This window comes from Platalea leucorodia, assembly GCF_965183815.1.
Source record: "Platalea leucorodia genome assembly, chromosome: 3".
NCBI classification, from domain to species: domain Eukaryota; kingdom Metazoa; phylum Chordata; class Aves; order Pelecaniformes; family Threskiornithidae; genus Platalea; species Platalea leucorodia.
In genome coordinates, this window is record NC_138825.1 from 68,584,522 (window position 1) to 68,696,580 (window position 112,059).

Genomic DNA, 112,059 nt, shown 5'->3' on the forward strand with positions numbered 1-112,059 from the left:
AGGGGGAAGAGCTCCGTTGGTCTTTCAGGTCCCCCCATGTTATGTCTGACAAGGAAATATAGTTACCTTGGAAGCTCAGAAGCAAGAGACTCTCTACACACATACGCACACACACACTCTCACTCACTCACACTCCCTCCCTCACTCATGCAAGAACCACAAATGATCTAAGTATAACTTGACCTTTCTATTAATCCTAGCGTCACCTATGGAAGTGGTGAGTTTTGTAAGCCTGTTTTTGAAATAGGTTTTTAATATTATTCCTCCATACACTGTCTAAAGTCTTAATGCAGATATAGGTTCTTCTTGTGCTCTGAACAAGTCTAAGACTCTCTTTATTGCATGTTTATGGGCTTTAGTACTGAAATAAATGCAAAACTCCCTGCACATACAGAGTCAGCTGCCCATTGAAATGGGGATGTCAGTGGGAATCAGCTGGCTGGTACTTACTTGACCAAAAGCATCATTCTCCCTCACGGTGGAAGATGGAGCCATAATCTTTCCCTGAGACCCTTTTAGGGAGGAGCGCGGCAGGGTAGAAATGCATGGAGACGAGTCAATTAGACCTTACCTACATATGCAACATAGAAGGCCACCTGAAGGCTAGAAAGCTGGCCTGACTCAGAGCCTCTGCTAGAGGCAGGAGTAGAGGAAAAAAATTTCCCTTAAAACCTCTGGATATCATTCCTCAAACTCAGAGTACATTTCCACTAAATGTTTTGTATTTCCAGTGTTAGTGATAGACTTATATATCTTTAAAATCTTGCTGAAGGGATGAACTTTGCTTGTTCTGCAGCAACAACACAATTATTTTTCATTACTACACATACTGTAAGGGAGTTTTAGCTGTTATATATAGAAAAGAATTGGCAATCAGTGTAACATAATTTTCCAGAGCATTCAGAGCACCAATTTATTTCTCCAGTTGTCTATTTAATTTTTTTTTCTGTAAATAGGGATTTTGTATCCAAATGGCTTCAACAGCATTTTAGCAAAGACCTACAGCAACCCAGCAGGCAGGCCATTTCCCTTAGAGTTTTATTATTTCTGGACCAAGCCTAAATTTTCTAGCATGCAAGAACTTATGCAATTCTCACAGTGCTGCTATGCAAAGAATTTCTTTGGCTTTGAGATCTGTAATATACAACTCTAGCCATTATACTGCTGATATTCTCTATTGGACTAATCTGTAACGGTGTCTTTGGTCGTGTACATGCTCTTTAGACTGGAAGGCAGAATGCATTTGCTCTCAATGCACTAAATGAAAGCCCCTCGTTGCCTCTGGCCTTTCCACCCCTCCTTGATTCCCAGTGGATGTGTATTTGTATGTGGTTTATTGCCATTGGTCTATATATATATATGCCATACCATAGGACTTTCTATCTGTACCGCAGTCAAAATATTTTTTGGACAGCCTATTCTAAAAAGTGCTGATATTACTATTGCCATTCACAAATACATTAGATCTTGATCTATTGTTTTGCATCACTGAAAATGCACTTTGTTCATCAACTCTTAGTGGCATACGTTATACAAAACCTGTGCTCTTGCTTTTTGAAATGATGATTAATCTGCTTTTGAGGTTTGCTTCTACCCCTCTGCCTCGCACCTTTTCTGTTGTGCAAAGTACTTGCATCAGCAGAGATGTGTTTCTGATGTGTACGGTTGATCCAGTTCCTGTGTGGCTATGGGAGCTCATACCTAAGGGTGCCTTGCTAACTATGTTACTGTAAAAGGAATTGTATCAGAATTTCCATGGGGTAAGAGAGATCAAACCCTCAGTATGATCAAAGTGAAAGTGTGCAAATAAAAATCAGAAAGAAAACAGAAGAATCAAAGAGGAGGGTGCAACAGTTGTAGTAAATGTTGTGGCTAGTTCTTTGCTTCTGATGGAAGATCCTCTGTGCTGCCTGCTTCGTACCGCCTGAAACTTCCCGTAATGTACCGCCTTCTTGCAGTCAGCACCTCTGCATGTACGCGTTTCCTGCTCTGTGAGCCCATAAAAGCAAAAGGTAGTGAAAGGCTGATGTACGTAATGTCAGATTAACACCAGTCCTTCCTCTTCCCATATTTGATGGTATGGTGGTTATTGAAGAATGCTAAGTTTCAGTTGTTAAGCCTTTCTGTGGCAGCAGTCGGTTTTACCAGGAGGTGCATGATGGTGCTCACAGCATGAACATTATGGAATGTGCAACATATTGTGTCTTCCACCCACCCTGGATCCCCAGCACTGCGCAAGGGCACACTCTGTCACACTGCTGAAATGGGGAGATTCCTGGAAGATAAATGTGAACCAACCTTGTGCTTGAGTACAGCAAGAGCCAGACTGTACCTCAACTCCACTGGTCGTGCCAGGCAGCGTGACTAGAGTACAAGCAACTTCAGTCCTCAGCACAGGATGTTTCTTACCACACTGGGACAAAAATACAATCTTATGGTCTTTTCTGGAGGGATGGATGATTTTTACCACACTATGACAAAATTACAGTCTTATGCTCTTTTGCAGAGGGATGTCCTTCTCTAGGGACAGCTGGGGAGCAATGGAGATGTAGAACCTGTCCTAGGATGGGGCATCTCCTGAATTTGGATCAGATCCGTTTCATGTAGTGTTAAATCCCTTACTACTTTTGAGGGAAAAGAAAAATTAAGGGGAAAAAAAAGTGAGTGCAATGTACCAATTAGAGTTTATTCTTATAGTTTTCCTGGTACCTATCCAGAGGCTGCTGGTTTATGCCTTTTCTCTAGTAACTGCAGTCTACAATGTTTCTGTTTAAGGGTCCAGAGTTTGATTCCTCCTAGTGGTGCATGTTTGTGTGTGTATGGCCAAGATTCGCTGAAAAATGACACTGTAGGGGAGAGTCCATATATCTTATACATTTAAATCAGATTCTCTAATGTGTGATCCCAAAATATACCGCTCTATTGCATGCGATAATGTTTCCTTTTACTATGGAGTAGATGTGATCCCAGTATGAATTGTGGGGAAGAGAGCAGGGACTGCACAGATATGTCTAAGGCATGTAATACAGGTGAGCAAGCTGTACTGGCTGATATTAATGGGTGAGCTAAAATCCCTTGACTGGTCACCCCAGTAAAGCCAGAGGTTCTTTAATATTCGATCTCAGTGGATGCATAGACTTCTACTAATTTGCTAATGTGTCACAGGCATCTTAATGCTGAGGAGTCTGGTTTTGATTGCCCCTCCAACTGGAGGTATGCAACTGCCTGTGGCAGATGTGTCTGCACAGTCTTTTGCCTGTGCCCCTCAAATTTCCCTAAAGTAGTTTACTGCAGCTAGAAGAATTTCTGGCATCACCAAATCATATTCACAGTAGAAAAGGACTTTCATTACAGAAAATAGCACTCATATGTGATCTCTGCAAACATGACACTGCCAGCTGGCATGGTGATGCAGAAAATCATACTCAGTTTTACTTCTAGATCATGAGAGATCTGCGGCAGGTCAGCTGTTCTGGGACCATATATGATGCAGAGCTGCTTAAGATATTATTGATGGAAGTGCACCACAAACATATATGTGTATATGTAGTCTGCTTGTTTCTTTGCAGAATCTTTCTGGTTTCCTCAAAGATATTCTGATTGTTTTGGGAGTTTGGGATATTTTTTTTTCCAAATGCACCTGAAGGCAGTTGAGCTACCAGCTATTGCTGGTAGGAAGTTACACAGGGAGTTCTTCTGAAACCAAAATGCCTACTCAGAGAAGTAGCTGGCTACCAAGGGAGGTAAAATGTTCACACGCTGGCTTGTACACTGTCACATCTCCTCTGTGTGTGTGTATATGTACGTGTATACACATCTTAGGAATTTTTCCTCCAGGAAGTCCCACAGTGTCCAATGCAGCTGTTTCTGCTGTAAGACACCATTTACTGCGTATATGAGTACCACAGTCAGATACATGGTACATACTGAAAAATGATGTCTAATATTGTATGTAAACAGACTCCTCCCAAAGAATGGTACTGAAATGCTTTACATTAAAAACAGCATGCAACTTAATGGGATCCAGCAGTTTCTGAAAGCTCATTTTCATATAAGTAAATGCAATCAAATCTCTTAATGAAAAAAATGTGCTTATACATGGTCACCTTTTCCTTCCAAATATTGTAAGCCTACCTTACAGCTCTGATGCTGATTTTGCCTCTTGTACTGCAGGGGGAAAAAAAAAAAAAAAGAAAGTGGAAACAGAGATAGTCAGAAAAATCCTCTAGCTTATGAGACTTTGACTGCTTAAGATTAAACAGTATTGTCCATGCAGAGAAGCTGACCTTGCATTTCTCCTCTCTGTAATTTTACTCCTTCCTTCCTTCCCTCTCCTTCCATCAGGAGGTGAAGCTTCAACAACCCAAGGAGAAGAGAAATAGGCCTGGTAAAAATAGCTGCCTGGAAGCTTCTCTTCAGCTTCCAGCTTCTCTTCTGCAGGCCTCCAGACCTGCAAAACACATGATGTTTCCACGGACCAGCTCTGAGAAGCCAGAGGAAGATGACTTTTGTGGTCTTTCTGCAACAAGCACCAAAGCAGCCAGTTTGAGGCTGAATAGTTTTATGGGTTTTTTTTTTTTGCTATTGTAGTGTGGAGAAAGCTTTTGCCTCTTCTGTGCAGGAGTCTGTCTTCCTCTCAATCACCTCTTGGATGGGTTTCTGCAATTTTAATTCATTTTACAGCAAAATTTCACAGCAGTTTGGACAGAAAGTGAAGAAGAATTCCTCATTCGATATTGGAAGTTAGCCAAAAGCTGAACTAGATGTACAAAGGGCCAAGAAGAATTTAAAACTGTTTAAAATAATCTCCAGCCAAAGTGACTGCAGTCAGCCCACCAAGGTTTTTAGAACTGAACTGTCTCTTTAAGCTTGGCTCGGGGAATTGTTTCTGTTGTAGTGAGTGGAAAGTGGATGATGAAAGTAATTTGCAACATTCAGAAATGAAGATAACAGCGATCTGGTGGTTTAAGTAGCACTGTGCTGCTTGTACAGCCTCCTATGAGTAGTTATGTGCTAGATACTCTGTTTTTCCTAGGATGCCATTCAGTGCCAGCCCATATGTCTTTTGGTCTAGACTGCTGTGTTTCATAGGAGGTATACATTTAAAGATGTCTGGGAGGACCAGGCTGATGTAATGCTGGAGCGACTATCTCTGTGAGCTGCAACATTTGAGAAAATCAAAGCTCAATCATTCAGAGTGCCTGCTTTCCTTTTATGTCTATACACACACAAATATGTACACATCACGTGTATATACACTGATCAATTTTGTTCACAGCTTCCTTCTTGCTTTTGCACTGTCACTCGACTGTATGGAAACAGCAACAGCGGGGCCTGTACAGAGTTACAATCAGCCTTAGCTAAACTGGAACAAACAGTGGCGTTACACTGGACTTGGGACCCAACCAAAATCCCAGTGAAAGGAAATGCTGAGACATTTTAGGGTAGGGAGCTGAACCAAGTCATTTATCACTCATTTCAGCTAAAGCAGTCCTAATCCTTTCTCATGCCATTCTGTTCGAACATTATAGATTTGCAGCTGTCTTTACAGGGCCAGTTTGAGTATATTCATATTTTTCCCTATGTACGTTTTCCTGTGATTTGGAGAAAGACAGGCTGTAGAAAAAGGACTTTGAATAAGATTGAAGATTTCCCAAATTCAGGATGATTGGATTCAGTTCATTCACTCGGCACACAGGGGTCAAATGTAAACTGTGTCTGACCAGAATTTATCAAAAGTTGGAGAGGAACTGAGTCTTCAAATTCAGACCTTTGGTTTAGTCTAATTGCTGCTTGAACCTCCCTAAAATCCAAAAGCAAATCTCAAATTAATCTGCCAGCCCTGGTACCTCCCACAGAGTTTGAATTTTGAATGACTGCAGAGAGAAACTTCAAATTTTACATGCATGTATAAGTATTATCAGCGTGCAGAGGCTATAATGCGTCTCAAAGCACTTCATGCAGCTCAAAATTTCCTGCTAATATTTCACACTGGTGATCTCCGCTCTAGCCTGTAAGACCAACTGTGTAAAATCCATGAACCCCAACACCTACAAAAGAAAGAACAACAACAAAAATGCCAAAAAAATCCACAGAAAAAAGTCCAAGCTCCAGCCACACCTGGGACATCTCTACTAAAACAGAGAAGCAGATGATACCAGGTTTGCTGCACAGGCTTCAGCCTTGATGGCTTATTGCCATAGATGGACATGGAAAAGGAGTGGTCCCTTCCTCTTGTACAGAGGCGCATTAGAGCGACTTCTTTGTGTTCATAGCTGGATTCCCAGGTTTGCACCGACTTTCCTGACAGAGAAACAACTGGCAGAGCTGAACTGGAATCAGCTGTTGTGCAATGAGTGGCCAGTGATGTCATTAGTCATCATCTTTGTTTCAGAACTCCTTGCTGTTACTACTGACCAAGAAAGGCAGGAGGAAAGAAGGGTCTTCTTGCTGCCCATAGCAAGTTTAGGATTGCCCAAGAGTGAATCTTACAGTGTTTCTTTTCCTAAACACAGTAAAAAACCCAACAGCCTCACTTCTGCTCTTTCTGAAGTGCTATGTGTACAGACCTAGTCACTGTTGACTAAAACTGTTTTTCGTGACAATGATACTACCCACTGTTGACTAATTGAGTATTACAATAAAGGCCAGCTGCAGCAGGTCAGGAACAAGGAAATGCCATTCTTGAATTTCTTATTTCTTTGGCAGAGACACAGAGAATTTGGTTTTCATTACACACACTGCTTTTAGCTTTCAGTTGAATCAAGAGGAGAGGGCATTCGTCCATCTCCATCATTTCCGACAGGTCTTGATCTGCAAAATTCTTTAATGCTATCACACAAGAAGAACTTCTGATCACTAGACTTTGTCTGGAGGTAGAATAAATGACTGTGATCCAGCTAAGTCATAAATTTAGGGGTTGGGAAGACCACTCTTCTCCCCACAGGCAGCGTACAGTGTGAGCATGCTAGACATGAGATATTAAATCTTAAAGCACCGCACTGGTGCATGTTTATCTTCTAGCTGTGTTTTCTGCAGCCCTGTGGAGCAAGCATTAACATTCCTATTTTTCAAGTGAAGGAAAATGAAGCAGAAAAAGAGATGGCAGGAAATTCTTGACTTTCTGGGGGGAAGTGGGAGGAAGGAAGTGAAGCAGAAGATCAGAGCAGAAACGGCTGCAGCAACATACGATGTGCCATGCTCTTTTTTACTGCCCTTTCAAGAGGGAAAGAGTGAAACCTCCACCACCTTACAAGCCAAACGCTCAGATTGATGCCAGCTCACCTAATGCTGGGGAAGGGAAAACCTAGCTGATTATGCATTGAAGTGGGTGAAGGACTTGGGTGATTCATTCCAGCAGCTCTTCCCAGGAAGAAGGTGAGTGCCTCCCGCAGAAGGACGGGAGGCAACTGGTGAGAAGGGGGCACCTGCTACTGAGCCAGCACCTTTGTGCTTGCTGTGACGGCTCACTGCAGCCTAAGCAGACTATCCCAAAGATACTACTGTGCCATTAACACGCTCTTGTTGTGGTACAGAAGACTTTCTGTTACCACCACCCTAGTAGAGCTGGTCAGATCTGATAATGCATTAGCCTGGCCTGAAACAGCATATAAGGTGTTCCCGTGCACACCCTGCAACAGGTCTGGCAACATGTTGATTTGTTATAGCCAAAAGTAGAAGAGCCGAGTCGGGGGCAGAAGTCAGTCCCTCGTGATCTGTACCCGGCTACCCCAGGGTAAGCGGCAGGTCTCTGGCTAGAGTGCTGAAAAGACGAGAAGGCAGACCTGTTCTCTGAGCTTTGTGTCCTGCTTCTCCATGTGGGACCTCAGACTCTTAGGCCTCTCTTCCACCCCACCCCCAACATGAAATATCAGCCTATTAAGTAGTTCAGAGCTATATTATATTAACGTTAGATCTCACTGAAGACTGAGGAGGTACCATTTGTTCTGCTTAGGCTCAGTTCACAGTGAGTAACTTACTGGTTGGTTACAGTCTTTAGTTACTTTCATAGATCAGCAAGGAAAGAATTTTTTAGAGATTTGGGCACTACGTGACAACACAGTGAACTGTGGAGCAATTGGGTAAGTAATTCTGTAAATCTGTATTCACAATCTTAAGAGTCTTTTTTAGAAATGGATGTGCGTTCTACAGAGGCTCATCCTTTTACATACATTTCTGGTCTAACAGCTGCATGTTTACTATTCATTTTCTGTTCTTGTTCATCTGTAGGGGCTTAATCCAGAGAATAGAAACAGCAGCAAGATGGATCGTGGGACTGGGACTTTGGAGACCTGTGCTCAGTTCTTCTGATCTATCAGGACACACCTTAGCTGATCTTGCTCAAACCACTGGGTGAGATTCTCAAATAGGGACCTAGCGCTTGGTTATTTCTACAGGAGTGAGTGAGGCACTTGCATAGTTCTGCGGGCCTTGGCTTTCATTCCCCCTGTGCAAAATAATGGCTATAATAATACTTTCTTTGGCTGACTGGCCTGTTTAGATTATGTTAGTCACTCTGCAGGCATAGCAGAGAGACAACAGGAACTCCCTTTCGGTGCAGAAGAAATAGTAACAAATCCAAAATCCACTGAAATCATTAGAAGTCTTTTCTATCTTGGATCATGCCCTGTGTGTTTAAGATCAATTTTCATCTAGTATTTCCTATCACTGAATTTGTGAGAATACTAAGGAAAGGAGCCATGAAAGAAGGACCTGAACAGATGCAAAGAGTATTCTTTTTTTTCTTCAATTAATAAATATCTCCCCATTTCACTTTGGCAAAATTTGCTGAATGTTAGTCCTAGTTCTGGGGAAATGTGGGTATCCCAAAGGCCAGCTGACAGTCTTGCAGACTGTCATCAAAAGAACTTCTTATTATCAAGGTAGTGGATAAAGTTATTAAAATATTGCTGGATTTACCATATAAGGCATATTGGATTCAAAACCAAACTGGTCTGTGACTGTCAGTATGATTTAACAGATTCCATGCAGCAGGATCCAAATCTGCAATACTTTATTCTCCTGCCCCTGATTAAGGTCTTGGATCCATACAACTCTCACATTTAATTGTAGTCTTTTTAGTTAAAAACACATCTTTAATCAAGTGCTGGGCAGCCACAGTTAGCACAATCAGATGTTCTAATGAAAGAAAGAAAGAAGTTGTAGGTACTGCCAGCAGAGCTCACACAAAGCACACTGAAAAAGCAGGCAAGCTGATGGCTGGAAAAGTTTCTGTCTCTTCTCTTTAATCACCCCTCCCCTCTCTTGCTGACATTTTCTAACTCAGTAGAAGCTGCCAAATCGCAGATGGTTGTGGGGCCTGCATGAATCAGAATAAAACAAGGAAGCTAGTATTTGTAGGAAAGATTGGAACAGCAACAAATAAGACTGACCTGATTATTCAAGCATGGTCAGACATGATGCCAAACTGCTTCTTCTGATATTTGCTGTGTGATTTATATACAAGTATATACTGCAGAATGCAGTCAAAAAGTGCTGCATCCCCTTTTTTCTCCTCTGGTGTGAACCTGGCAGCTTTCTCATGCTCTGAACCTGCTGACTTCTGAATTTTGCTATACCAAATGCCTCAAACACAGTTTACAGGGGACAGCAATACCAAATCAGATAATATTTGCTCACATAGTCACAAGTATAGATACTTTGTTACCAAGATTTTTAATTGCTAGGCAACCAATATTCCATTTTGATGAAGATGTGATATTGCATGCTGGGACTTGTAGTTTCAGCACTGTATCAGTGTATGGCAGTAAAGGATCAACACATTGTTGACAACACTTGGTTCCTAGATTCGCTCTGAGGCCACTTTTGCTACCCTTTCTGATGCTTTGTTGCTGAAGGTCCATGCTGGAGAAAAAGTATGGACGTAGGTTCAGTCACCGAAGTTTAAAGAACAGAGGAAGAGGAGAGGAATGCTGAGTCGCAGGCAAGGCTCACCAAGCGCTGCTTCTGCCCTCCTGACTCTCTGCCATTAGAATAACCTCCTCCAGGAGTAGGACTGCTGCTGCAGTACAAGCCCAGCTAGACCTTGGTGGCAGTCAGCAGTATTGTGTACTTTGGGGCAAGGAGAGAAAAAAAACTCAAACAACCAAACAACAAAAATCTCCAGAAGCGGGAATATCAGTTAATTTATTCTGAAGATACTGTTTCTCCTATTCTTGATCACAGGAATATGTGTCTGTGCACATTGATGGATTGGCCCTTTCGTATTTTTTGGCTGGAGTGCAATGCTATTGTTCCCACTTTGTAGCTGGAAAGCAGAGGCACAGAGAGACCCATGTTTTAAAGGCATTGAACTGTGTAATTCCAGAGACTTCTGATGGAGGTCAGGTTTCCAAACCAAGTTTCAGCATCTGGCCAGCTATTGTCTTTCCTCCCTCCCTGGCCAAACTGAGATTACAGTGTAGAGAAGGAAATTGAACCCCTACCTCTCACATCCACCATCATAGCTACATCGCCACCAGCTAAGATTGGGATTTGGACCCTGCTTACTTGTACTGTTACAACTCTGGAAACTGCTTTAAGCTGTAAGCATACATAACTTGCATTTCTGCCTTAAGAGGTGCCTGCTTTAATGGCAACATAGGTTAGCTGTGCATATGGTGAAAATGTACATTTTTTTAATCTGCTTTTCTTTCATTCTTCCCCCTGCTCTTATGAGAGAGAGAATGAATGCAACATCCTGATTCACTTTCTCTGGGTCATTTTATGTGGTTTTAGTCTTGCTTCTTTTTATTCAAACTTTTTTATTCAGTCTAAGAAAACAGTCTCAAATTTTTCAAGCATCCTTTAAGGAAAATTTTGCCTTGCCTCTAACTATGCTTTGGAGTTGCCTCCAATACCATTCTGTCCTCTCAAAATAGGCAGGAGTAAACAATGTGTTTTGGATAAGAAATTCTCCCTGGATTATCAGATGAGACAGTGCATATTTCATCCTGTTCTCCATCCCCTTCTTTTTGTATTCTAACATACATCAGCTCTTTTCACCACTGCTGCAAATTGGGCAGAGGTTTTTTTGTGGTTCTCTATGCCGACACTAAGTTAATTGCTAACATGGATTACAGATGCCCCAGGGCACATCCACACAACGAAGTGGAGCTGGGGCATGCACTGACCTGAGAGATGCTAAGGCACCGAATGTCACTTTGTGGTTGTCTCTGAGTCACTTCAGCACAGCTTAGTCATGGAATAAGCACCTGGGTCCCAGTTAATGAGCTCTGCAAGTTCACGTGGTGCCTCTGAAAGATGATTTTCAAGAAGCTCCAGACGTTCACTTGCAGGCAGTGAAATTACCATGTCTATTTGTTACTTATGTGGTTAGAAAACACACATACAAAAGAATAATCTTTCCTTTTAGAAACTTGTCATTTTGTTTTGTATAGCAGTGGGCAGCAAATGCTAATGAGAGACCAAAAAGCATCACACAGACTAAATGACATGTCTCTTTCTGCAGCCAAATTTAACTTGCATTGAAGTCCATGGGAGTTTTGCCAATGACTAGTAGAAATGCTAGAAGTTCCTCAAGGTCAGATAAACAGTAAAACTATATAGGGAAAGATCTAGCTGAAGCTGCACTTGAAATATCTATGTAAAAGTTAGTCTTGCTCGTAAGAAGTTCACTGGCTGGGCTTGCACAGCTGCTCAGGAGCAGCCCCTGGCCTAACCATGGGCCTGAGTTCACCCTGCCGACACCACTTGCCAGTGGGAGCTCCTTGGGACACGGCTCCAGGGAGAGCCAGATGATGCTCCCTGATGTGAGCCCTGCGCTGCAGCAGCTTCCCTGGCACAGCTCCCTGCTGTGCAAAGCATCCCATGGCCCCGTTGCCTCTGGTAGTGGCAGACCACGGATGGGAAGGAGTTGATCGTGGATCCTGCTTAGGAATAATCTCCTTAGCTTTTCCTAGAAGAGGCACCTGACATGGGGCAAGTGATGGTTGAAAGGAGCCTAAGTTCAAGCCAAAAGCAGGGATGCGAGTTCAGCCTGCACAGGTACAAAGTAGGTTAGCCCCTGCTCTGAAACATGCTGTTACGAAATCTTTGTGCTAATGTCTCATTAAAGTTGCTGGTTTTCTTGTTTGGTAAAATAAAACCCTCTCTCCCTTTAAAGAAGATAATCATTAAAGCATGCAAATGCAGTACACAGAATCCTGTTGCTTAGACCTTGATCCTGTTTAGTGCTTCTGATCCCTGGCTTCACTGAAGAAGTGTTTAAGTGGATAATTTTTTTTCAATAAGTGAACCCTTCTCTTAGATTACCAGAGAGTATTTAGTTTTCTGCCAAGCTAGGGTTCAGAAAAAGATGCCCTTTAAAACAGGGTAGACAAAATAAAGTAGGAGGGTAATCATATGCCAAGCAATTGTTTAAAAACATCAGAATACTAAGAGACATGCATTTTAATGTGAGAAACACAAATCTAGTTGGGTACTTTTTGGAGGCACCAGGGGAGATTTGGACTGCATCGTGCCAGACGCATGCAAACACACATTGATCAGAACTTGTGGGCATGAACAGTATACAGCACAAAATGGATGAGATGGAGAGACAAAAAAAAATTGTTTATCCTTGTGCTGAAAGTTCCTACTGTAGGCAGAATCAGATAGAAACTATAGCTGGAAATGTTATAATCAAAATAAGTGTAAGTACTGCATCTCCAAATACTCTAGCATAATTTATCACACCAAGAGGCATCCTACACCCTGCATTTCTTATAACTGTGCAGACAAACGTTAAAAGACATTTTACTAGAAAATGAGGTAAATCTTTTTCCACATGAACTCACAGGCTCACCAAGTTAAAGAGATCAGCAATGACTCATTTCTGAATGTCTAGGTCATAGCAGAGGTACTAACTATTGTCTGGTATTGAAAGTCTCAGGTGTGACTACCTCCTAACACTGTGTGTTTACGTATTTACCCTGGTGATGCCATTTACACAGCCGTGGTCATTCTGTCCCTATGGGCCTCAGTACTGCCTGTGAAACTGGATAGCATTGCCAGGAATGGAGGAGGAGAAGGAGGATGTCACCAGTTGACCATGACAGTTTAGCACACCTGATGCTTACGTGGCATGTTAGACCCCCAAAGCACTGGGCAAGCAGTGATTTGGTTATGCGAATTCACATTTTGTGTCAGAATACCCACTGGACAGCCCTAGCAGAAGCATAACTGGGTACCTGTGCTTTGGATACTTGAGTACTACCAAGACTTTACAAAGGGGGGAAAAAAACAACTTCTAGCAAAATGTACATCCCAATAATGCACAGTTTCTCTGGAAATTAGGCTCCAGACATCAGCAGCTCCCCAGGACACAGTCACCGTCCATAATCTCAACAGTCAAGAGGTACAGCAAGCCAACCTCATCTTTCTCAAAGGCAAAGCTATTTTGGGATCCAGCCTGCCAATAACATACTAATGGATATTTTCAGGTCCTGGCTTCTGACGTCTGTAACTCACTGACAGCAGTGAGTTTCTTCTCACCAAAGGGTAACTGTGTCCAAGAGACAAATGCATCTGTTTGGTTTATCCTGCCTTATAAGCCTGCCTTATATTTTGGTCTTGACTGTTGCCTATTTCTCTCGCTGCCTTTCAGTCTCACTCTCCATGTTTCTCTCCTTGCCTGGCAGTTGAAAAAGCAGGAAAGTACAAGCAGTGTCTTAAAATTTGCCACTTTAGGGAGACAAAAGGAACTTTATACTATTAGTTGCTGTAGGCAACCTCCACGTAGATGTGAATGCTCTCCTGGAACACCAAATGCATTCTGCTTCCCTGCTTTCCACCTCCCAACAAGTCATCCTCACTGGCTGTCAGAAAGTACTTTGGAGAAACGAGGGATGTAAATGCTTCTATAGAAAATAGATATATGAAATTATAATAATTACCATTGTACTTACCATATTGCAGTATATAATTGAAGGTTGGTTGTTTTTTTTTTAAAGCATTAGCCAAGCTTTTAAATCTGTTAGGAAAGAAAGATAAAACATGCACTTTTCTCAGTGTTACTCATCACTTCATTCTGAGGAGGGAAACTGGCTGAAAGCTGAAACTATGTGCTTCTCCCAGGCCCAGTTTTCTTTGTGTTAGTACTCAGTATTTGGATTTTATTTACTTGTGTTCTGAGTATTTGAAGTTTGCAGGTTGATCATGTTCTGTGGAGGTTTTCCTCAAGCTCCCATGGACAAATGAGGTCTCTGCCACATGACTGAATTGTTGGTTAATTGCCATGTGCCACCTAAGACCTGGGTATCACTGGTAATCTGTGCACCAGCTGCTAGTCTGCCATAGATACAAGGTAATGCAACATAGCTCAGACCGTTGTGAAAATAAAACACGGTACCCAAGGACTGCAGTCAGGCCTAACAATGCCAGGGTTAGGAAACTTGGGGTTTTTTCCTCTCTCTGCCACTCACCTTCTGTGCAACTTTGGGCGAATCACTTTGACCTGTCATCTTCCTCTCTTCCCTTTTACTTTTCTTCTCTCTCTTGTTTGCTTATGTTAAAAGAACTTGAAGGATCTATGCACTTGGGATCTCTAGACTTCCCCATAGAAAGAATTTTTATGTTTGTTGGAGTTTGCATCCAGCTAGGATATGAACCTCTTGGTTCATATGACCTTAGAGAGCGCTCTTGTGAAGACAGCCATATATGTAAGTAGTGTGAGTTCAATGAGGGGATTGCATATTAAATGCAGCAAGACCAGTGAATGGTGCAGAAAACAATAGCCATTAGTCTGAAATATTCCTAATTGAATCTGACTCCTAACTAAACCACTGCTGTGAGTCACAGCAGTTCTGCAATGTAAATGCTTTCCTCAGAGACAATAAAATATAATTGGAGTCAGCTTGTTGTTATTGATTAGAACATAATGTATTAGAGAGCATCCTTTTCCATACACTCTATTTATAGCGTCTGCATCATGGAACAGTCGTTACAGCTTTTCCATCCTCATTGCACAACCATGAACAAAGCATTAGACACGCATACCTGTTAGCACACTAACTCAGGCCTGTCAAAAATGACAGGGACTAAAGTCAGACAGAGAATTTAGCATTTAGAATTCCTGTAAGAATCTATCCAAGTAGAGTGAAATCCAGGGGGAAAGGGGTGTGATTTAGCGAGGGATGTTAGCTTTCTCTATATGGGGCGTGCTACTTGTTGAAGGCATGTTATGTATGTTTACACTGCCAAAAACATTTACAGGGCAGATGGCACTACCTGAGTCTTTTCTCCCTGCAAAAGTGGCTCTGTGCCTAGCTCTGCAGCTTTCCCTGCACTCCCTCCATGAACCTGCAGTCCCAGGAGAACCTTTCTTAAAGAGGCTTGCAGTGGAAAACAAGGCTTGTGTTCTGCCAGACCCAATTCACTTTAAACTGTAGGCAACTGAATGAGGTACTTATTAACAGGTACATAAGCAGGAAAGTACCTTTAGGCTTATGCAGCGCAACTGCATGCACAACTAGAGAGAAACTAATATGCTGACAAAATACTCTTCCTACCCCTTGCTTTGAATGCCATGGAGGGTTTGACTTTGAGACTGCTGTCTTCAGAGCTGTTGCTGCAGGGTGGTAAAAGTGCAGTATCACACGAAGCCTCTGATTTAGAATCTGCTTTCTCCAGAGGACCCAGAAAGCTGCCATCTCAAGAATGAGGTGTACGTAGGCCAAGACTGACGCTGTGACAGCACGATGCATTCCCAGGGGAAATAGCAACTGTAATGCTCTTGAACAAGTCCATTTGGTCTAATGTTTGGAGTAACCTCGGGGCCCCAAAGGTGAGGTTAGCAGATGCATACTATCACATAGAGCCATCCTTCGTGATATGAAGCAGGCGGTTAATAATCAGGCTCCCAACTGAGCAAAGCACATAAGCGCATGATTAACTGCTTGAAGTTAAACATGTGGCCAAGTAGTTCACTGAACTGGAGCCAAAGGATGGAAAAGGTGATAGCAAAGGGAACGTTCAACTGAAAAATAAGAAAAGAAGCGTGTTACTGGAAATGCTTGTGACAATTCTTTCAAGTTCCTGTACTCCAGTATAGTCTTTATTTTGTCCCTGCTTGCATCCTAGCACAGCCATGCAGAGCTAAGCTGGAGTGATTCACCCTGGAGGGGTCTCTATTTCAGTGGAAATTACTTTAGGATTGTAATTTATTCTGATTGTTGGTAGTAATTGTGTACTTTTCTGGCAGAGAAAGTGAGTAGTATTTAAAAGTGAGTAGCAAACAGCAATGGAAGAAGACCTAAAATAAACTCTGTTGTTTACTAGCCATGAGCAAATACAGCTTGCTCCAGATTGTGCATCCTTCTGCGACAGCAGACCCCAGACCTCAGAGCAGCACGGAGCAATGTGCACCTGCTATAAATAGCCACCAAGGGCAGTTTGAGAGTACCTTTTTGAAGGTACTAAATATTTTTGCAGGACTAGATCTTTCATTTGTCCTTCATGGTATGACACAACATGAAATTCTATTGCTATGATATATTAACTTGGATATTTTGGGCCTGGCTATCATTTAGAGCAAAATAGGCAGTAAAAGCACCAATCAAGTTGATCCAGAATTTATGTCTAGTTCAAGGTCTTTCACACTTTCTGCATTGTCTAAAATGTGCCAAAGGCAGCCACGTTCCTCAGTGATGTGCTTGTTGCACTCCGAGTTCCCTGCGGCCTCAGTGAGCAGGACCATGGAGCAGTGCTCCCGTCTCCTCCTTGCAGGAGCTTTCACCCCATGCCTTCAGCAACCATGGTCCATCATGAGCTTCTAGCTGTTAAGGTGTCTCCAGGGTAAAAGCAAAATATATATCCAGAGGAAAGAATGCATGTTGTTCCCAACGCACAGGGCAAAGGGCAGGAGGGGGTGCAGGAATGGGTAAAGCCTGCGGGATCATCTCATGTCAGATTCCTGTGGGTTGCAGGAGAACATGTGGATCCCACTCCTCATTACGCACGGTCCATGAAGTTACGTTGAGCAGTCTGCAGTCCCATGTGAAAGATTAGCATCTGTTGCATCTGCAGGGAATGGTTTGATGCTAGCAGTGTCTTGTGGTTTGTGAAAAGGTAGGCACTATCCTTTGGTCCATGTGGCATGGGATATGAGTTTGATCTTAAGCACTGTGTTGTGTCAAGAGGTGGCCTATAGCAGCATAAGAGTGTGCTAGAGAGCACACCCAAATTGCTGTATAGCAAGGGCAGGATCTGTACAAACACACAACTTTCACGGGGCCAATAGCCAAAGGACATATATCAACTCCAAGGGATGACAAGAGCTCCTATTTTTTTTTATGAGCCAGAGCTGGGTTGACTGTATGGCTGTTAACTCAGACAAGCCAAAGCTGTCAAACCCAGAAGCTCCTGTTGGCCCATTGCTTGACACAGAGGACATCATCCAACAGGAGCCGAATTGTTCATAAGCTGCTCCTCATGAACCTCCTTGTAATGCCTGAACTCATGTGGAAAGGGCAAATACATCCTTGGAGGATTTCTGTCCTGCTGATGCTTCCCTGGCACCCGGCAGAATGACGGGCATCAGAGCATGCAGCAGTTGAATGAAAGAAAAGGTCACCACGAAAGGAAGCCAAAAGATCAGGCACTGTTCCAGGCATGGCTGCTGATATATAAAATATAATCCAATTGGCATGCAAACCTTTGTAGCTGCCAAACATATCCCATGAAGAGTTCAGGGTGGTCTCCAGGGCTGGACCACCGAAAGGAAAAAATGCACTAATGGCAGCAAGATGGGGGGAAGCCTTGCCAAGTCAGGACAAAAATCATGTGTGTACCAGTCTCCATGCCTGCGAAGACAGCTCTGTTATGTCTATGAGAAAGGACCTACACACGGACACGGTCACGCATACATACACGCACGCTCAGCTCAGGCACGCACGGCCCAACGTGGCTTGCACTCACGTCACCCTGCCATGCCATCGGCATCAGATGGTGCTGCTTACTCAGGCTGCAGCGTGTGCTGCTGCTGGAGGGGACTTTACTCCCAGACATACATTCCCAGCACTAATGCTTGTGCCCCAGCCTGGCAGGCAGGATCTGGGGAGAGGTCCAGCTGAAAACCAACCCAGAGGAAAAATAAAGACTCATGTTCAGTCTGAGACGCTCCCTGAAGTCAGTGTGCCATGGGTCCCCACTTCTGCTGGTAACAGTGCTAGGGAGGCTTTGGACATGTGCAGCAAGGCCAGTCTTGTCCCTTTTGAGGACAGCGTGAAATCAGATCTGTGTAATTGCACATGACACCCCAGGCTGGTTCACACAGGTCAGACTTGGAGGAGCATTCGAGGGTTTGTTTCAAGGAGACTGTTTGTTTATCTGAACTGTCCTTTTAGACTAAAATAGAAATAAGCATTAACCATGAAGAATTTTATCCCCCTACGTACTTAGATGAATTTAGGCCACTTGAGAGCTCAGTTGCTGGCTGACCTGGCTTCTCTCCCTTTTTCCCTTCACCCACCCCTTCCCAGCTGTGTCCTGCCCCCTTGCTGTAGTGGCTCTGGGGTCTGTGGAACCCCATGCTGAGTGGTTCCTCGCGTTAAATCCTCAGCCCATTAACCCATCAAAAGAAAACGAATTCTTCCCTAACAGTCCAGCGTAGTGATATGCCCTTTGCACAGCCTCTGACAACCACCAGAAAGGGGTGGAAACATGGGGGTAAGAGCAGCGACGGTGGCAGTCTGCAGGTAAAGCAATGTAGGCTCCCCCTTTGGGACAACAGCCCGAGAAGACAACAGTCACCTTTTGGTCTGAAACAGTGCATTTCCTGACCTGTTTTGTGGACAGCAAAAATAGTGAAAGGCAAGTTAAAGTCTAGCCTTTGATCTTACGAGTGCTTTGCGGGTAGTTTTGAGCAAAACAATCACAATTTAAAAATGCACTGGATTTGCTTTTTTGGCTTGCTTTCTCTTGGTGGCCAGCAGACAGGGGGTGTTGAAATAAGAGGTGTTTTGTCCAGCTGGAGCAGTCAATTGATATTCGGGATAATTTCCATTGGGAGGAATAATCAATTACATGAATCACATGTCCTTCGGTGTGAACATTTCCCATGCTCAGCACCCCCTAGCCTTGCATGCCAGTGAGCTCTGTGCTTGTGAAGCCCAGTTTCTGTTGCCTCCCAGGAAGACCCATGATGCTTTTGCTTTGGTTTTTGCTGTCAACAGACATTTGTCTTTAGCTCATATGCTCATCCCAGGCTCGTGACTCGGCAAACTTCAGCACCGCAACATGCTGTGCAGCCTTCACTGGTTGCTCCTCTTGTTTTCATGAGGTTTTGCTAGCGGCAGCTGGGGGCTGCTCCCGTTGAGTCAGGAGAAGTGCACACCACATCTCTGGTTTGCAGTCATGTCTCTCATGTAGTCTTGTTTTAGGACTGGCAAAACTGTCAGGACATGTGCAGTCTTGAAGACAGATCTTCAAGAGGTTGATTTCCTGATGCCTTTTCTCTGCATAAGTCCCCTGAAGCGGGAGGGGGAGCAGCCCTGTACAGCCCTCTCGCCCTCTCATATGTAAGGCAGCAATTCACTCTAATGCAACAAGCCCGTTCACGGTCTACATGAGGCTTAGTCCTGCAAGTATCTCATGTCTGCACTGGGCAACACTGAGGTGAGTACTTGTATTTGTATTTGCATATTTTTTTCTGCTCTTCAGCTTTTATGTTCTGGTTCTCTCTTTCATCTGTTCATGCCTGGTCCAATTACTTTCTCTTTACACTACGCTTTGGTTCTTTCCTTCATGTTTTTGTCTACCAGGAAAATGTCATTTCCAGTTGATCCTTTCCCTAATTCCACATGCAGCCCTGCATACCCCTCTCCCTGTACACCCATTCATTTGCTACTAGCTTGACCCAGCTTGGTCACGCAGTTTCTGGGAGCTGTTTTGAACTGCAGCAAAACACTCTGTACAGACTCGAAGTAACAGGCGTTCAGAGGCCAGAGAACTTCCCTGAAACTCAAACCAACTTTGAGGCAATAGTTTTTGATAATAAATTACATCAAGAAATATTGGAAATTTAGAAGCACGTGCATTTACTTTTCCAATATTTTCCACTTACTTTCATTTTTTTCTGCTCTCTTCTAGAAAGACATAAATCTATGATCAGTTCTGGCTCTGCAAAGACTGGGAATTAATGTTATGGGGTGTGTTGAGTGTGCTATCTAGGAGGAGTACTCTGACCGTGTGTGCGCACGTGTCTATGCATATGACAGGTATGTGACAGTGTGGTTTCACCAAAGGCGGCAAATGCAAGCCTTGCATTGTAACAGAGCAGATTTTCCCCAAAAAAAGGCTCATTTCTTGAACACAGAAATATCCTAAATACACACATTTGCATTTTTCAGTTTTGTCAGTGTTCATGCTTCCAAACAAAAAAGAAGAAATCCCCAAATCTCTAAACCAAAAATACTGTTATAAAAATGCATTTTAATTTTCTGAGTGTTCCAGTGACTGGCCAATGTCCCACTCTCCTGGATTATCAAGCCTCACACCAACCTGCTAGACTATTTTTCTTGTAGCAAAAGATGTGAGAATGAAGGTGGTGAGTGGCACTGGAAATACATACTATGCCTGATCTGAATCCTTGTGTGTGAGAGAATAATAAAAATATTTATCTGCCCTCAGTGTTCTGATAATTCATTAATTATCATTTGTATTGCACTCCGAAATTCTCTAGTGGGTGGCAGAACCCTGCGGTTAGCCTTAGCAGCCGTAGCAGGATTGGTTTTAGCCATGCAAGCAGGACTGGTTTGGTGGCTGAATGCAACACCATGCCCATTGCCGTCATGCCAAAAACTCAAAAGTTCAAAGGTAGTTCGTGGGTCGTGTTACTTTGGCCACTTCTCCCCATCTAATATTGAAATCTGATGTGTTTTTTGGAAGAGGCAGCTCCCCCTAATCCAGCAGGACTGTTTTCATTACAAACAAACCTTTCGCAGTAGGGCTGGAGCCCGTGCTGCTTTGTGCCTGTTGGCTCGGACAGCGGTTCCCCCGGGCCGCATGGAGGTGGAAAGCGAGTGCCAATGCCTCCAGCCAGCAGTGCTGGCTCCAGCATGGCAGCAGCCCCCCGGCAAGCTGTCCAGACCCCACGGCCCCGTGCAAATCCCATGCCGCATCGGTGCCAGCCCCACCGGAGCATGAGCTAATGCGGGGAGAGAGTGATGGAGCACTGCTGGATGGGGACCCTGGCTCTGGCGGCACCTGAAGCAGGCATGAGAAAGGGATGGGGGTGGTGGATGGAGGCAATGGGGAGTGGGAGCCCTGTGAGGAAAGGCCCCAGGAAGATAAATGGGGATAGTGAGGGATGCTGGAGGGCAGCTGAGCAGAGGGACAGAGAGCTGAGGGACTGGGTAAGGACAGGAGGCTAGAAGGGGAAAAGATGGTGACATGGGAAACCTTGGAAAGGAGGACAGAAGAGGGAAAATAAGAAGAGAGGATGATTTCAGACTCCCAGGAGGGAAATCAGGTGCTGGGAAACAGAAGGAACTGTCTAGGGGGACAGAGGGATGTGGGGAGCAGACTAGCATTGGGGACAGCGTGAGGACTGATGGAAAAGCTCTGGGCAAAAGAGAGATGGGGCAGAGAAAAGGCAATGGGGAGAAGGTGAAGGGAGGCTGAACTTGGGGTGAGAAGAATCAGAAGAAGAAAGAGGGAAAGAAAACATGCAAGAGGTTAACATAATGGAAAGAAATAAAGAATGAAAGCAAAGAAGCAAGGAAGTGCCCAGGACTTTTAGAAACCTCAGTTCATTCAGCCTTGTTCCAGCCCAGTTTTTGGGGGTGACTCTTAGGATGGGCTCAGGAGCCTGTGTTAAACAAACTCTGCTTTTTGGGAATTTCCTTCCAATAGTAATGAAGCAGGATGCTTGAAAACTGGCACATTTCCTACAACACAGAGGAGATGGAAGGAAAGAAAAATAATAGACTTGTCCATAAAGACAGTAATTACAACCACATGCTCTTATAGCAGAACTATTTTTAAAGGATCATTCTAGTATTTTTGTTTATTAACTGTCACTGGGGAGGAAAAGGACTGCAGTGTAGTAAGGAATTAACCAACCTGTGTTTGCAGCACTGCCTGCTGCTGGATGGACTAGGGCTTGGATGCTGTAAGGTACATGTCTATGCCATACATCTTGTGGTAGCAGGTGGGGAGCCCAGGTGCAGTTTCACCAGCGGTTTTAGCCAGCCTGGTATTGCAGTGCTGCTGGACGGGCTGCGCTCCTGGCGCGGGAGCCAGGGGGAGGAGGAGACCCTCTCCTGGTGGGGGAGCAATGCCCCCCCCCCCGCCTGGGGGACCCCAGATCCCTGCTGGGCACCGGCCGGCTGGGAAGGGGCTGGTTCCCAGCCAGCTCCCGCTGGCTTGGCTCCTTCTGCCTCAAAGGCTGAACAAAAGCAAGGGAATTCAGTCTCGAAAGCAGCCAACTCTCTGCGTCCTCCAGTACTGCCAAATTCTCGGAGCAGAGACTTTAATTGCATGCAAGCAGTGCCGTGAGAGCAAGGCTGAGACTGAAGGACAGTTTTTCCATCAGATGTCTTGCTGTCATGAGCTGCACAGGGTGCCTACCTGATATGCATGATGCTGCTTTTAATCTTTAGCATGCTCCTCAACCCCAAGTGTTTGAATTTCAGCTGTTCAGTTCACAGCTTATCCCGTTCCTAGCACGGGGGAGGAAAGGCCACACACAAAACAGAGATGCACGTGGCATTGCCTGTGGATTTTTGGCTCATTTCTGCAGCCACTGTCCCTGGAGGCTCTCGGCTGAAGCCCAGAAGGCCGGCGGCAGGAGGGCGCAGCCACGCTGGGCCATGCAGAGGCGGGTGGGTTAGCCAAGCGGAGCCACGTGTGCTCCCACCCCGTACCCTGCAACCCGTCCTCTCTGTGCCCTCACTCCGTCATGGGGAGTATGTCTACCCTGATACGTGTACCAAGGACAGACGGTGAGTATGGGTGATCACAGGGTGGAAAAACCCTTCCCTGTCTGGTACCGCCGACTGTATGGAAAGCCACCCCCCAGCTGCGCCAGTGCCTTTCTCCTGGCGCCCATGGAGATGCACACCCTAACAAAAGCCACTGTGTTTTAGCACCCCAGAGCAGAGGCTGTTGATGAACGAGTTCAGCAGATGGCACAGCCTGACACCATGCACTGGAGCTCTCCTCCTAAGGAATTTCTCTGCGCTAAAGCGTGTTGAAAGCTTTAAAAAGCATTAGCTAATATAGCAGTTAAGTACTCTCATGCATTTTAAATATCGTGTTTGCTGCATGTGGCATTAGAGAGCTACACTTTAATGTCGTGTTCGAAGAGGTATATATGTTGGTGTGCGCTGAGGGGACTGCTGTGCGGCAGCCCTGCCAACATACTAGAGGGGTGGTGAGAAGCCTGCCTGCGACACTGCATGGGGAGGCATTTGCCCATGGCAGCGACTCCATTAAAGACAGCAGTAAAGTAAAATTCTGTAAAAATCAGATGTGCCTGAGCAGCAAGCTCTTTTGGAAATCCAGCTGGAAAAAATGGCTTTTGTTCCATGAAGATGTATTGAGAATCACTTAAAAACATAAAAACAGAGCATGCATTTGATAAACTCTATTGAACAAGACATAAGAGTACAAATACCTGGCACTAAGAGTAAAAATTCTCAGCATATTTGACTCTTCAAAACCTCTGCTTACGGATGTGAAAACAGCTTTGTTTACTTCATAACTGTCAAGGTTATAATGTCTTAAAACAAGCCTCCTGAGATTTTAATCTTGTTTTATAGGTCTTTCCTTACTGATGTGAGTGTTCTTGGGAAATGGTCTGGGCTCTGGCATCTCATTAGAAATAGAATTGTATTGACTGAAGCAGACTGTAAATAAATATGTATACGAGCAGGCCGTTTCTTGCCATGGTCCATATCCTGATACTGCATTCATGTATACACTTGTTAGGGCCTTGTTTGCTGACACATGCAATTCCTGCTCATGTCAGGAATGTTTCTGGATGCAGTAACCTTTTAAAAATTAAAAATCAGGTCAAATGTGGTTTTCTCTTTTGCTGGTTCCACGTCAGCATCTCAAGAACACCGCATTGGTACGGTGCAGACAACGTGAACCTGCTCCCTGCTTCCCTGCACTGTGGTAACAAATTGCTACTTGTTACTATCATTATATTGATTATTTTTAATAGGGTAGTGAATTGCCATGGAAACTGCCCGTCCATTTCTCCTTCTGCATCCTGGCATTTCCAATTAGCTCAGAAATGTAGTCTGAACTAGCTGTCTCCCATAGCAGTATCTGTGGTCAACTGTGTGCATGGACTGATTCTTGAGGGGTTCACAGAAGGAAAAGCAAGCTAAGGAAAGTGAGAAAAAAGGTCTCCTTCTCCTCTGGGAAATGCCTGGTGCTCTGAAAACAAAGTTGGAAAGCACTGGGCTAGCTTAGCTTCTCTTCAGCAAGGGCTGCCTGTGAGTTTACATGCTTGTGGCTTTGCCAGTGTGCTGTAGAGCTGCCATTGTTTCTCTTTTTTTTTTCTATATTAGCTATATGGCCATATATAGGTGACATGGACATTAGCTATACTTTCTGTGGACTTATTGTGCTTATTGGCTGATGCAGGACTACCTGCTAAGGCAGGAATTCCCAGGGAATTACAGGCATTTCTGCATATAACCAAATGATACTAAAACTATTAGCACACGGAATAGCCTGGGAAACTCCCACATGCCCTGAGGTTTAATAAAAGAAAAATTGTATTTGTATGATGCATGGCCTGAAACAGAAGACAACTTCACTGGCCAGGCTAGTTTAATCGCAGGAAAAAGTATTTGCTTTCTGGAATAGCTCATAAAATGATAGGAAATAGGGATGGAAGCAGCTTCAGGAAGAGTCTCAAATATCAAGGCAAGATCAGCCAGACTTGAACTGCCTCAGAGAGCTCCCTTCCCATGGCTTGCTAAACCTGATGTCGGGAGAGCTTTCTCCAAAGGCTAAACAGGACATCTGACATTGCACTTCATTTAAAACCCTTCCTTCTTGTCTTACCCGCTATTGCCATGGAGAATTGGTTTTCCCGTTCTCCTCGCAGCATTTGCTTTCATGCCTACCAGGCCTTTGCAGCAAAGATCCTACTCCAGGGCAGTCCTGTCTATGCTGGTTTGCCCTCTGCAGAAAATGGTTGCCAGAAGGGTCCCTGCTGTAGAAAGCCTGAACATGGTCCTGCACAAGCTTTAGACGAGACCTTTGTTCAGACTTGTTTACTGCATTTAAACCATCAGTGCTGTCAGAGCACAAGCAGAGCCAGAGGGACATAAAAAAACTGTCTGCTCAGGATAGTCTGCGTGCAAGCACACTCCTCCCCCCATACACTGCAGTTCCTCTACCAAGGCAACCCACATTTTTGCTGGCTTTTGGCTTCTTGGCATAAAAATTTTAAAGTGACTTTCACAGGTCAGGGAAATGGGGAGAGAGCGCATAGAACCAGGTAAAGCAGTGTCTTATTCTCTCAGGTTATCATGAAATGGTGCTCTTCAGTATTTTCACTGTGATAAATGTATCAGGATATCTGAAACAGATGGAAATAACTTAAAATTTAACTCAGTCCCAGCCAGACCAGCTTGCAACACACATATTGTTTCCTATTGTCAAAATGTGATTGGACGCCTTATTTTACTTGTGGGAAAGGGCTGAGCGTGCATCTTGAATGGATTAATTTCACTTTTTACATAAACCTACAAAACTGCCCACAGAGCTAATCTATATGAACATTGTTCTCTTGGTAACAACTCTTTCCCCTAAATTCTATCACTTTTTAATTCTAAAAATCCATCTTTACAATAAATCTGAGCTGTGTGGTTGTGTAATTTTGGTCTTCCTTTTAACTACAAATAGGTTCTCAGAACTTATAAAATGGCAGTGTGTATGAACTCTCCTTTTGCAATATTTGATTAACAATATTAGTCCCAGAGCTATGCTGCCATCAGAGAAGATGAAATGCTTTTTATGCATGGGAATAATAGGCTTCCCAGTGCCAGACTTTCCAAAGGGGCAAGGGTGGGGAGCTGAGAGTTGGACCTTTCTTCACACAGCCCTCTAGGTAGATATCAGGGCCATGCACAGTGGCCAACAAGGCACTGCAGCTCGGCACACCACCAGCAGCTCCAGGATGCCTGCCCGGCCAGCCTCATCACTAGGACAGACACACAGCCCAGCCACGAGCCTGGAGCATAAGAGCAGCCCTCGCATGCATGCAGTGACCCAGGAGATATCTAGCAAGCGCAGTGCCCAAGGGTGGGCAAAGACTTTCATGCACGCACTCTCCTCCACAAACCAGTACAGCACTTGCTTTGACCAGTGCTATTGGACTCAATGCACCAATCCTTTTTATTTATTTCTTATTTACAGAGGGAGCGACTGCTAAATAAAAGTTCAGATGTTACACCATCAGTGAAAGCCTTTCATCGCCCTCTGCCCTGCGTTGCTTTTCTTCACCCCCCATTCTCATCTCCGCACCAGCAAAGCCAGGCAGGGATGTGGGAAGGGGCGCAGCCCACCAGTGGTGAGGGGCAAGGAGAGGAGATGGAGGAGCTGGTGTGTTTACATGCCAAGACTGCAGTTTGGTAATAAAAGACCTTTAAGACTAGGAAAGTTAGCGTTCCTAGTACTGGATCAAAACCTCTCCAGCTCCCTGAAACCAATCCGATACCAATAAACTCTGCCAACTCCCACTTGTACAAAGAACATTGGCGGGTTCAGCTTTTATCAGCTGGCTTTATATCACTGTTTTAACTTCACAGCACATCAGGTACTGCCTTCTCTCCCGCAGCTCGTGCGAAAGCTTCAGGCTGCAAGAAACCGTTGCTAGGGGCTTCGGTTAATTTGGCAGGAACGTGATTGTTTGATCTCATTTGTCCTGTTAGGACAGGCAGCGCTCAGGTCTGGTACTAACTGTCATGAAACCACAGCCTTGAGAGAAGGCACAGGCAGTGACTGGAGAGTAAGAGAACAAGACAATTAAAAGACAGAATGAGGGAATAAAATGGGGGGGGGGGGGGCTCCGTCCAGGAGCTGAGGAGCCATGGCAAGTGGTCTCTGCTTCCCGCAGGAAAGGGTTAGGGTTAGGGTTCTTGCTGGGGTAGCCGGAGGGGCTATGGCTGATGGTGAAGAGTTGGAGGAACCAAAGAACCAGCGTTTCCCTCTCCCTCATGAGCACAACTTCTGGCAAGTCTTCCCAGCCAGCTTTCAGTATCTGCTAGCAAAGACAAACTCTGGGTCAAAGGGAAAACAACCTTACGGGTAAACGAGCAGTGTATTTTTCAAGCCATGATAACCTCATCCAAAATGTGGTCTGGCAGCGGGCTTTTGTCTGTCTTCACGTGCTTCTGCTCCTGAGGACCTCCTATGGCAGAATCAGAAACAGCAGTGAAAACAAGCTCCTCGATCTCCGATTTAAGTACACCACAGTGTTCTCTTAAAGGACTTGGCCTTACAGTAACAGTAGGCTTAAGTGCACATGAAACTACTTTTCATTTTAATGCTTCTCTGTCTCAGTGCTTTCTGTCTGTGAATTTTGTAGGCAGGGCTCAGGAGCTGAGATCCCAGCACGGTGCAGACCAAGGGGAAAAAGAACAGCTGAGTGCACCAATAAAATAAAAATAGAAATGGTAGCTACGCCGAGAGGGGCAAGGCTCTGCAACCACGCAGTCCGGCTCAGCATTGCCCTCAGATCGGAAAACCAGGAGCGCGAGGGAGGGACTCAACTCTTCCTATGTGGCTTCACCCACATCCTTCTGGGGACCGATCTCATTTCTTTAACAACGTGGATCTGGCTAAGGAGTAGGCACAACAGCAAATATTGATGTGGGCAGAGTTCATAAAGCCCTGCTCATTTTTGTTTTCTTGAAGTATTACGTAGCAGCAATAGTAAATGGGTCTCTCTTCTCTTTTAGATGCCTTCAGGGAAATGTGAGGGTTTTCTGATTTTTTTTTTAATTGGGTGAAGCCGAAAACTGGAAGGTGGATTTAATAGTCTGAAATCCAACATGCTTGAAACTATTCCAGAGTATTTCTGGGCTGGGATGTTCTTGGGAGAGCACCTCTGGATACCACAAAGTTGTTCATGGCATTAATCTGTGATTTGCCTTTCCTCTTTTAATCTTGTCCCTATTGGGGAGATTTTTGCAGAATTGCATCATCAATTCTGATAGAAGTCATTTCTTGCTGCTTCTTCTATGTAACAGGCAGGACATTTAGCCATTTGATTGCTATTGTTTTCCTTGGGAATTAGGCACCGCATTTTTGGGATTTGAGTCAAACCTCTGTTAAGAGATCTCCTTTTTGCACTTAGAACATTTCTGGTCAGTCTGTCCACAGCTGAGTGCCATAATCTGCCTTGAATCTTACTGTTCTCAGCTGCACGTCCCATATTCCTTTGCTGAGTTTTCAAGGACAAAATCTACCTTCAGCGTTAGAGCTGTGAGCTGTACAGCTTGGTAAGAAATAATGCACGGGTAGAAGGGCCTTCCTCTGCCCCCATCCAGGTCATGGGGTGCAGAGCTGCTCTGTGTACTGGCAGCTCAGGAAGGATGAAATGGGGATATGTGGGAATATTCATCAGAGGATGAAATTTGCTCAGATGTAAGTTAGGTCAAACAGAAGGCTAAAAAAAGTAATCCCCAAAGCAAACAAAATGCAGCTGGATGCAATTACTAGCGTGAGCTCTGTCCATTCTCTGGCCACTTTGGGTTCTTACACCACAAGTAATGGAGCTTTTCGGCAACAGAAAAAAACCCTGGCACTTTAGTGCTACCTTGGCTGGCTTTAAAGCCATGTGCTCTCTTGCACTGTTTCTGCAGAGTGGATTTTGGAAGATGGTTCAGCTTTGACAGCATGTCCTATTTGAAGGGCTCTGCCGACCTTTCCTGAGAGCTAACAAGACAGAAGTGAGCTGCCTGCATTGTTTCCCCCTCACTCCTTGACAGCTCCATATCAATAATAATACTTACAACTGGCAGCTGACATTTACATTGTCTAAAGAAAATTACCTCAAAGGAGAGAGGCCCCCTGACGTGTGAAGTTTGTAAAATGATAGTGAACTTGTGTGTTCTGCAAAGTAAAGTATAAAAACAGGTGGGACCCGGTGAAGGTGGAATAGCTCAAGTGAAGTTTGACAGTTTTACTACGTATCTGTGCTTCATCGCAACACAAATTGCTCCTTTCTGCCTTTAACGGCTAGATTAGTTTCCTCACTAGCATTTCTATTGCAGCCAGCAAAAACAAGGCATGCAGAAGCAGGCTCTGAATTTGCTCTGTCTCCTGGCTGCTGGGTTTTACTGTCTGCCTCTGAAATCCAACTTCAACTCTAGGCTTTCCCCACTCATTCATTTCCCACCCTGCTGAAGTGTTCTTTCAAATGCTGATATCATACACTAGGTACTCCCGTCAAACCAGACCTCTCTAGCATTGCCAAATCTAAAGCAGTGCTAAGGCAATATTTGAAGACACTAGCAGGTATCAGAGTACGCGATGGCCTGGATTTCTAGATGATGCCAGCTGATGCACTTGCAATTATGTTGCCTACATGGGGAAAGACTCTGCTGTCTTTCTGCACCTGGGATTTTCCTAGCACTTACAATTCAGCTTGCTTTGGGCCATCATCTCTGTGTGCCCCACTGAGGGACATGATCACCTGTCAGCAGCGGTCCTAGCCTTCTACACAAATTGCTGCAAATAGGTGTCACCAAGTATTTACCACTTGCAACTGGGTATGGTGGTTGGAGAAGAGCTCTCCTGAATGCCAGGGAGCTCCCTGATTCCAACAGGCACAAGCATTTCTGGGTGCTCCTACTCTGCTGTGATTGGCATTAAATATTGTGAAGATAAAAGTCACTAAGCCCTAACCACTCAATGTGCTCATACTGCCTTGAGCAGTGTGTTTTTACCTAGGGTTTGTAGACTACTTCTAAAAGGTCTATGAGAAGGAACTAAGGAAGGCAACTCTATTGTCACTAGGTTTAAATTCAGTGGCAGGCTACATGTTTAAAAAAAAAAAAAAATTAAGAGTCAGCAAGTCAAAAAAGGTTTCAACACACTGTCCTAGGATATATTATTTTGCATCTGAAATGTGCAAGTTAAAAATCGGTATCAAACTATAAGGTCCATTGTCAGCCCTTAAATAGGTATAGTAAAGATTTCTGTTCTTAAGGGTTACTGTTGCTATTGCAAGTCATGAAGGTAATAGGCATGAAGGATGCCAGCAGAAGTTTTTAGTAACATACTGAGGATGATCGAGTTTATAATCTATCTGCTTTGATTTTTATCTTTTGTCTTTCTCCACGTGTCTCTGCTCCTCGACCATCTAAATGGGAAATCTGTTGAGATTCTACGAAATGCATTGAGGATCTGCTTTTCACATGTAACTTCCTTTTATTGAATCAATATGTATGAATAAAATCTATAAGAAGCAAATTCTTGTAAAAAGCTGTGTGCAGCCTTCTGCCATGCAGTGGGCAGCCCACACTGCCTCCCCAAGCCACTTCATAAGCCACAGTAAAAAAGACACACTGCCAAAAAGAAGATGGCAGATCCCTTGCTGGGATCACACACAAATTAATCCCTCACTGGGCACAGAGGAACCAAGGGTCTCTGAACATGTGGCCACAATAGCCCATATCATGGTGTTTCCAGAGCATAATTTTGGGGCATCAATGCAATATGCGTGAAACACAAGCATTTATGCTGACTGAATATTTTGCTTGGGACTGGCTTTTGGAATAATTATTGCTAATACTCTTGCTAATGCTGCTACTTTGTTGCTTCAGTGATTTAAAGGAACTGTTGGATCAGCAAATCTGGCTTCCTGTAAAACAACAGGCCATTACACTTCATCCAGCTATTCCTGTACTGAGTGGAATAATTAATTTTTGACCCAAAAGTGATGTTTAGCTAAGGCTTCTGGAAAGAAACTAAAGACAACAGTGATGGGGAATCTCTCATAACATTCAGTATGTTCTGGATTGCTGAGTTTATATATGTATACACACACACACACACACAAAGGCAGGTTATAGGTATATGTCTGATTTCTCACATTAATTAGTTTGGCTTCATTGTCCAGCCACTGTTCTTGTAACACCACGTCTATACAATTAGAGATATTTCAAACCCTATGTATTTCCTCATGAAATGTCACCATGTAACCATGTAATCTTTTTTTTCATGATTGAACTCTTTTTAAGTAATTTTGCTTGCTTGCTTGTTTGTTTCCTAGGATAGTGCCTTTCAGTCTGCTAGCCTGGCTTGTATCTCCTCTTCCTTAACATGAAACTTTGCAGGTTTGTGTTGAAGCCATTTTTACTGAATAGTTCCAGTTTACCAAGTGATCAGGATCACTAGGGTTGACAGTCTTAGCCTGATCTTATCTACTTCTTTCATCTTGTCGAAGCTACCAGTTTTAGCATCTGTGATTTGGTATTTACTTCTTGGTCCACACAAAAATGGTGACTATGGCTAGACTCGAGCTGAAGTCTGCAGAAGCTCCCCAGATACATCCTCTTTCAATGATGACTCCTCACTAACAACCAGTTTTGAGATATGGGGTCACATATCTCTTTGTACTGGAGTGCCGGAGAGTACTCATTTTTAAAACAAGAATGTTGCGTGTTTCAAAGCTGATTGCATTACACAGTTGGACAAAGTTTTAAGTTAAGGTCATAACTTTTATTAGAATATCCAAAATAATGAAAAGTTACACATGTGCAAACTACTTTTATCAACTAAACTCTTCAATGGGTAAAATCAGGGTTGTCTTACACTAAAGGTTTTCCATAAACTATGTGTCTTGACACTGTCCACACATACTACACTGAATGTGATATCAGGGTAGATAACCTGCAGTTATTTGAGTCTTCTTTTGTGTTCGTTTGAATACTTCCAGATTCGGGATTCTCTCAAGTATTTAGGATTTATCAGAAATAATGACAGAAGGCCATTGATCTTTTTAGTGCATTTTTCTATGACCCCTGGATGAAAGCCGTCAAAAATCAGGCTGTATTGCATATTCAGATTTCAGAAAAGTCTATTTAAATCTTTTTAAGAAAAATACATTATTTTCTGGAACATTTTGTGCATATGTTTATTGCAAAATTGTGTGGACTTTTTTAAGGAGAGCTGATTGTAGTTTAAAAAATGTCTTTTTCATTGGCTTAGGTAAATTGAATTCACTTATAGTAACATATTCCAAAGCAGGACCACTGAATCCAAATCCATGATATCAGAGAAATGCATTTGTGGACAAGTACCGCTTATGGCTGCAGCTGGTGGCAAGAATTAGCTTTACAAGAAAGGTGTGGCCTGAGGAAACTGAGAAGAAAAAATGCTCCCATTTTTAATGGCTTTACCATGCAAATGAATGCACTTAACTTACACTTACCATTTAATACATACAGTGCAGTACCTAATTTCAGCACTGTAGGTGAGACCCTATAATCCTTTGGTTGGACCACCATTAGAAGATGATAAAACTTGTGAAACATTGCATTTTCATTAGTTATGAGCCTTGTGCTCCTGGGAAGTCACAGCTCCAACTTGTAGTTGGGGATCCTTTGAATAAATGCTGGATAGAAGGCAATTTCAGCAATATTTCAGGAAATTTCAGGAATATTTCCACTTTCCCTAAGACATTATTCTGTTTTTACATTTCTTAAAAGAAGAATGTGAAACCAAGATTTAACTGTAACTTCCCTTGTCTTCTTTCATGTTGACACAGCTATTTACTCAGTGTGTGTGAATAATGGCTAGCAACCAAACCGCTCTGTGAATTTGATCTTTATTTGCCTGCAGTACAGGTAGGTTTCTTCCAGTGTGTTTCTTGGTTAAATTCACCCATGTGCTGGCATTATTAGAGCTTGCAAACTGGACACAGAAGCCATTCCCCCAGACACTGCTTCTTGCAAGGCTTGCTCTCAGGAGTGACATGATCACTTCTGATGGCTGGCTGGCTGGCTTTAACTGCATCTTAAAAATCCCACTAGAATTTTGATTTTTTTTTTTTCCTGGGAGAGACACTGACATAAACAGGAAAGGAACTCCAGAAACTATGAAATCATTTCTTTTCCACCCAAACAGGCTGTATGTGGGACATTTTTCCAACAGTAAAGAGGGTTCTGTCAGATTTATTGCCTGGGTGCACAGTTTGCATTTAATCTTCCCTCCTCACCATCACGCAGGTTTATTGCCATGTTCGTATGGAATAATCAGCAGAACTGGAGATCCACATCCCTCATGTGCCTTCTACCACTGAGGCAACTCCTCCTGTTCAAAGGAGACTTAAAGCATCTTTAATCCCTGTGCGGAGGCAACACACTTACCCAGAAGACTTTCTTGAATGATAAAGAGGAAGCAGATCCCAACTGGAAGATGGAGAAGCCAAAATCCCATATGATCCATCTGTTCTGGTTAGTGAGATACTTCCTTGGTTAGATAAGTCAATATTTTCTAGATAGACACCCTAAGGCTAGTCTGGTTTGTGCCAGAAGTTGGTTTGTCTCCTGGATACTTCGGTGTGACGGACTGGTCATAGAAAGTGTTCCTTGGTGAGCCAGGAGATGACTTTCAAAATACAGGCTGAACCTCTGTTTAGAAGGAGAGGCAAGACTCTTTCTGTTAATCTTCTAATTATAGAAATTGGGCTAAAATCCTGATTTGGCATGTTATTTTTTTTTATTTTCAGGGCACATCAGAGAGCCTCTCTACTAGCTTGGAAAGCTATGTTCCATCCAACTTGACTTTCCACACTGTAACTGAGAGTAAAGTCTGTTTTCTGGAATGCTCCTGCAGGAAGAAATATTTCTTCATTGAAAATGAACCTTCCAGGACCACAGGAACAGCTGGAGTTCATTGATTTTTAACTTATGACAAACACCCCTCATTACGTTTTGCAGTATGAACTCAGCTTTTGTTACTTCCTGGGGAGAGAAAATGTTACGTCTGCCTTCCTGATCGGGCTGCAACAGTTTATTCGTTTCCCAAGAATGCTAATTCAGTGCCCCTCTTCTTTCTCTTCTTATAGTCAAAGCACTCAGGCAAGAGTTTGGGAACATCCAAGACTATTTTAAAGCAATTCACACTCGGTATTTCATTACACTGTCTCATCTGCTCAGCTATCTAAGAGCATCCAAATGATGATGTCATGCAAGCATGTCTTCATTATGTCAATCCATGAGCATAACGATGCTTGTATATGTATATATACATTTCTAGCAGTTACAGCTTATAGGCTGTAAAGCTGATGTGCTAATCTGAAGCAGCAGGTTGTTTTGGCCTCCGCTTTTTTTCTGCAAAAACCCAGCACCACATCGCCATACGGCTGTGCTCTGGAGCGCAGTGTTAGCACAATGTACAGTTCTGCTTGCTAAGCAAGCACTGCTGCCTTCAAACGAACCTGAAACATGTGGCTGGGATCTTCATTTTCCACCAAGGTGCTTAGATGCTGTTAGAGTGATGAGAACTAAAACTTTTTAAAAGGATAATCATACCCAGTGAGCCTACAGGCATTTTGACTAGCCATGCTGCCATGGGTGCCTCTGTCAACCTTCTCGGGGCCGGTTTCTGCAATATATTATTAAAAACAGAGGAAGTACTATCAGCTGTAGAGCTGGGCAATCTGTTAAACTGAACCCTTATAATCTTTTGTTGAACAGATTAATGAACTCTTAAGCAAAAGCAGTTTGCCTAAGAGCCAAACTATGCCTGCTTTTGAAAACGATTGATTTTGCATGGGCCAGACAAAGTATTTTTTTTTCACCAATATGATGCAAAACTTCAGTTTGCCCACTCTGGGTACAAAACCAGAGTTGTTTGAAGAGTTCGACTGAGCTTTCCTTGGGTCTTAGAGATTTGTTTGACTCTATCCTTTCTCCTCTATCCCTCCCTGCCTCACCCAACACAGGATATGTAGAGCAACCTCAGTTTTAATTTGACTGAACAAACCAAATGTTTTAAAGGAATGCTGCCCTGTAAATAATACGATTCTTCCCCCTTGTGGCATTTCTCACGAAACCACAATTTGTGATGTTTACGGTAAATATTTTGCAAATCCGGCAGACTCAACCCCTTGTGTTTCATTTGTAGCTACAGGCAGGCAGAGGGAGGAGGAGAGCAGAGGTTTGAAGCAGCATTTGAAGATGACTTCTGTCGCTTCTGATATGAGTTCAGGGTACAGCAGTGCCACGCCTCAAGGTACAGCAGTGACATCGGCTGCCCTGCAGTGCGTGGCCTGACAGGACGGGGTTGGGCTCTGCCGAGAGGCTGTTCTGTTTTCAGGGGTCTCCCACTCTTCCAGCGATACCATTTAACTCCACGCTGCCCCAGTGATCACAGGAGTCAGTGAAGGTAGCGTGTGTCCCTGCAGCGAAGAGGCACTCCTCGGCAGTATCGGATTAACACCCTGTTCTTCTCTACCCTGATCCCCGCTGTTCGTTTAAATAGATGCTCTGGAGCTCACTGAGGACTTCTGGCATTTGATACGCTGTCAGTGCACTGAAGATACGGTGCCTCATAGGAGATCGCTCATTCCTCTGACTTGGAGCAGCAACAGCAGAGGACGCGTTTTCATGTGCCATTGCAGAGCACAAGAGGGAGTTTCAGAGGAACTGCCAGTGAATTTCAGGATGTAATACCATGTCATTAATTTGATGGAGTTATCAAAATATAACTTAGGGCAGGGCTTTGCTTGCCACTGCTCTTCCTGTAGTGACTTGGTGTAATAAATCTGTATAGCAAATAACTGATTCTCCGCATTTATCCTTATTATTTAATGCCAGATCCTTGCATCAATATACACTTGAGCGTTTTTAAGCTTGTGATGAAAAAGAAACCAGACTTCCTGGAGAAGGGAGGGAACGCTCTTGGGTCACGTCGCAGAAATTCCTGTTTGAAGCTCTGGTTCTTACTTCAGCCACAGCACATCTTCAAGCCCTGTGAGCAGCATTCAGCCTCTCTTGGCGGCCTTCTTATATCAGTGTGCAGCTGCCAGAGTAACTACCAGGGGTTACAAATGAGGCACAGCAGTAATTTAACAGCAGAAAAGCACTCCTCCCATTAAAGTCTTTGCAACACCTTTAACTAAGGCAGAGCTGTGCTTCATTGAATAGCATCTGCACGTTTAACTTCTTTCACTCTGTACTGCAGGCAAAGTAAGGGGCACACACCTCCACTACAGTTTTTTCTGCTTGGAAAATCAGAGCCTAAGTCTGCTTTTGACATGAAAAATAAAGACCCATGTGCACTTCTCAGTGTGTTTCAACAGCCTGGCCCGGAGACTCCCTGTAAATTCACTCTGCTGCACCAAGCCAGCACTTTTATTTTTCATTCTGAGTCTTGAAATAGTAGCAACCTCCTATTTAATTTCCCTGGTAACTGTATGGAAGAGAATAGAGTATTCCCTGGCATAGATATCCAGAGCAATAACTGAACTTCATGATGAGCAATTTCAAAATATCATCAGTCTTTGCCACCACAGGATATTTTTTCCTCAGTTCTCCCACAAAAGCCTGCCCACAGTCAACTGTTTTTACACTGTCCCATTTGTTCCCACATAGGTTCCTGAATATTTGATTACCACGTTGGTCAGATCCATCGGTCTGCTGCAGCTGTTTTGAAGCACCACAGGTACACAGTGGCCATAAACCTGAAATGTGCTTTGTAGCTGCTGTGTGTTAGTGGAAGTCTCAGGTCATTAACCGAATACAGCTGTAGACACAGAGGGACTGGGATCTGGTCCTAATGTGGCAGCTTGAAAAATCGCAGCTTAAAATGACAGATACGTGTGTTCTGCACAAAACGTTAGAAAATTGGGTCTTTGGTCACCCTCTCTGGTCAAATCACTTAGGCACCATGAGGAGCTGGATCACTAAGGAAAAAGCCAAGGCTGGGCTGAGGCAGTTCAGTCTAGGGTGGTGGAACCAGCTGCTCAAACCACGGTCATTTTGCAAATCTCTAATATAAGCCAACTTCAGCAGGGTTATACAGCACAAGTTTCTCTGTGCTATCGATCAGAGCTGGTCACCTCTCCTATACAGCACCTTGGAAAAGCAGCTTGTGGCCAGCAGGCAGCTGACTCCTTCCCACAACAGGACTGGGAAACAGTCTTCTGCAAAACAGCTGAAAACACATTTCATGGAGCCATGTGTTGGACTACATCACGATGAGATGGGCACATATCTGCCTCTGTCTGATGAGTGTGTCCAGGCCATTTTATAATTACGATGATGTAACTTCTGCTGCCTGCCTGAGGGAAGGAGTGGAGCCAGCCCAGCTGGGGGCTGTGACAACAGATTATTGAATTACATAGAAACAGCTGGCAGATCCCGCTCTGGCTCCCACAGCTGTACATAGGCTTTGCAGGACAGTCACATTTTGTAGTCTGCGACCCCACTGACTGAAGTTTAGGTTATATCATCATACATTCCCTGCCCTCACTGATATTTTTTAGAAGTGCTTGGTTTTATCCCCAGGGAACATTCGGCCTTCTGTAACACTGTACTCAAGATGGCACTCGGTACTGGACACTGATTTAAACTCTGAGGCCAAGACAGACGGGGAACCATCTCACTGACTGGCTGAGCAAAACAGAGCATTGCATTTCACCCATTCATTCCTATATTAAGCATAAGTTTTTGGGGAATTTGATTGGAAGACATTTGAGTTAAACACACATCAAAAGCTAAAACCCCGACTAGTTCTCTTGCCATTTGTTCCCATGGTTGATTCCCTACTCCACCCCTGTGCTTAAAAAATGGGTGTCTATTTTCTCACTTGAAAACATGAAAGATTTCTCACCTGGCATTAACTGGTTCACATTGGTTCACATCAGGACTTTTTCTCTGCTGGTGTGAAGGTACCTCCTCCTGGTGTGGGCACCTGGGCGAAGAAACCAAGCCAAGGCGTATGTGATGCGCAAGCCTCAGCATGGCTCCTGTGAGCCTCCCCTGGTGCAGACGAGTGCTGCAGGCGTGGGCTGCCTGCCTCGCCTCCTCACCCTCACCTGCACCTGAGGGCCTCCCTCTTACTGTAACTACTCCGGCATCTCCACTGCAGAAAGCGTGTCCATCCCTCACGGCTAGGTGAAGACAGCAGTAAATCAGGAGCTGAGGTGTTTTCCTATCAAGAAGCTGCAACTCTCGAAGTCTCCATTCTGAGGTAAACCTCAGGTGCAAGGCTTCATTATTTCCTTCTTGAAGTCAAGCCTGTCTTGTGAATACCAGGCCAAACTAAAATGCATATTGATTGCTGTGTTGCCTTCCCTGAAGCTGTATCATTGACATCATCAAAGCGCCAGCTATGATGTCCTATGTAGACATTGGGTTTCCCCATTTGTATAACCCTACAGGGAAGTTGAATTGGTTTATTATTGTAGGAAAACTGTATTTCCATTTGGTTTTGTTAAGGTATTGCTCAGTTACTACAGGAATGCATATAACCACTATTACTGATTAATAACAGTTGTTATTGTTTAATCTGGAGGAAATGCTAAGACAACCGGCAGCTCTTCCACTATTTGTTTTAGAGCAAACCACTCCCAGTGGTTGTCCCAGACCCGAAGGTGGCAGCTGGAGCACCAGAGCTTGCGGCCTCTGCCTCTGGCCTCAGGGAGCTGCAGGCAGCCACGCTGAAAGCTCTCCCCTGGTCTGCCGCGGGTGCAGTGACTCTCGCTGGGAAAGGAAGGGGCAATTGTATCCCTGTTCTGGAGAAAATGTAGGCTGAATCTGAGACCGGGCTGCATGGCGCATGTTGCTGTGAATCACAGTGTTTCTATGACCTTCGAGTCCTTGGGACTAAATGGAGCGCCTCATCGCATGTTCCTCTAGAAACTCATTGCAGCCCCTGAACCTGAGGCTGAAGGACGTGCTTGGACAACAAGTCTGTGTCTGCTCTCAGCATCCACCCTTAACTCAAAAGACAGGTCTCAGAGTAGGATGGTCCTGCTGCTAAAACTACCATTCTTGTTTTATGCCGAGGCAAGGCTATGTAGAGTAGGTACCTCAAGATTATCAAAATGCACCACTCTTTCAAAGAGCATGGAGAGGTCAAACTGGAACAATATCATTTGTATGCATGCACACACACCTCTGTCTGTCTGTCTGTTTATCTATCTATCTACCTACCTACCTACCCATCTATCTATCTATAACACAGATTGCTTCCTGGTTTCTTCTCCAGGCGGGCCACCATGAAGTGTTACATGCTAAAGGAATTCATCTTGGTTTTCTCACCCAAGCCTTGGTAAATGGATTATGACCTGTGTCATACAGCCATCCCAGACAGGATGACACCTGGGCGTTGATATACAACACAGTGTTTACCTATCAGCACAAGCCCTGCAGCTGCAAAGCTCAAAAAGCACGGTGACAGCAAGGGATCCTTCTGCTTCATGTCAAAAGCGCTGACCCGCCAACACCGTCTTTGCAAATAGATTCGTTTGTCTCCTGTCTCGGTGAGGCCAAGTAAGCTCTCTGTGCACACCACCTCACCCATCTTCTTCCCCTCCTCCTCCTTTTTGTTACTCTCCTGACACTTCCCTTCTGCCTTCGCTGTATAAACTTGCCATTGTTATTAATGCCTTGTTCCTTGTTCCTTCCTGCCTTGACTCTATAAGGCAAGAACAGAGGAGCAGCCCTCTTGGAAAGCATAAATGTTATTACTGCGAGAGGATGAAGACTCCACTGCTCCCAGGCTGCAGGCTCCCACATTGCCTTTGTGCCTCTGGGAGAGTCAGAAAAGGCAGCTGAAGTCCTTAAGCTACCCATATCACATGAGCTATAAAACCTGGGAAAGTGTGTCAGGAAGCCCTGAATATCTTGGGCAGATGACCATGTTACAACAACAAATTTCTTCTCTGAGCTCATTCTGCTTGCAGGTGACAGGTATGCGTGCAGTCCTATGATTTAGTGCAGGCCTCATGTGTGTAAGTCTGGTGTCAGAGGAACGTTATATTTACCAGAAATGGTGCTAGTATCTGGTGTATCTGATTGCTTGTAGGAAAAAACGGAGGTTTCCCTGATGTGAACTGCTGTAAGGTACACGCGGCTCCACGTATCAGACCGACTGGATCCAGAAAGAGATCTCGGAGCACAGGGCAATGCGGATGAAATGTCAAAAAAGACATTAACTATTGGGGAACAGAGAAAGCAAGAAATGTTATATTTATTCTGTTGAAAAAGCTGTTATGATAGCTCAGATGTATGCGTCAGCTATGTTGTGTCATCATAACAGACACATTACTGTTGAAACATTTTATTTTTAAAAAGATAGAAAAGCTGCCAAGATGGGCTAGGGTCTCTATACCTTATTGAAGCAGGAGATAATACTTGGTGCAGGAATGATCAAAAATACTAGTTTCTGCTAAAGCAGACTGGGTTATGGCTCTGTGGACCTTTATTCTGCAGCAACGCTTGCTGAAGTGGCCCGTTCTTCCTTCTCACCTTGGCATCTTGTTCCCACACTGCGCTTCCCTCCTTCGTTGTGCCTGGCACAGCCGCTTGTATAGTCATGCAATGAACTAGATCAGAGAATTTAGCTGTCTGAAAGTCAACTTTCATTTCCTTAGCTGTGCTACTCTTCAGCCAAATCAAAGCATCAATTCAGTTCATGATCTGGACATACCAACCCTTGTGCCAACATGATGGAGGAGGTACTGGGTTAGGAGTGAGCTCCTAGAGGAAGGTAGGGTAGTATATAAACTGCTGCAGCACTGCTGACAAATGTGGGGAAACTCTATTAATGCAATGCCTCTAGTCCCTGCAGCCATGGTTAGTGGTCTCTTTAGCCCGGCACATCATGAACACAAGTCTGTAGTCCAATCCAACGCGTAGTGAGAGGTGTTAATGGCCCCCAGTCCTTGGCTTTGCTTCTCCTGCTGCACCATCATTAGCTCTGAAGTTATTATGCTGTAAACAAGTAATGTATTCAAATGCATGTATGTTCAGAGGGTGATGTAATCAGGTAATCTGACAATTTGTGTTCACTTGCTGAAGCACTAAGACTAGCAGCAGGCATCTGGCCAGGTGGGGTCTTACGAAAACATCTTTATGCTTCAAAATGGAAGCAAATCTCCTTTACTGCAGGATCCAGAAGAAAAACTGATGCCATAATAAAATCAGTTATCAAGAAGAGAAGGAGTAGAGGTGGGGCAATAAGACATGAAGTAAATTTCTACTCCAGGTGATCTGGCTCACTCCAAGGCTTCCCCTTGTTTAGGGGCTGCCAGGTCGATCCTTGCTGCTGACCTACTCTCAAAGCACCAAACACTACAGGCAGGAAGCCCTGGAGGCTGTGAACATTTGTCCCCCTTCCAGATTGCAAGCCAGCAGCTGCAGAGGCTGCCAGCGAGGATGTCAGCCCAAAAGAAACCTTTCCCAGTGAAAATTCTTATCTGTAAAATGGGGAAGAAGGTGCTTGGCCACCAGAATTTCCCTGAACCTACAGCATCTGTTAGAAGTAGGCAAACTCTGATGTGCACTTACCCTTACCTGCTCAATGACTTTATTTCCAAGGAATTTTGCCCGTTTAAATTTCCAAACATAAGTCAAATAATTATGTCAGAATATCCATTTTTAATTTTTTTACAGTTCATTCTTAGTCTTTCTTTATCAGTCTCCGAAGAATCCACATAAGAAACACAATGTATGTGTGAACACCACATTTATTACCATGATTCTTAGCATGAAAATTAGTTTTATGGGATTATGCTGTTTGCACATCAGTCACCCCTTACAGTTTCTGAATCCTTTGCTTTATGTCAGCCAAGTCCGACAGAGGTCTCCAGGTCTCAAAGGTATTTGGATTCCTGAAAGTTTCATGTAAATCACCTTAGTGGACTCAAATGAATTCCCTTTCAAGAGAAAGTTAAGCAAAACAACCATTACTCCCTTGTTGCGGCAGTGGTCATCCAGTGCCCTGGCAGCCACCCAGCACACATGCTGGGGTGTGCTGCCTCTGCCTTGGGGTGCCCTATGGGGACCATTGGGTTGTTGCAAAGGAGCTAGATGAGCCGCCAGACAGGCACAAATTCAGAGGAAAGTACATCTCCTTTTTTTTTCTCGCTCACAGAAAAAACTGTCCAGTCAGTCCCAGTACCGAGTCTCCTAGGCTTGAGTGCAGGGGGTAATGAATGCTGGTCTTGCTGTGGTCTGTCGTCTTCTCTCACCTTACAGCCTTAAATATACATTTAGATTTAGTAAATTAAGATGTAATTTCAGTGCTGTTTGAAACGGTATTGGTTACACTTCAAAAGCAACGTGGCGGAGTAGAGGTCCAGTAGTATATAAGGGACCTGCGAAGTCCCAGGTTGTTACGTGGTAGCAGGACACAGGAGGAAGAGGAATGAGCTCACATGGCAGCTAACGCAGAGAAAATTTTGGAGAATTACTCCTAGTGTTTTCTACATTTTATTTGTGGTGTTTGACAAAAAGAATCCTGAGAAAAAAGGTCTCAAAATAAATGGTGGCTTCTGTTCCTAGGCCAATAGGCCCACCTTCCATCTTCTAGTATGGAAGAGCTTATTCACATTGATAATTTGTATTGATGAAGGCTTTACAAGTCATAGCAACACAGATTTTTAATAATAGCATGGAAAAAAACTTTCTCTCTTCTGAGAAACCTGTGTGAGAAGCAACGGCTCAGCTCCTGGTTCTGAGTGAGCCCGGGCCATAGCAGGAGCCCGGCACTGCTACAAGGACCCACCAGTCAGCCGCTCTGGAGCCCACTGGGAGACGGGGTCTGCCAGACACCACCGCATTTTGGGTGGAACACTTTTCCCACCTTCCTCTCAAAGACCTGTATCACGTGCATTTCAAGGAGCACTTTGGCCTCTCTTCTACTTTGTCAGGACGCGTTGCTGTAGCTGTTTGACAAACGGCTGTGGTGCACCACAGAGCAATGGAGGAAGAGACTGAAGTGCTGTGGGAGCAGCATGAATGCAGGTGAGTGCTCATGCTACTTACGGGGGTCTCTGCCCTCGCTGTGTGACCCAGCACGTGACAGACAGAACCTGTCTCATGCACTGGATCCTGGCTGATGTGCGGAAACAGACTCCACAACCCGTAAGGTTGTAAAGTAGGTATGTTTATTCAGCGCTGGGCAGCACGGGGGGCCATCCCGCCAAAGTCGTGCGCGCACACGGGGTGGCTTGTCGTGGATTTATACAAGAAAGTGTTACATATACATAAGGTTTCCCAATACGCCTATACATATGCATTACCTGTCCCCGCTTCATATTAAAATTAGCCCCCAGAGGTCATTTCCATAAACCCCTCCCGACTGCGCTTGCGCGATGCCTCCTGGTGGTGGTCGCAGGGGGTCGTGGGGATGAAGGCTGATGACTCTTCTTCGTCACCGCTGGTAACCCCTTGTTCTTGTGCAGACTCAGTTGCTCCTTGACTCTTGTCCAAACTGCAGGGTCGGTTTCAGCTGGTTTTTAGGACAAGTTTCTGTTCTTATCAAGGAACTGTCCTTCGCTGAGAGATTGCAAGACTCCTTACTTCAATAGTTTTTTGTATAATAGTTACAACTTTTATAGTTACACTCTAAAGCCCCCTTTCACTGGCAAATTTCCTGGTTCACTTTTTTGCTGGGTGTCCCATCCTCCCTCAATGACATTTAGAGCACAGCAGCCGCTCTGAGGTTCTCAAACTTGCAGGCAGGTTGGGTGCCAGGTCCCAGGCAGGTTTTTAACCACCTAGGCCTTGAGATGAGGCTAATTCCCCACACAACATCTTTGTGCACAGTCAGTATAAGGATGAATTTCTGTTATTTGCCTTGGCAGGGTTTTTTTTAAAGATGTGGTTATGCTCTCTACCCATCTCTGCCTGCTTGGATGAGAAAACAGCAGTCAGAATACTGCACAGCATGCCAGATTAGAAGCTGCTAAAATATATATGGCCACAGATGTCTGATCACATTTGGTGAATAATAATACCAATACCTAGTGTTACAAAACACTCTATAAAGGATGTCTGTCTAGCCATACATCTATCATTCTGCAGAAGGGGAAGGGGAGGTAAATGGAAAGGCAGGAGGCTCCCCTTGCCAGTGCCTGCTGTCTTCATCGACGGGGAATGTTTGCTCGCTCTCAGCAGAGATGTTAGCTCAGCCCCATGGGCAGAGCATCCCCTGCCTTCCTGTGAAACTGCACCGAGGTCTGTGCTCAGCACCGCGCCAGCGTGCACGCACGCACGTGCATCGACCAGCTACCCTCGGAGCGGACTGACCCAGCCTCCCAGTAACACCTGGGTAACAAGTGCAGAGGGAAAAACAACACAAATCCTAAACACCTTTGGAAATGATGACACGGTACCTCATCACTGGCTTTATAGGAATAGAAAAATAAATTTGTCTGCATTAAATAAATTATTAATTGTGATTTATTCACTTGATTCAGCAGTTAAAAGCTTGTAAAATTTGTTTTCTTGGTATATTACTGGGAAGTACATGTTGTTTAAGCACCAGAAAGACAGAAAGGCATTCTGTGAAGATCCAGGCTTTTTGTTAATATTTTAAATCCTATTTTATTCACATGTATCTAAAAGGCAATAAAGAGAGATGATAAACACGATGAAGTGATCTTTTCATTTCTTTATGCCATTTCTTGTCAGGGTAGGCTGGTCATATTTTCAGAGGCACTCCTCAGCAGCATCCTGAAATAAATCCGACTAAATATACAACCAGATTATGCACAACCAACGCAAGCAGGAGCAGCCCTGCCTCAGGGACACAGATCATATAAATTTACGCTCAGGCTGACTCCAGCCTGCCGTCCCCTGGTTATCTTTGATAGTCCAGGGATTTTGCACCCCTGTTACTTCAGGCCAGCTGGCAACATGCACCTATCTAGATCAACTTAGGTAAAATAAGGTTTGACCGCACTGCTAGTGAAAACATAGCGAGAATGATAAGCTAACTCACAGATATTCATATTCCAGTGTTATTCATGTTAGGTGTTACTTTAGGCTGAAATTATTTATTTAAAAAAAACTAAACAGTTAACTGAGATTTTGTATGTTGTTTGTCCAGTTGTCATCTGTTAACAGGGGGAAAGGGGTCAGCACAGGAAGCACCAGTAACACAAGAGGAATCTTAAGAGGTTTATTTTGCTTCCAAATCTCTTTGCATTTGGTTTTAGCTTCGAATTAAACCACAAAAGCAGTAAATTTTGACACTGTAAAAAGAGTGATGGGTTAGAACATTAGACCTGTACAGGATTATGCTTTCAATGGAGGAAAAGTGCAGGGCCTGGTGAATCTTTAAAGGCTTTAAGAAGAGTAGATATTCAAGATTTTTCTCTGTGAAAAATAAAAAAATATATACAAACCCAGCATTTTACAATATTAAAAAAATACTAACATGTAGCTATAAATGAATTTATTCCTGAATTAACTACTTCAGAGACATGATCGCAGCCATTAACAGTTCTTTAGTACTATTAAAATATCTAGATTTAATACCATGAAATCTCTGGTGATAGTCAGAAGTTTCTTTTTATTAATTACCTCTTTTACCATTACAGTATTTTTACATGCTTTGTGTTTCTATGTAATGTGATCTATTACACGATAAGCTCTAAGCCGGTCAGCTTTCCCGTGATAGTGGGGTCATAGGGCTCAGCAGGCTGCTCTGCCTCGACCCAGCTGAGAACCTCATTACCCATCTTTTGAAATAATTCAGCTGTGGAAGCAATACACTTACATAACGCATACTTCAGAAAAATAAAACCATCTCTGCTTTTAAAGAGAAATGCGCTGCAGCTCCTGCCGCTACTCAATTCTCACAATTTCCTCTTACTCTGTAAAGTGTGAACTAGAAAATTATTACGAGCAAAAAATAGTGATGACCAGAGAAGAAGGAATAGAAACAATGAAAAGGCAGATGAAGGCAGGGAATAATGCTACCTTAAAAAAAAGGTACCTAAAAATATTCCAGTTCTTCTCATTTAGCAACAACCCTCACACCGCATCACAGCCCTTTCCATTTCACCCGGAACCACTTGCTAGCTCTTCACGCGAAAAGGGGAACTAGAACCGTGTCTTAAACAAAACCCAACATCGATTTAGTGTTTCCAGTGGCCGCAGGAGCCAGGGGGCTGGGGTGCAGCCCCTCAGCCTCCCCCCCGGGCCCACCATGCCGCAGGACTTGCTCCCCTGCCACCTCCCGGCCCTCGCGGTGGCTGCCTCCCCGGCGCGGTGCTACCGGGGGTTCTCCTCAAGGGCCAAAATTTCCAGAGATCGGTCCCGAATTGAGGGCTTGTCTCCGTCTTAGCTGCGGAGATTTGGCTGCTCCGTAGATGAAGACCTCGCTGTGGGTGCGACGGCTGGCATCCGCCGCGCTGCGCTTAACCACGCTCCATCGAAATGCTGTGATGGCCAAGGAGTGAAATCCTCAACCAGATCTCTGCGTAGTGTCTCGTAGATGGACCTCCTGCATAGGTATCTAGGCATAAAAGTGCCAACACCTACCGTGATTTCACGCTACAGCTACTGATGACAACTGGAATTGCTCTTCCAAAATCTTTAATACACTGCGAGGCAAGAAGGAATGTGGTTTGGCAGGCAGAGGGGACCTGATTCAGCGAAGTGCTTATGTGTCCCTGAAATCAATGGGACTATTTAGGGGCTTAATTGCTTTGCTGAATCCAAGCCAAAGAGACAAAAAGCAAGATGGTTAAGCTGCAAGGCTTGGATATATATATATATCTTTAGTCTGGAACACTTAGATCCTTTACCAATATTATGACTCTCCCTAAGAATTTAGGGTGGTTTAGAAAAGTTTCAAAGGAAGCACATGCCTTACTTTCTGGCCTTGATTTAGCAAACATTTTGGTGTCTGTGTAACATTATTCATGCAGATAGTGCCATTTTCTTAAGAACAGAAAGACAGGAGTGAAGTGCCACGACAGGCTGTTCTCGCAGGTCAGAGCTGCATTTTAATATCTACAGCATTTAAGCATTCCTATCAAGGTTATACAACTGCTAGAGACATCTGGACCTAATACTGAAATGTTCCCTACTGCAATCTGTGTGCATGTGAATATTCTTGTGCCAGAATATTTATTTTAAACTCTCTTTAAAAGAAAGAACAGTAAGTTCAGGGAGTTATAATTTTTTTCAGTTGTTTTTCTTTAAATAGTAAACATACCTCAGACAAATAAAAATGAACAATTCCAATACCGATGTTGAAATAATGCTTTTACTCACTGGTTAGTCAGAACCCATACAGAATGGCTGTATTTGCCCTAATTAATGGCCCATTTTAAGGAGAGGCTTTAATTAACAGCTGACATTTAAGCGGCACTGCAATGTGCTGTGCAATTATCACCTGGCCTACTTCTGTGTGATTCAAATGCTCTTGGAGAAAAAGGCACGATGCCTTTTTTTCCTGAAAGTTTTACAGAACAGAGGGGCGAGAGAGAACTGAGGAAGAGGGAGGAACGACCGCCGGATATCCAAAGGGATTTAGGGTGGAGTTTTCCAGTGCAACTAGCCTGACCCAGTGACTGGTTGCCCCCTCAAAAGAGGGGCGTCCGCTCATGCATCTCTCAGCTTTGCCCTGGGTTCCATATTTCTAACCCACTCCCTCTCCTCAAACTGGCAATGCCCTGAGCGTCATGGGGAGAGTCAGAAATAATAATACAACCGAGCCCATTTGATAGCTCAGTGCTGCTAAAACGGCATGGCCTTCCTCCTCTAGTTTCCTCCATTTTCTTCCCCCTGTTTTGTGTCCCTGAGGCTCACCTGGTAGCAAGCCGGGCTGGTTCAGTTCCTTTGCCCTGGAATCAAAACAAAACCTAGTTGTTGTGTTAAAGCAGTTTTCTGCCAGTTCAGCGAGCTCAGCCGGCTCGCTGTGCAGCCGCCCTCCGTCCTCACTCCCAGAAAGGAGGAGGAAGAAGTGTGGGACCACCACCCCTCAGTGGAGATGGGCTGGCATTTTAAGCTGTACAGTAAATTGAGCAGTCTGGTGAAATCAGATCTGACCTTGTGTAGGAAGGTAAACCACACACGAGCATATTATTGTACTGTACATTTCCGGCCAGAAAATTAATGTCTAATCAAACGACGGTGCTGGTAAAGTGAAAGGTGGGACCATGTGGCAGGGCCCTTTTGGCTGGACTGAGCCCACTCTTCCAGTGGTGAGCCGTAAGCAGATAGAGGACTTTGCAGAGCAAGAACACGCTTCACCCTACCTGTTCAAACTGCTCTATATTGCATGCAATAATTTAAGTAGCTATTAACGTTTAAATACATCAATATTTGCCAGGTCACTGAGAGAGTGAGCAAACACCAAACTGTGCCCATGCCGAACCTCTCTTCTGCTCTTTGGCTTGAGTATTTCGTTATACCACACCAAGTGAAATAGCTTTCGGCATGGAGGCCTGGGCGCCTGTCCCTCGGCTTCCCCACAACGCACCCCAGCCTGCTGATCAGGGCACCGTCCCCAGAGGGACGGGCTGGTTTGCTTGGGCAGAAGAGGGCGTTCAGCCTGGCAGGGCGACACTTCCCACGCCGTGCTACAAGAGGCAGGTGTTTCTTTGCCTCTTCTTCCAGCCATGATAGGTTAAGGACTCGATGATCTTAAGGGTCTTTTCCAACCTTAATGATTGATTCTATGATTCTATGTCATGGTGGAGCCCGGGGTCAGCTCTGCTGGTTCCCACAGGGCCCGCCAGGGGAGACCCTTGAACGACGTGGGCAGAGAACATAAAATCAACGCATCGTGGTTGGTAGGACAGGCATGGAGCTACCTGGGAAGAGCTGAGCCCTTCGCGCACATGTCCAGTGACCGAATCTTGTGTGGGAAATAACCCCAGTCTTGTGTGCTGGCAGCTTTGATTCATGAGACGGACGGGCTGACATAGGAGTGCCTGATAAGGCTGCAGTCCTGAGGAATGCACGGTGACTGCCCTGTCCCCAGCCAGCCCCTGCCTAACGAAATCAAACCAAATTTAACTTGGCATGCGGGGCTGAGATTAGAAAGCTGCAGCAGCTTAGGGGTATTCCAGATATCCGCAGTGGGGACAGGAGAGACAGCTGGGGTGGTAGTCTTGTTAGCTAGCCTGATATAAATTGTCTCCTCCCGTGAATCACAGCTGCCAGGCACCAACGGGATTTGGGAGCACCCAGGGTTTGGCAGTGAGGAGAAACTGAATATCAGGATTTTGGATTCAGAAATTTAAATTTTAGAAAGATTTTAGAAATTTAGAAATAGAATGCAGTTATCAATGTCAGTTTTGTGGATCTAGTCTTTGGAGTATGCATTAGGCCATCCATTAGCCTGTTACACTTCCACACAGAGTTGGTGATATTTGTCTCCTAAAAATTACAGTCAAGGGACCCTTTATGAACTGACTGTGGGGTTATGTGTCAGTTATTATCCAATAATTCTTAAGATCTAAGCCTGGATCTGTCATCGGTTTGTTCCATGGCTCTGAAAGGAGTTTGTAAAAACGGCACCAGGGAGCTCTGTATCTATTGGAATTCAATATTTCAGTCTGGCAGCCTTGGATCTGAGAGTGATGTGTTGCTCTTTTAGGCAGTACACCATCACTAGCTTCTGGGTCAGTGATGGGGAGTGGGAACATACTAAATAATTCAGGTGGTGACCTGACTCTCCTAGGGCAGCACTGCTTTAGCAACGCAAGGAGAAACTGTTATTGAAATCAGTGGGATTATTTGCGTGAATGAGAAACTTTGCAGGATTTTGCATTTTTTCTTTTTCTTTTTTTTTTTTTTTCTTTTTTTTTCTTTCTTATTGTAGTGTCAAACATGCAGGGCCTAGTGTCACTATCCTGCTGGAAGTTACAACACGTAAGGGGTCTTTAGTGTCTCTTTTCAAAGAGGATCCTATCCATCTGCTCTTTTTCCTACAGTCCTCATTCTGCTCTCTTAGTATATCCTATTCTAATCATCATGTTGTATATGAAACAACGCAATAAAAACAAAAGCGAGGCAAACTGTTGTTTATGGAACTGGAGGTCAGGTTTGTGCTACTTTCGCTAAGTGCTGCTAGGTGGCAATATCTTACCTAGAAAACCACGAGCTGCCAACCACCATCACTCTCCTCTGCTTCTGTGGTAGGTGGGATGTGTCTGGGCATTTCTGTGCTCCAAAGGGGACGAGGCCTTGGAGCAGGAGCTAGTGAGAGCTGCTTCACTCACAGAGACTTCTAACTCAGTACTGAGGTTTTCCAGAAACAAATGCAGGACTGAATCCTCCTGGAAAAATCTCTCCTCTGTGAACCCAAGAGGAAAAATAAGAGGCAGGCCCGCCTGTTGCAATATGTCTGTTTATACTGGGAGCAGGAATGAACCCAGTTTATACTGGGTATTAAGGGAATGAATCCTTCTGTTGTATAAAGATATTGCCACCTGGGACTAGAATATTTCATATTCTCACAGGATTCTCTTAATACAAAATTAAAAATATCTGTTCAGAGTGCAAAGATTTTGTTTTTCCAAATGTATGATTAATTGAAATCCTCTACATGTTCAATCATAATATTTAATCAACTAGACCAACTTCAGGACATTTGTATTGACAGTTGGGTTGAAAAACAGCTTTAATAAAGATGGAGAAGATGTATTTCCAGATACATCTTTCAGCCATGCTACAAATACTTAAAACTGAGTCATCTTATGTATGTGCATTATCAAGGACATAGTAATAAAGACTGGCTCATATTTGCATATTGCTTTGAATGCACAAAGTGATCTGCATTGAAACAAGCATTTATTTCCCTTGATCTGACTCCTGGCGCAGCAGCACGCATTCTTCCAAGGGGAGAAACCAACGAACGGCCAGGGGAAGGGCAGGGCTGTGTGTGACAATGCCATTTTATGCCAGCTGTAATAAAATTACAGCTTAAGGATTGCTCCCTTCTGATGCAGGGATAGTTTGCAGCTGGCTTAGCACTTTGGCCCAGCTGCCAGAGCGTGGCTGCGGGCGAGCGGCACCCGAAGCTGGGGAGGCCGCGGGCAGGAGCATGCCTGCTGGAAAGGGCTCACACTTGTGCTGGCAGATAAAACAGATGTATGCGAGCATGGGGAGCCCGAGTCGCTCCTTCTGGTGGCACGGATAAGGCGTTAACCCCTCTCCTCCCAACAGCGCAGCACGGGGAGGGCAAGCGGGGCAGGAGGCCAGCGAGCGGCCGCTTCGCTCCAGGCCGAATCCTTGCGGCAGAGGCGCCTGTCCTAGCGCGAGCGACCGGAGGCGAGACGTTGTTCTGGGAGGGCGCAGAAATTAGCGTCGTTAATTGCACCGGCTTGGGTAGAAATACTGGGCTTGCTTTTTAGCGATGCGGGGCTACCAGTGTATTATTACAAAAATAATAATGACCTGCTTATGTGGTATTCAGTAACCTTGGAGCTAACAAGCGTCTTCTGCAGCAAAACTGCTTAAATTTAGCCTGAGTTGTCGGTGCCTGCGGCTGCCCGTAAGGGGACGCGGCACGGACCAGAGGTCGCCGCTTCCCCGCTGCGGCTCAGGCCGCCCGGCTGCCGGCCCCCAGTCGGCCTCGACGTCGCAGGGGCTCAATATGCGCTTTCATCACCTCTGCTTCCCCCGGGGGCTGCCCCGGCACCCGCTGCCCACCACGGCAGGGCGGCTGCAGGGCGGCCCCGGAGGCCCCGGCCCTGCCTTCCCCAAAGGCGCGGAGCCGGGCCCCCCCGGCCCGGCCCGGCCCGGCCCGGCGCGGCGGCGGTTCCCGGCGGGGCCGCTTTCCCCGCAGCACCGCCCGCCCGCAGCTGCCCGACCGGCGACGGGAAGGGGAGCGGCGGGGCCAGGTCAGTGCCCGGCCGCGGGCCTCCGCTTCCCCCCGGCCAGCCCGGGGCCTGCGGCGCTCGGGGGCTGCCGCAGGAGGGCGAAGAGGGCTTCTGCGGGCGGGCGGGGCTGCTGAGGCGGCTCGGGGCCTCTGCGGGCCCCTGGCGCTTGCGGCGGCGAAGGGGAGGGGCAGGGTCGGGCCGGGGCTCCGGAGCGGCGGCGGCGGGCGGGAGGCGCGGTGCGGCCCGGCCCGGTCCCCGCGGGGTCGCGGTGCCTGGGGCGAAGGCGAGGCGGCCTCGCCGGTGCTGGAGCGGCCGGTGGTGTTTCTGCCTGAAAACGTTACGCTCTTGGCTCGGCTTCGGCCCAGAGACCTCGGGTCTTATTTTGGGAGCAGCCGGTTACAGCCCCCTTCGGCCCCGCTCGGCACAGAGCCCTCCCTTGGCTGTTGATTTCAAGTACATAAATAAGTAAAAAATGGTCCGTGCCAGCAATGCTTGCCTAGGTCAGACCAGGCGCTACAGCGCACTTGCTGGGATTGTGGCATTGCACAAGGTCAGCAGCGAGAAACCTCTGCTGGGGAAGGAGTTTCCCCCTCTCCCCCTCGAGTCGTTGCTTTCTTCCCAGGGTGATACCATGCAGGATTCCTTTGCTTCCCGAAATTACACGAAATTTAGCGTGTAGAGCCAAGGACCCACGCGCTGTCCTGGCGTGCTTCTGCTAGTTCGCAGGGCCGTTACAGGGGAGCAGGAGATAGGCCCCTGAGGATCGCGCTGCGTGGCCAGCTCTGACCTCAGGGTGAGTTTTGCTGTTGCTGTCAGCAAGAGCATTTACTGGTGGTGGTAATAAGGAGAGCAATAGTAAAGAACAGTGTACTTACTAAGTGGAATTCAGAGCACGGCTCGACTACAAAACTTTTTACAGCTTTCAAGGCAAATTAATCCTTGGGAAAGCATCAGTATTTGCAGTTGCAGCTAGAATGAATTCATCCTTATGCTTTTTATGGTTTAGGATTTGGTGACTGAAAAGCGAATGGTGAGTTGGTTGTGGTCATTTCTGTTCCTGTGAAGTAGCGCATCTGCTCATTTTAAAGGTGTCTAAAATACACCTAGCGAGCAGTGAGCTTTATGTGAACTTAAAAGTGTTTTTTGTCACTGTTATAGATGGTCTTTTGCTGACAGAGGCAAAGAGAACCTCTTTAGATCAAAGCATTAAAAAAATAAAGGGCCTGCGTGCTTTTTGCAGAAGATAACAGATTCTTGTTCTCACCCTCTGCTGGGAAACTCAAGATCTTGTACTCACCATGTGACCAAAACCTAATGGTTTTAGGCAGTGTCATGTGTATTTATGGAAAGACTTCTTTTGTCAGCTGTTTTGCATCCTTGAATGCCATTGTTTTTCACTGGACTTGGGTATATTTCTCTGTGATTTGTTTACTAGCTCTTAAAAATAATTAAAACATGATTAAAAGAGAATGTAATTGGTTAGGAACAGATAGACAATTCACATCTAAACCTTAGCCTGCAGGGACCATTAAAAAATACAAACTAAACAAAGAACAAATAATTTGGAAAACACATAGCTTGCTATCCCCAGAATTGAGCTGCTCTGAAACAATGAAAAAACAAGGGAAAAAAGAGAGAGAGAAGCAGAAAAGAGGTGCAAAGGGTAAGCCAGCTTAAACCACAGACAAGAGGGCTTTTTACTTAAAATGTTAAAAGGTTTTTTTTTTCCAAAATTTACTTTTATTTCACGTGTGCATGATTTGAAGCCATTTCAGTTAGTTAATTTGGACATCTTCATAATTCTTGTTCTCTCAGCTTCTGGACAGGTAAATGCTGTTTCTAATGCTGACATCTAGCAACTAGGAGGCCCATACTTTTTGTTCTCTTCTCAACAGTAAAATAGAGGCTAAAACACCTGTCTTTTATAATACCAGCTACTTCTAAAGCCTGTTTTTAGAGGAGTCACAGAGCTCTAAGTATCTTCACACTGAACTGGAGGGACTATCGATCCCACCTAATTTGTCTGCAATGTGGGTACCAGAGACAATGTACTAAAAGTTTGAACATGGTTCAGCAAGTTTGAGAGCCACGGCGTCTTGAGAAAGGCAATAGCTTGAGGTGGCTCCTGTTGAACTTGGCAGGAGTTCCCACTTTGTGTCGAGATGCCAGAGAGGAGGTGTGTTTCCTTCTTGGGGAGGCAGAATTTCCTAAGCTTTGTTTAGTTTCTGTATTTGTAAGTTACGTTTTGTCAGTAGGTTTTCTGCTGATGATCCCTTAGGATGCTTAAGATCTGCTTGCTGCTTTCTTCCAGCTGAAGGAAAGCCAGCTGGAGAGGTGACTGCCCTCAGCTTGCCTCAACTGGTAATTATTAGAGTGGGAAGAACCTGTCAGGTAAGGTGTTTAAGTTAACCTAACCCACGCATTACTGAAGGAAAGAAGAGAGGTGCGTAAGTGGATGAGGTAGATGGAGGGCTCTGTAACCTTCAGGTGAGGGGTAGTGACAAGCAGCTGGACAGTGGCCTGCTGAGCCAGTGCTGGGGAGGAACCCTGCAGGTGAGACCTCCCTCCTACGCCTTTCTTGTGTCTGAAGGCAGGGTCTGGTAACTCCTCTTCACTATGAGACCCATGCCCTTGTCTTGATTTGCATCCAGGCTGGCCCCCTTTGATCTTGCTGTTTCTGAATTCCTTCTCTCTGTCTAACATTGGAATTTATTTTATTTTTTATTTTTTTTTCCCCGCAATCACCCACCAGCCGCTGTCCCAGGTTCCAGTCAGTTGGTGGTAATGATTTTCACTCATTTTCAACCTACCTTTTTTTTTTTTTTTTTTTTTTTGTACAGGTGGACTATTTTCATGCTTTGGTTGTATTTCTCCTTCACTCTCTGCTCTTTCATCTGCTTTCACATTATAGGGTCAGTTGTGCCAGTCCTCAGCCTTGGATCACCGCTTGCTTTCCAGTCATTAGTCAGTCGCTGCAGGAAGCCGGTGAAGCACCCAGCAGTCACGCATACCACTCTCTGGTACAGATGAATGCCTTCGACAGTGACTGGTAAGACACACACACAGAGGGCTGAGCTGTGAATCATCTCATCATCATCTTCAGTTCACATCTTCTGTCCCTTTCTACATGTCGCTGAAATGGCAGCTGCTGGAGGTCTTCATCCAGTCAAGTTCTCCTGTGCTGCTTGACCTGTTCTGCTTCTTGATGCCTTTGGCAGTGTCACAAAAGTGCCTTTCTAATTGTTTTTTTGTTATGTCATTTGTGTATTTTCTCCTCCCTAGGATTTCTTTTGTGGATTTTCTATGTAGGATCCCTTTATTTCTGCTACACTTTATCTCAGGATAGCTTCATCCAAAAGCAGAAATTCACCTGACGTTCTTCTGCAGGTGACTCGCAAGTCTGTGTCTTCACATCACACCTGTCACTTCCTGCCCCACATGAAGAGGCACGCTTATTTCCCTGATGTGTTGAAAACACATCCCTGCATCTTTTCCCCCCATTTTCTTTTTCCCTGGCTTGTGTCAATAATTCAGGCACTATCTTTGAGTCAGAATTTTCCCTGCTCATGTATTTTAACTTGCTGATTATTTCTGTGTAGCTGCTCTGTAGTGCAGCATTTCTTGTTTGTGCACGCAGCTCAAATGCTCGTTTGGGCTCCCAACATCCAGTTCTCTGGTTTGCCTTAGTTCTACCCGTCCGGGAAGTTGCTACCTACATCCCTTACCCAGTGCTCTGGCCGGCTGTCTTTATGCTCCCTGGCAATTGCAACTGGCAACATTGCTGGAGGTTGCTGTTTGATACAGTGTGTTTCAAGAGAAAAACTGGGGTTGCAACAGAGTGGTGGTAAATGGCAAGTGCAAATATGCTTGTTCAAGAGTTGGGGTTTATTAGTTTCCCAAAGAATCTGCTCAGTCAGGGCATATTGGTGCTGGTGTTATCCCCGTTATTTTTTTTTTTTTTTTTATTAACATCGTGAGAGCTGAATTTTAACTAGGCAGTTACCAGAGGCTTTCGGAAGGCCTCTGATACATATGCATACAGAAAAATACATACATTGTGTGTGAGTGGCTGCGTGTGGATACATATAGTGCTCTTGCATAATGTGTGTCATTCCTTTGATGCTGACGTGTTGATATTCGATACGTGTTCATATTAACCCCCAGTCTGCTAGCCCACAGGCAAGGGTGTTACAAAATCGCTTCAGTGCCAAATGGGATTTAAACTGTTGGTTTATGTAAGAGGTACAATAACTGTGGAATGAACAGCTATCGATGTCCATACTATCGGCTTCTCTCTTAGTTGTCACCAGTGAAATGTAAAGCTGTAGCACTTCTTAAAACATTTGAAAGATGCTAATTGCCCGCCGTATTTGTTATTCTTATACTGTCAGGTTTTTTTTCACTATAAAAACTGTGCATGAACTGTGTGTGCTACAGATGTTAATGGGTATAGCATGTCTGACTTTTTAAAATTAGACTAAGACTTCATTTCTGTAAGTGTATCTAAATAGATGTAATTATGTTAAAATGAAAATCTGAAAATTTTAGTGTAATAAAGATTTTCGGCTTGTCCTACAACATTGTGCGGGTTACTGCAACATCTCTTACACTGCTTTCACTTAGAGTACAAAAAAATCAATCTCAGTCATGCTGTGGATTGCGAGTGCTCCATACTGATTGAAATTTTGGATCTTATTTGTCAAAGATCAGCAGAAATCCCTTTTAGTTTGAGAGAGCTGTAGCTTAAATATCACGCTTTTCCTGAGTGGTTAGCTTTCTCAGACTGAGCTGTTAAAATAATCTTGTTTTTAGTAAAAAAAAGTACTGGGTACTGACCGGTACTGTAAGAGAGGGTTTTAAAGAAAATAATTCAATGATAATACCTTGCATGAGTCATTAATCATGAGTCATGATCAGCAGGCAGTGATGTCCAATTTGTTTTCTAATCCCGCACTTGCTGATGCTCTTTATTACCATAGCGATAATATTAAAGAGCTGTTAATGCATATAACCACGCAGTTGAAAATGACAGACTCTTTTTTTGGTGGAATAAAATTTCCATATCTTAAGTCTGTTTTGCTCTGTACATTTTTTTGACATGAGAAATCTAGGTAGTATAAAAGTGATCAACCAAGTATAATTTGGCAGGGAGTTAGGTTAACAGAACAGACTTTCCCCCCTCCCGCCCCTTTGCTTTCAAGCCAATCATTGTGGCTTCCTAGAGAATTAAATCTAGTCTGACTTCTCACGAGGATTGGGGAGGCTTTGTATTCATTAAAAATTGAGAGCTAATTGTTCAAGCTACACTTTGCAATGAGAGGCTGCACTATCCATGTTTATAATGTTTCTTCTCTCTTGAGCAAAAACATTTATTGCATGAATGTATGTTGGAGAATGATTACTGAGGTTTTAGAGAAAATGGAAGGCTGTTCCTTTTCTGAGAGCCCAAATATAAGAAGAATCATTTGGCTGAAAAATGAGCTTTGGAAACCTGTTTTCACTCTTAAATAAAATTTTACTGAGAGAAGCCATTTTAAAAGCTCTGAAAGGTGGTGGCTGAAATGTTGCAGACAATATTAGAATGTGCATAGATGGAGAGTGTTGGGGTGCAGCAGCAGTTTATTTGATATTTTGGGTGATGAGAGTGGTATTTTTTATGAAGTAATGAATCTGGTATTCAATCAGATTTTTAACTTGATTAAATTTAAATGAGTTTTAGTAGTTTACACTTGAGGGTAGAAAAGTTGATAATGACAGATTAAAACCTTGAATTTAGTAAGGAACTCAGACCCTTCAAAGTGTCTCACCAGGTGTTAAAAAATTATCCCTTTACCTATTCCAGTGTATATGACCTTAAAATGCATAAAGTTGTACAGGCCTTATTAGGGTTTTTGTGTTGAACTTGTGAGATAGTGCTGTATTGGTAGATGCGATATGGCAGGACAGATATGAAACTACTGGCAAAGGCGGCTCTCTTTGAAATTGTCTGGTATGATGCATGTTCTTCCACATCCCATAATGTGGTTGCTGTGCAAACTCCTCCGTTTCGATGAGGATTATACCTGCCCCAACAGAAGCGTTTTCCACTTCAGTGTGGGATGGTGCAGCTAGAGACAAGTGTACACCTGACAGGATTGTTCACTTCTTTCATTATAAAGTAATTGTGTGTGCTTTTTTAATGTGAGTTTGCTTGTTCATGTGTATATAACAAATGCTTCTGAAATTTCAGTCTGTAAACTGTAAGATGCCCTGAACACATCATTAAATATAGCTGTCACCAAATTCTGTCTCAGTGAATATGTTTGTGTTCTGGGTTCACCTTGGAAAAACTTCCCAGGAGCTTCTTGTGGGTTTTGGAAGACTCTTGTTTCTGCCAAATATGATTAAGAAACAAAGATGGTGTTTTCCCAGTTCTCCAAAAAATGAGCATCTACCATGTCTTCTGAACAGCTGTATCCATTAAAAAGGGGGTTGGGGCAAAGCTAGGACTAGTCTAGCAAACTGCAGGATTTAAATACAGCAAACCTTTTTCTGTGTCCTGTGGTAGTTCTTTTACTTCCCACTCAGAGCGGCTTCTAAGATGACTTCTTTTTCAGATCAGCAGTCTCTGGTCCAGGCTTTACCCTATTTCTTTCAAATCACTTGTCAGCCACTTTTTGCAGCAGACCCTTTTCCAAAGTAAATAAAATAAAGCAGAGCGCAGCTGAAGAATAATATTTGTTAAGGCCTCCTTGTTATTTCCTTGTATACACGCATACATTGCAGAGTGGAAATAGTAGAGGAGTAAGTCATGGGTGTACTGGTACCTAGAAATAGACTAACAATATTATGTAGCTGTATAAAAGGCAAGTGCGATGCTCTATATATACTACTATTGTACACTTTTCCTCCTTTGGGGTACTGCACAGATTCTGGTGCTCTGTGTCCAAGCGAAATCAATTTGAAGTGGAACAAGAGCTACTGGAATGACTGGGAAAAGCATACAGGTACCAGAGGCTAGGAAGTCTAATTAGTGTTAAGATGGAGTGTGATAAATGAGTTAATGGAATTAGGTGACAGGGAATGGACCTCAGTATAGGAATGGTCTTTTGTTCTTAATTTTTGTGTTCCCTAAGTATTTCTCTCAGAAAACTCTTGAGTGTAATAGTTGTTTACAGAAAAACAGGAGATCCTAAAAACATCCAGATCCTGAAAAGTGGGGGTTTTGATAGGATTTCTCCTCCAACACAGGTGTGGGCTTTTTTTGGTTTGTTTTGTTTTTTGTTTTGGGTTTTGTTTTTTTTTTTTTTTGGTGGAGGGGGGAGGGTTTAGAAGGTTAGTACAGAGTAAGTTGATCTAATGGAATATGTAAGCGTCTTACTACAGTTCTTCAGCCTCTTTGATATTCTGCACCCAAATACTTTTGGGTAATTTTTAGAAGAAAATATTTTAAAAGATGCTAATTTCTGGCTTAACTACTACAATCACTTCATAAAACTCCTTCTATTAACTTTGTGGGAGTAGATTTAAACTAAGAATTTTGCAAATACTGTCTGCAGTGATTTCTGTAGACTTCTGTGATTGCATCACCTTTATATTAGTTTCTGCTGTCCTGCTTCCCTCTGTCAGAGGACTGAGGTGGATCTCAAAGGAAATTTACTGATTTACAACCCCGCCCCGTTTCTTTCCAGAAATGGCAGCTTCTCTGTGGAAGAACTTACTTCAGACTACAAAGGAAAGGATACTACAACAGAGAAGGGCATCACTGTACATTGGAGCTCATGGTTATGAGGAAGAATTGATGAAGAAGAAACTTCAGCAGTTTGCTGGTGGATCCATCAACCTCTCCAAAGAAGACAATGGCATTGGAATACTTACTTTGAACAACCCAAAGCTAATGAATGCCTTTACAGGTATTAATTAGTTGCTGGGGTTGCTGGTTTGTTGTTTTCTCCTTCAGTTACCCCTTTTAGAATTTTGCTTAAACAAAATGAAAACCTGTGCTTTACCATTCCTTAGTTAAAAGAAAAATGTTTAAGTTTTATTCAGATGTTCATCAAATGCCCACTGTTCTGCATAGCAACTTTGCCATAAATGTCATGAGAATATAAGAAATTCTCAACAGCACAAGGATTGTCTGGGAGATCGTACCTCTCCCCCCCCTTTTATTTTTCAGTCAGCACAATTCTGCTACTGCACTCTTTCTTGTATCTCCTTTTATTTTGTCTCTACTGCTCTGGAAATGTATAGGGTATTTTTATGGGGGTGGGAAGATGCCATTCTTGTTTTGTAGGTGGTGTAGAAAAGGTGAGTTTACTTCTTTGTTCTTTACCTAAAACCTTCTCTGTAACTTAAGACTCCATAATATGGTCTTTTCATCACGCAAACTGGCTTCCATTTCTTCTTCGTTTGCCTTATCTTAAATACCAGTGACTGGGTAATGAAAAATCAAATGAGCTGTGTATTCTCAGCTGTTGCAGATCAGGAATCTTCTTAATATGCTTTTACACTGGACAATACTTAACTATCAAAACCAAGTGCCCTATTTGATTAATCTTGTGTTATGAGAGGCTTTTGATCTCCAAGGTACGTCTATTTGCTGTTTCTCCTTAACTGTCTAGAATATTCCAATTTATCGTGTTCTCTTCAGATGTAAGTGGCACAGGTTCAGGGTCTGCATCTGCCTGAGCTGTGTATAAGCCTTTACTGTAAGAATGCCTTAATCTCTTAATATTTTGAAATGGAAACATTTGTGTCATCTTGTTAATTTCTTTTTTGCTGTTCTATTTTCCTGCCCAGTTCTCCCTGTTCCTTTGCTGTCAGCAAATTTGTTTGCAACCCACTAGCAAAGCGTAGAGCTGTTTACATGGAGAATGTCAATCTACTCCTTCCACTAATGATTGCTAGCTGAAAGGAGGAGAACCTAACAGAACAACAGAATTGGTTGTAATGCACCTAGATGTCTCTGCAGTTTCTCTTTTATTTCCATTTAAAAGCTCATGTATAAAATCATTACCCAACTTGAGAAGCTGTAGCTAAAAGATGGTAGCATGGAGATTGACCTTCTGAATCCCTCCCTGTCAGCATAGATGTTAATACGGTCATAATTACATTGATGTTTCCTCTTTTTGCACAGATTGTTTTTTTTATTTTTGACTCAAAACAGAGCTGTGCAAGGTACAGCTTGTAGACTGTGTGCTCTCAGGTTATTCGTTGTGGAAGTTGAAAGGGGCATAAGAAATGAGATGTAATAGCAAAAACAGGAAGGACAGATAAAGCCTAGTCTGCTATCAGATCTAATACAAGTCAAATTGCTTAAACTAAACTTTCATAGAAAGTTACAACTATGTTCACTGTTTTCTAGGTGCTTGGCAGACGGGGCTCAGAACTGATTTGTTGAAGTGCTGAGCAGTTGCAGCTGCTATTTAGGCTACTGGTAGCTGTGCTGTGACTATACGAAATGCTATATAATGTTAATGTACTGAAATGATACCACACATTGCAAGTTGAGCACCTAAAATTAGCAGATATTTTCTCTCTGGCTCAGTTAGTGGTCTGTAAAATAATGTCTTCTCTCCTTCTAGGACTGCTGTGAAAATAAATTATTAGTGTATGTGAATTAGATGCTCTAATAGCAAAGAGGAGCTACAAAAACCCATGAGGAAATTAATAGCTCTGTCTTTGTTGCAGACTCTGATTAGCATATAGCAAATGAGCCATGGGATCAGGCAGTTCTGTTTCACGGTAGTGTGTAGAGCCCTGTAGAGAGCAGTACTCCATTTTGCTAGGTAATAGCCTCAAAAATGTGGTCTGGAAAATCTTACTATGGCAGTTGAAGAGATTACTGCTTCTTTTTCCTATGCACCTCTGCCAGAGACTTTTATTGTTACAAGAGGGAGAGTAGAAGCAAAATCATGCCGGCCTCTTGGCTGGTGCAGTGGATGGTATGCATTTTAATTAATTGATACTGCTCTTCATTTTATTTAACATTACTGTCTGTAAACTGTAGTTGCTGAGGAACTAGCAAGCGCTTGGTCCTTTTCCTTTTGTTGTGTATCAAGTAATACCTTTCAGGAGAAGTATGAAAAGGGATGGGATGTGCAACCCCTGAATTGCCCCAGCAGGACCTGGTTGACTTCATCAGCCAGAGCCTGTGGATACCCGCCCCTCAAATAAATTCTGTTGATTCTGTGTCTCGGAACTTCTGGATAGTGGCAGATGAGAATTTATATACACATGTACGCTTCCTTTTAGAAAGCTGCAAAACATCATTAAACTGTTGAGAGAAATCCTGTTTGCTAGGCATTTACTTTACATAGCAGCTTTTTATCTCAAAGGAATTATGTTTATTCTAAGCTTGAGCACTCATGGAACCAAATGCAGAACAAAGTTGTTGGCAAATTGCTAATGGGCAATGTGGAGGTTGTTATGCCTTTTTTCTCTTCTTAATTGGAATCTGATAGCCACCTGTTTGAAATGGTCTCTTTGGAAACAAATGCTAATAATGTCAGTTTAAGCCTGGTGGAACCAATTCCAGCAGCCCCACCTCTTGCTGAACTGAAGTTGAACTTAATTTAAAGGAGAAAGGAAGCAGCCTGCAGGAATTAGATAATAATGGTGATAATTTTATTTTCTAGAATTGACTTTAAAGCATTTATTCTCAGATTATAATTAAGATGCAAAAAAAGTATTATTCCTAGTAGCTTTAGCTCTGTGAAGAGCACAAAGTTACTGGTGTCAAATACTGAAGGACCAAGACTGGCAGAATGAGGATTTGCTTTAGTATTGTGTCCTCATCATTATATCAAACGTCATGGACTATAGCTGTTGGTAAAATAATAGTTCAGTGTTGTCAGTAATGGAAGAGATCCTCTCCCAGGGGACAGGACAAGCTCTGGCCAGTGTTTCTTATCCCCTGCTGTTGCGTGTAACTGGCTTATACGGTTCCTTTTTGTAAACTCCATTTTTCAGTTAACTAGATTTTTGGCTCATAATACTCTGTGGAAAGACTTTTCAGTACCTCACTGCTTTGACTATTAAAAGCACCACAAACAGTGGTTGTGCTGTATCTTGACTCTGGCAAATCTTGGATGCCAGCCAAAATACATTTGTTGTAAGAAAACTTGGCAAATATGCAAAAAGTGAAATCTGCGGGGCTGATGCACACCTATTTAAACAGCAGCATTTGCAGAAAAGTTGTTGTTGAGTGTACTGTCAGGCTGGGAAAGCATTTCAAGTGAAGACCCACAAAAATCTCATCTAGGCCTAGTTCTGCTCAGTATTTCCTTTCATGGCTGGGATAAGGGAATAGAAGGTAAACTGCTGAAATTGTCAGGTGACCCCAAATTGGGAGAGCTTGCAAGAAGATTATTATTTGGAGTAGAGGAGTGGAATTCAAAGTGATCTTGATTAACTGCTACGAAGAGCTCAAGATCAACACGGTGAAATTCAGTGAAAGTAAATGTAATGTGCAACACACAAAAAGCATGACCAAATTACAAAATACAGAAGGGAAAGGAATGGTAAAAGTGCTGGGATTTGTTAGAGGATCATAGTCTAGACCTGACAGTGGAAAAAAACAACCCAATGCCATTCTGATATATAATATGTAATGTCCACTTAATTGTTGCCCTCCTCAGGAACATTGTCAAAATGTGCTTTTTCAGTGGCTGAGACCAAGCCTAAGGTGGAAGTGCTTGACTGAGAATTCACTCTTGACCTGGGGCTGGGAAGCTTACTTTGTAAGCAACTGCAAGGAAGACAAGCAGGAAGGAAAAAAATCTCCCACGTGAGAATGGCTGCTAACAGGCAATTTCAGAACAGGATGAGTTCTGTGCATGCAGGTGTAGGGTCAAAAAACCAACACTGTTGGCGGAAAAGGAAAGAGTCCTTGAGGGTATTAATCTAAAGCACATTTCTATCTGAAGAAGGTAGGCCTGTCCATCTAAATTCTTGTCAAAGGAGGATAAAGCTGAGAGTATCATCAGCCTGTATGTAGGCTGCTTTCTGAAATTAGTTTCTGAAAATGTTTTCTCTTAAGAATATGACTGAATGAGAGTCATAGGCATTCAGAGAGGAAGAACTTTTAAGTTAATGCTGGGTCAGCTCAGTTGTTGTGGAAGATGCTGCAGTCTAGGACAAGCTCTAGAAACAGGAGTTTGTACAGTTCCACATCAGGTAGAGTACTTCCGTGAACATACAAGTATACTATGTTTAAGCTAGAAGTAGAAGGCTACTACTCTACAATCCATACATTTGGAGCCTAGGATATACTTTGTAAAGAGAGCCTTTCTAGAAGGGTACCAGGGAGGGAATCGAAGATGTCTTAGAATGATCTCTTTTTTTTTCTTGTCCTTTTAAAAGATAAAAGGCACTTTGCTCCTATTTCCAAATTATATCTTTATTTGCTTTTGGATGAACACTTCTAAATGTCTTTGGCCTCCAACATAGTTTGCTCTTCAGCCTTTTTTTAGGAATCTTTATTAACATTGACTAGTCATACCTTGAACCCAGTTTGCACATGATTCTTTTCTGTACTCTGCCAGCTCTTTTCTCAGGGTGAAATGACAGTAACATCAGAATGACTAGGTGGACAGATATGGATAGATACATGTATAAGTTCATGTGTTCTGAATGTATGCAAACAAGGACAAATCAGGTAGAGTTTATGATTGCCTCCTTGCTTTTTTTTTTTTTTTTTTTTTTTTTTTTTTTTTTTTTTTTGGTGAGCATAACACAAATTGCAGAATATGCTTCAGAATTTCAGGAAGTGCGTCTTTGAGGAAAAAAACATATGTCAGTGCTTGTGTGTGGGATTTATAGAATCATAGAATGGTTTGGGTTGGAAGGGACCTTAAAGATCATCTGGTTCCAACCCCCCGCCATGGGCAGGAACACCTTCCACTAGACCAGGTTGCTCAAAGCCCCATCCAACCTGGCCTTGAACACTTCCACAGATGGGGCATCCACAGCTTCTCTGGGCAACCTGAGATGGTGATGCTTTCCCTTGTGTTTTTAAGCCCATCATTTATTAATGATAACTTGGTTTTGGTGGTAAAAAATGTAATGTAAAACATAGTGGTGATAATAAATTCCTGTTAAAAATTTTGCTTCTCCCCTCTTACAACAGGCACTATGATGCTAGAACTCCAGGAGAGGGTAACCGAACTGGAAAACTGGACGGATGGCAAAGGCCTAATCATCTATGGTGCAGGAAACACCTTTTGCTCAGGATCTGATTTGAATGCTGTCAAAGCAATATCCAACTCCCAGGCAAGTAGTGACACAAATTAAGTTTTTGAAGAAAAATCAGCTTTCTGATATTCTGAGATCCCCTTCAGACAGGTGTGTTGCACTATGCCTGTGCTGCAATTTTACGTGCAAGTCACAGAATAGGGCTTTTAATGGTTCAAAAAATGCTGACGGACCCCTTAAGCCATGGCTTAAGTGTTACTGCAATTCATTCATAACACTGAATTCCTACATTACATGTTCTTTTTAGCCTTTTCTTTTAAAAATGTTATTTCAGTTTCTCAGAGCATGGAGTACATGGGGAATTTACACATCAAGTAACCTGTGCTTCAGTAGTTTGACCTTTAAAAGCAGATACAAGTAATCATACATTATAAAGTCAAAACCAAATTTAAGCAGCATGACTGCTATTACGGAAAGGTTTCAATTTTGTCAAAACTGTGCTTGGACCTGCATAAAATGGAAGGAAGGTTGCAATTCTTGTGCTGTAAAGCTTTGGCACTGATATTGTAGTCCAGTCAGGTGAGTCATGTGTGTAACTATGGAGCTGAAAAGGTCAAGGTTTGATGGCAGTTTTTCACTCATGCCAGCCTGTCTTGACAACTTTCATATGTGCTGTCATTCTTTTTATGGGTTAATATGTGGTTCTTGGCAATGTGTGAAATAGAACTTTGTTAACTACAGGGGAAGGGGGCCTTCCTGTGCTGCTCTTACGTCCTGGTTTGCAACTGTGGCAACTGGCATCCTGGTGCCTTTTTGTGTCCATTTCAAGTTTCAGGATTTGCCCACACAAATTAATTTTAATTGAATGTTCCAGTAAGAACACCAACTCAAAAACTGATTAATCTGGTGTTTGTCTTCAGTGATGATTTGTTTCTGTTGATGAAACTAAGTATCATAAAAAACACAATGTCTTAAATATTTCTGGCCTGAAAAATAACTAGGATGGTCCAGTTTTCAAAAGGTACAGGACCCTTTGTTTCCTTTGTGTAACACCATGAGAGGTATGCTTTTCTTAATGTGGAGACATCATGCTTTATAGATTTAAATGTTCTTTGGGGAGTTTTCATTTGGATACTTCATAAGCACTGGTCATTTTAAAAACATAGATGTATCTGTGATTTGTTGGGGGTTTTTTTTGTTTGTTTGTTTTTTAATCTGAAATTTTCAGCTTATTTTAGCATTATAGCAACAGAAAAGGAGCTGAAACCAAGCATGGGCCAATTCTTTACTTACCTGCACTCTAGGCTTTCCTTCAGAGTTCTGCATTCAGTAATCCTCAGTGATTCTGCTTCCATACTCTCTTGGACATTTAGTATTCTGTCCATATGTTTATACAAATCACTTGGAGCCATTGCAGTGGCAGAAAGGGCTCTTGTAAGGATTAGGGTCCATAATGGATATACTGGGCAGAATGAAATGCGTAGGTATCAATTACAACTTTGTTGAAAATTATGTGGAAAGAATCTAGATCTCATGCTAGTGCTGAAATATGTCTTCAGAGTCACCAGAAATGATCCAAGAATAGTTAAACATCATTGCTTTCTATTTCTTTGGGAGAGTTCAAACTATTTATCCAGAACTGAGAGTTTCTTTACAATAGCCAACTCCGAAACCATCTGTTTGATGGGATTTAATAGTCTTTATTAAATAAAACTTTAATGGAATAAGGAATAGCATTTGCTGTTCTCTAGTCTTGCAGACCTCTGCTCTCTAACTCATTGCAGATGAGTTTGTCTGGTTTCAGGTTAAAAGAGCATTAGGTTAACTTTTCTGTCCACAGGCATCCCTAAGGCAAAAAACAAAAAAAAGGGAATAGCTTCGTGCCTGAACTGGTATGTTTTTCCTTTATTTTTTTGCAAGGCTGCTTTAGCCCATAGCTTTTAGTAATTATAGAAAACACTTTTATTCAACTTGTTGGTTGAGGGGAGATCGTATTTTTCATAATCTACGATATAGTTTGCCTTTCCCTATGGTGCAGGAAAGGCAGAGTAATGGCCAAGAATGCTGAAGGATTTTCGTGCCCCCTAGTGGCTCCTCCTCCTGTTCTTCCTCCTCCTCCTCCTCTTCCTCTTTGTCTGACGTCTCCCATATTCAGTTGTTCCTAACCCTGAAACAAACCCAGGTCCTCTACCTGTTCTTTGGCAAGTTTACATTACATGGCGAGTTTGGACATTACATGACCAAATCATAGAGGGCAAATTAATAGTGGAATCTAAAAAAGAAAAAAAAAAAAAATTCCCCGCCCCCCTCCTTGTAAGCCTGGTTCCCAAGAGCAATAACCTCATTCTGGAGTGAGACTTGAAAAGCTGGCTAGCTGAAAAGCAGGAGAAGCTCTTGAAAGGACAGCTGAGAGGAGGGAGGCACAAAGGAGAATTTCACTTTCGTTGGTCCCTGTCTAGAAGCCCTAGAACAAAGGTTCCCGAGCAGCAAGCCACAGAGGGAGGACTTCCGAGCAGTTAGAGGTGGTCTGGAAATACTGTTCTATCTGTAGTGAACGTGGACTCCAGGCTCTTCCAGCAAAAAGAGCCAGGGGTACAGTTTTCTACTTCATGAAGGTGACTTTCTTCTTCCCTGCCTCCCCTAGCCCCACTGCAAACTGTTAATCCTTTTCTGCCATACATAGTGCATTCTGTATTTTACCTCACTTGCTGCTTGTTAGTTTTATTCTTACTCCAAGGACGGTATTAGAGCTGAAAATGTGGTTATTCCACTAGACTCCAGTGAACACCTCTCTTACTCAGATAAAATACTCTGACTAGTAGCCTTATTTTTCTCATCAGGAAGGTTTGAAGGGTACGTTGGCCAGGACTCAAGTAATTGTGATTTTTTTCAGGGTGTTTTCTGTGCAGGCATTTTTTTCCATGTGATACCCAGTGATCTCTCCATCACCTGAGAATATGAAGACCTTTCTTTTTGTCTGCTCAGACATAACTGAGTTTATCAAGCTGGTCTGTTCTGGCATTAATCTTTAATTACCATTTTGGTATGAATTCAGATGGCCAGTTTGAATGCAAGGACTCTGCTGTGATGAAGTGAAAAATTACTTTCTCTGAAGAGCTTTTTTGCAGCTTCATCCTGATAGTTGTAGTATGGAAATTGTGCAAGTCCATGTCCGAGAACTGGTACCTTGTATGTGGGTTTTGAACTTTTCTTCCTGATTAGAAGTGCTAAGACAGCTATCATGGAGGATTGATTGTTCTTGAATTTGGAATGGAAATGTTGCTACTGGTCTTAATGGATGTAGGAGGTTGCTACAGTGACAAATAAAAGCCTCTATAAATCAACATGTGCAGAAATTTTCAAGCAGGCCTTTAATGTAATGCAACTGAATTCACTGGTTCCTGTGTAGCGATTGTCATGGCAGCTTATATCTGCCAGAGACCTGTCCCTAAACACCATAATGCTGGTTGGTGTTGGGCAGAGTCGATCTTGGGAATGCATGAATAAATGGACAATAAGTCAACTGAAGTCGACCTACTATTATTTCAAGGTCCTGTTCCAAGATACTGAAGATTTACTGCATATCTTTTCTTTCCCTGAGGTATGAGTCAGAAGCTTTTAATTAAGGCACATTCTTTAACTTGCCAACTCCTGCAAAACTGTGGTTTAGAAATTAGTAAATGCCAATAAAGAGATGTTTGTTTATTCTTTTTCTTCCTACTGTTTGTTTTTTTGGGTTTTTGTTTGGTTGGGTTTTTTTGAAAGACATGCTGAAATTGTTACCTACTGTTTTTTTACTTCTATGGTGTCCAAACTTTTTTTTTTTTTTTTAAATTTGTCGAGTCATTTGTCGAGTTGCTGGTCAATACTGGATGCCTGAGAAAGAATATAAGGACAGGGAAGGCAGATAGGTAATGATTTTGCTTCAAAAATATTCTCTTAGTCCCCAGCAACTTGTGACTAAGACTTCCAGAGCTTGAGGTGTTACCTTGTATTTAATAACCTTTTGTCGAATTTTCTGTTGTGAGTTTATCTAGTTGTTCTTGAATTCATGTAGCCTTTTGGAGGTTGTGATGCTCTGCTGCAAAGTGTTCCACAGTTTAACTACATGTTGTAGGAAGAAATATTTGTTTTGAACCTAGCAGCAACTGATTTTATTTGGATCCTCTTACTTCTTGTACTGGAAGAGAAAGGAACAATTGTTCCATATTCACTTTTGTTTGCAAGCTGATGTAAAACATAAAGGAGAGAAATAAGAAGAATCTTCTTTCTGGTTGGTATGGGTTTTTTTTGGCTGAAATGCTTTTGGCCCAAGCAATAAAAAAATGTAGTTAGTAAATTGTATCTCGTCTAAAACTTTATGGATTTGGAACAGTAAAAAGTATGCAGTGCTCTACAGTCCTATACAGACTTCTAAAACTCAGCTTTATGGGTGTTTAACTGGGAGCGAGAAGAAGAAATGAAGAGGAAAGGATGTAAAATTTCACATCATAGAAATTCAATATTGCAATTACATTAACAGTGGCTTAATTAGAATTGAAATTCATATAAATTGATTGAGTTCTGATTTTTTATTTTTTTTTTTAACCTGATTTATACTAGATTTTCTATTTGTACATAGTGGAGCTGGGCTGGAATTCAGGCAAGATTAACCAAAGAGAAAAAACCCAGCTAGGATAAATATAATGAATATTCCTGTCTGCTCCATGTGTGTTTAATTGCTTCACGTTAGGATCACTTAAAATTTGTTTCCTATTCTTTGTAGGATGGGATGAATATGTGCATGTTTATGCAAAACATCTTAACCAGACTCATGAGGTAATATATTTTATTTACCCTTCTTTATGAAGTAATTATAAGGATTGGAATATGTTTTGGCTAACTCTTTAACAAGATGTTTAAAGTTAAATACATAGTTTTAAGTATGTAATTTTGAATCCCAGACCTTGTATTCACAGATGTTAATCAGGTAGGTATTTATGGATTTAAATTAGGCCTTGACATTTTGCAACTATTAGAATTCCCAGAGATTGGAACAGAAAAAAACCCTACAGCCTTGTATGTGGAGGGCCAGGAGATACCTAGAGTTAAGGAAATCTAGGCCTTCAAAGTTTCCGAAGCTGACTTCTGTAACTCAGTGGAAATCGGTAGCTCTTAAAAAACAAGGAGGGCCAGCTTATGCAGCCTACGCAGGTAACATTTATTTCATATATTTATTTCATCTTCCCACTTCATAAGAGGAATGTATTCAGTTCTACCATCTGGTACTTCTGAAAAACATTTTTTCCTTTCCATTAGATTTAGCTTCCCTTAAGAAATCACATTTCTATTAAATCCATGTGTGGTAGAGTCTGGCTTTTTTCTGCTCAGAGCTCTTTGAAGATAAATATTCTTTGTTTTCAAATACTCTAGATGAGAAAGTGTTACGAGTTAACATTATTCTGTAAAGCTGCCCAGGAGATTGGAGACTTAGTAGTAGTAGTACTGTAAGGAATCCATTTGTATAAGTAGGTCTGCGTATGATCAAAATTGATGGGACAAAGCAGAGAGGAGGAACACGTATGAAGATTAAGCCCTCATCTCAGGTGTCTTGATTTAGAGTATGTTGAGGCTGTAGTTCAGGGGGAGCACTGAACTGCTGTCTGGGGGCACCTATTGTAGATGGGATCAATCTTCCTCAGAGGGAGCTGAGGCCGACTGTGATCCTGAAGGAGGTGCCTCAAATGGATCAGAATGTAGATGTAGGGGATTTGGACCAATATTTTCTGGTTCCCCATAGACTATAGGAAAAGTTAGGTTATTCTCTTCCAGTGGGTTCACTTGTGCCATGTATTGTATGAAGTGTGCTGCAGCTGGTAAGTGAACTTGGGCCATAAGAAATTGCTGGTGCTTCTGTTAAAGTAGAAGTAAAACCAATTTCTTCACTGAAAGGGTCGGCAGGCACTGGAACAGGCTGCCCAGGGAAGTGGTTGAGTCCCCATCCCTGGAGATATTTAAAAGACATGTAGATGTGGTGCTTAGGGACATGGTCTAGCGGTGGACTTGGCAGTGCAGGTTAACGGTTGGACTTGATCTTAAAGGTCTTTTCCAACCTAAATGATTCTATGATTCTACGATTGGGAAGCTGACTTCCAAATGTGGTTTCAAAACTGCTCAATAAGTTAAACGTCTCTTCGTAGAAAAGATGGAACAGGTGTATCGGCGTGCGAAGTCTGGGACTAACTGGTTGTCTTAATTTCTTAGGGAACGTGGCTTATCCTGAGTCAGTCACTGTTCATTAGCATTCATTTCACAATGGCAGTGGGGAAAGAGGTTCCCCCTACATACTCTTCCTTCCTTTTCTCCTTTGAATTACCTTGAGCGTGATTAAATACCTTGAGCATGATTAAATACAACACCATCAAAGGTAACAGATTGTTGCTATCCTCAAAGGATGGTTTTGTCCTCCAAAAAAAAGCTTTGTTGATGACTGAGATGGTAGCACTCTGAAGAAGCGGCTGAAGGTATCATGCTGAATCTCATTCTTTTTAGATAACCCAGCCATGCAGTTCTTCATGGCCCTTTCTACTGCTTTCTGTAGTGTGCTGGCTTAGGGTAGGGTCTTGTCTCGCTGTCCTGACACTCCTTGCAGATGGTCTTTTTAGGTATAATGTAGTGTGTATTTTTCATAACATAACACATGATCTTCTTTACTTTGATTCCATTTGATATATCTGTCTTCCTGTTCATTTTGGGATTCCATATTGATGATGGAATAATCATTTTAGCACAAGTGGAATTGGTATTGTGCTACTTACCCACAAAGATGTAGTTATTTGAATGAGTTGGAACAGTATATTTTTCTCATCTTTTACTATAGAGATTATTTGCTTGAATCATTTTGTAATTTCTAGGAGACTAAAAGCATGAATTTTGGTTACAAAACTCTCTTGTGTAGGTTACCTTTGATCAGTGTTGCACTAGTCCAAGGAAAAGCTGTTGGAGGAGGAGCAGAACTTACCACGGCATGTGATTTCAGGTAAGATCAACAATGTGAGTAGCTGTCCTGTTGGGTCAGTGATTTAATGACTGTACCGATGAAACGTGGGAAGCTTGAGGTACCACTTTTAGCAGGAGTCAGGTCCCTGAATTCCAAGGCATTAGGAACTGGGCTTTGTCAGCAGACTTCACAGGAAAAAAGTTTGGGTTTCCTGATAATACAGAGGAAAGGTTATTTACTGTCAGGTTATGCAGTTTGAATCACTGTGTAAAACAAGAGCAGTGAGGAGCTTTAGCAACTGACTGTATTATAGACCAAGTGGGTCCAACTTCTCACCCCTGAATGAGAGGTAGGACTGCAAAACTGTATATCCCCTTATGTGTCTTTATGTGGCTGTCATAAGTAAAAATAAATAAATAAAACTCTCCATTAGTCTGGTATTTGTGTTCTGGGTTTATTATTTCTAACATAACTTTGTGCTGTGCAGTTTTTGAAACGAGTTTGAGATGCAGAGGAAAGCAAATGAGGTTCTGTCCCTGTTTTTTTTTTTTTTTTTTCCCATGCAGGTGCAGGGATTTGCCAGCATGAAACAACTAGTGAAAAACAGAGGGCTTTAATTAAAGAGGCTGAATGCAGAACAGGAACTGGAAGAAACTAAAATAATAAAATGTCACTTTATTTAAACAGTTGCTGATGTGCAAGCAGCCTACAGATGTAACAGGATAAGTGCTGTGCGCCGCCTCTCTGAAAATGAGGAGCTTTTAGTGAAGTTTTTGCCTAAGAGAAGGAAATGTGCTTTTTAAGAGAGCCTTAGCGCCTGAAGTGGGAAAGGAATTGTCCAGAAAAACCTGAAAGTACTTCTACTCATAAGTAATAATAAGCAAAGTAAACTAGAGTATTACAGTGCTGTTCCAGGTATCAGGAACAGGCTTTGGATAGAGGAGATGGTATCTGCATTGTCTGAGCCGCTCGGAAGCAATCTTCTTTGCTTTGAAACTAGATGCAGCTGGAACTTTCTTCGTATCTACACAGCACCTGGTGGACTGGAAGCCCAGCTCTGACTGTGGCCTCTGAGTACAGGCTGTATTATAAATGCCCAGTAAACACGCAGAGAGGTACCGTGTTTGACAGCTGCAGCGTTGGCAGGAGACTGCACCTGGGAGACTTAGTAGGCCTTTCTGTATCTGTGAGTCCATTGACAGAAAGTGAATCCTGTTATCCCTAAATAGGAGTTTAGGGAATATGAACGTAATGAAATGAAAATCTTTTGGCTTTCTAAAATATGTAGTCTCTACTTTTGCTCCAGCTATGTTGTTTGACATACTGTGTAATTATAGTCATTGTCAAGTAGCTCTTATTTGCATGAATTGAGCAGCTGCAATTCCTCTGATGTGCTGCCATAATTTTCATAATAACTACAGCTGTTGATCCATCTTCCATTACTTTCTAACACACCCATCCAGTGCAACTAAATAGTAGTAATTCAGGAGCAGCAAATGGTACTTAATTAATAACAACAACAAGATAGAGAAACATACTCTGTGCTGCTATTGCTCCTGAATTTGAGAATTTTAATACTGGGGGACAAAATCTTGGGGTTTTTTTGAGGTCTCTGAGCAGATATTAGTGGAACAGGTATTCTGTCCTGAGTCACTAGATTCCAAAAGAGGAATTTGAGAACAGAAATCAGAGAGGTTTGTTCTCTTCCTTGAAGAAACTGTTCAGACTTTTTTTTTTCTTTTTAAGAACAAAATGAGTGAGTTGTGGCTGCTTTTAATTCTAAATTTTCAAATCCACTGCTGTTTTTCACAGCTACCGTGTAAACTACCAAAGTGCTTGGTATTGGCCTGAAATATTGCCTAATTTTTATCTCTGCCAGTTTGTACTACATGAACTGTACTGCTATTGTTGAAGTGATTCACTTGAACCAAAATGGTTTACGTACCTTTGCTGAAATGTGCTCTGGCAGCATGATGCAGATCTCTACTAAAGCAGAGGTGTGGACAAATCCAATTTTAAAATAGCTGAGTTAGTTTAAGATATTACTGATGTATTCTTCCAGTGGCAGTTCTTACGGCTGATTGTCTCTTACTCTGTTTTAAGCCAGCTCATTTAAAATTGCATTAGGGAGGGCTTGCATGAACTCTTGGCACATTTATTGCTGGCATAAGGACAGTGATGAAAAGTGAAACCATCTTAGGTCACTCCACCTTTGATCTGGAGCAAGAGGTCTTCTCAAAACATCTTCAGTCTTAGCTGCTTTATGGATTGTTACAGTATGACTCTCCATAAGAAGCAACATCCTTATAAAGATCATAAACATGCGATTGGGGAAAAAAAAATTGTCCAGACAAATGCAAGGTAATTAAAATCCTTTCAGACTTTTTCTGATATGAAAATTGGGAAGATAAGCTTTCTGGCACTGTAATTATTTATCTCAATTATTTCTGTAAAACTGAGTAATGTAGAACCGTGCAGGTACGAAACTTGTTTGGACAGGTGAGCTTTTTAGTACAGTTTCAAGAAACTTAGACCTTTTTTCAGTGTGCCACAGTTGAATATTTTCTCTGAGCTTGTGAAGATGGCTCGTGGGTTCTGCTGCCAAATGTCAGTGTACGTTGCAGTTCTGCATGACACCACAGCCATTCCAGTGAAGTGCACAAATGACCGTGATGTTGGATTCACTGATGCAATTTTACAAATAATTGAAATGAACTGTCTGTGCTGATTTCCCTGTATAAAGAAACTTGAAGTGTATCTTGTACTTGCACAATGCATGAAGTTAAGGAGAACTGATTTGGCAGGGTTGGTTAAGGAATTTGGACAAGAATTGTAGTGGGTTGGGCAATAAGCTAACAATTAGATATGGGGCAGAGACAGTTCAGTAATGAATCTATTTCTGCAATTATCATAACATGGTAGTCTCTGAGCACAGTAGCTGCACTACCAGCCAATAGCCAGAATAACTAACTTTGAATTCTGAGCTGTTGTCTTCTATTTCACGTTGGTGCCTTTGAGAAATCTCAGTGGGACGATGTCTGTGTAGATCTTTTAGACACATCTACAACTTTGAAAATTTGGTCCTACGTCACTTGGCAAATGGACTTCCATTATAGCTGAGTGCTTCTGAAAAATAGATTCTCTTCCCCTCCGTCCCCTTTTTCCTCTCTAATGCTGCTGCAGTCAAAATAGAGGTGTGCCAGTGCCATGTAAATCCCCTTTAAAAGGTGGTGTCTCCAGGCAGAGGATGGCAGTGCAAAGATGCAAAGCTACCCACTTCTCTTACCATTGACTTCAAAGTGGGCTCATGGGTAGAGGCAGCATATTCTCCTTTTCTTTTTTTAGAACATAAATTAATCAACTATAATTTCTTCAGCTGTAGTTGATGTCGCACAGTTAAATCACAAAGGGACAGTTTCATTACTCTTGTTAGTGCTGAGCAGTATCCTACCTTGTAAAAACCACCATTGATTTAGAGAGGTATTTGCTTTCTGAGCAGACTTCTGCCCTATATCTGTTGGAATGGCAGAATCAAGCTTTTAACAAGGGAAGAAACTTATGCTAATAATACTGCATTGATATAAAATTGGCCTTGCTGCATTTTAATTGGATGTTTTCTGTATTTTTGTGAAATATGTAGGCATGTTTAGTATCACGTTTTAAGGTATTAGGCATGTTCCATAAAACGCCTAATAAGAGATACAATGAAATGCACTGTTATTGAATAGCTTTTGTTGCGTGTGTTCTTTTGATGACTTGTGTTTATTTACTTTTACAAGCATGCATTTAGTGCAATAAATGTAATTTATACAAAATGAAAAGAGCAGAAGATAATATAACCACTACATAGATGTAGGCCCACTATGACGGACTTTTCAGTTATTGCTCCTTTAAAAAAGGGGGGATGTGGGGGGGGTAGCTGTAAAGACATTAGTATTCTACAGCAGGCTTTTCCAAGAATAGGTTTCAGAGAGTCAGAACACAACACGTTGTCTTCTTTGGAAGTATTTCACTGTATGCAAGGATTTTGGCTTTTAGTTTTATCAGGAGGAGCTTTTAGGTACACAAGATGCTGCTGTTTGAAATAAGGGTGCCTCAGTACATAGTAGCTCTTTTCACTGGGCAGAGCATGATATGAATGTAACGGGATGGGGCTCACATATTCATGAGTTCTTGCAAAGTCCAGGCTGACAAAGCACTTTTCATTAGATGTGACTCCGTAACGTTGCTGCCCATCATCAGAAGAATCAGTAGCCAAATCTGAGAGGGGGTTCTCACAGCTTCAGGTGCTTGCTATAGGCCATAGATCACTTTTTTAACTACATAATTTTTTTCTCTCTAATATATATGTGCGCAGTGTGTGTGTGTGTATATATGTAAAACCTCCTTCAAATCAGTTGGCAATTTTAGAATTCCATTGCAGTCATGCATCACTTCACATTTTTAGAGCCCTGGGAGGTTTGTTAGTGCAATTTTCTGACAAATTTTCAGAGAGATGGAGTATGGTTTTAAAAGTTTCACGTTGCCTGCCTTTAAGAAGGCAGTTCTTATTTTTGACCTGGCACACTTGACATATGGTTAAGTAATTGCAGCACTGCTAGAAATGGGCTTGAGAGCTTGTATTTTTAGGCTTGTATTTAGGGACTGGTATTGTTTTTTTCTTTATTACCAGTTTTCATTTGGGTTTGAATTTTGTCTGTTTACAATCTTCCAGGCAGAGGATTTTTCACATAGTCTACAGTTCAAATTTGCCACTGTTGGATTTTACTGGATTTTACTGGAAATGTAAATAACAGCAACAAAGCATGAGTTTGAGTTGAAGTTTTCTTTCTGAAGTTGTCTTTTTGTAGGGATTTACTTCATTCCAATTTGTTTTTTTTTTTTTTTTCTTTGGGAGGCCAAACCATCTTATCCTGGGTGAATGAGATTTTTGTTATCAACACATGTCTACATTTTAGACCACCTCTACCATGCAATCTTATGTCCTTTCTGTTGAGCAATCCTGTATGTAGCTGATTCGCTGCTGCATAGTAATAATAAACAGAGATGGCCCAGATAATGGAAAACTTAGATAAAACAGATTTTAGGGAATGCAGAGCTGGATGCATGCTGATTCTTGCTGGGATACCAGGCTGTCGGTACACCGTAGGGAAGCATTCGATGCTCAAGGAAAATTAGTTTAGGAAGAGTACAAATGCACTGAAATTGTCCATTATGCTTGCATCTGTGAAGTGACTAATCCCCAGTTTAGATAAACTGCCTGCAGGTATGAGTTTGACACTGCATTGCTGATCTTCACTACCAAAATATTCTTTATACGCGCGTGTGTGTGTGTGTATATATATATGTATATATATACTGCTGAGAAGCACTTACGTATTCCAGTCTGCTGATTCTGAGGCGGGATTATGTTGAGGTGTGGTTTCATGAGAAGGACAGACTGCCTGAACAGCTCACCTTGATGTGGGAGAAGGATGTCCCTGCTGCCCATTCCCAGCTCACTGCTTACCTCTGGTTTGCCAAGCACCAGTGAAGATGCCTGTATGAGTCAATTATCTCATGAAAAAGCAACAGAAAGGCTATAATTTCCTGTTCTTACAGTGAGTTGAAGTGGTTTGTAAAAGGATATAGTAAGGGCTAGAGCCAATTTAAAGGAGGAACTCAGCCTCTAGGAGAGGATGACAAAGAACAGGAGGGGATGGGAATACAGTCGTCTCCTTTTGGCTCTAGGGCGCTGTTAGCCTCAGTTTCCCCTGAAGCCACAGCTTTAAACTGCTTTACTGCATTGGATCAGCTTCCAGAGAATGTTTTTCCAAAGTCCCTGTTACTTATCTCATTTTTCAGTCCTGTCATGTGCTGTTGAAGGACTATGAAAAGATGAACTCTTCCTCTCTTTATCACTCTGGGGAGCAATATAGTTAACATTGTAGATATCTGAAGGGTACTCGTCCACATCTGAGTTACTGTTCATTGAAATGACCAAATGTTCCCCAAATGACTCAATCTCCCTGGGTTTTTGCAAGCGTATACAGGTGTTGCTGTGTGGATCTCAACCTACTTTCATCGTAAACATTGCCTTCACAATTCCAGCTTCTAGTTTTCCCCTCTAATCCAAAGCAACCCAATATCTTAGTGAAGATTTGGAGCCCTGCTGGCTGGACCTCTCTGTTCCTGTTCCATCCGGACTTATCCGGAATTGTGTGAAACAAGACTGCAGACTGTTTGAACCTGTAAATCTTGGTGGCTTCAGCTTCCTACTTCCTCCTGGATTCCGTAGTTAGTGAGAAATTAATTGCTATGGCTGTAACTCAGCAGTGACAGTAAGAATAAATCAAATTATAAATTCTTATATTAAATTCCTATTGTGCTTAAGCTGTTGAATGTTTAAGAGCTTCTAGTGTATCCGTGGTCTGTTAGTAGGTGTTATCCTCCAGTTCTCTTTTGTGTGCTGATACACTCATATTCATAAACAAAAATCAAATATATAGACTGAGGAAAAACCAATTTCAGTTAGTGTGGGTTTGTGTGTGTGAAAGAGAGCAAGATTGTAAATAAAAAGGTACCAGGGGAAATCATACTTCTGGTGATAAGAGAATTGGTCACACACTTAGGCCTATTTGTGGAGGATCTGTTACAGTTTGCTGAAAATGTGCCTGTTTCTTGTGTGAACATACATTTCTAGTCTGAACATACCATCAGTTAGTGATCTGAAGCTGGCTTTGGCTCCCCATCAATATAGCTAATGTGCTACATTAAAAAGAAAAGAGGTGAAGAAGTTAAGTTACTGTTTGTAATGTAGAATTTTAATGTTAAATTCTCCCTTCCATTTAAGCCTTTTTTGAGATATGTCGTTGTGCGTCTGTGTCTCCCCCCCCCCCCCAAAAAAAAAAGAAAAAAAAAAAGAGTTCTGAAATCATATTTCATATCTGGAAAACTTAAAACTTAGGTTACAGCCACTGTGATTGTTAAAAAAAAAAAAAACCAAAGCCCACAAACCTCAGCATTTTTTGTTTGAGATTATTAACCTAGTATCCTGACAAAATGGCAACATTTCATTATAATTTCATCACCACTGATTTCAAATAAGCATGTGATCTCTTTTTGCTGTAGTCAGAAATTGTTGTGTAGCATGTGCAAATGCAGCATCAGTAGCACTGCACGCAGACAGAGCTGAATTTCAAAGTGTGTCTTGTTTCCCTAGGTCTTGCGAAGGGTTGTTAGTTAGTGTGATGTTACAACATATTTTAAATCCTTTAATGCTGTGGGTTGCAGAAATGTGATACATCAAATCCATCATAAAGTGTTAGAGCAACTCCAACCTTGCATCTCTTCGGGCTGATGTCAAGAAATGCAGTTCCTTTCCAGTCGGCTGAGTTCAGGCGAGTGAGGTGATCTTTGCCTTTTTGACATTTTAGATGCCAAGCTCTGAGGCAGAGTGGTGGGAAGCTCCCCCTCCCCTTTCTGTATCAGCAGCAGAGATGAGCAAAGAATATGACAGAAATGTTCCTGCTTTAAGAGACTCTTGAATTTGGTCCAGGAGAATTTTGTTCTGTTTTCTTTTGCTCTTGATAAACATATATGATGGAAATAAAGACATGGGGAACTGAGGTTACAAACACAGGTGTATATGCTGCACGAAAGTGTGCACATAATTTAAAAAATACAGTCTTTTCAATTTGAAAACAAGCTCCAGTGCACTTTTTTGATTTCTAGATGAATAGTGGCATTCAGATTTGACTAAAAATTTCAATTATCAAACACCTTTGCCTCCAAGTGGTCTTTTTTCATCGAAGAATCTGGTAAAATATCGCTGGATCTTTTCTAATGGAAATTTTTGCTTTAGTCTAAAAGGCATATCTGTTGTTGAAAATGTTTGCTTGAATGAAATCCAAATAGCTGTAGTTCCTTTTTCGGAAGGAAAGACTCATGTAACATTTTAGATTTCCAGCATGAGTAATTTTTATGTGAGCATTATTTTGGCGTTCACTCACTTGTGTATTGAGACTTTGGCAGCCTGTAAAGAATAGCTAAAACCTGCTTCATGGGTAAGACCTGAGTGCTATGTCAAGATGAGAACTACTCTGAAAATAGTTGTATGGTAATGGAGGTTGCAGCGTGCCTGTGACTGGGACCCACTGACACCAGGGTAATATAAATAAAGTCATAGCTGGGAATTAGAAGAGAGTGTCAATAAGACATCAGTCATTTGCAGTGGAGGAGAAACGGGGTGCTACCCTGTGGATTGCTGTCATACAACTGCGCGGAGAAAGGAGGATCCAGGCACTACATTTTGAATGATGGGGCTTTGGTCCCACTTTATGGCTGTGGTGATTCATGATGTTTTCAGAGTTTATACTGCACACTTCAGGGGAATTACAGCTCCCCAGTGTAACTATCTGTTTCATTCTCTTGATTCTGTGTGCTCTTAAGTTGCGGTATGAGCCTTGCGTGCATTCATAAGCGTTTGTAAAATCATGCTGCTCCTTCCCCATGTGCGCGCAGGGGATGTTGTCAAACAGATCCAAGGCAGCACCCATGGACTGGGGACTCTTTATTGCTAACTGTATCATTGTAAAAAGTCTATGTCTCTCTCTACTTGGGAAAGGCCTTTTAATTTACTTTTTCTGCTGTTTTCTGGGTCTCCTCAGCTCACTTGAATGCTCAGGCACCAGAGTGGGAACAAGGGAACGGCGTGTGGCTCAGACAGCTTTTATGTCACATGGCAGCTTGCAAAGGGTCCGCACGATGCGTGCGTGCAGCACGAAGTGCCTTGCGTGACAGCGGCAGGAGAGCTGCCCGAGGCCCCTGGCCAGCCCTCTCCCCATCTCCACAGCCCCCCTGCGTGGTGCTGCCCAGCTCCCGGCACCCACAGCCCGCCGCGGGGGGATAGTACCCCGGGCGGTGGGAAACCCCTGTGAGCATCCCATGTGGGCCTCAAGAAGTATCAGCCTGGGAAATGGGGCAGATTCACTTTGTGGTTTGGCCAAATAATTTTCTTTCCTGACAGTTTATTGAAAAACGACTGAAAAAAGAAAAAAAAAACCCTCGTCTTACTTCCTTTAATACAGCTTGTGGAGTTTTAATCAGTTATGCTTTTTTGAGCCCCTATTTCTTGCCCTGCGATCTGTCATCTAATTCAGTTTTTCATTCCTGCTACAGAAAAAGTCTTTTTGTAACTTCCAGTATTCAGCTTCATTTATCCCTTTTAGAAGAAATGTAGCTTTTTATAGCATGCTTTTCTCTCTCCGGCTTCTGTGAAGCCACAGGCAAGAAAGTGCCAAGCCTGAGGTAAAAAATTAGATTTAAAACCCCTAATCCAGATGTGCTGGGTGAGCCTTCATCTGTAGCTGACTTCTGGGAGATCCTGGTCCAGCAAGAGACTGGAAGAGCCGTGTGTGTGGATGGCAGCCAGTATGACAGCGAGCATCACCTGCAGGAGACTTTTGGAGGCCCCTGCCTACCTTGTCTTGTTTGAGGCTGCCCTGCTCCCCTTGCAGGGTATTAGCAACAGCTTCTTTCCCTGTGCTTCCTCCATAATTCCTCTCTCGAATTAACAGTCTTTCTTGGCCTTCTTTTAGCCACTCTCCTTTGATCAGGGAAGTGCTTAAGAAATAAACCTTTTTTCACTTCTCTGCTCACTGGTGAGGCTGCACCTCGAGTACTGTGTTCAGTTTTGGGCCCCTCACTACAAGAAGGGCATCGAGGTGCTGGAGTGTGTCCAGAAAAGGGCAACGAAGTTGGGGAAGGGTCTAGAGCACAAGTCTTATGAGGAGCGGCTGAGGGAGCTGGGGTTGTTTAGTCTGGAGAAGAGGAGGCTGAGGGGAGACCTTATTGCTCCCTACAACTACCTGAAAGGAGGTTGTAGCGAGGTGGGGGTCGGTCTCTTCTCCCAAGTACCAAGTGATAGGACGAGAGGAAATGGCCTCAAGTTGCGTTAGGGGAGGTTTAGGTTGGATATTAGGAAAAATTTCTTCACCGAAAGGGTAGTCAGGCACTGGAAGAGGCTGCCCAGGGAAGTGGTTGAGCCTCCATCCCTGGAGGTATTTAAAAGATGGGTAGATGTGGTGCTTAGGGACGTGGTTTAGCGGTGGACTTGGCAGTGCAGGTTAACGGTTGGACTTGATGATCTTAAAGGTCTTTTCCAACCTAAACGGTTCTATGATTCTGTGTCTGGACCAGTTTTAGTCTGGGTCTTGCTGGATCAGAGAGTGCTCTGCTGCTTTACCGTACTCCTTTTTGCTGCTGATAGGCCTTTTCTTAATTTTTCTCAGTTCAGGCTTTGCTATTGATGAGATGCTGGTTTTGGGGGCATGCAGATTTCTGTATCTGCCTATTATAATTTAACTCCTGCTATCCACAGGATCTTTTTCTAATAACAATATTATTTTTGTGTTTCTTCCCTGGAGTGGCTTCCTTTGAAACAGGTTATCTTGTAGCCTCTTTGAGTTGACTCTTTTCCTTTTGGAGGCTCATCTTCCATTGAATGGCCAAATGTTTGGGCAATAAGTGGTGGAGTTATCCACACCTTAAGCTCCTGTTTATTCTCAGAGACTATTCCTTCTAAAGTGGCTCATGTCTATTTAGCAGTTTCTGCTCTGTGTTCCATCTCTGCCTCCAGTTCTTCTCTTGTTACTCCATCTTCCCTTTTTTTGATCTAGGACTCCACTTTTCAGAATTTTAGCATCAACCAAATGTTTCGTGTCTTTAGATGAAAATATGACTTTGTCATTCTTTCTTCTGCGTTTCATTTGACTCCGGGTGATGTGAAAAAGCATGATAGAGTCACGTTATAAATGGTTATTTTAAGGTTTGCTTTGAAGAGTGCCGCTCTCATTGTTTAGGTCCATCTGCTCCCCTCTGCGAAGTGGCCTGGGTCCCAGCCAACCCAGAAGAACATTAACTCTTGCTCAAAAAATATATCTGTAATTAGGATCTAATTTCGGATCAGACTGTGACCCTGATTCTAAGGGCTGCATAAAATGCCTTGGAAAATATGACTGGAGGGCAGAAAGTAAGGTGGTAAAGGCAATGTGCTAGGGAGACTTGAGATATTTTCTCCTAGGCTACTTTATGTAAACCTTGATTCTTAGCTTTTGTTGCGAGTGGGGGGAAAATGGATGCACTAAGTGTGTTACAAAATAATTCAGTAACTATAAATAAAATTCCATATAATCTGTAACGCGATTTGAAAAGAGCTGTGAGAAAAGAGAGCTCTCGTGTTGGTGAGATTTCTTAGGCTGGCATCAAGCCTACTCCTTTGACACCGAGTTTTAGAGTGTGCCTAGAACACTCTGTACTTGGGAGGCGTGGTAAGATTTGCTTTATTTTGGTTCTTGGTATCATTTTAATTTATTTAATCATCAAGTAAAGAAGGTGTATTGTTTTGTTTTAATCACTGAAAGGATTTGAGAGGCTTATTAAAATAGTAGCTGAACCTGCTTCTTTCCATTGCATTCCTGTAGTAAAGGTTACAGATTAAAGCTCGTAAACAGGAGAAATCATTAATGTGCACGATCTTCTCTTACCTTATTGAAATATGGGATTGCAGAGCCGCTTTGTGCAATTGTATCTAAGATATGCACAAGGGACATAGTTTCCCCAAACTCTTAAACCATTTTGTCTTCATTTTTATATTCTTTAGTGGTTACCATTTAGGCATCTGTCAAGTGAATATTTGTGACTAAAGGATTTTCAGAAAGAGCAAAGATTTAGGGGGTTGTTTTTGTGATGCCGATCTGCACAGACTATCACCAAAAGCACGTAGGACAAATCCTTAGTTTTATCAGTTTTACAGTATTTTCACTTTGGAAGTCTCACTTCTTGTTGCCAGAGCCCTGAAGCAGCAATTGCTGCTGCTGTCTAATGGTCTTATTCTTTCTCTCCATAGGGCAGAAACATGAGAAGCTCTCCATGAGAGAGAAGATATAGGAGAGGAGTAGAAGGAATTAGTACTAACAAGCTGTGCTGGGAAAGTGCAAAGAAGTCATGGCTGGCCAATATTCACTGCATTATTATAGTTAGAAAATCTGCTAAATATAATTAGCAAGGAGTTATTTATTAAATGTATAATCGAGGCTTTTTGATCCTTTAAAGCCTATCCAGTTAATCAAGTGAGATTGAAAGATAAGTGAAATTATGACTAACCCTTCTCGGGATAAATCCACCTGTTAATATTTTCAGAGAATTAGGTTGGGTTTTTTTTGGTGATAGAGGGTGTAGTAAGATAGCTGAATTTCAGAAAAATCTTTAGCTGTTTTGTCTAGATAATCCCTTTACAGAGTACCTAGGTAATTATTTGATGGTGTAGTGATAAAGAGACTGACGAGACACTGCATTGGATAGGCAGAGACAGATTAATTAGTCCCAACTTGCTTTTTGGAGGAGACTGTCTTATTCTTGAGGGTCTAATTCTAACAGCATCTGTCATGAAAATTGAAGTAAGGACTGGTAATTGCTCATCAGCAGGATTGCTGACTAGCTAAATTATTTTAGTGTAGTACTGCATATTTCTTCTGCAGAATATCCTTCCCACAGTACCTTGCTGCTTCAAAATTCATTTTTTATTGCAAAAATGACTGGTTAATGCAGTTGTTGTTTTAAGGTGAGTTTCTGTAATAACCATAGAAGGCTTGTGTGTTGGAATATTGAACAAGGCTAGAACTAGTTTTTTTTAATTAAAAATAAAACCCCATACACTCTGCAATTAAATACTGATGAAAGTATTCCTGGCCTTTCCAGTAAGATTTATGGTCCTAAGAATATTTTGAGAGACTAAATACTTATACAAGACAAGTTGTCAATATTAGAACACAATGTTGTTGTGTAATTAACTATCAGTATTTAGGTTTCCAGGTTGGGTCTCCACAGGCATGAACTGCAGCCTTAACTTTAGTCAGTACTCTTAATTTCAGGCTTTAGGTGGCTTTGTGAAGATGTCAAGGCAATGGTTTGTATTCAGGTCTTGTTTTCAAGTCCATACTCAGAAATCACTTTTGTTGTTAAAAGATTCCTGGAGAAGGTAGGGATGAGTTTTGCAGCAAATTGCCAAGGAGCATTCATATACAAGGCATCAAGAATTTGTATCTTAATGCTAAGGAAGTTCTGTAGTTTCTTAAACGTGCATTAACATCTGTCCATGCGTGGTGGGGAGGATAGGTTTTAGATATATTAAATGGGAAGGTACATGATCTCTGGTGTATCTTTCTGACTTTAAGATTTGGAACGCAGCTACCGGAGGTGGATTGAGCACTAGGTACATGTTAAGACTTGCAGGGCCACCTGCCATGCTAAAGCAAATGGGGAGAAGGCAGCTAGCCTGGAGGTTTCCAAACCGCAGTATGTGCTACATGAACCATTGAAGATAGTGTGCAGTTACAGCAGTGCTTGACTACTTGTGCGATGGTCCTTGCCCAAGCTTCAGGTTAACAGCACCCAGAGTCCCAATTAATTGCTCCTTACAGTCCAGCTTGCAGGGCTGCCACTTGCCAGGGCAAGACCCCTTGGCATCCCTGCCTGAGCCAAGGAACTGAAGCTCCAGAATTAGTTGTCTGCATTGGCAGCAAAGGGGCTGGAGGCATCAGAAGAAGACCACCAGGACCTGGGTTTTTGGGCAGGGCAGGTGCTCCCAGCACGTGCTGCAGCCACTGAGTGTAGGTTTGCTCAGCCCTTTTGTGGCTGTAGGAAGGGCTTTGTCCTGCTGTTGGCTGTAGACCCTTTCACGTGCTTGCATCTCCTCAGGCACAGATGGACCTTGATTTTCATGTGCCATGATGTACAGGAATACATCAGTACAGGAGATCCCAGCTATTCAGATCCTATAGTTGTACTGAACTCTAGATGCCTATGGCAATGCTTTTGCCTCCAATGGAAGATTCAAGGTGACTTCTCTCTTTTATGGAAATGTTTTTGCATCCAGCTACCCACTTCTGCCTCATCTGAACAGTTATTGTGTTTCAGCTGTCCACTTTAAAGCTTCCCCCCCCCAAAGCCAGAGGTGTAGTATGCTGCCTAGAAGATATTACTTGATTTATGTGGTGCACTGGACCAACCTGAAATAAAGGACTTCTGTTTAATCACAAATCAGGGCTTTTGTTGTACAGATAAAGGAACAGGTAGTTTACTTCCTACTCTGATGGTATAAATTCAACAATCACAACTCTTCCTTGCTTTGTTTTAACTTGCTGTAACACCCTAGTTGACTAAAAACATCCCATCTACTGCATGTGTTCAGCAGCACTTTGTGTGTAAGAGCAGCACTTTTATTTTTTTGGTGGGCTTTGCATGCATCAGCAAGAGGAGAAGGGAGATCAGATTACAGATACGACCTGTGTGTCTGCTGCCGGAGTCACAGTCACTTGCTGCAAGAACCCACCACCAATACTGGGATCTTCTCTGCCCCCTGGGATGCTGAAGAAGTGTAAGGAAGATGGAGTGAGACTATGAGGTGCAACGTGTGGGTAAAGTGATGGGACAGGGACTATATTTTGAGTGTTGAGAAGATGCAGTAGGAGAACAGGGAAGAAGTGGACAACAGACTCTGGCTTTCTTGCTCACTTAAGGTCCAGCATGCATTTGAGAGCTGCTGCTGCGGTGGATGGTCCTGGTAGCACTTGCCAAGGAAAGTTACAAAATCCTAAACTAGTTACACCTGAGCTTTTGTCACTTGCAAGCATGGTCATCAAATTTTCATGCCCATCTGGCAAAACAAGTTCCATTTGCGTGATAAACACCATCCACAGACAATGTCATACCTGGCCTCTAACAAATTCTTGCACTTGCACTGCCCAGCAGTGTGTGTTTTAAAAAACTGTTTTGGCCACATGTCAGCATAACATGGCTGTTACTTAATTTAACGAGTTAATTAAGCTAATATCATATTGATGAGTGTATTAAAAAAACCTACATGTTGGGGAAAATGTATGACTGGATTGTACATCAACTTTGTTCTTCTGTTGTTTGCTGGTTAGAACAAAAGTTTGGCCTTGGTAGCCGCCTTTCTGTTACCCTTTTCCTGGTGGTTTTCTTTTTTCTTTAATGTCTCTCTTTTCCTGTACTTAAAATAGTTGCATGTGTGGTTTGGATGGTTGGTTGAAAGCCTTTGATATCAATACTGTATTCTTGTTGTCTTCACTGAGTAATGACAGTTGGCCAAAATGCATGTGTGGCTGACCATGACCATTGCTTTTCATGTGTCTGAATGCCTTGCATCTATGTTTTGAAAAAAGTCTAGTTGTATTTGAAATTTTCTTCTTATTTCTATTTCTATAACTCTTGCTCTATAGCATGTTAAAATTATGGATGTCTTTTAATTGTATCCCAAGGCCTTTGACTTTGTTTTGTGTAGAATTTTCCACTTTGTGTTGGTTCAGTCACCTCGTAGATAGTGGTACCAAAATTTATAGAGTTAGCAGATTTTGGTGAGGGAACTTCCTGTGACCCAAGGCATAAGCTTTGCTTATTATTTATGTTGATGGGTAGTTTGAGAGCAGGAGGCCAAAGTATTTGTAGGGGAGATAAAAGTCATCTCCTGCAGTTCTGGCTGCCCTCCCTCAGTATAACCATAGCTGAGAACCAGGTGCTGCAGCACTGCATGATGCTGGCTGCCTCCCTCCACGGTGTGCCAGTCTCACGCCAGCTAAAAGGGGAAGATTGGAAGTCAGGAGCTGCGTCCTTATGTGACACTGGGAGTCAAACAGAGAGGGGAACAAAATCCAGGTTGCTGACAACACGCTTAATGTTTTAGGCATCCTTTTTTTCATCATGGGTTTCAGAAGCGTAGTGGTAGGAGCTTTTAAAATGCATAAAATAGAGGATGGTATTTGTCCCTCCCTAGTAAACTTCATTAGTGCCTTTGCCTAGTCAGAATGCTGACTATAATTCAAACCCCAAAGTCCAGGAAGCGATGAGGTAAGGGCCAGCACAAACCTTAATATAATCTTCATTCTGCCCAAGGAACTGATTGTACCTGTTGGAACAGTTCGGTAACAGGAGTACTATAAAAGCGGGTATGAAAAATTGAGAAAATATGTTTTTGTTTGCATTTTCAGCTTTCATTGTATATGCTTCAGCTTCAAGTAGCTAGGAAATGCTTTAGCAAAGGAAAGCATAGCTATTAGCTCACAGCAAGTGCCACCTTTGAGGAAGCAAGCGTACCTGTTTAAGGATGGGATTTGTTAGGTTGCACTGTTAATGGCAAACAGGGTTTTCTTCTCACGTGCATTGCCGGTGATGTGATGTGACGTGACAGTTGGTAGTTCGTGGGCGCAATGAGATGTCATGGCGTGAAAGACTCCTTTGATCAAAGGTGGAGGGTTTGTAACATTTAGCGCATCTGAGAACATTTTAAAATGTACAGCAGGAACATTTGCTGTAGCTCTTGTTTGCTTTAGATGACTAACCCAAAATTGGATGTGGCCCATGGTGGCTGTGCTTTCTTCCTAGGGGTGTTGTAGTGCTTGTAACATGGAAATATAATGTTCTTAAAGAACATTTCAGCTGCACTTTGGTGCTTATATTACCTTAACCTCTTATTTCCAATTTAAGCTGTGAAGATTTTACTACCCTTCACGTTTCTGAAGGATGTTGCTCTGCTTGTAAGGTCTTCAGTTACTTTGTTACATTAATTACATTTAATAAATATTTTTTCAGTATTGTCATGCAACAGATTTTCTTCTTTTTTTAGGGTGGGGAAGGCATGTGTCCAGGAGCCTAGTGGTATAACCTTCCCCTGGGATACAGGAGACCCAGATTTTAATTCTCTTGACCTGGAAGATAAGAACAGGCATACTGAGTCAAATCGGGGTTCATTTTGTATTCATCTACTATTCTGTCTCAGGCAGGGCGAGTATGAGGTGAATAAGGTGTAAACAGCTCAGGAATAGAATGGTACTTCGGTCTTTTCAGCTTTTTGATGTCTGCCTCTTTGTGTTTAGTACCGCTTGATGTACTTTCCTTACATAAATTCATCTAATGGGAGATCAGATCTGTCATGTCTCAGAAGGTAGACTCAATTCCTTTCATAAAATAAAAAGGGAAATATTTATGCAAAGCTGCAGCTGGTGATGTTCAGAGGCTGATCCCAGGCTAGCTTGGCAGCGGCATATGCCTCTTCAGGTCTGAGCTCAGGTCTCCATTGCTTCCTTGGGCATGTGGACTGGAAGTGAGTGGTATACCGAACAGAGAGTGTGACGGGTGGTTTCTGTAAGAAATGGTGTGACTTCAGGAGAGGATTGGTAGTTGAAAAGGCTGAAAAACCATAGATACCTTTCTTAAGCCTGAAGGCAATCCAATTACCTTTTTAAACCTTCTAATGACCACCACCTACCTCAGTATTTTCTGTGGAGCTTGTTCAAAGGAGCATTGTAGGGAGAGGTGAATCCCAATGAGATCCTGGAAGCTGCAGCCTCTTGGTCTCCCCGTGGATTTAGCTGTCAATCATTTATTTTCCTTTCAGCATGTTTAGTTCCATTTTTGTCAGAGGGAGGTGAAGACTGTGCAGGGTAACAGAGCCTTTCCCACATACTAAGTGTTTCCAACTTTTTTCTTGTTGGTGCTGATGGATCAGCTGTCCTTCTAATGTAAAAGTTGACTTCCCATGCAAACCTCAGAGTGCGTTGACCCAACGTCCCACGTTGAGTCCGTATGCTGCCCACAGGACATTCACTGACAGGCCTGTCCTTAAGGCCTGAACCCAGGTGCCTGGGACAGTCTCAGAGTCAACAAACACAACATTGTCTTACTGACCTGCAGTGGCTGTCGTAGGAGACTGCCTACAGACTGTCTAGCATCGAATGACAGCCTGGTATGACCGCTTCTTTTTTTAATGTTTCACATTGCTCAGCACAGCTAGAATTAAACCCTTAATAATGTTTTCATTATTGCTTTCCCAGTGGGACACTGGGTGTCAGCAAGTTGCAAAGTAAGCTGAGCCAGTGAAGGGGTTTTGGAATACTTGCACAATCTTCCTTGTGGAGAGGAGAGACCTGAGCTCCCTGGGATTTGCTGGGTTTTGGAAGCACTTGCTAATGTTAGCTAAAAGCATTTCCTCCCCTGCAATACTCTGCTCTCCTCCTTTTGTCACACAACCTTCCTCCACTATCTCTACAAAAAGGCTTTCATGCAATCTGGCACGTCAGCTGTTGCCTTTGTGCATTGTGTTGGGCCTGGGATAAAGCATAAGCTCTTCAGCCCTGGTGCTTTATCGTATGGCGTGAATGCTGATGGTGCTCTGGTTAAGAAAAAAGCAACCAAGCAAACTTACAATTAACAATAACTAAGCAGATTTGGGAACTGTGAGTTCCTAGAAGTAGTTGCATTTTTAAAGGTTTTCTTTGTCTTTCCCCTCTTAAAGCTGTTCACTTTGGTATTTTTGTTATGGAAAACTGCATTGTTAGGAAACAGACTGGTGTGTAGATTTTAGAATTACATGATTTATCTTCAGAAAGCCCATTAGTGGTTGAAGTAGAAACTAATCTACTTCACAAGTATAATTTACATCCCTTGTCTTAGAAGCAGCAGCAAGCTACCACACTGCAGAACATCATCTTAAGAAAGAGCAAGTACTGGTTTGCTTCTATACATCTTTTCTATATGTTTCTATTTCTAGAGGCTTTTTCCACTAGCTAGTGTGTCTCAGTGTGAATACTATGCGGAGACCGTACAATCCGCTGCAGCAGAGCTCCTCCGGGGAGATAGCTTAATCGGCCCTAGGGCGAGTTCTTCAATAAGGGAGGTGACAGACTGTAGAAAAGAAGCGAAGATGTGAAATCTTTGAAGAGAGGAATGCGACTCTACCTTCTGGGGGGGAGCAGTTCTGTTACACACTGTAAGGCATGAATAGACAGCAGTTCTATTACATGTTGTGAGCCATAAGTAGAGCATCCATCCTGACTTCCCTTGCTGTAGTGAGCAGTTAGAAATCAATTTCATGGACACTCTAAAGTACAGAACAAAAAAAACCCGTCTATGCTATAATGAAGCATCAGGGTGCTGACAGAACCTCCCCAGCACACAGCAGTGCTAAGACCACAATCCATCCCCTTGAGAAATACGTTTTGTGCACTAGTTTGCTCGGGTTTTACCCCAAACCCTGTTGTTTCGGGCATGAATTAGCAAGGCAGTGTTGGCACTGGGAATAAGTGTAATGTGCCCTCTGTCTTTGAAAGTCTGTTTTCAAACACTTTTTAGAACCGACTACAGGTATCAGTGTGGGCACTAAGCATCTTTACTTGTGGCAGCCTACGTATCTCATTTTGAGCAGGGCCGAAAGCTGCAGCTAAGGCACCGGGTGATGTAAAAATTAAGGTACTCCAGCTCTGGCTGTAATCAGCATGCTGTCAAGCTGTATCAGCCTTTGGAAGCAGAGAGGAGGAGAAAATAGAAAATTGAGTGCAGGCGAGCGCAACGCCCGTCAACGGAAGTCAATGCACGGATTGACCTCTGTGTGTTTGTTCTTCATTGACAGGTTGATGACGCCTGGGAGTGAAATTCGATTTGTCCATAAGCACATGGGTCTGGTGCCAGGCTGGGGAGGAGCTGCCCGGCTGGTGCAGATCGTCGGCAGCGGGGCTGCCCTCCGGCTGCTGAGCGGGGCTGCCAGAGTGGACCCCGAGAAAGCTTTGCACCTTGGGCTCTCAGAGGAGACGTTGTTGTCTTCAGATGAAACTGGAGCGTTAGAAGAAGCCCGAGCCTGGCTGAGTCAGTACACAGAGGGTCCAGCCAGCGTGATTCGGGCTGTGAAAAAGGTGGTGACAGCGGGAAGAGAGCTACCACTGGAAGCTGCCCTAAGGACAGAGAAGGACATTTTCGGAACTGTATGGGGTGGGCCTGCCAATTTGCAGGCATTGGTTAGAAGACCAAAACATAAATGATGGTCAATGCGTAAGAAATGTTCTTGACCTTTTTGCAAACAAAGCTTTCACTGAAACAGGCATTAAACTGAATAATTTAAGGACTTGTTCATTAAAACTGGCATTAACATTCCTGTCGTTCGTGTCAGGCAGACATATTTGGTGTGCAACCACAGAGAAATCCCCAGCAGATTCTTTACTGTCCTAATCACTCACTGAATGGAGATTAGTGAAATTAGTATGTAAAGGTAAATACTGTGCTGAGAATAGAACTATAATTCTTTTGGAATGAGGCTGAAGATTATTTTCTTTGGAGTTAATTTTGTTTTTCTAACTGGTATGGAAATGAATTGCTTGAAAGAGATGAGGTTTATTTATTTGCAGAACAGGTGCATCTAAAGCTGCAAAAGATGAGTTCCCAAACATGAGACCAGTGTCTTTAAGCAGCTTTGAAGGGATGGTAACTGGTGAGATCATAGTTTTTATTTTTTCATCTTCAGTCAGTTCTTCGTATAATTGCTGAGAAAGTATCCAAGGATACTTCAATTTTAATGGTGATTTTTACAGAAGCTTTAACTTACTGAGGAGCTTATAGCCCTCATTCACTGACACTGATTCAGGTCTTTAGATGCATTTAGGTGTCTTCTCACTGCTCAGGGAACCAACTACCTGCATACACATCTGCACATTCCCATAGCCTGGACCTGTGCTGCTGAGCACGTGCAAAGCTGCTGACCTGATTCTTTTTATAGAATCTAGCTGAGGTCTTGGAAGGCCATGATCTATCATATCCCCAGATGGGATGTCCTTGACTGACTGGTGGTCTGAGTACTTCAGCATTCTGGAAAGACTTGTGTGTGGATGTGTTTACGTCTTACTACAGAGTATTTTTACTGGTAGGGCATATATGGGCTGACGAGAAGATCTGGAACTCGGTCTCCACTTCATGTTGGTGACTGTGCAAGTAATTAGATAACTCTGTGGGGAGGGTTTTCCCTTTAGAAATTAGAAACTGAGTCCCTGCTTTGGCAGATGATTCTTAAAATGAAACATCTGTGAGAGCAACAACACACAGGCATATCCGTGACCGAGAGTTTCCCGTACTGTTGGTTAGGATGCGCTTGTCTCTAAATGCAGCAGGGGCTGAGATCTGAGCCCAGGACCCAGGTACTCCAGGGGAGCACGGTCAGGAGGAAACTTTGGGCTATGTGCCACTGACACGCATTCTCGCTCTGACCAGGCGTAACTAACACTAGATACATGGGACAAGCTCCCTTCGGAAAAGGAGGCAATTCCTTGGATGGAAATCCATGTTACGATTTCTGCAGTGTGGCAGGATTCCTGAGTTTTAGGCAGCGAGGTAACTGTACATACGTTTGAGGATCTTGGGACAGATTAATGATGGGAATTAGGCCTGGATTGCCTGTTAAGATTCTGCAGCGTTCGAGCAGATGCTGTGCTCTGCTGGGGATGTTTTACTATATGGCTTTCACAGTGGGGAGTGTGTATAGCCTGAAGCAACCAAAAGAAATGCTGAAGAAAGGGATGTTTTGAGCTGGCACCTCAGGGATGATAAGGAACTTACTCTGCCCTGTTGATGCTGCCTGTTTGCCTTCACACCTGAAGCTGCTGCTGGAGGAAGATTTCAAATCTCTCTTCCCCAGATATAAAGTTCAGTTTTTACTTCCAGGTTAGAGAAGAGACAGGAATGGGAACATGGGGAGAGAGTAGCGATCTGGTTTGTCCCTCTTTCCCCCACACCCCTTTTTATCCAGTAGCTCAGTTGTTAGTCCCTGGTGCAGCTGGATTCTTTCCCGTGCTCTGAAGGACTTCAAACCCATGACTTCCGAAGTACAGATGTTTTAGTGTAGTCAGGCAGTACTTGACTGTTTAGTAATGAAGCTGTTCTGCTTTTCATGAAGTTCCTCAAGGCTCGTGAGGGATTCCAGACTGCCAACATCACCGAGCCTTCAGAGCACTTTTTGAAGCAACAGCACATCACATTGTCGTGAGTCAAAAAATTGTGCTTTAAAGGGCAGCTGGTTATGTCTTTGCTAGTAGCAAGAATAAATTTGCCATTGCTAATACTGTGATTATGTTTTTAAAACGGGTGTGAAAACTGCTTAGAACCTGAGCAAGACCCTTGAATAATTTTTTTTCATTTTTCAGGTGCCCGGCTGTAAGGCTCGTTAGTGTGTCCTGTGCACTGGGCGATAGGAATTTCAAAGGGAGGAAATCGTAGCAGAAAAGCAGAATCTGTTTTACTTGCACGTTTTGAACTAGACCTGTGCTGCCAGTAAGTGAAACTCAGTATGTGCACCTATTGGGGACCTCTTTCCATTTTGATTTGTAGACAATGATGAGCTTACTTCTCATTTCAGCAAATGCATTTCCCCAGCCATCCTCTCTGATTTCTATCAAAGGCCAACGTTGGCTTCCAAGAACAGGACAAATAATTAACTAGTACTGAGTAAGACACTTTCAGAAAAGGTTACAGAAACTCATTTTGTCCTCTGGTCTGTTGGAATCACAAATATACCAAACATAGCTGCAGGAGGTTCTGGAGATAATTACAGGTGTTTGTTTTGATCCAAGGATTTTGCAAGCAGCCTAATACCATATTCTCTGGTTTCTGTTCCGTTTTAAAAGCAAGTACAGCCCTTCAGTATGAAAACCAGCCTAAATAAATTACCATGAATGCTAGCACGAGAGCTCCAGACTGAGTGAGACGAGATGGAATCCCATTTTACCGATTTCAAACCTAAATGCTTTATTTCATAGAATACTTGCTTATCATCTTAAAGTGACACATACCTGTAACTAGCAGCTGATAAGCATTTATATTTTCTTCACAATTTAAAAGGCTACAAGCTTCATCTGTTTTTGTTTTTAGGCCATTTCTGAAGGGGAACAAACAAGCACTAAATGCACAAAATAAATTAGAAACCTCAAAAGTGATACTCCCAGTCTCCTAATTAAATGGCATGCTAGCTTTTTTATTTCCTAGGGGCTGGTTTGCCAGCTCCCTCCTCAGCAAACCGGGTTTCCTATTACACTGTGAAATGCCTGTCTTGTTCCCTTGCCTCTGTGTACTGGGACAGCCCGAGTGCTTAATGGGGCTGTGGATTTTGTGCCAAGCGTTTAAGGTTGGATACTGGAGATCGCTTTTAGCAATACAGATATTTTATCATATTTGCTGCTGACAGAAATATACTTACCTAATGGGCAATCTAGGTAAGCTAGGTGTTCTCGCTGAATGCTTGGTTCACTGTGTGATTTTTTCTACCGTGACACAGGATTCCTGTATCTGTGGTTATCTGTTCTGGAAATGAAGAGATGCGGTAGATTTTCTAGTATTTGAACTTCCTTTTTCCTTTCCATTCTGCTCCACTGCGCATTTCTCTAGCTATGCTGTACAAGTTGAAAACCACTTAATGATGTATGGAGTCACAGAAAACCACATAATGCAGTGTGGCCGTGGCTTAGCTAAACTTGACAGAGAACACATCTCCTAGTGAAGGTAAACATTTAAATATAAGGTGGGAATTACTGGTTACTACTTTTTCCTAGCTTGATCTGGGGAGTGCATTTGCCACTCTGATGACTGACAAATAAGCTCTCACCAGCCTCACTTTTAACTAATTTTAGTACTTCACAGCTGCAGTCAGCCAGCAGGAGCCAAAAGCAGTATCATGGGTGTCGGGCTGAACAGAGGTCTGCCTCTCTACTTTGGTCAAGAACCCCCAAGGATAATCACTGATACAATTATCTGTAGACTGTTCGGGCTGAAAATCCTGAAATTAAGTACATAGCGAGTCAAGTTCTTGTATTTTGCTTCTTGCTTTCTTCAACAGTACATACCCTCACAGGAAGTACACATAGCAGAAGTGTTCTTACTAAAGGTTTTTGCAGCACAAACTCAGACTTTGATTACAGCCGCTGTGTGCTAACTCAAAACAGAGAAATAAGATAGCTGGCAACTAACAAGTAGAAGAAAAAAACATTCCATCCTCTTTCCTTCTAAAGTCCATGTTACTGGCTTATTTCCTTAGAGAACTGGAAGGTGATCGTAAAAATCTGTGATCGATCATCCATTCCAGGTGAGAAAGAAGGAAATCTTCCTTACTCCATCCTGGTCCCCTCTGCACTTCCCTTTGTTCACTGACCCACTGATCTCACCTGTGGGCAGAGGAAACAAACTGGAGGGCTGGCACAGCTTTGCCAAAGATTAGACCCGTCAGCCATCGTTACAGTAAGGAGTACACTTTAGAAGTTCAAATCTACCATTTTTAAAAATCAGCCCTTTTAATTCCCCTCAAATGGTCGTTTGCCTACAGCAACTTTTGTCTGAAGATGTGTAGTACCTATGTATCAGCTACTGTCCCTTCTATTCAGGGATCAGTGTACTAAGAATCTGAGTTTAATTAGCTTTATTTTAAAGATTGACTCCAGAATAGACTAATGCTGTTTCTGAATTTGAAAAAAATGTCAAACAGCTGCCAGAGACAATCTGTGCTTTTCAAGATCTGCCTTCTAACCTTCTCTTATACGCAGAAGTCAGTGTAGCAGTCAGTTTGTAGGAGATATACATTTCTAATACAAGCACAAAACTACCTTTTCTGGGCTGCCACTAGTTTTGCTGTGAAGAACAGATAGATAAACAGCAATATAGTCCCCAACATCTGTGTTCTTTGTTACAGGCTCAAGTTTGCTCTTTTAACATTTCTGCTGTTGAAGTAAGGCTGCGTGTGGTATTTCTGCCCGCCTTAACAGCGAAGCGAGTTGATCAGCTCTTCAGATGAGAAGTGAGTGCTAAGCCCATGTCAGCTTTAAGCCTGCAACTCATGGTTTTTCAGTAGAAAGACGTACTCCTACAGTGTTGTGTTTGAGAGACAGCCAGTTGGGGATGCAAGAACTTCAAGATACCACTCGGAGCCAGTCCTCCCTTTTGGCAAACACAGGAAGCTGTTTTATGATCATTTTCTTTAAAGTTCCTCCAGTGAAGTTCAATTAAACTGGAGACATATCTAAGATTGTTACTGATAAAATGTAGTTTTATTAAATTATAAATTCCGTAACAAAAACGAGACAGATCAAAAAGACCTCAAAAACAAAACTACAAGGACTAGATGGCAAAGCCAGTGAAAATGCCATGAAGAGTGTATAGGTAAGAATTTGCAACAGAAGTTAACAGCATTTTTACATTTCCATTGAAGGAAGGTAAATGATTGCTCTTGTCTAGTAAAAACACATTTTAACTCCAAACTCACATCTATTTTCTCACATTAAATTAAGCATCCTGCTCACACCCAGCATCTTGCCTGCTCCCACATTGCTTTAGTGTTCTTTTCATACATCAATCCATGCAGAAAGTAGTAAGACACTTAATGCAACAGTCAGATAATGAAGACAATTCAAGTTGTACAATAGATATACATTGGCCAAAAAGGGATCGAGTATCTCCAAGGGGAAAATGCTACAAAATAAACACAAGACATTTTCAAGAAAACCGGGTATTGCTAAGCAGCTTTCAAACCATTAACAGGACAACCCAGTTTCCTACAGTTAGAGTCTTCCAGCTGAGACGTGTTAAGAGACTTAAGTTAAACAGGCCAAATCTGGTTCTCCCCTTCACCCCACCCTCCCACCAAACACACTGCTAGGTTTGAGTGCAATGCCAATGTGGACAAAAAATTTACAGATGCAGGACTGAGTTTTTAATCGCATGGCTCTAGATTTAAACCTCAGTGACTGTGCACTGTCCATCTGGCCTTCTAGACCTTACGCTTGTGTTCGCCACCCCGCTCCCTGCCACCGGTCTATCCGCTCCTGACTGGCTTGCATTTGCATTCAAGTGTCTCTGCTGGACAGAGGATGAGCGTTGCTGGAGGTGGGCAGGCACGTCCTCGCTATCGCTGCTAGCATCCGATTCGGTCTCCTCAACAGAGGTGTCAGGGGCTGGCACCCTACCAGAAGACGATGATTCGTGGTCTTCTTCTCCCTCTCCCCTGTGACTCCTTTCAGCCATACTGTCTCCATTTATTTGCAAGTGGGCAAAAGAGTTCTCTAGAGAATTGCTTGCGTCAGGTGATGGCGTTGAAGGACTCATCAGCTGACCATCTAGCAACGGCAGGGGCCTAGCAGAAATGGATGCTAGAGGCTGCACAGCTGCAGCCCCCGGAGTCGGTGTGCTGTCTGCACCATCAGCGGAGCTCTCTCTTGCCAGGTTGACAGTGTTAGTGTCACAGTCCAACCTCAGCCCAGCCACTCCCTTCTTTGGTATATCTATTATGTCCCGTTTTATTTTTCTGCGGCGTCCGTGCTCATTTCTCCTATACTGAACCATATTTTCAAGATCTGCTACATATAAAAACCCAGCAATTAGCATTTCAGTGCTCTTTTTACCCTTGGAAAAGGCATCTTCCAGCTCTCTGCTGGTACGTTCATCATACTGCCACCAACCATTTCTACCTTCATAGTACCAAGCATATTCTCCATTGCCTCTGCTTGCCGCTTTGAGTTCTTCGGGTGACAGTAAGGTTGGCTTGTCAAGAAAATCCTCCGGAATCTCCTGCCGGCAGAGCGCACATCGTTTCCCAAGCCAAGAAGCTCCCTTCACACACAGATAGCAGAAAACGTGTTTACAAGGCAGACTTACTGGATGGACACATGTTTGCAGACAGATAGCACATTCAGGGACTGTCAGGGAAGGTGCTGCGTTAGCACACGACTCATTTGTCTTCCTATTTGTGGGAAGCATGTTGATCGAATGATCTATTTCACCACAGCCAGCCATCCTGCAGAGGATCAAAGACAGATTTAAATCAGTTTATTGTGTCAACCTAAATTGGCACCTGACATCACCTTTGACCTCAACATCCACAAAATGAGATGCTTACCTTAAATTAAAGTAAGTAAGTTATGATTTATGAAGCTCAACTCAAAGAAACTGACAGGTTAACATTCTGTTTCCTGAGCTGACACACTAAATCGAGTACTCAGAGAATTTCTTTTGCTGATCACCAATCTTTATCTGTTTCATTTTCAGCACGTTATCATGCCAAGTTAGAAAACAAATTTTAGAATTTCCTCTGTTCTTTCTCTGAAGTAGTGTTCATTAATGAACCTCCAGTCAGCCAGTTACTTTGGAGCCTCCTCAGGAAATTTAAAGCAGCTATGATTCTTTTCTTTCTTTCTAGCTGCAAACATTGAACTTAAAACAATCTCTCTTCGCAGTACTGGTGATCATCCATTTGATTAAGGGACTGCCTGAACGGTACCTCAGACTAGGTTTTCACAGTAGAAAATATGCCTGGCAGCAGCACCTGGCTGAAGTATTCCCCCACTGTTTCTTAGTCCCCAGGCACCACAGTATGCCATCCCTCAGACCGGGCTCAGAACGCCGACAGGGCTGCAGAAAGAACCAGATTTGAAAACTGAGGTGGCTTCTTCAAAAGACAACCTGGATTCCTTTTTCCTACACATCAAGTGAAGTCCCTGATATAGCTAAGTGCATCTCAAAAGGAATCGCTGCAGCCCAGCAGAAGGAGCAGTACATCACAGAAGACACACAACCGTGATTTGATTGGTTTGTGAAGTCATTGCCTCTACCTCCTCTGGCCATGTCTTATTTCTGTCATTAAAGATGATTTTGTAAGCAACTGTAAGAGAGCAGGGAATGCAAAACTGTGTCACTTTGGCATTGTGTAGGATTTCAGCAGCTGAAAAATTCTAGCCTAAATATGCAAATGCCTTCTCAACTACATTTTTGCCATGGCAATCTTTCACAATCTGTTTCATGGTAATTTTCCTTTTATGTTCTTATTTATTAGCAATCAAAACCAAACACCAGATATTAAATGAGGGAGAAGAATGGGCTTTGGGGGATGGGGCCTAAAAAAGGTACCTTTTTTCATTTAAATTCCCAAGGAACTTTGAGGCTGATATTCAGCAAAACAGCCTTTCAGTGAAACTAGTCTTTGTTGTACAAGCAGCTAGGAATAGTTCATGCAAAACTATCACAGGCATGTGGGCCAAAAGGGACCTTTCGAGGTCATGTAATCCAGTCTCCTGCTCCCCATGGCACTACCGCCAATACTAGATCAGATCAGCTGTGGCTCTGTCTAGCTGAGTTTTTCTGAAATCTGCAAGGACGGAGATACCACAGCCTCCCTGGATGGCCTTTTCTAGTGTTACACACGTTTCTAGCAGAATGTGCTTTAAACATCTTCTGAATACATGCTGGGATTAAAAAAAAAAAAAAAAAAAAAAAAAGATTTTTTTTTCAGTATCTGTATTAATCTTTGCAATAATGTATTGAGCGCTATTTACTTAAAAATTTATTTCTGTATGCTGTCTGTTCCCTTCTATCACTATGATTTCCTCTCGAAAGACCAAGGCCTCTTTAATCCATTTTTTATCAAATCATTCTTTTAAAAGCTCTACAGCTCAAATATTTTTTCCTGAAGTAGCGCATAATTGTATCCACCTATGTTTCGGTTTCATATCTGAATTTCCTTCTCTGAGATTAAAGACAAATCTGCATAGTAGTTCTTAAATCGGCATGCCAGATACAGACACAGCGTTACCTACGTGGTAACTGTCTTTTTACTGTACAGTACACCGCTAATCTGTGAGATCCATGCTAACAATGTTGTGAACAAGTTGCTTTCTGGGAGCCTCATGCTATTGAGGTTATATTTTGCAACAGCATATTACAGCAAAACTAGGGTTTTATAACGAGAAACTTGTTAGAAAAAGAGGGGAAGAAAAGCTATTGAGATTTCAGAATACCCACGAATACAACCCAACCAGTTTATCACAACAGAAGAGCTGAAAGAGAAATCCATGTATTGCTTAATTTGCACTAACCACGGCTGAGGTAAAGGATCTGAATTTTGAAGTGCTTCCATAATGAGATACTACTGTGCAAAAAGGCACAGCAGCAGAGATTTTCACTTCCATGCTACAGTTTTTCAAAAGGCTGCTTCTCCCTGAATACACTTTATAATGTTATCCTTTTCAGAGCCAAAGAAAAGATTAAAAGAACCTGTAGATAAGTAACTTCCATACAAGTCACGTATCATAATTAAGATTTTGGAAGGGATTAAAATGCAATGCTGGGATTAAAAATGCAATGCATTTTGACAAATCAAATTCTGATACCATGAGCTATCTTATTAGTAAACTAAAAGCAGAGTGAAAGTTCTCACCTGTTCACTGAAAGCACAAAAATGCTAAGATTTGAACTGTGCTCGATAGGTCACCCATTAATTTGAGGGTTCTTTGATCAAGACAATAATGCAGGATATGAAAAGAAAGGAGTAAATGCCTTATCTTGAAATTCCCATGTGATTTTTAATGACTCAGAGGAAAATGTTACGTGTAAAATGAATACAGCTGGAGGAGTAAAGCCTTATCTCTAAGCAAGTGCTACCCAGCAACATAAAACTCTTAAAAGATAAGCACAACTGCAGTTGCATGTGCTCAGAATGCAGGACAATTATGCACTTGAAGATTCGTATCAACTATACTAATGCTGTCTCACTTTTTGTTTTTAAAGGAAGATCCTAATTAATCCTTTTTTGTTTACCTTTTTAAGTATGAAATCTAGGTCGTAAAGTTTGTTTATAAGCTGGTATGAGGATGTACATGTAGATTTTTATTGAAGAGGTAATCCTTCAGAAGGGAGGAAAACCATCTAGGACTGCTATTCTGCTAGGTTATGGCCGTGGAAGCACTTTCATTGCAACTTCATGGTATTAAGAACTAAACAAAACTTGCCACAGGATAATTTTCCTGAAATTAAAAGTAATATTTTATAACAAGGTTTAATCAAAACACGCTTAATATTAGAACTGTTATCAAACTGTAAAGTTCTGGTTTTTGAAGGGTTGGGTTCCCTTAAGTCACTTCTGGCCACAGGGAAAATTACATTATTGAATAGTGAGGCTAAAAATTAATCAAACTCAAGGACAAGTTCTAAAAATAATTTTATTCAAAGTATGTAGATCCTCAATTCAGGTATAAATAAGGGAACAATAAGCATCTGAACACTGCATTTTAACATAAATGCAGCCTAAAGCCAACCGAGAAGGAGCTAGTCCACAATCTTGCCAGATCCCACCTCTCTATTATCCTTTTGTGTTGTTTTTTTTGTTTTGGGGTTTTTTTTGGGTTTTTTGTTTTGTTTTGTTTTTTTAGTTTTTGAAACATATATTCAATTTGTAAGCTTAGGGTGCACAGTCCACAGTGCCTTCATCAACACACAAAGTATGGAAGAGGTGATGTATAAAACCTATATGAAAAGTCCCCAGGCGTTCTAGGACTCTGTTGGAAGAAAAAGTAAATTCCCACAAAACCACCTCAAAACCGAGTAATTTTTCAAACTCCAGGTCAAAGTCTAACTGCAACTAAGCAGTCTGTCAAGGAGCTGACACGTATAAATCCATTAACAAAACAACAGCTTACTTTTTCTGAATAATTTCTACTGAAGCATGCCACAAGACTAAAATGTCCTCTCTTCAGATGTCTCCAGCTAGGATGGCAGGTCCTCTTTCCCAAGGCTGGCTCATTCCTTACTTGTCCTGCCCAGTGGTACACTACAGTGTTTCAGCTTCTCTGCAAACTAATGGAAAGCAAATAACATCACCATTACAATGTTGTACAGAGGTACGAGCAAGTAAAATACAATGCCATTGTCCTGTTACAGAAAAGAAATTACTATGCTTTCATTCTTCCATTTACGTGATGCAGGCTATTTTCAATAATAATATCATCAGACTTCTGTGTTATTTTTTTGCAATAATCAATTTTGGCCCACAGTTTTGATGTCAATTATTTTGATGTCTGACTTAAACAAATTATCTTTTTCTCAAGTATTATAAAAGGCAATTATCTTTAACTATAAATTAATGGCTCATTTCCATAAAGTGACCACATACACAAAAGGAGAAACAAGACCAAAGTTAGGAGCATGTTATGTTTATGCAAATTTAACCTCTAATAATTGACTCCTTATATTCAGAAGATTTAAAAAGTCACAATGCCTTCCTAAAACTGTTTATAAGACTATCCATAGCATATCGTTCCAAAGGACTACCTCGGCTTGTATCTTGTCTCTTAACAGGGGCTAGTATCAGATGCTTGAGAAGAAAACAGTGCATGCAAACAGCTGATTTCCCCTAGGTCCTCTCCATATTTCAAGCAGCCTGTAGCTCAGAGCCTTGCATCCTTGTCCTCTTTTTTTCAGAGATGACATGCATTCATTTCATGAACTTCAAAACCATTCAGCACTTTTTTTTCTTTATAAATCTCCAGATGTATGTCCTCATACTAGCTTATAAACAAACTCTGTGACCTAGATTTGATACTTAACAAGGTAAACAAAAAAAGGATTAATTAGGATCTTCCTTTATTTCTTTATAAAGTGCTGAAGGGCTCCAAGGTTCATTCATGGAATGAATGCATGCAATCTCTGAAAAAGAGGACAAGGATGCAACCTAGCCTCCACATCTCTGAGGTAATATACCCCTCTCCAGGCTAGCAGGTAACGTCAGTCACAATGCATACGTCACCAACCAGAATCTGAGCTAAGTCATTTCACAAATACATAATCATCACTGGAAACCAGTAAGTGTCTAACAAACACCTAAATAACTCTACAGTAGGAAAGTAGGAATGTGCAAACTCAGAGCGGGCAGGGGGACCATTAAGATTTCACTGTCGCATTCTCACACCCTAAACAGGAAGGTCTTAACCTAAAAGAGCCACCCTTAGTTACAGAAAGTATTTGGGAATCCTCTGTAAAAAGACTGATGAGCCATAGAGTTCTATCTTCCTTCTGGGCAGTGACTTTCAAGATGATTCTTAACCATTTTTGCAATTTCCAGTTGCTGCAAAACATTACATATAGGAATGATATAAAGCAGATCCAAGAATCTCACGTCTTATGTTTCAGTTTGCTCAAGGAAAAGAATCATTTCAGTATAAATACAGTGCAGATCAGACACGTACAGAGTCGAGCAAAGTCAAGGAGTGATAAGTCCCTGAAAGAACACAGAGCATTTAGTATTCTGTGCTATGGTCCTTCATCAAATGATCGAACATTTATCATTAATAACATCAGAGTGAAATGTTCAGATTACTTCAGTATAAGACACATTACTCAACTATGTTATTTTCTTTATAGCTGAGCTCCATGTAACATTCCGTGCAGCTATTTTTAGAAAGAGCTCCTAAGGAAAAATGCAAAAATTATCAAGCCTATCCACACCTTTTTTCCCCTCATCGTTCTAGCAGCTTCCCCTTTCTTCACACATCAATCTGAAACCAAGAGCTGCAATCGCATTAAAATTTTGGCTCTACTAATCCACTCAGACAAGATACTCTGTTTGCTGTGATCAAAGAGACAGATGCAACAAGCTTGATGCTGTGGGTGTGGTGTTCAGTCCTTTATCTTAGGCGCTGGCTTTCTGTTACTTTTGCTGGTATTACTTGAAGCCTTTTATCTACTACCTCTTGCAATCCACTACCTCTCGCAATCCACTATTAAGAGGTAGCACATCATAAAACCAAATGTTATGTGGAGATGGGAAAAAAAGGCTGGGTCAGTTCTGGCAGATTTCTTAGGAAATAAAAATGCACACACATTGAAGGTATGTAATTATACCTAGAAGAATCCACTTAGGGCATAATTATAGGATTATGGTAAGGCAACTTTCTATTTGCTGCATGGCTCTTAAAAAGAACTAGTTCACAGACTTCAGGTAACCTCTACATTTCATGACATTGTTATTCGTTTAATAAGCCTGTCTTGAAAATTTTAGTGAACGGGATAAAAGACACTTGTGGTTACACACACACACACACTGCCTTTCCTGGACGATGACTCCTCCTTTAAAGTCAAGTGGGTAAGAGTTGTGTTCTATACTTAGCAATTAATTTCCTATGCTAGAAAAGCATGTAGTATGAGGAGTTACGCTATCTGCAGCAACCTGCAAGTATCCCTTCCTTCTGCACGCTCACTACATCCATCCACCCTACCGCACACTGATTTTGAAACTTTCCTTCAAGATGCAACAGATGAAGGACAATCCCACTGATCAGGAGCAAGAATTTAAATTGGGCAACATGCCCTCCCAAACTGAGGCTCAGCCAGCATTTAACTGCTCTCTTTGTCCCCTTGAAAGTCTCTCAGGATGCTTGCTGGGAGAAGTCACATCTGCCTCTTCCACGTGACTAAGGTGTTGAAGTGGTGGACTTCCTACCAGACCAATCTCCCAAAAATTATTTCAGGTTCTCCTTAAGAAAAATTTCAAGCTTTTACTAGACCAAGATGGAATAAAATAATTTCTTGTTAGTTCAGTCAACTGTGCCCATTGGATTCCCAGTCAACTATAAGACCCAACACAGTTTTTTCCACTTTTCTATTTCTTTGGAAAAACAGCAACAATAAAAAAATCCCAGAAACTTACATATTTAAGAAGCCAGCTCCTAAATGTTGATGAAGCGTTACCTACAGTCTTAAGAAGTATTTTCTGTAAGTAAAAGCTTAGCTTTTTAGAAACAAATGAGCATAAACCATTGGTAAATTCAACTAACACCGGCTTCTGACCAAACCAGCCAAAGACTATTGAGTCCTACTTCAAATGACAGATGATCTCACAAATTCTGCAACTCTGTACAGATTAAAGTAGCCACCACAAATTCATCATTCCCCCTCCCCCCATTGAAAACTCAACAGCTACAGCATTACTTCAAAAGAGTAAATGCTCTTCTGTAATTAAATACTTGGATTTTTCCATCAAGCTCCCTAACTCGTAACTCAATTATTGGGGGGGCAGGAGGGGAAAAAGAACCTCAAATTTCCACCCTTCCCTGCAAGTCAACACAAGACAAATGCTGTGGGAAGAAGGAAGAAAGGTGCTGGTTTTTTACACAGGAAAAATCACTCTCCTATCTGAAGGTCTGCTACTGTCAATATAGTTTCAGCTCAAGGTACTAAGCCTATCAGGTATTTTTTTAAACTGTCCCTGGGCTCTGGATAGCACAACAGATAAATACCCTCGCTGTTTCCTGTTCTTATCTACTTTTCTGTATCTGTTCCTTACACTTAGAATATCTTCAGGAACTGCTGATTGTGATGAGGCTTCAAGTTGCCTGTCATTCCTTACCCTTTGCTATCACACATTAATAAAAAAACAACCCGTATATGTACATGTAGAACTGAATCACAGAAGAATAGCCAAGTGCAGAACAGTCAACCATTTCAGTATTGAACTGCTACGTATTTATTCAAAATGAGGTTCTTCTCCTATGCTACTGTTGGGCCATTGAATTTGAATACTGCGCATATATCCAATTTATTTAACAGAGCAAAATGTTAGTTTCTCACTCAAATAAAATAATATTGTGTGGAAAACAAAGCAGAAATGGGTTCATCTGAAGTTATCAATGCTTCAGAAACTAAGTACAGGAACATCTCTTCATATATATAGACTCGATTAACATGCACAGAAGAAAAAAAAAAATCAATTTCAACAAAAAGACTTTTCCCCCACCAATTCCAGGAGTCCACGGTTCAATAGCCTTTAAAAATACTGCAGTTCCAGCTCTCTAAATAAAGAACAATTCAATTACATCTAAATTGATGCAGTATATTTTGAAGGAAACAAGAAGAACAGAACTTTTCTTTCACTCAGTACAGATTCTGCATTATAGCAATTTAAACAATTGGTACTTTGATTCACTTGGAAAGAAACCACAGTATTAACCACACAAGGCTATAAAGCAAGTTCTCGCAAACATTCAATATTTAAGATTTACTCAAAATGACCAAATCAATATTCAGATTTCACTTTGTTGTCAATATTATTACAAACTGTAATTTTTAGTAGTGCATTTTTAGAGATGCTTTAAGAACTATTTTTAAGTAGCCCACTGTCTGGAGGCAGCAGCAAGTAGCAGGACTGTATTTTTAGCATTACAAATCTGACAAAACCAAAAGGTTTTAAAGCTCTGCTCCCTACTCCTCCTTGTAATGATTCAATATACACTCGCATACTACACCACCAGTAACAAAACCCACAGTATTTCTAGTTTGGATCACAGAAAAGTTACACTAAGATTTAAAACCCCACACTTTTATTTGGTTTTAACTATTCCACCGTTCTGATTATCTTGCTTGTATGAAGAAACTCGTATTTACTCAATATTTTGCAATAATTTTTCAGCGGTGGCAATATGTGCTGCACCAAAAGCCGGACCTATTTTCACGTCCCATTTTAGCACGCTGAAGGGATGCAAGCCCAACACTTGAGCCGAGACCATCACGCACAAAGAAACAAAAGCACTTCCATTAAAAACACCAGTTACTTCTTTTTACGCGCTCCGCGCTGTGCTCCTACGACCGCCTGCACGGCTCCCACCCTCGGCTCCCGTAGCTCACCGCGGTCATGAAAGCAAGGCAGCTACAGCGATGACATTTTGAAAGGCGAGTGAACACATAATTATTTAAAGCGCTGCACGTCGGTGTAAGAGCCAAAGCGCCGCGCTCCTGCGGCCGGGGGATTCTGCCACGCGTGACGACGCCACAGCTGACGCTCCTGACCTATTTCACTACCGAACAAAACGAAACCTGGCGACCAGGGCCCCGACCCGGCGCACGGGGCGCAGGCAGGCAGGGGGATGCCGCCTCCCTCAGAGCCCAGCCCCGGCGCGGAAGCGCCGGCAGGAGGAGGGCCCCGGCCCGGCAGAGCGGAGCCGGCGGGGGCCCACGGGACGGACCGGCGGGCCGAGCGGGCCCGGTGCCGGCCGCCCCGGCGCGGCGGGGCAGGGCCGGGCCTCCCCGGCGGGGCAGCGGGGGCGGCCGGCAGCGCCCTGCGCCGCCGCGGCCCCGACACCCGTCACGTGACGCCGCGGGCGGGGCGGGTGATTCCCCCCCCCACCCCCGCCAAAACAATACGGGGCACGGCCCCCCGCCGGGGCGGCCGCCCCTCAGCGCCGCCGGCCCCCGCCGCGCCGCTCGCCGGCCTTTTGTTCGGGGCCGGTGCCCACCCGCGCGGCGAGGCCTCGGCACCCGCCCCAGCCCGCCCGCTCCCCGCCGCGGGGAGCGCCGCCGGCGGCGGCGGCAGAGGGGGGGGAGAGGGAGGGGGGGGCAGCGCCGGCCGCGGGCGGCCGCGGAAGAGGGGCGCCGGTGGAGCGACCGTTGGTGGCGGCCTCCTCCTCCCCCGCGCCCGCGGCGGCGCCGGGGCCCGCCGGGCCAGGCACTCACCCGCCGGCCGGCCGGCTCGCGCCGCTCAGCCCGCCGCCGTCACCTGCCGCCTCCTCCGGCCCCGCCGCCGGGACAGCGGGACGCGCCGACGTCACGCGCGGGACGGGGGGGGGGGCCCGAACGCGCCACTGTGACGCCGCGGAGGGGGAGGGACAGCGGGAGGGGGTGGGGTGAGCTCACCGCGGGGAGGAGGGCCGCGCGCGCGCGCGTGACGCCACTGCGTGACGCCGCCTCGCCCCATCCCCGCGGCGGCGCCGTGGCGGCGGGGCCTGCGCCGCCCGCGGTCCGGCGGCTCCCGGGGCAGCGGGGGGCGGGCGCTGTCCGGGCCGCCGTGGCCCCTTCGGGCCGCTTGTGGTGAGGCCAGCGGGGTGCGCGGGGGCGGCCGGCCCGGCCCGGCCCTCCCCTCCCGGCCTTCCCTTCCCTTCCCTGCCCGGGTTGAAGCCCCCTCCCTCAGAGAGCAAAGGTCTGGAAGCGGCGGGAGCCTCCGCGTATTGATGTCCATGAGCTTTGCCTCGAAAGTAGGCAGGCGGCTTCTTGGGCTTCGCCATTAAAGTGTCGCGGCATCGGTGACCCCGGCCGGTGGCAGCACGGGAAAAGCAAACTGGCGCAGCTCCTGCTCCATTAACCCGAAGGCGGATGGCGATCGCGCCCGTCCCCGCGGGTGAGGCCAGGGAGCCGATGGCGCAGGAGGCGCGGCGGGTTGCCGGCCTCGCCAGGGGCGCGTCCCGCGGCTCCCTGGCCTGGAAATCGCAACGGCTGTGCAGTCTGGCGGAGCGGCGGCTCCAGCTTCAGCAGGCCAGGGGCTTGTGCCGCTGCGCGCCGTCCGGCCGTGCGTGGGTGGCTGCAGGGGACTGCACGGTCCCGAAGCTCGAGCTGCTCCCTGTGAGACGGGCTGCAGGCAGGGGACTCGTTGGACTCGTCGTCGTCTGGTGGTGTCAGAAACAATGGAAGGGTCTGCCATATTCTTGAATAAACCAGGGTGTGAAACAGCAATCCCCACATCATTGAAGCCGGAATGATACTCATTTAGATGGGGGAACAGGGGCTGCGTGTCCAGGTACTCGTTGAACATAAATGGAAAACTCGATGTTTCAACGTGACTAAAGGTGTCTAGCCAAGGGATAGATAGCCCTAGAGGTACTGTTGGCCGCTCTTTTTGGTACTTGAGCACCCAGAAATCACAAGCATCAGAGAACATAAGAGATCAAAAATCTAAAAATGCTAAATTCTAGGTGTAATCACAAATACTAAAACAAATGCATTTGGTTAAACCACCAAGTTTTTCTAAAAGTCTAGAAGAGCCTACCCACAATTAGCACTGGTTTTAACAAACGTGACATGATTGCATCCAAGGACAAAACGTTTTCGTGGCAACCCACACTGCTATTTAAAGAGGTCTGTGTGAAAATGAGTCAAAGAACAGAGATGAGAGAAAAGGAAAGGTGCCTTACTGGCAGTCTGTGTTCAGCAACAATAGGCTTAATCCTTCACTGAACCAGACCTTGATCCTGTGGAAGCTATTGAGGGCAAATTCCTGTGGGTTTTGGTTAGAATCTGATCTAAAAAAGGTAAAGCAGGCCTGGGCTCTAAAGGGATCTGAAGAGTTCAAGCAAAGCTACTCTCAATGCATGCAGCTTTGTAAGAGAAACAGCACCTTGGAAAAACGTACTTGGTGAAAAAGAAGTCCATGGCTGTGTTTGGATAGGTCTGTGGCTGTTCACTGCAGCTGCAGGTCGACTGAGAAAATGCAGTAGTGAATGCAAGGTCCTACTTTACACTCCCTGAGTTATGCAGCAAGCATGGCAGTTAAAGGGAATATCAGATAGTGCCAAAGCTAGTAACCAAAGAATTAAATATATTGCACCTTACTGGACTAAAGAAATAAGGAGCACAAAGGTACCTAGTTGAATAGATTGGAATAAGGGAATCAGAAATTATCTGCTTAAATTCTAGTAAGATTATACCATCTAAAATGTTACCTACACTATTATCAATCCTTACTACCAGCTCTTATTTCAGTCAGAATGGGTATTATTTACATATCTTCTTTTGTGTTTCTGTTTTTGGCATGGACACATCCTGTCTATTCCAATGATGTTTTTCTTTATGCATCTTAGTTTATACCTGTCTGTTGTAATCGAAACCACCTCATTTATATCTTTTCTACCTCTGCTTGCTTCACAGTCCTGTTCTCTCCTATGTTATTCCTTGTTTGTTTTTACTGCTCTCTACAATGTCATCAATCTGGAATTTATGTCTGACGCTTGCCACTGAATTATTAATGAATACAGTAGATTGAAAAGTAAAGATTCACCAGACTAATCCTTAAAAGGCCCCACTTCCCCTGTTAAGTGTCTGCAGTCCCGCCATTAATACTTTGCTGATGCTTTGACAATGGAGAACTATTAATCCATATTTCAGCGTTTCTATTTATAAAGCATTTTTTCTGCTTCTTCAAATGTATGTGCTACTATATAAACCTTCAGATATGCCAATGTCTTATATTCACCAAGAGCTCAATCCTTGCTGCATTTGGCACAGTTAAGGAGAGAGGGGAGAAAACCAGTTTCCTTCTGCTGTGGTTTTGACTCAGTTTATGTCAAAGCAGTTTGGGGAGTTGGTGTGGAGACCCTCAGAATGCTGCAAGTTACGCTAGCAGTATGGGAGTGGATGACGTGTGGTATCGTCCCCCTTCCGTGCTCCCGCACCTTCAGCAAACCCTCGGTACCGAACAGAGAAGGTGTAAAGTCAGCAACGTGCCGCTCAAGTCGAGGTGTACCCTTGGCTCTTCTGTGCTGACAGCCAGAGGAGGGGCTGAGGGTTGAGTTCCAAAGTGTAAATAGATTAAACACAAATCCTGACTTTGTTTCAGTGACACATTTGTTCCATGAACCTCTGCTGCTTATCACTCACTGCCTTCCCTTCCTCTAAGCTGTTGTAGAACATGGGATCCCCATCTTGCGCTACCATGTTCATTACAGTGATGAATTTTGTACCGTTATTGAAGACTAAGATACACAATTTTTCCAGAATTATTTCTTTTTTTTAAATGATGTATATAGTTTTTACAGTCCGTGACACAAGCTCGTCCCTTGTGCTACAAATGTTTTAAGCGCGCTAACAGCGCAGAGCAGCCTGACAGCCAGCTGGGCTAGCCAGGGTCTCCTCTGGCAGCGTGCTGCCAACATCCCGCTGTCTCCCGCATTCTCTGGCCCTGGCAGCTGGCAGCCCTGCCTCCTTACAGCCAGGCAAATAGTGTAAGAGCAGTGCCCAAAACGGTGTCAGTGAGACAAAATGACATTCGCTTCGACTCCCTTGAAATGCAGTTGCAGGTGCTCCGGTGATGTACAAAAGGGAAGTTGATCGACGGGAGTCCAACGCCTGGTCTTGGGTTTGCAAGTGGTTTTTCGTTTTGACTAGCTGGAAACTGTTGAGGTTCATGTGTATTCAGCAATCTACACTCACAGTCCTGCTGCACTGTAGCTAAACTGATTTCTAGTCACTATTTGTAGATGCAGAACAGTGTTAAGGCCTGAATTGGCATCTGAAAAGCCAACTACAGTACCTCATCTAATTTCTGTACTTTGCTTACATAATCTAGATATGTAGAAATCTCTGCCAAATAAACTGTTACTTAACAGTTTTGGAAGGATTGTGTTGGTTAGTCATAAGAACAATCCCATTTTGCTTTAAAAACAGAAAGTTGAACGATGCTGAGGAGAAGTGGGAGAAGAGCTGCTGAGGGCGAGTTCTCTTTCTCAGTTTTCTCAATCTGTGCCTTTCGCTGGATCTGTACCCATTCTGTCTGTGAACTCCCAGGGAGAGATCCTGATTGTTTTGCTTTCGTTTAGCAGCACTAAAAAATTCCACACAGCATACAAACCAAATTTATTTTATTGCCCCAGTTGGCAGGCAAGGTAAAATTTTCTTCTGCCAATAAGTAAACATTGACTTTTTCCATTATCCCAGCTGTCAGAATCACATCACAGTGTATGTTGCTGTTGAA

The 112,059-nt window shown here is 43.1% G+C and overlaps 2 protein-coding genes across 21 annotated transcripts; one reads left to right on the forward strand and one right to left on the reverse strand.

Annotated features, from left to right (window-relative positions):
- Positions 1 to 51,105: 51,105 nt before the first annotated feature.
- Positions 51,106 to 95,267, forward strand: ECHDC1 (ethylmalonyl-CoA decarboxylase 1). Of its 12 annotated transcripts, XM_082307398.1 has the most exons (10): positions 51,729 to 51,802; positions 54,093 to 54,172; positions 54,534 to 54,562; positions 54,693 to 54,830; positions 59,452 to 59,673; positions 64,890 to 65,032; positions 69,720 to 69,772; positions 71,892 to 71,972; positions 91,396 to 94,076; positions 95,187 to 95,267. In XM_082307398.1, exons 4-9 carry the CDS (start codon positions 54,812 to 54,814, stop codon positions 91,799 to 91,801), a joined length of 924 nt encoding a protein of 307 aa, XP_082163524.1. In that variant the 5' UTR covers positions 51,729 to 51,802; positions 54,093 to 54,172; positions 54,534 to 54,562; positions 54,693 to 54,811; the 3' UTR covers positions 91,802 to 94,076; positions 95,187 to 95,267. The 12 variants fall into 12 exon arrangements, with proteins under 12 accessions (XP_082163520.1, XP_082163526.1, XP_082163524.1 ...); XM_082307391.1 differs by having other exon boundaries at positions 54,093 to 54,562; XM_082307395.1 differs by lacking the exon at positions 54,534 to 54,562 and having other exon boundaries at positions 54,093 to 54,334.
- Positions 95,268 to 96,808: 1,541 nt separating this feature from the next.
- RNF146 (ring finger protein 146) lies at positions 96,809 to 108,166 on the reverse strand. Of its 9 annotated transcripts, XM_082307385.1 has the most exons (5): positions 108,054 to 108,166; positions 102,251 to 102,407; positions 98,680 to 99,441; positions 98,439 to 98,577; positions 96,809 to 98,351 (listed from the first exon to the last, which is right to left on the reverse strand). In XM_082307385.1, exons 4-5 carry the CDS (start codon positions 98,574 to 98,576, stop codon positions 97,518 to 97,520), a joined length of 972 nt encoding a protein of 323 aa, XP_082163511.1. In that variant the 5' UTR covers position 98,577; positions 98,680 to 99,441; positions 102,251 to 102,407; positions 108,054 to 108,166; the 3' UTR covers positions 96,809 to 97,517. The 9 variants fall into 9 exon arrangements, with proteins under 9 accessions (XP_082163511.1, XP_082163505.1, XP_082163509.1 ...); XM_082307379.1 differs by having other exon boundaries at positions 96,809 to 98,577; positions 98,680 to 99,191; XM_082307383.1 differs by having other exon boundaries at positions 96,809 to 98,577; positions 99,106 to 99,441.
- Positions 108,167 to 112,059: the final 3,893 nt, after the last annotated feature.

Excerpts from the sequence above, each read along its gene's own strand:
- ECHDC1 (XM_082307394.1), top strand. Across the intron at positions 59,674-64,889 it reads GCTAATGAATGCCTTTACAG|GCACTATGATGCTAGAACTC; the intron begins GTATTAATTAGT and ends CTCTTACAACAG. Across the intron at positions 69,773-71,891 it reads ATCTTAACCAGACTCATGAG|GTTACCTTTGATCAGTGTTG; the intron begins GTAATATATTTT and ends TCTCTTGTGTAG.
- RNF146 (XM_082307381.1), bottom strand. The coding sequence starts at position 98,576 with ATGGCTGGCTGTGGTGAAATAGATCATTCGATCAACATGCTTCCCACA.